The sequence below is a fragment of the Phacochoerus africanus genome, chromosome 12, assembly GCF_016906955.1.
Source record: "Phacochoerus africanus isolate WHEZ1 chromosome 12, ROS_Pafr_v1, whole genome shotgun sequence".
NCBI lineage: Eukaryota > Metazoa > Chordata > Mammalia > Artiodactyla > Suidae > Phacochoerus > Phacochoerus africanus.
In genome coordinates this window covers 27,178,071-27,322,249 of record NC_062555.1, presented here as the reverse complement: position 1 = coordinate 27,322,249, position 144,179 = coordinate 27,178,071, and the positions used below count along the sequence as shown (strand labels likewise).

At 40.1% G+C, this 144,179-nt stretch overlaps 1 long non-coding RNA gene across 1 annotated transcript; it reads left to right on the top strand.

Annotated features, from left to right (window-relative positions):
* Positions 1–48,287: 48,287 nt before the first annotated feature.
* LOC125112541 (uncharacterized) lies at positions 48,288–128,378 on the top strand. The gene is made up of 4 exons (XR_007131172.1): positions 48,288–48,494; positions 85,901–86,069; positions 124,043–124,448; positions 127,461–128,378. It is a non-coding gene; the product is annotated as an uncharacterized LOC125112541 (long non-coding RNA).
* Positions 128,379–144,179: the final 15,801 nt, after the last annotated feature.

The following is a 144,179-nucleotide window of genomic DNA, read 5'->3' as shown; positions in this document are numbered from 1 at the left end:
GCACGCACACACCCATTCCTTTTTTCATAAATAGCATTTCTTGATTTTGATTCCAAAAGGAATACCGCAGCCTAGATCTCCTCTTTGCTTGCCAAACTTGCAGGCCCAGATTCACACTCAGCATCTCCTCTGAAATGTCTTATAGGCTTACTCTGAAAACAGAGACCTGATCATCTCAGATTGGAATCGAACCTGTTTGTCCATGGATGGTACCACCATCCATTCAATTATAGAAGACAGAGACCTGAGTTTTCCTCTCCCACGCAACTCATCACCAAGGCAGTGTCCTCATCTGGCTAAAAGAGTACCCTTGATTTACTCTCCTAAACACACATTTCCCCCAATTTTCTTCCTCCCAGTAAGTACAGGTGACTTGACCATCTACATCTACCTGATTGCTCAGGCCACAGGCTTCATAGACATCTGCACGCCTCTGTTTTCATTATACCACGTAGCCAATCCATCAGCAGGTCCTGAATGTTCTCTCTCCAGCATTCTCTCCAAATGTATCCCCAACCCTATGTCCTAATCCAAGCATGCATCCTCTCCCCCCGCCCTACTTATATGGCCTCTGAATTGGTTGTACATCATCTACTCTTGATCCCTAGAATCCATTTTATTAGCTTATATTTGCTCATAGTAGTCTCGTATGATCCTTTGTATTTCTATAGTGTCGACTGCAACTTTTCCTTTTTCATTTCTGATTTTATTGATTTGGGCCCTCTCCATTTTTTTCCTGATGAGTCTGGCTAAAGAGGTATCAGTTATGTTTATCTTTTCAAAGAGCCATTTTCATTGATCTTTGCTATTTTTTTTTTTGTCTCTACTTCATTTATTTCTGCTCTGATCTTTATGATTTCTTTCCTTATCCTAACTTTGGGCTTTGTTTGTTCTTCCTTCTCTAGTTCCTTTAGGTGTAAGGTTAGGTTGTTTATTTGAGATTTTTCTTGTTTCCTGAGGTAAGACTGTATGGCTATAACCTCAAAATAGCCAAATGCTTAAATCCCTAAATGTAAGACCGGATACTCTAAAATTCCCAGAGGAGAACCTAGGCAGAACACGCTGTTGAATAAATGGTGGCAATATTTTTTTTTTTTGGATCTGTCTCCTAAAGTAAAGGAAACAAAAGCAAAAATAAACAAATGGGACCTAATTAAACTTAAAAGCTTTTGTACAGTAAAAAGAAATCATGGACAAAACAAAAAGACAGCCTACTGACTGGGAGAAATTTTTGCTGATAATATGACTAATAAGGGGTAAATATCCAACATATAGAAACAGCTCAATATCAAACCCCCCCCCAAACCCAACAACAACCCAGTTAAAACCAACAACTCAATTAAAAATGGGCACAGGAACTGAGTAGACATATTTCTCAGGAGGAAATTCAGAGAGCCAGCAGGCACATGAAAAGATGCTCCACATTACAAATCATCAGGGAAAAGCAACTCAAAACCACCATGAGCTATCACCCCACATCTGTCAGAATGACTATCATCCAAAAGAACACCAAAAACCAAAGTTGGCGAGGATGCGGAGGAAAGGGAACTATTCTACACTGTTGGTGGGAATATAAATTGATGCAGCCACAGTGGAAAACTATGGAAGTTTCTCAAAAAACTAAAAATAGAACTGCCATATAACCCTCAGTTCACTGGATATATATCTGAAAAAAAAAATACTAACTCAAAAAGATACATGAACCCCAGTGTTCATAGCAGCATTATTTTTATTTTATTTTATTTTATTTTTATTTTATTTTTTTTTGTCTTTTTGTCATTTCTTGGGCTGCTCCCACAGCATATGGAGGTTCCCAGGCTAGGGGTCGAATCGGAGCTGTAGCTGCCAGCCTACACCACAGCCACAGCACCTCGGGATCCGAGCCGCATCTGCAACCTACACCACAGCTCACGGCAACGCTAGATCCTTAACCCACTGAGCAAGGCCAGGGATTGAACCCGCAACCTCATGGTTCCTAGTCGGATTCATTAACCACTGCGCCACGACGGGAACTCCAGATAGCAGCATTATTTATAATCCCAAGATATGGAAGCAAACTGTGTCCATCTGCAGATGACTGGATGAAGCTGATGTGGTATGTGTATACAAGGGAAGATTACTCAGTCATGGGAAAGAATACAATGTTGCCATTTGCAGCAAGATGGATGAACTTGGCGGGCATTCAGCTAAGTGAAATAAGTCAGGCAGAGAAAGACAAATACTGTATGATATCACTTACATGTGGAATCTAAAAAAAATACAACAAACTAGTGAATAGAACAAAAAAGAAGCAGACTCACAGACATGGAAAGCAAACTAGTGGTTACCAGAAAAGAGAGGGAAGAAGAGGAGGGAACTAAGGGGTATGGAGTGTGAGCCACAAACTATTGAGTATAAAGGGCTCAAGGATGGAGTTCCCATCGTGGCACAGGGGAAATGAATCTGACTAGGAACCATGAGGTTGCAGGTTCGATCCCTGGCCTCACTCAGTGGGTTAAGGATCTGATGTTGCCATGAGCTGTGATATAGGTCACAGACACAACTCAGATCTGGCATTGCTGTGGCTCTGGCGTAGGCCAGTGGCTGTAGCTCCAGTTAGACCCCAAGCCTGAGAATCTCCATATGCCACGGGTGTGCCCCTAAAAAGACAAAAGCCAAAAAAAAAAAAAAAGCTCAAGGATGATACACATAAAAACATGGGTGAATCCTAAAATAACTTGGCAGAATGACAAAAATCAAACCAAACGAAATACATGCACTATGCTTTCATTTACTAAAAATTTCTAGAAATTACCCATAAAACTTTCATGATAGAAACCCAATTAGTGATCGCCGGAGGATGGTGGGGGGGTGGGAGGAGTGGGAAGTGCCTGGAGGGGGATATTACAAAGGGGCGTGAGAACACTTTGGGGGAAATGGATATGTTTATTATCTTGACTTTGGTTATGGTTTAATGAGGGTTGATATGCATGAGAAAACCTCAAACCGTACATTTAAATATGTGCAGTTATTATGTCAGTTATACCTCAATGAAACTTTTAATCCAGAAAAAAAGAAAAGGAAAGAAAACTGTGCCTTGTCAAAATGCCCCCACCCACCCCCCAAAAAAGCAAAGCAGAATCTGGCTGCTACACGGGCTGGGCTGACTCCAAGTTCAAGGCATACCCACTGCTCATTTGTTATTGAAACCTGAAATTGTATTATTTCTATCAAAAAACTGTTGAAACTCAGAGTTCCCACTGTGGCTCAGTGGTAATGAGTCTGACTAGTGTCCATGAGTATGCCAGTTGCCTCCTGGGACTCGTTCAGTGGGCTAAGGATCACATGTTGCTGAGGCTGTGGTGTTGTAGTCTGGTAGCTGCAGCTCTGATCCATCTCCTAGACTGGGAACATTCATATACCATGGGTTCAGCCCTAGTAATAATAATAATAATAGTAAACTGTTGAAACTCTGCTTTTTCATGGAGATGATATGATGACAAGTCCTAATAAGTAAAAAATAAAACTTAAAAAAAAAAATCTCCACCAAATAATTAACACTAACATGCATCCTTATAAACACACCCATATAAACACGTGGCCTTCCAGGCCCACTGGACCCTGCTCCCATATGTTATGTTTCTTCTAAGTTTTGTTACAAAATGTTTAAGCTTCACATTTTAAAAATTGAAAGTATAGACAGTCTATTTCGCAGGGGGTGGGGGGTAGGCGGGGGGAAGCTCTGTACAACACAGTCTCAGCGAGTTGTGAATCTCACAAGACCTGTGATGCTCCACCCGTGCACGGATTTGGAAACTTGCCTGCAAGGGACCATGACATCACTGTAAGCTTGAATCACCAGTTGTTCATACCTAAATAAGTGCAAATATTGTGGACCGAAATGTAAAATTAATATCAATTTGAGAGCGCAGAGCTTCATTAAAACGCTTCTGAGGCTCCGACTGTCTGGTTCTTGACATCCGGCAGAGAGAGGGACACGCATTCCCTGGCCTTTGTGGTTGAGGAACCCCTTTCGTCCCTTCCAAGAGCTCACTCTGCATGCCAAACGAGTTCAAAACCGCAGGGCTCCACCACGGGGACTATTTATTGTCACATCGGATGCCATGGCTGCAGGTAGGCTGCTGCGTCTTTGTTTCTGGCCATGAGTCCGGGTCAGGTCTGCCCTCTGGGCTTCCTGTTCTGGCAATCAGGCTGCAGGAGTGGGCTTGCTTGGAACCGGATGGGGGACACAAGCAAGAGCAGGGCGGAAGGTGCTGCTCCGACAGGCTTGCGCTGCTCAGAGCCTATACGCCCACTCCTTGGCCAAGTCATCAGTTGTGTATTGGGAAAGGGATGCTTGGACCTCTTGGAAGGAGACGGGGGAGCAAAATCTGGGGGGCAAATAATTCAATCTACCCCCAGAACTTTGGAGGGAAATTCTCAGAAGTAATAACAGACATCATTTAAGATTCACGGGCTGCCCCAGTGGATCTGAATAAACCGATCTCCAGTTAACAGATCACAACTGAGGCTCCAGTATGCTAAGAGGCTTGCTAAATGCCAGCTCTTGAGTTCCCCCTGTGGCTCAGTTGTAAGGAACCAACTAGTACCCCTGAGGATGTGGGTTCAGTGTCTGGTCTTGCTCAGTAGGTTAAGGATCCGTTGTTGCCAGCGAGGTGTCATGCTTGGATCTGGGGTTACCGTGGCTGTGGTGTAGGCTGGCAGCTGCAGCCCCTAGTTAACCCCCATATGCCATGGGTGCAGCCCTAAAAAGACAAATAAATAAATAAAAATAAATACAATTTTAAAAATAAATAAATGCCAGCTCCCATGTCCCATCTCCATAATTCCTATGTTCTTCCTACTCCACCATAGAGAACCTGGGATAATCATTTTTATTCCTTTGAGTCCTTAGCAGTTTCCTGCTTATGATATTGACCGGATTAAATTTTATGAAATATAGCTCACATGTTCATTTATCATTGAATATTTATTGACAGTTTCTCTTGAGACAGGTGCTATGCTAGATGCTGAGGGTACATTTGTGAATAAGACAGAACATGCTTTTTCTCCAGTGGGCTTACATGAAAGGGGGAATATTCCATTTTTTTAATGATCTTTATTTTTTCCATTAGAGTTGATTTACATTTTTTTTGTCAATTTCTACTATACAGCGAAGTGACCCAGTCATGTGTGTGTGTGTGTGTGTGTGTATTTTCTTTTTCTCATATTATCCTCCACCATGTTCCATCACAAGTGACTAAATACAGTTCTCTGTGTCATAGAGCAGGATCTCATTGTTTATTGACTCCAAATGCAATAGTTTGCATCTATTAACACCAGACTCCCTGTCCATCCAATTCCCTCCCCCTCCCCCTTGGCAACCACAAGTCTATTCTCCAGGTCCATGAGTTTCTTTTCTGTGGAAAGGCTCATTTGTGCCATATATTAGATTCCAGATATAAGTGATATCATATGGTATTTGTCTTTCTGACATACTTCACAGTATACCAGTCTCTACCATCCATGTTGGCTGCAAATGGCTTTTTTTCTTTTTTCTGGCTGAGTAATATTCCATTGTGTATATATACACCACATTTTCTTAATCCGTTCATTTGCTGGTGGACATTTATGTTGTTTCTGTGTCTTGGCTAGGGAGAATAGTGCTCTAATGAACATACTGGTACATGTGTCTTTTCAAGTTAAGTTTTGTCAGGATATATGCCAAGGAGTGGGATTGCTGGATCATATGGTAGTTCTAGATTTTATTTCCTTGATTAATGTTTTATAGTTCTCAGCATATAAGACTTTCACCTCCTTGGTCAGGTTTATTCCTAGGTATTCAATTTTCGGGGGTGTGGTTTTAAAAGGCATTTTTTTTAATATTCCTTTTCTGATATTTCACTGTTATTATACAAAAATGCAACTGATTTCTGAATGTTAATCTTGTGCTGCTTTGCTGAATTCATTGATCAGTTCCAGTAGTTTTTTATGGAGTTCTTAGGGTTTTCTCTATATAGTATCATGTCATCTGCATAGAGAGATGATTTTACCTCTTCTCTTCCAATTTGGATACCTTTTACTTCTTTTGTTCGTCTGATTGCTGTGGCTAGGACTTCCAATACTATGTTGAATAACAGTGGTGAGAGTGGGAATCCTTGTCTTGTTCTAGATTTTAGTGGGAAGCCTTTCAGCTTTTCTCCAATGAGTATTATATTTGCTGTAGGTTTGTCATAAATAGCTTTTGTTATGTTAAGGGATGTTCCCTCTATACCCACTTTAGTAAGAGTTTTTATCATGAGTGGATGTTAGACTTTTCCTTTGTTAATGTGGTATATGATGTTGATTGATTTGCATATATTGAACCATCCTTGTGAACCTGGGATGAATCCTACTTGGTTGTGGTACATGATCTTTTTTATATGTTGTTGGATTCGGTTGGCTAAAATTTTGTTGAGACTTTTTGTGTCTACATTCATCAAAGATATTGGCCTATAGTTTTTGTGAATGTAATGTCCAGTTTTGATTTGTGGTTGCCGTGTTTCTTAAGTATGTTAACCCCTTCCTATATCTGCTTGCTTTAGCCTAATAGTCATATAGGCTCAAACACATCCTTAAAAAAAATGAAAAAGTATATAATTTTTCTTACTTCCCTTGCCCACATTGTATGAATTTGATGTTGGTTTTTCTTTTCTTTTTCTTTTACCATCTTCATGTTTAGATCAGTATGCTGGTTTATTTGTGACTGCTTTCCAATTGTAGTTTCCTCCATCCTAGATTTTCTTCTTCTTTTTTTTTTTTTTTTAATTTAGAGAAGCCCTTTCAGTATTTCTTTAAGAATGGGTTTTGTATTGCTGTACTCTTTTAGCTTTTGTTTGCTGGAGAAATTTTTTATTTCCCCTTCTATTTTAAGTGATATTCTTGCTGGATAGAGTATTCTAGGTTGCAAATTTTTTCCTTTTAGCACTTTAAAAATACCTTGCCACGCCCTCCTGGCCTGTAGTGTTTCTGTAGAGAAATCAGCTGATAGCCTTACGGGGGTTCCCTTATAATCAAGTCTTCGTGTTTCTCTTGCTGCCTTTAGAATCCTCTCTTTATCTTTAACTTCTGCCATTTTTATTATATTATGTCTTGTTGTGGGTCTGTTCAGGTTCAACTTGTTTGGGGCCCTCTGTGCTTTCTATAGCTTGATATCTGTTTCCTTGAGATTTGGAAAGTTTTCAGACATAATTTCTTCAAATATATTTTAAGTCCCCTTTTCTTTTTCTTCTCCTTCTGGAATCCCTACTATGCATAGATTGGCCCATTTTATATTCTCCCATAGAGCTCTTATATTGCTTTCATGTTTTTTCATTTGGTTTTCTGTCTGCTGTCCTGATTGTGTGATTTCCATTATTCTGTCTTCCAAGTCACTAATTCATTCCTCTGCATTATTCATTCTGCTCTTCAGTGCCTTCATCTCAGCTCGCATCTCTGCAAATGCATTTTCTAATTTTTCTTGGCTCCTCCTTATATTTTCTAGTTCCTTTCTAAAGTAATCTGCATTACTGTTTATATCTGCTCTTAATTCCTTCATATTTACCCTTAATCCTTCAGTATTTTCACTATCTCCTTTTTGAATTAGTGTCTGTTAGACTGCAGAGGTCTGTTTCATTTTTTGCTGTTTCAGGTGAATTCTCCTGTTTTTTTTTTAAACTGGGGATGGTTCCTGAGTGTCTTCATTTTGCTTGTATTTTTCTTTCTCTGTAAGTTTAGGGAAACAACTACTGTAGTCTTGGAGGGCTATTTCTATTCAAGAACACCCCTTTGTATTTTGTGGGGGGTTACTCTTTATTTTGGCATGGGAGTTTGCTTATATGCTGTCTCTTTCCTCAGTGTGAACAGGCTGTTATCCCTTTGATAGGGTGCTGAGTGTGTTTCCAGGGAGAAGCAAGCAATGTACAGGGCTAGTGGTCAGTCCCTAGTTGCTGGGCTCTTGACAGTAGCAAGGTCCTGCAGGAAGGTGGCATGGGTTACTTCTAGGTGCAGGGCCCTGGGAAGTGGTAATGAGCCTCAAGCAGATTTAGATGGTGCCCAGAACATTTGGCAGTGGCAGCAACATGGTATGTGAGTTCCCAGGGGAGTGAGAGCAACAATGGTTGGTGTTTGGTCACAATATCCCCCTCTGTGGTGCCCTCTGAGGCAACTGGGGCTGCAAGTGGTGCCTGTTCATGGACCCCTAGTGGTGGCAGGCCACACCCATCTCTGGAGTCAGAGATAACTGCAGCGGTTTTCCCCCGCCACCTGTAGACCACACAAGAAGCACCCTGTCCAGCTTATCCCATGCAAGAGGTCCTGCACAGACCTCTCTGAGTTTCAGGGCCCTGGGAAGTGACAGTGATCAGGAATGCGTGGGCACTGCCTGGAGTGTTTATCAGTGGCTTCAATAGGGTGGATGTGTTCCCAGGGGAGTGAGAGCAACAACAGGTGGTATTTGGTTGCAGTGCCCTATTTTTTACTGACCTCTGAGGTGAGTGGGGCTGCAGGTGGAGCCTGTTCAGAGACCCCTAGCAGTAATGGGCCATGCCTCCCTCTGGTTTCTGAGATGACAGCTGTGGTTTGTCCCTGCTGCCTGTAGATCACACAAGAGGCACCATGTCACATTCAGCTCCCCACTGCCCTTACCCCACACAAGAGGTGCCTGGCCACCTGCAGCACACAGAAGAGACACCTGTCCTCCCTTAGCCCAAGCACATGGCCTCTTGCCACATGTAACCTGCTCTAGAGGTATCCCACCCTCTGAGATCCCACACATGTGCAGAGAAAGATATTCCTATGTCTGTCTGCACCCCCTGCCTCTCACCCTCCCCAACAAAGGCACCTTGCTTCTTCTGAAGGCCCAGACCACCTCCTGGGTTCCCTTGGCTGTGGTGTTCTGCTCCCCAGCCCATGGCACACTGCCCCCTAACCCCTCAGGCTGTCTCCACACAGCTAACCCTCGTCCTCTCCCCAGAACTGACCTCCGGAGCCTGAGTCTCAGTGCCCAGCCTCTTTCCTGAGCATCTCAGGCTGTGCTCTCTGGGGCATTGGTGCAGATGATCTGTGTGATTCTCACTCTGCTTTGCCTTCCTCAGTCCAGCTGCTGCACTTTTCTCAGTGACTTTGAGGTTCCTCCATCTCAGCGGATGTCCCAGTCAATAAAGTGCCTTCCCAGGGTGTGGGTTCCTTTTCTCTTTCACAGCTCCCTCTCAGGAGGGCTGGTCCCATCCTCGTTCACTCTCTCTCTTTCTCTCTATCTTTTCTTCTTTTGTTCTACCCAGTTATGTGGAGGGTTTCTTGCCCTTTTTGGAAGTTTACGTTCTTCTGCCAGCATTCAGTAGATGTTCTGTGTGATTCATTCTACATATAGATGTGTTGTTTTGATGTGTTTGTGGGAGAGGGTGAGACGTGATGTCTTACTCCTCCACTGTCTCCATCCTTCTCCCATTTTTTTAAATGTAGAATTTTTTTTTACCTTTCTCATAATTTAAAATTTGCCAACGAATTTATGTTGACATAAGCCAGTTTACCAATGGTAAGGACTGGGAGTGCCACATACCATTTAATCATACGGAGTGATGAGCAAATATAGAACGTGAGAGCCCTATGAAAAGAAGACTATGTTTTAGGATCCTTGAGGGGGGGTTCATCCTGCAGAGTCATTAATTTCTAGTTTCTCGCCACCCACCCCATCATTCTAGCCCATTGTCTAGCAACCTTTGAAGCTTTAGTCTTTCCAGGAAAAGGTGATTAGTATTTACTTTCAGATCCCTACACTTAAAATGGAAGATGAATGATCAATAAAGCAGTGAAATGTTGGCCAGGTTTGCCTAGAAATCTCTTGAGTGTCCCGAGGGAGGCAGCCTGAATCAATGGCCAAGAGCAAAGTGGAAACAGGAACACATCATGCTTTTCGATCAAGGTGCCTCGGGGTCCTTGGCTCTGCTGGGGCATCTGTAAATTGGGAAGTAAAAAGTGGAGGGAGTACGCTTTAAAAATTCTCAGGTGTTATTGCTGAGGATTATAGGGAAAACAGAAACCATCTTTGTGGTTTCTATTCTTTCTACTTCTTTTGCTCTTTCTTCGTCCTGCACACTTGCTCTCAGCTTTTGACGTATTTCTCTTTATACATGACTCCACACTCTTTGCATGTATCACCTTTCACAGCCTGCTTGTCTACCTCATAAAGCTGTCAGGCACCTCTTTCCTATCTTGATAACGGAACAAATGTTTATGGAACACCAAGCCAAGTTCGGCACTCTGGGAAACACATGGCAGCTGACATAGACACTGCTTGGTCTGATCTGATGTCCTTAATCTGTCTCTATGTTACCTCCCAATTTCATCTCATTTTTTTTTTTGTCTTTTCTAGGGCCACACCTGTGGCATATGGAGGTTCCCAGGCTAAGGGTCTAATTGGAGCTACAGCTGTCAGCCTATGTCACAGCCACAGCAACATGGGATCCAAGAGCCGCATCTTCCACCTACACCACAGCTCACGGCAAGGCCGGATTCTTAACCCACTGAGCAAGGCCAGGGATCAAACCCACAACCTCCTGGTTCCTAGTTGGATTCGTTAACCACTGTGCCATGATGGGAACTCCCCAATTTCATCTCATCTTGAGGCTTTTTGACTGGATAAATTTTCCCCCAGTAAATACAGCAAAGAAGGTTTGTGCAGGTGGCCTATCTCATTCGACCCTAGGGATGCTCTAACCCATAATTCTGTGCCTGTCAGATCCATCTGATGGACAGGCTCTTTCTGCTGCTCTCCTAGTTTCCTCACCCACTTGGAGTTCACATTTACCACTGCTGCATGGCTGGACCATGTCTCAGTCATGCTGAAATCAGCCACAGCATCTACTAACAGCATCCCTGGTCTCTAAGGAATGTCCACAACATTATTTTGCAAAGATGACAATATACACGTCACCATTTTTTTTTTTCAAAAAAAGTCAGGATGAAGGAGGGGAACATAGGTCTTTGAAGAGGGCATGATTCCTACATGATATCAGTAAGTACCCGGCATCTCCACTGCACTGAGCAGGTTCTGTCTCTGAATCAGCTGGACTACTTACAACTGTTTGTGCCTTTGTGACAAGAATCCTCGGAAAGGGCCCCCAAGCTGTTATATTCTGTCTTACTTGAAATTATTTCTGCCTTCCTCCTCTATCACCTCAGAGTTCATTCTCACGTGTATTGCCAAGAGATTTGCCTGTATATAACCAGAAAATTCTTTCATTTTCTTTTCAAGGAAAGCTGGAGATCTGACCCTGCATATCAGGTTTAGTATCCACCCAATTTCCCTTCTGTATCTTAGAGTCACGATGTGTCTATACCCCCGGATTCACATGAATATGTAGCTACAAATGGCAATCATGCTTTTCCAACCAGTTTTATGTGCTTTGTCTGGATACCTAAAGACTGATGCTGTGACCACTGCCAAATACATGGTCTGGTGCTGCATTTATAGCCACCTCCTTATTGTTGTTAATTAAATATTTGACCTTATCGTTGTAGACCATTTTAGGAGCCATTATTTATCATTAGAAAAACAGCATAATCTCCATTTCCAGGATTTTGTTTTCATGGTTTCCCCCCCCCAGATTAAAAAACAATTGAATCCTGACTTAAATTGCTTCAACATTGTGCTGTTCAGAAAGCCGAATCTCTCTGACCAGCAGAGCAAGCTTTCAAGGTAATTCCTTCTCCCTTAGTTCCCACTCTTTAGTGTTTCTCCATTTTTTTTTCTGAAAATATAAAATCCAACATTACAGCCAAGGCACAAAAGGCAGCATCGTTTGCAGAAAGCTGCTCTTCTCCAATTGTGTATCACATCACATTTGAATCCTGTGCTCTGGGATATAGAACTGCTGGCTGATTTAAGAAAGCACCGTGCTACTTCCTGCATCCCTACCATTGAACAGGCTGCCTCAGCTCCCTGGGGAGGGTGGATACCTGCTTACCTGTAATAAGTGCAGGCAGTGCCATCCCCTGACTACCTCTTAATGGGCAGACGGCATGGAACCTGCTCCTTTCTGAAATGCCGTGCCACATTTCAGTTATTTTGAATGTGTCTTTGACCACTCCAGGTTGGTGCCTATATACTTCTCAAAATAAAGGCATATAAAACAATAGCTTCAATGAAGTGGGGAAAAGTGGATTAAACACAAATAGGAAAAGGAAAACCACACCTCCCTGAGATTTTAACATTATTGTAATAAAACACATTTTTCTCTAGGAATTCAAGTAGACTTTACGAAACTTCTGCTGACTTTCAAGTCCTGAGATATATTTCAGTTTTGATTCTGTAGCAAAATTTAGCAGGATGAAATGTGTCATTAAGATCTTATTATGATGTTGGTTATTCTGATGGTTATTCCGCTGGGCATAGTCCTGGCACTTAATGTTTTTCTGCTAACCTACCTAGGGCTTTGGACGTTGATTTTATTTTATTTTTTTGTCTTTCTGTCTTTTTAGGGCCTCACCCAGGGTATATGGAGGTTCCCAGGCTAGGGGTCAAATCAGAGCTACAGCTGTTGGCCTATGCCAGAGCCATAGCAATGCCAGATCCTTAACCCACTGAGCAAGGCCAGGGATTGAACACACAACCTCTTGGTTCCTAGTCGGATTCATTTTCACTGTGCCATGATGGGAACTCTGTGGTCGTTGATGTTAGCATGGGTTTTGGCATGGGCTGTCATGTTTGGCTGCTCCCAGGGGATTTTGGCCAATGGGGACCACTGGCGGGAGATTGGAGCCAGGAAGAGAGGGAGATCAGTGCTTCTTGCCCTCTCTTCCATCTTTAGGCCACCTTTCTGGCAGGGGTTGGAGCATCCAGGACTGTGGCTTTTGCCCAGTAGCCTCTATTGCTTCACTGGGCTGTTAACAAAGGCCTCTCTTAACCCTTTAGGCCAGTGATGATGAAGTCTTCTCACATTTGCTAATCTCTGGCTGCTTCAACATACCTTGTTGGTTCCTCTAATTCTAGAGTTAGTTAGAGTCTCTTAAGCCATCTTCGTTGTGTTGTTTCCTACCTTGGCTGATTGATACAAAATGTTTCTGGTCTGCTTACTGGTTTGTGGTTCTGTGTAGGCTTCTCTAAATGTTAACAACTTATCGTGTGTACTTGAACACCAAAATGTATTATTAATGTATCTCCTTGCTCCTATAATTGGAACAAATCCTAGTGCAATTAATTTATTTATGGCCTGAGGAGATGCGAAAATAATTTATAACTTCTCTCCCCCCCAAATCATGTCATCTTTCTTGGGACAAGACAAAATGTAGATGGGCCCTTGTTTTCTTTCTTTTTTTTAAATTTTTTTTCATTTTTTTATTAAAGTATATTTGATTTACAATTTGTCAATTTCTGCTGTATAGCAAGGTGACGGTGCCTTTCTCATATTATCTTCCATCATGTTCTATCCCCAGAGATTGGCTATAGTTCCCTGGGCTGTACAGCAGGACCTCATTGCTTGTCCACTCTAAATGGAATAGCTTACATCGACTAACCCCCAAATCCCAGTCCATCCCACTCCCTGCCCCCACCCTTTAGCAACCAGTCTGTTCTCTATGTCTGTGAGTCTGTTTCTGTTTTATAGATATGTTCATTTGTGCCATTTTTTAATTTTTTAATGATTTTTTTCCATTATAGCTGGTTTACAGTGTTCTGTCAATTTTCTGCTGTTACAGCCAGGTGACCCAGTCATTTTTTTCATTATCCTCCATCATGCTTCATCATAAGTGACTAGATATAGTTCCCAGTGCTTTACAGCAGGATCTCATTGCTTCTTCTCAAAATAATAAATTGTACCTATTATGTATGTCTTTCAAAGCTTAAATTACGCTTTAATGTATTTTTAGTGTTGAAATATGATGTATTTTCCAAGTGTATGTGATCCAATTTCGTAGGCATTGCTAGTCTTGAAATGTTGATCAGTTCATGTGAAAAAGCTTTTCTTGGTAATTATTTTTCATTTTAAGAATTAATATATTCCTAAACACATCAAAACCGTAGGATCTTTTTATTACGTAGCATGATTAGTGATCATTTCCATCCAGTCCCTCCTGCCTGATAAAATATACTGAAATCGTTTCTTTCCTCAGATGTAGTAAAGAAGTTAGTACAGGCAGTCCTTGCTTCCTACAGTAGTGTGGGACTATGAATAAGACAGGCAAACAGAAATTGTACAAAATGATCCTAATAGTCAATGGGATACTATGCAGCCATAAAAAAGCATGAAATAGTGCCATTTGTAGCAACACGAATGGACCTAGAGATTATGATACTAAGTGACGTCAGAGAAAGACAAATACCATGTGATATCACTTATTTGTGGCATCTAATAAAAAATGGTACAAGAGAACTTATTTAAAAAACAGAAACAATCTTACAGCTTTCAAAACCAATCCTATGGTTAGTATAGGTGAAACTGTTGGTGGGAAAGAAAAGAATTAGGAGGATGGGAAAAACATATACACACTACTATACAATACTGATGATTAATGAGAACCTTCTATAGAACACAGGACAACCTATTCAAGAGTTTGTAATAACCTATACGGGAAAAAAAAGAATGGATGTATTTTATGTAGGACTGACTCACTTTGCTGTACACCTGAACCTAACACAACATTGTAAATCAACTATACTCCAATAAAATTAAATCATAAAAAAATCAATGGGAAAATTATGATTTTTCCACGATTTTCCAAGTTTTTCTCCACAGCTTTAAAACCTCTTTCTATCAGTTATAAAGAAATGTATGGGAAAATGAAAACAAAGAGTAAAATTCATATTTATTTATAACACTTTAATTTAAAACCCCGGAAACATTGAGACTTACAGGGTTTTATTTCACTATAAAAAATCTTAACACTAGTTTGAACAGGGCCTGCCTTCATCTCATAATGTAGCTTAGATATAAGGGACAGAGTGAATATCTTTTCTATGTCTTAGCAAATCTTACTTATTCCTTCCCAAGTTTGAGTTAGCATCCAACATTTTATCTTTTGCATTTTCAAGTCATGAACTGTCTCCCAGAATCCCTATACTATGAATTTTTGCTGGTGTCACTTCCTCTGGGAACTTCTATATCTTTTTCATAGTCCTTCTTGTCCTTTTCATTTATGTGACTAATTCACCCTTATTCAGCCCCTCCGATGCACAGCTGTCCATAGCCTATATTTCTATAGTTTTCATCCGTACTTCCCTCTGTGCCAATATCACTGCCCATAGGATCACATTGCGTGTTGTTGTTTTTAACTGAAATTTCATCTTTGTTGTCTAATTCTCTCTTTTGATTATTTGTTTTGTCAAACGTTACATATATTTAGCCTTGGGGGACAAGGAGGCAACACAACTTCACACTTTCCTGTCTGTGTGTGAAAGAATAACAGATCCATAGTGACCAAACCCTGACTGATGATTGGCTACTCACTGAACATGATTTATTTACATTGGATCTGTGGACCAAAGGGCTGGCTGCAGAGTGTTACTTTGTGCAATTATTTACAGTTAATATGCCCCGGTAGTAGATATTTGTACTACATCATTTGAGGGCAGGTGTTATATAACTAAACCACAGTAACTGAGATCAGTGGGTATTGGGACAAATAAGAGTGAAGACTGCCTACATCAGTGTCTGAATTTTGATTTAAGACTCTTTCCCCTTATTTAACATCATTTAACTCCCTGTGATATATTGACATAACTTAGTCTTCGTGACTTTGAAGAAAATGTATATTGCCATAAAAAATTGTTGATATATATATTTTTTTCTTCCTCAGGCCACAGATTTTAGCTGACTTTGCAACAGCTATTCTGACAAATATTATCAATACCAGAGCAAAACCCTGGCCTCATTTCCTCACTTCCTACTTTTGGACATTAATATAAATTTTATGTGAAAACTAGGTTTAAACCTTGGGACCAGCGTGAAATCTACTGCCCAAACATATCTTTTCCTGTTTCTTCATAATGAACTCAGACTTAATTTGGAATTCTCAAGTAATTTGCTTGGAAAAAGAGAACAATTAAGGTTTCTAAATTCTGAACGGAGTAGGGAAACTTGGTAAGTTGTGAAATTAGAATCACATGCAGTCTAGAGTAAACAAATGTGTTATTCTTTATTGGTTGGACATAAAGTGTTGAAAAGAGAAGTAAATTATTAGATCAATTAAGTTATAAATGTAGTAACTGTACTCACAACTCTAGTTTAAAATCTAGAAGAGAACCAAAAAAATCTAAATCGAGTCTCAAAAACATCAAAATCTGGGAACAGACGTAATGAATTTACCTGCTGAACTACAACTATTAACAGCATTTTGTAGTTTCACACACTGCAGGAAGAAGTTGATTGCAGAGTTCGCGCTGTGGCACAGTGGGTTAAGAATCTGACTGCAGCAGCTCTTGTTGCTGCAGAGGCACATGTTCAATCTCCAGCCGGGCACAGTGGGTTTAAGCATCTGGTGTTGCTGCAGTTGTGGCATAGGTTGCAGCTGCAGCTGGGATTCAATCCCTGGCCCAGGAACTTCCATACACGATGGGTGTGGCCATAAAGAATAAATTAATTAATTAAAAAAAGAAATTGATTGCCTGTCCCCTGCTATTGTTGCTGAAGGCTGGAGTTCATGCACTAAAAAGCCAATGTTAATGAGAAAGTTTCTTCCTTTGTTTGTTAATTCATTCACTCAATCATTTATTTCGTCATACGTTTATTCATTCCTTTGTTAAATATTGCTAATGTTAATGTCACTTATGCCATAAGGAATACGGTGGTGAATTAAAATGCCATAAGTCTTACCTTTAATGGAAGATCATGGTATCATGAACAGGTAGACATTTAGCAAGTTAACATGTAGTAGTAAATATGCTATTACAGAGAACAAAGTGAGCTGAGGGAGTAAGAGAGGGGAACTCTTCTAAACAGGACCTTCTGTAAGACGCCTCTGAGAAGGAGGCATTTATGCTGAACCCGAGGGAATGCACCAGATCCTACACTTGCATTTGGTCAAGTTCACTCCATGCAAGAGGCACTGAGTAACCAAAAGACCAGAGGGAAGCAGTTCCCATTGTCATGCAGCAGAAACGAATCAGACTAGTATGCGTGAGGATGCAGGTTCAATCTCTGGCCTTGCTCAGTGGGTTGGGGATCCGTCGGCATTGCCCTGAGCTGTGGTATAAGTCACAAACGTGGCTTAGATCCCACATTGCTGTGGCTATAGCAAAGGCTGGCAGCTGTGGCTCTGATTTGACCTCTAACCAAGGAGAGATTTTAGTGCACCTAAGTGTAAAATCATCCCTGTGGTAATAAGTTGTCCCTATGGTAATAAGGGGGAGCATGGATAATACAGGGCAAGGACAGGTGGGTCAGGGATATGAGTGTTAAGTGCTCTTGAAGTCCTAGATTTTACTACAAATGCAAAAGGAAGCTGTTGGAGGGGTTTTGCGGGAAGAAAGGTGTGAACTGATTTACATTTTTTTTTCTTTTTAAGTTTTCTTGAAGCAGGGTTGATTTATACTGCTGTAATAATTCCTGCTGTACAGGAAAGCAATTCAGTGGTACACAGATCCCATACACATCGTCACAGAGCATTGGGTAGAGTTCCCTGTGCTGTACAGCAGGTCCCTGTTGGCCAGTCATTCCATATACATTTAAGTTATGAACTTGGGTGCTTTCCAGTGGGTGGGGGGAGCCATGAGAAGAGTAGCAAGTGTGTCCATGGGGAGGAGAAAGGGGATGCCGGTGCAGGGGATGTGATGTCCTCTCTGGAAGATGTTGAGATCCACATGCCACTGTGGCTTCAGTAGGGGAAACAGTGTATATCACCTAGTTGTTAATCCAGAACTGGTGACGGTGACCCTGTGCTGATCTTCTGGGCTCCGGGTCCTTCCCAGCTGGAAGGAGGATCACTCAGGCGTTGACTCCAAGGCTTGACTCCTCCTAGTCATCTGCCACTGTACAGGGTTCCTCAAAGGCAATGGTCTCTTTCCAAGCTCCCCTGGTTACAGTCCCTCCCTGACCTCTGGCATGCAGCTCTGAACCTGATGTGTTGGCCTGTTCGTGTGTGTGTGTATATGTGCGCGCGCGCGCATGCGCCTCCTGGACTAAAATTCCCACCTCCTGCAGCTGAATCAGTAGTCATTTTGGTTGCCAAGCCCACCTCATGGCTTATTTCATTCCAGCCTTGTCTGTTCAACTCTTGAATCTGCTCGGCCTGCCTATGCTCTGAATTTTCTTATTCTCCTAGGTTCATCCAGAAATGTCAGGGGAAGTGGCTTACCTCTTGTCATTGAACTCTTGGGCAAATTTTGTGTCCTTTTCTTTCCTTACACCCCTTTAGGAAAAAGGTAGGCTAACCTTCTCTCTCTTCCCTTTTACCTTTTCTCTCTCTTTCTAATCCTTCCCAGATGATCTACTTGTCTAAGGCTTGAAAGACCGCATAAATATAGAGCTTTCTCAATGTGCTTTCTGCTGCCAAGATAACTCATCTACGTGCCAGACTCATGCATCTCATGTGACGTGTCCTCATAAATGCCTCATAAGCATCTAAAAATTCACATGTTTATATTTGATCTTCCTTCCCTCCAGTCCCTGCTAAAACAGCACCCACGTCTTCCTCCCTGAATTTTCACTTTCAGCAAAGACATCAACACAAGCCGAGCTGTTCAGGAGTCAATTCTGATTCTGCCTTTACCTTGAGATCCACCAAAGAAAAACCTGAAAAGTCTTTTGATAGTGTTCTCAGAAATGGCCTAGAGCGTATTCGTGTTTCTCCTTCTCACACTGTTTTCCTTGTGATCCTCCATTTCATCCTCCTTTGCCATTATAGGAATTTACTAATGCATTACCTGATCATACAGCAGCTTCCTTCCGCTACCTGCCAAAAAAGAGAGGGTACCCATGGTGCCTAATCTCCAGAGGCACAAATAATCAAACACAGCAGGATTTCTATTTCCACGTCCCACTTTCCTTTAGATGATTCCAAATGCATTCAATGCGACAATTAATTCAGAGGTGAAGGAGCCGCAAGCAACCAACTTTGAAATTTCAACCACATGTCCAGCCATCCTGTGATCCTGTGAACATATGATTACATTTCCTTTTTTACTACTGGAAACTATCTAGTCCTACCTAAAAGAGCTGCAAACCCAAGCATAGAAATATTCTTATAATTCTTTCATTTCAATTCTCACATTCTTTACATGTTTGCGTGCTTTCAGAGAAGAAAATAATAAAGCTGAGTATGTCCAATCCCTGTGTTCCTAGTTTACATGAAGCAATGTGAATCTCTACCTGACTAGCCCATGACAAAGAAATAAAACAAAACAAAACAAACACACACAAAAAGAAACCATTTTTTTTTCTAGAGGCGTTCTTTGTGACCATATAAACATCCAATTATTTATCCCTTACTTGCTAAGTCATAATCTCCACGTAATAAATTTAAAATCTCACCATCAAAGCTAAATTAGTGTAATGAAAATTTAAAGAATAAATTTTCTGTGGTTTTAAAATGGGATAACAGGGGCGTTGCCTCTGTGGCTCAGCAGATTAAGGGTCTGGTGTTGTCTCTGCAGAGGCCTGGGTTGCTGCTGAAGTGCATGTTCAATCTCCAGCCCAGATCAGTGGGTTAAGAATCTGGCGATATTGCTGCTGCAGCTGCAGCTCGGACTAGATCCCTGGCCAGGGAACTAATTCAGCAGCTGCAGCTGAAAAAAGAAGAATCAATCAATCAATCAATCAATCAATCAAATAGCATAACAGGAAGTATTTTATAGAGATAGAAGAAGCCAACATGAGTTCAAATAAAAAATAAAATTCATTTTAGAAATTATGTCCTTCATCTGACACAATGCAGGAAGGTTTGCAGGGGTACAGGGAGAGGTTGTTATTATTTTAAACATATCTGTATTTATCCACCTTCTGCTTAAATTCCAAATGACTAGATGCTCCTTACTTTTATAGCTGCTTCCATTTACAAATAGCTCAAATTACTGGAAAATCTATTGCTCTTTTTTCCTCTCAACAGCTTGGTTCATGCTCTGTCCTCTGGAACCAAGTTTCAATCTAAGTCTTCTTCTACATGAACTCTTTAAAAGAAATTAAAGTGTAGTTGATTTACAGTGTTGTGCCAATTTCTGCTATATAGCGTAGTGACTCAGTCATATATATTCTTTTTCTCATCCTATCTTCCATCATGTTATACCCCAGGTGATTGGATATAGTTCCCAGTGCTGTACAGCAGAACCTCATTGCTTATCCATTCTAACTGTCATGGTTTGCATCTACTAACTCCAAACACCCAATCCATCCCACTCCCCCCACCCCACCCCACCACCTTGGCAACCACAAGTCTGTTGTTTATGTCTGTGAGTCTGTTTCTGCTTGGTAGACAGGTTCATTTCTGCCATGTTTTATATTCCACATGTATACATGAGAGGAGCGCTTTCTTACTCTGTGTGCTATTGGCCAACTTTTCTACTTCGACCTATCCTCAAGCTTTGTTTTGGTCATTCTCCATGTGATTCTTCATCAGCCTGTTCAACTTTGGGAACACGTATTCTTGGCTAGTACCAGAAATTCGCATCCAGTTTGCAGTTCTCTAGCTTCCAGAATCGTTTCTTTATCTACCTTTCCTAATACTCTGGACAATTATGTTTCTCTATTTGTATGGGAACATTTCCACTTTCTGTACATTTTCCCAAAGTTTCTGAAGTCATGTGTGAAGTTATCTTAATGCTTTAATGTATAACTCTTTTGATCATGAAAATCTGAACCCATTTTAAAGCAAGAAGAAATTCCTTATTTTTGTCATAATGTAATGCAGGTTCCAGTTCTCCTTTAATGATATTCGTCATTTTCCAGATTGACAATAAGCCTAGATGGATGAGAATCGGAAAGCATGCCAAAACAAACAAACAAAAAATGCAAACCAAACCTCCCATCAGAATCACTGTCAAAATGCCTTTTGCCCAGCTGAAATTTAAAATATCCAGACAATCTCTTTTTCTATTATTTTATAAGACGTTTTACTAATTTGAATTTGTCCTGCATGAAAATTACATGAGAGTGCTGGAGTACTGCCCGTAAAGCTGATCCCATTACTATACATTGTTTACTCTCCAGAAACAAATGTCTGATTTCATAAAATGCATAACCAGATTCTGAAGTAGTTTAAATTAATCCATGTTTGCATGGTCTCAACTATATGCCATTAAGAAAGAAAAAAGGGGAAAGACTATAAAATACATATTAATCTCTAATTTATAACTCTTTCCTATCCTCCGTCTAATGAAAACTTGAGATTTATTTTCTTACATGGATGCAAAATGCAAGCGAAGTACCTCCCCCCACCCCTGCCCCAGCCATGCAGGCTTTTGGGGACTGTTTCACATCACTGGTTACTAACGCTACACATTACATTTAACCACCTCATCTTCTTGCTACAGTTACTATGTGATAGAGTTTCAACAGTTTTTTTTTTCTTTTTTTCTTCCTCCTGCTCATTATGGAACAGATATTACAAGGGCTAAAAGGGGTCATACATTAACTGGATGAGATCCAATTATGGGAAAAACCAGAGCAGGACTCTTGGGCAAACTGAAAGCTGTACTAAAGTGATCACATGACTACACATTAAGAGGCATGAAAATGTTCACTTTTTTAAAGATAATTTAATAGATATATGTCAGTAAAATTGTGATTAAAGGATCCACTCAGTCGTCTATAGATACCAAGTGATGAGAATGCCTAGAAAAAGAAACTCTTGACATTAAAAAAAAAAAAACCTTTTCATATTCAATACTTTCTCTATAAATGCACATTTGGGAAATATATAATCACTTGAAAATAATCGAAGGATGCTTTTTGGCTTCCCACCCACCTGCATTTAAATATATATTAAAAATGAAGTTACTATTACTAGCATTATAGGAGAATCATGGTATTATGCAAATTGTTAGACAACCTGAATTCTTAGACATTGAGTATAAAAATCCTATATTGTCCTGGATAATTACAGGTATCTTAGTAGCAAATAATATACCCACAAGTATACTGATATAAACATGTATCCACTTTTGGTTGCAAAAACCAAGCATTATGGACTTTGCAGTTTAGAAGCTAATATATGTGGAATATAGTATTTCAAGAATAACTGTTCTAAAGTAAACTTTTTTGGCAAAATATCTCAACAAGAGGTAAGTTGTGCATTAAAAACACTATGAGATTCCTTTTGTTATCTTTTGACATTTCAGAATTTTCCCCTGAATTTTATATTCAAATGAATGAAACAATGACAAGTAACTACTTACTGTCAGTTAAACAGCTTTATTTTCAGCACTGATTTTGTTATATGTCAGAGACTACAAATGATTGCATTATAAAACTTACCTCCTAATTATTTCATTATAAACCTTTTTAACAAGAAAATAAAGTATTAGGTTGCAACTCCCAAACTGTGAGAAATATCTGATGTGATGAGTGAGTACCACAGCCACATGCACTAAAGCATTCAAATAAAGCATCTTCTTAGAAAAGATTCACCTGGAAAATAGCCAAAAAATGAGTAGAATTCTCAGTTGCCTGAGAATTCTTGGGAAATAGGAAACTAAACATCAGTCTAGTAGACTTGATAGCAACTAGATGATAAATTCATCCAATTCCACCTGGGAAAGAAACGCATTTAGTTACAGGTGAAAATCAAGTTGTGTCCATCTTTATTACATCCCTGCTCCTCTGCCAGGTGCTCAGGAGATTCACAAGAACTTGGTGATAGGATCTCAGTCCTCATGGATGAGGAAACCCAGTTCAGATTCTGCTGGTTCACCTGAATCACTTTGCTTGAAGAGGGACTTCTGGGCATGAAAAGATCGGTGCGTTGGGTAGAGAGGACCCCTGCTTAGCTCTTTGGTATCAGTGGACTCACCCTGACAGTCCACAGCCAGCTTGCCTCCACACCTGTTGCTAAAATTAAACATGAATAACTGGAGGCATTGCAATATGTTAGAGTGATATTATGATTTTTAGACAAAAGTGGTACCAGTTGGGCAGAATCCTAACATGGGCCATCAGCCTCCTCTCTAGGTGTGGTTATGTCATCACCTTTTAAAGTTTGTTGTTTTAAGGTCTGAGGATGGAGTGGAGAGGGCAGTAGATCCTGATTTTTCCTCCTTTCATTTTCTCTTGGTATTTCCTAGCTGGGATGTCCTATGGGGTGAAAGTTAATTTCAACTTTTTGAACTCATGTCTTAAAAGCCAGATACTGGGGGAAAAATGTAATTGTAATGTATACATGTAAGGATAACCTGACCCCCTTGCTGTACAGTGGGGGAAAAAAAAAAAAAAAAAGCCAGATACTCTCTGCAGTTCCCTGGTGGCTCAGGTTCAATCCCTGGCCCTGGAACTTCCATATGCCACAAGCGTGGCCAAAAAGCAAAACAAAACTCTAAAAGAAGTGAAGAATGGGAGTTCCCGTCGTGGTTCAGTGGTTAATGAATCCGACTAGGAACCATGAGGTTGCAGGTTCGGTCCCTGCCCTTGCTCAGTGGGTTAACGATCCGGCATTGCCGTGAGCTGTGGTGTAGGTCGCAGACGCGGCTTGGATCCTGCGTTGCTGTGGCTCTGGCGTAGGCCGGTGGCTAAAGCTCCGATTCAACCCCTAGCCTGGGAACCTCCATATGCCGTGGGAGCGGCCCAAAGAAATAGCAAAAAGACAAAAAAAAAAGTAGTGAAGAATGCCTTGATGGACTGACTAGCAGACTAGACACAGCTGAGGAAAGACTACCTGAGCCAGAATATAACCTCAAAAACTGAGAACAAAGAGGTCAAGAATAAAAAAAAAAAAAAATTTATAGCCAGACAGAATATCCAAAGACTGTGACCAACTACAAAATGGGTAATATATGTGTAATGGGAATACCCAAACGAAAAGGAAAAATGAAATATTTGAAACAGTAGTCACTGGCCATTTTCTAAAATTAATGCCAGACACCAAGCCACAGATCCTGGAGGCTCAGAGAACATCAGACAGGATAAAAGTAAAACAAAACAAACAAGCAAAAAAAAAAATACACACCAGCATATAATTTTCAAATAACAGAATATCAAATATACAGGAAAAAATACTGAAAAAAGCCAGGGGGTGAAAAACATCTTACCTATAGAGGAACAGAGATAAGTATTACATACAACTTCTCTTTGGAAACTACCCAAGAAAGAAGGGGTGGGTGAAATATTTAAAGCTTGGAGAGAACAAAACCCACCAGACCAGAATTCTGAATCTTGCAAAATTATCTTCCAAAACTGAGGGAGAAATCAAAACTTTTTCAGACCAAGAAAATGAGGGTGAGTTCACACTGTGGGATAGTGGGTTGAAGATCCAGCATTGTCTTGGCAGCAGTTCAGATTGCTGTGAAGGTATAAGTTCCATCTCTGGCCTGGTGCAGTGGGCTTAGAATTCAACATGTGGCAGCTGGGGAATAGATTGTAGCTGCAGCTTAGATTTGATCCTTGGCTCAGGAATTTCCATATGCTCCAAGTGTAGCAAAAAAAAAAAAAAATTCAATTGTTGGAAGTTGTTGTCAGTAGACATGGGCTGCAAGATTTGTTGAAAGAAGGTTTTTTAACAAGAAGGAAAATGATACAGGTCACAAAGTTGTATCTTTATAAAAAAAAGGAAGATTGTATAAGAAATAAGCGCAGGTACAATAAAACTTGTATTTTTTCTTATTCTTAATTGATTTGCCAGATCACAATTTGTTCCAAATCACAATAGTACAAAGTATTTGATTATGAATGCTTATGTATAGATCACATACCATATATCATATATATACATGGGTATCCGAATGCTTATATAAGCTTTTATGTGTGAAATGAATGACTGTGATGACACAAGGGGTAGTAGGAGGAAGGAATTAGGATAATTTTGTGGTTATAAGGTACTCACACTACCCAGGAAGTGCTATCATGTTATTTGAAAGTGGATTTGGATTTGTTGTAATTGTATATTCCAAACTTTAGGGTGACTGTGAAAAAAAAAAAGTTTAAAGAAGTATAACTGCAGTGCTAAGAAAGGAGAGAAGATGGAATCATACAGAATGCTCAGTAAAAAAAAAAATCACAAACATCAGGAAGAGAGTGAGAGAAGCCATTTATTGGGTGCCGCTTGGAGACACATTGCTTGGCCCTCCGAAACTCACCGATGGTGTGGGGTGTGCTCCGTGGGGGCATGAGTTGAGAAGGGGGATGCTTATGCTCCTTGGAAGTGCTGTTCCTAAAACTGGCCCAGCCCCTTCCCTCGGTAAATGTCTAATCTCTCTGTTGCGGGATGTCGGGAAAGCCAGTAGGTGGATTTTTGCACAACTGCAGGGTGGACCTCAACCTTCCCTAAATGAGGAGAGTCAGACACCCTTGTAGGTGGAAGAGAGACATATGCCTTCTTCCCCGTAGATACGCACACGCAGGACTCTCCCTGAGAAAGAGGGAGGTGCTTCTCAAGTGGCCTCATCCCTCTTGTTGACCATCTATATTTCTAAGCCCCTCACTTGTCTCCAGAAGGGCTCACATGTCTCTGTGCAGGAACCAGAGTGTTCCTCCCATCATCTTTAGGTCATCTGTGAGCATCTCTAATGCCTTTCCCACTCTTTGGTATGTACGTGCCTCCTTTTCCCCTAGCAAAGCATTTCCTCTGCTACTACCTCCATCCACTGGAGTACAGCCAGGGAACACAGTGGCATCCTCTGTCTCCTCCTGTTCTCCAGCTTTAATCTGCTTGGTAAACCTGCTTTAGCTCATTCATTTCCATACTCCTATTCCCCAGGGAGCCCTTACTTATCACAGAAAAAAAGATGAATTCCACTTGTTGGGGCAATGTATACATCACGCAAAAAGCAAACTTTCACATGGGCATATGGAACTGATAGGGGGGTATTTACTCAGCCCAGGGAAGCACAAACTCTCCCTGATGTGTTTTTTTTTTTCATTACGTTTATTAGAGTACAGTTGATTTTCACTGTTGTGTCAATTTCTGCTATACAGCATGGAGATCCAGTCATACATATATATACATTCATTTTCTCATGTTGTCTTCCATCATGGTCTATCCCAAGAGACTGGATATAGTTATCTGTGCTGTACAGTAGGACCTCTTTACTTAGCCATCCCATATGTAACAGTTTGCACCTACTAACCCCAAACTCCTGGTCTATCCCACTCCCTCCCCTTCCTCCTTGTCAGCTACACATCTGTCCTCTATGTCTATGAGTCTGTTTCTGTTCTGTAGATAGGTTCATTTGTGTCATATTTTAGATTCAACATATAAATGATATCATAGGTGTTTGTCTTTCTCTTTCTGACTTACTTCACTTAGTACGAGAATCCCTAGTTGCATCCATGTTGCTGCAAGTGGTATTAATTCATTGTTTTCATAGCTGAGTAGTATTCCATTTAATCTCATCTGTTGGTGGACATTTAGATTATTTTCATATCTTGGATATTGTGAGTAGTGCTGCAGTGAACATAGGGGGTGCATGTATCTTTTGAAATGAATGCTTTGTCTCAATATATGCCCAGGAGTGGGGTTGCTAGATCATATAGTAGATCTATATTTAGTTTTCTGAAGAACCTCCATACTGTTTTCAATAGTAGTTGTACCAATTTACATTCCCACCAACAGTAAAGGAGGGTACCCTTTTCTCCACACTGTCTCCATCATTTGTTATTTATAGACTTGTTAATGATGGCCATTCTGACTGGTGTAAGGTGGCACCTCACTGTAGTTTTTTTTTTTTTTTCCCACTGTACAGCAAGGGGGTCAGGTTATCCTTATATGTATACATTACAATTACATTTTTCCCCCAGCCTTTCTTCTGTTGCAACATGAGTATCTAGACAAAGTTCTCAATGCTATTCAGCAGGATCTCCTTGTCAATCTATTCTAAGTTGTGTCTGATAAGCCCAAGCTCCTGATCCCTCCCACTCCCTTCCCCTCCCATCAGGTAGCCACAAGTCTCTTCTCCAAGTCCATGATTTTCTTTTCTGAGGAGATGTTCATTTGTGCTGGATAGTAGATTCCAGTTATAAGTGATATCATATGGTATTTGTCTTTGTCTTTCTGGCTCATTTCACTCAGTATGAGATTCTCTAGATCCATCCATGTTGCTGCAAATGGCATTATGTCATTCTTTTTTATGGCTGAGTAGTATTCCATTGTGTATATATACCACATCTTCCGAATCCAATCCTCTGTCGATGGACATTTGGGTTGTTTCCATGTCCTGGCTATTGTGAATAGTGCTGCAATGAACATGCGGGTGCACGTGTCTCTTTTAAGTAGAGTTTTGTCCGGATAGATGCCCAAGAGTGGGATTGTGGGGTCATATGGAAGTCCTATGTATAGATTTCTAAGGTATCTCCAAACTGTTCTCCATAGTGGCTGTACCAGTTGACATTCCCAACAACAGTGCAGGAGGGTTCCCTTTTCTCCACAGCCCCTCTAGCACTTGTTAATTGTGGATTTATGAATGATGGCCATTCTGACTGGTGTGAGGTGATATCTCATGGTAGTTTTGATTTGCATTTCTCTTATAACCAGCGATGTTGAGCATTTTTTCATGTGTTTGTTGGCCATCCTCACTGTAGTTTTGATTTGCTTTTCTCTAACAATTAGTGATGTTGAGCATTTTTTAAATGTGCCTCCTGGCTAACTAACTGTATGTCTTCTTTGAAGAAATATATATTTAGGTCTTCTGCTCATTTTTCAATTGGGTTGTTTGTTTTTGTTGTTGACTTGTAAGAGTTTTCTTTGTTTGTTTGTTTGTTTTTGTATATTTGGGAGATTAGGCCCTTGTCAGTTAAATCCTTTGGAAAGATTTTCTCCAATTCTGTGGGTTGCCTTTTTTTTTTAATAGTTTCCTTTGATGTGCAAAGGCATTTGAGTTTAATTAGGTCCCACTTGTTTATTTTTGTTTGTATTGTCATTATTCTAGGAGGTGGATCAAACAAGATGTTGCTGTGATTTATATCAGAGTGTTCTGCCTATGTTTCCTCTAGGAGTTTTATAGATATCTTAACTTCTCATTTTAAACCAATTATGGGGGACATTTAGTCAACATTTAAAATTTGAAATGTGGAATTATGCCTCAGTACCTAGTAACTCTTCAACTTAGGGCTTCTATTGAGAAAAAGGGTTTTCCAAAGAGTAAAGTAATGAAAGTCTTTCAAAGTAAGACTAGCATCCAGTGCTCTCAAAACAGCTCATCCAAATACAGAGCTGCTCCCCACACAAGTTTAATCCATATGTGTTCATGGTGGCTGTTCCCCTAAAATAATCAACACATATGACTTCAGCATCTCACTTTTCACTCAGAGTTCTCTGACCTTCCTGCCCAGCATCAAATGTTATAACATTTTCTCTTCCACCCTTGAAGTATTTTTTATTCTAAAGACCTGACTCAAGGTACCACTTCCATGAAGCCTTCTCTGTATCTGCCTGAAACTAGTCATGCTTCCCTCTGTGATGTCTTTATAGAGGAAAAAAAATAAATAAAGAAAGAAGAATATACAGTCTAGTTACTGGGTTGTTTTGACATTTATCTTTCTCTGCAGTGCTTTATTTGGTCATGTGCATTGCTGGATATTTTTTATAGCACATAGATAATTACTCATAAAAACAGGTAACAATGTATAAAAATAAACTCCCAATATAGGCAGCCACTGTAAGCACATTTCCAGAATATCTGTTTTGAAATCTAGTGTAAAAGTGAAAAATATCAAGCAGGTGGAATTAACACCCAGCTGGATAGGTCTGCAAGAGCTCATCTGCACATCTCCTACCCACATGGTCAGTGACATCACATCAGCCACATTAAGTGGTTTGACAATGTGGAAATCAACGACTTTTGTAAATCAGGACTCTTTCCTGTTTCCCCCTCACCCTTTCCCAGAGTCAAACATTTACCAGCATTCCACAGAAAATATTCCTTTTTTAAAAAACATCCTTCGTGGCACAGTGGTTAACGAATCTGACTAGGAACCATGAGGTTGCGGGTTCCATCCTTGGCCTTGCTCAGTGGGTTAAGGATCCGGCGTTGCTGTGAGCTGTGGTGTAGGTCGCAGACGTGGCTCGGATCCCGCGTTGCTGTGGCTCTGGTGTAGGCTGGTGGCTACAGCTCCGATGAGACCCCTAGCCTGGGAACCTCCATATGCCACAGGAGCGGTCCTAGAAAAAAGGCAAAAAGATAATAAATAAATAAATAAATAAATAAATAAATAAATAAATAAATAAAAAACATCCTTCATCTGTGGTTTGTACTCAAGCCGCCCCTATTACCCTCATTAAAAATGTCTTAGTTTTATCATCAGATTTTACAAAAAGCACGTATTTTCATAGGAATACTCTTTATAGCAGAATTGATTTATCTTTGTGGATTATTTCCACAAACGCTTGTCTAGTTAAACTCTACAGTTTATTCGGTCTGATTGATAATGTAATTCTTAGTTTTAAAATCAACATTTAATATCTTTAAAATGTGAGAATATTGTATTAAAATACACATGACATTATGCACCAAAGTCAAAAAAATATGTCTAAGAATGTAAGGGTGATTTAAATAAATTGTGAAATATACCGTGGTTCTATCATTTTTAAATTGCTTTAACTTTTCCTTAACACTGTGGAGCTTCATCTTAAGAAAAGCTGATCATATACATTCATTTCCCATGCTGCTGTAACAAGTTACCATACCAGGTATTCTGTCACAGCTCTAGAGGCCAGAAGTCCAAAGTCACTGGGCCAACACCAAGGTGTCATCCAGGGTCACACTCCTTCTGCTGGCTCGTGTGGACATTCTGTTCCTTGCCTCTTCCAGCCTCTGATGGCTGAAACATTCCTTGGCTTGTGGCCACATCACTCCAATCTCTGCTTCTGTCTTCAAATCACCTTCTCTTCTGTGTGCATGAGTGTGTGTGTGTGTCCTCTTCTGCCTGTGTCAAATTTCCCTGTACTTCTAAGGACATGTGTCATTACATGAGACCCACCTGGGTGATCTCAAAATAATCCCACATTAACATTCTTGATGGTGTCTTCTGCCATTTAAGGTAGTGTTCACAGGTTCCAGGGATTAGAACTCAAAATCAGTCCTTTATATCACCTTGGAAAAAAATCTAAATATTTGTAAAAATATTTTCCAAGGGAGCCTGTGTGTTTCAGCCATTTTTCAGGGGTGAGAACAAAGTTACCCAGAATCATGATGTAGTCACTGAACATTCAAGAGCAGCCAACATACGGAGTTCTCATCGTGCTGCAGTGGTCAACGAATCCAACTAGGAACCATGAGGTTGTGGGTTCGATCCCTGGCCTTTCTCAGTGGGTTAAGGATCCAACGTTGCTGTGAGCTGTGGTGTAGGTCGCAGACGTGGCTCGGATCCCGCGTTGCTGTGGCTCTGGCGTAAGTCGGCGGCTACGGCTCCGATTCGACCCCTAGCCTGGGAACCTCCATATGCTGCAGGAGCAGCCCTAAAAAAGGCAAAAAAAAAATTGACAAAAAAAAAAAGAGTAGCCAACATAGAGATACAAAATATCTACCTTATCGATATTTTTAATTTTTAATTAGAGAATGGTTGATTTACAATATTCCTTCGATTTCTGCTATACAGCAAAGTGACCCAGTCATATATATATATATATATATATATATATATATATATATATATATATCTTTTTTTTTATATTATCTTCCATCATGTTCTAACCCAAAAGACTGGACATAGTTCCCTGGGCTATACAGAAGGACCCCATTGCTTATCCATTCTAAATGTAATAGTTTGTCCCTAGCAACACCAAACTCCCCATCTATCCCACTCCTCCCCCTCTCCCCACTGGCAACCACAAATCTTATTAATAGTTTATAGATTATTGTGATTATTTTGAACTTCAGCTTACACATCTCTCCTTTTAAGGTTTGATATATACAAAACACCTTGCTTTCCCTTCTTAAATGTAGTACCACACCCTGTTCATTTTTAAAACTGGATTATTTATTCAAAAAGAAATATTTTTCAATAACCATCTTGTGCTGGCTACTTTTTTTGGTTTTTACCTGAAGATTTTGTGACAGGTGTCACCAATTAGGTATTTCTCCATAAGTTTCAAACCGATTTGCCAGACTTTTTTATAATCATGACTTGAATCAGCATGTTCCTACTGAAAATAGTTATACTGAATGCCAAGGATGTCCTCAGCGTTTTAACATCTTGAAAAATAAAGAACCATAATGGACTGTCAGGAATTCCAGAGCTTTAAAGAAACAGAAGTAATCTAGTTCAGAGTGATACAGACCCTCAGCGCGCACAGCAAATTTAAAATGAGCCATGAATGTATTGATTCAGATGATCTTTTTTTTTTTAATGGCCACACCTATGAAATATGGAAGTTCCCAGGCTAGGAATCAAAGCAGAGCTGCAGCTGCAGGCCTATGCTACAGCCATGGCAACACTGAATCTGAGTTGCACCTGCTACCTATGGCACAGCTTGTGACAATGCATAATCCTTAACCTATGGAGCAAGGCCAGGGATTGAACCCGTGTTCTCCAAGAGACAGCATGGGGTTCTAAACCCACTGAGCCATAATGAGAACTCTGATTCAGATTACCTTACTCCTGCCAGTGTTTCATGTTCACTCTCTAACTTAATACTTAATAACTTAATTTAAGCACAGAAAAATTACTCACATGATATAAGCGGAGCAGTGTAAGGGGGAGTGAGTTTTGGGATTCACATTTAAGGTGGTTTCTGGATTCTGACACATTCACAGGAGCGGGCAAATATTTACTATGCTGTGTTCATTTATCCCAAGTGACTAGACATCATAAAACTCCTGATGTATGATAATGGCTCTTAGATTTTAAAAAAAAGTATATAAGACCCATATTATGTGGTTAGAAGCTATGTATGCCTATGTGTACAGGAATTTTCAAAGATGACAATAAATTATCTTAGAGGGAGTAAGAGAAGCCTTTAGAGAGAGGTTCTTCAGCATTTAAAGGCTAACAAAAGGGATAAAGAGAAAAGGTATTACACATACACACCAGCACACACACGCGCACGCACACACACATATGCACACACAACAAAAAGGAGGAAGAGGATGAAATTATGGGGCATGAGCCCAGCATGACATGTTCATATGATACTGGCTGCATTAGGGAGAATGAAAAATAACATTAGAAAAGAATGTTGCATAGGTAGAGGAAGGCACAGAGACTGCAGGTTTCGAAAATTGGGCAAAAATCGTTACATGTGATATGACAAGAGATAGGGAACCATTGAAGGTCTTTCAGCAGAAGAATGGCATAATGGAAATAGTTGATCATTTGCATATATAGTGAAAGAGTTTAAAGAATACTAATCAAATGAAATTGGGAACTGAGAAAAATATTTCTTCTGAAATAGACAATGTAATGGAAAATTGTGACAGGATCCAAGTAAATAACATAACAAGAAAAAGACTTTGCAGAATATTGATTTAATGCATCACTTAAGCAAGAGAATATCTCAAACCTGCATTATCTACGCTCTATTTCCTTGTACCTTGGACAGCTTATCTGTTTCCCTCCCTCCAAAGAACAGGCACATTTTTCTACATGAATTGTTTGCTTATGATGTATAGTATTTAACAGTAGGATAAACTGCCTCTCAGAGAGAATTCAGCACTTTTGGAAGTTATGTATTCTTTAATATGCCATGGGTTAGAATATCATGAATAAAAATGACTAAAATTAAATTCAGACCAGCAGAGGATAAACTGCCATCATCATCATCTGTTGAAAACATATCACTGCCAAAGAAATCACTTTCAATATGCACAAAAGTTTGTAAATTGCAATTTGACCCCATTGTATAAATTTCAATAGTCATCTGAAACATCGAAAGAACCCATTTAAAATAATTATGTTGATTCTACATTGTGCATTCAAATGATATGTTCAGTTCACAGATTGAGGATATGACAAGAACATATGCCATAAAACCAAGATGAAAAGTTGAAGTTAGTTATCACATCGACTGTTAATTTTAAGACGCAGGTTAAGGAAAAATCTACCTCTTTAAGAGGACTAACTTGAAAAAAAAAATCGTATGGTTATGTCTATATAGTTACAAGATTAGAGACAAAATTAACCTTTTTTCCAATGAAAGCTCTGTGGAATTCTTTAAGGATAGGAAAATAAATGTCACTCCCCATTAAAATGAAGAGAATGCCTTATTTGGTCAAGGCAGCATGCATAATTTAATTAGATGCCCTAATATTCTGGCAAATGGCATGAAAGAGCAGCTCAAACATATTTAGCAGTTCTGAATTTTAGAGGCATTATAGCAAGAAGATGTGTGTGCTTACAAAAAGCTTTATGATCACCTCACTTCTGATCATGACTACGGAGGGGTCTTAGCAAATTTCGACTCCTCTAAACCTGCAGAACATGGGAGGCAGACGCGTGAGTTGATGTGAAAGTTGAGAGGCGGAGATCTTGATGAATTTCATAATAAGGAACTCAAGAGATCAAGGTTTGCAGCAATCTGGAACTAGTCAGAGCTGCAAAGGATGTGGCTTTAGGGAAAAGGGGTAGAGAAGAGAAAGAAAAGCCCTTGTAATTGAAATTCTTTATGGGGGGTTGGGAAGTTTGATCTCACTTTTGCTTTGATAGAATATATGTCAACGAGAAAAGTGATATATTATTATTTGTAAAACCCTGAATATTTTGGCAGACCCCTAATTTAGGATTGAAAGTCAGAATCAGGAGATCCCATCGTGGCTCAGTGGAAATGAATCTGATCCATATGCATGAGGATGCAGGTTCGATCCCTGGCCTTGCTCAGTGGGTCAGGGATCCAGTGTTGTGTGAGCTGTGGTGTAGGTCATGGACAAGGTTCGGATCTGGTGTTGCTGTGGCTGTGGTGTACACTAGCGGCTACAAATCCGATCCTGACCCCTAGCCTGGGAACCTCCATTTGCCACAGGTGTGGCCCTAAAAAGACAAAAAAAGAAAGTAAGAAAGTCAGAATCAGATGAAAAATATCAGTGTCACCTGAGTTTCCTTCCCTCCCGCATGAGTTGATTTGAGGATCAGTGGATATGATGAACTCAAAACATCGATAAGATGCTCCCCCCAAATCATCCCATTTATAGGCACCAGAAAGCATCAAAAAATCAAAAATAAACAGTCATTAGAGATATTCATAGAAACAACATTCCTGACAGCTGGAGAACATTCATATTAGTGTTGACTAGATTTTTTTTTACTCCCTTAGTGTCAAAATTGCTGTCTCTTCTGCTTCTCATTTTTAGAGTACACGTAGTAGATTATATGTGATTCGATATATTAAAAGAAGCCTAAGAATTTATTATTTTAGATGCCATTCAATGATTTTATACCTTGTTATCTCCTCCTATAAGGTAAGAAAAGACATTACTTTCACTTTTATTTTCCCACCTGGAAAATAGTACATTCTCAATAAATATATGGTAGCTGACTGATTCAGTCTTAGTAGACATTCTATAAAGGAGGGAAAGAGTGAGACCTCACGTGGTGTTGGAGGTAGATACTAGGATACATTTTTCAATCACTCCCGGAAGAGGGAAGTCCCTCCCATAAAAGGGATGTGTCTTTTTCTAGCAAAATGAAATTTATCAAATAAGTCAGGAGGAAGGTGTGGCCTGTTTACATTGATTTGGTGTTTAGGATCAGACGTTGCACCAACCCTGTCTAGAGTGGAGGTTTGTTTCTAAGGCCAGTTTATGTCAGATTTCAATCCAAGGAGCAGAGGTCTTGAGGATTGAAGAGAGGAGGTCAGGAAAACCAATGGCCAGAGTATAACTGGGTATTAAGGCAGAAGCAGACCTCGGCTTTGTGGAAAATCCAAGAGATCTGTTTTCCTCACTGCAGGCTCTGTATCATTTTCCATTCTTGCTGAAGACTGACTCTCTTTACTTCCTAGTCTATATTCTTGCTGCAAATGGACTTTGTGTCTTAGTCTGTAGACTGAAGCAGAGATGTCTTTGTCACAACTTCAAAGTCCTAAGGAAAGGACGGAGTCACTGGGCTTAGATGAAGTCCCATCTCTGGACCAGCGCACTGTGAGCTGGGCAATAAGATCGTGACTGCTCCAGGTGCAAACATGTGAACGGGACTTCCTAGAAGTCTGGGCAAACCATCCAACAGGCATCCAGGATATTCCATCCACCTGCAGCAGCTGGCAGAAGGTCTGCTCTCATTGAGGAGACATATCTTCCTGGGTGATTTCCATGCCTCCATGTCCTTCTGGATGCTTTGGGCTAGACTGAGTCAGTGGCTTTTTTTTGGATCTAGTGGCTGTCAACCTAAGGACCAGTTCTACCATCACCTTCGTACTCAAGTTTGAGCTCCATCCTTTGCTTTTTTTTTTTTTTTTTTTTTCTCTTTTTCTCCTATCTAGACCAGCAGCTCAGGTTCTAGGACACCTTACTCCTGACTGTGTCCACGCTAAGGTCCTTTCTGTTCCCAATGTCTAAAAAGCTTTTTTTTTTTTTTTTTTGGTCATTTGCTTTTCATTCCCTGAGCTCATCTCTAATGCTAAAATCATTGGGAATGCTAAAAACTGGGAATTTCCAACATATCAATCATCATCCATTAAAACAACTAACTAATGCTCTATTCCCCTCACACACACCCATACAAGTGGGAAATATAATCTATTCAGAGGAGGGGGCAGAAGGATTCCATTTTTCTTTTAAATGTTTCTTCCAAAAAATGTATTGTTCCCATTACATGTTACTCTATGACAATCCCTAAAAAGAATTTTTTTTCCCTTGTTTCCAATGACTTTTGAAACAATCTTCTGGTAATTTTAATTGTGGCATAGCAGAAATGAATCCAACTAGTATCCATGAGGATGCAGTTTCCATCCCTGGCCTCACTCAGTGTGTCAGGGATGCAGCGTTGCTGTGAGCTGTGGTGTAGGTCACAGACATGGCTTTTTGGATCCCGCATTGCTATGGCTCTGGTGTAGGCCGGCAGCTGCAGCTCCAATTTGACCCTTAGGCTGGGAACTTCTATATGGTTCAGGTGAGGCTCTGGAAAGCAAAAGCAAAAAAAAAAAAAAAAAAAAAAAGGGAAAACAATCTTCAAAAGAATGCCTCCAATAACCCATTTTTCTCACTGATATTTTCACTCTTATTCTAAAACTTAGAAATGTTGGGCTCCACTGGTAGAACTTTCTACGTAAATTATTAATCCAATTTAATTTAAATTTTCATGAGTTATTAAAGGAGATTGCATGTGAATAGCCAATTTTCAGATTTGGTAAGTTCTAATTCAAGACAGTGGTAATGTGCAGCCTTTGGGTATTAACTTTCCTTAAGTAAAGCATGAAATAATTTCTTTCATCCAAGACAAAATGTGGATGGCAGATGCTTTTCAAAGAGTTTAATTAATTATCTCAATTTTAGACCACCCAAGAGTTGGAAGTAGAGTTGGAATTGGATATATAGAAATGGCTCAAACATAATGTGATGTCTGGAAGGCCTCACAATTTTCATAATTGAAGACTTTCCTGGGTAATTTGGTGTGTCTGTCAAAGCCATGTACTTACCTAGGTTAAGAGACTGGAGTTGTGGCATGAACGAGTCTTCCGTGTTCCTTTTCTAGTTTATCTACTAGGCTCAATAAGGAAATTTCTTAAAGTTAATTGCTTGTAAGACCCTTGCTTTCATTCAATAAAGTGTCAGGTCTGTCATTTTCATGTCCTGAGTGATATGTTTGAAGATAAACCAAAAATAACAGAAAAAAAAAAAAAAAGCTTTGTAGAAAGAAGACCCAGGAGAACTAACAGAACATTCGGCAGAAGTTTCTATAAAGATTTACAACCCCTCCAATAGGATCAACATACTGCAACCTGTCATATCACCATGTTATAATTCCATGGCTACTGAATTTATACCAAGAAAGTAGAACAGCTTAAGTTCATCATACAGGTGACATTAGAAGACACAGAAGTGCCTGCAGATAGACCCTTCATGGTGTTACAGGTGGAGATTATAAAAAACAATCTCACTTTTGATCCAAATATTTCCTCTCCAACTAGTCATTGCCTGAGATATTCCCCACTGCATACCCAATAGATAAATGTCTTTCCTCATTATATTTAATCATACCGGTGGCACAATGCTATGAGGACATGGTCTTTAGCAAAATCAAACCAGCAGAACGCTGAGCAAAAGTTTCAGAAAGATAGGAGGTTACTTTCAAATTCAAACCAGCAAAATTCATTATAGCTGTTGAGCCCCCAAATCCAGGAGCTAAATGAAAGCACTTTCAAGTTAATATGGTAGATGAAAGCTAGACGTACCGCCTTGACTAGACAAATAAGGGAGCAGGACTTTGATGAGGTGCTGTGTTCAACTACATGTGTATAGATTCCATCTGGTGGCACGTAGCTGAGAATCAGGAGGGGTACTGAGGCCCTTTCTTAAAGCTTTCCCCTGGAATTAGTCAGCTTCCTGAGATATCATTGGCCTTCGAGGGCCAGCAAGGTAATACAAAACTGTAAGGGGGAGGCTCAACATTGACAGTAGAGAAGAAAGGAAAACAGGAGTTCCCGTCATGGCACAGCAGAAATGAATCCGCCTCGGAACCATGAGGTTGCTGGTTCGATCCCAGGCCTCGCTCAGTGGGTTGAGGATCTGATGTTGCTGTGAGCTGTGGTGTAGGTCGCAGACACGGCTCGGATCTGGAGTTGCTGTGGCTGTGGTGTAGGCCGGCAGCTACAGCTCCGATTAGAGCCCTAGCCTGGGAACCTCCATATGCCACAAGTGTGGCCCTAAAAAAAAAAGGCAAAAAGAAAGAAAAAAAAGGAAGGAAAACAAAGCATGGGAGGTATTCTCTCCCCCTCATTGGAGATGGTCAGTAAGCCCTACTCAGTAGCTGGCCTCTGTGTTACTGATTTGACACATCTAAATGGTTACCGGAGCCGTGCTCATACAAGTGTGCGCAACAGATCAGCAGCATCATCTGGGAGATTGTTAGACAGACGTGCGGAAGCTAAGACCATGCCTCTAACCTACAGAAACAGGATCTGCATTTTAACAAAGAGTTGCAGATATTTCACGGGAACGTGATTGTCAGAAAAGCATTACTGTTTGGTAGCTGGATATAAACACTCAAAGGATGTGTGACCATGTGAAATTAAAACTAATAAAGTATTTTTTGAAATCAATATAATGTTATTGGGAGTTCCCGTTGTGGCGCAGTGGAAATGAATCTGACTAGTATCCATGAGGATACGGGTTCAGCCTCGCTCAATGGGTTAAGGATCTGGCATTGCTGTGAGCTGTGGTGTAGGTCGCAGAGGCAGCTCAGATCCCTCTTGCTGTGGCTGTGGGGTAGGCTGGCAGCGGTAGCTCCGATTCAACCCCTAGCCTGGGAATTTCCATATGCCTCGGGCCTGGCCCTAAAAAAGCAATATATGTAATATATTATATGCTGTTATTGTCATCTGAGATTAGATCATAATATTTTGTTGGGGTGAATTTAATTCTAAAAACTAGAGTTGCTGTTCACAGGTTGTGTGCTATTTAGGTAGCTATTTACCTAGGATTGGAAGAAAACAGAAAGTATACTTTGCCTTTCACTAACTAAGGCATTAGAAACTGAGAAATTTAAGGTAACAGTAGATCAATCTACTTTGCGAAGTAGCCTCCCTTTCCTACCTGACAAACAGCCACTGGAAAACTGAAAAACCAACAGTGAGTTTTCGACTTTGTTCTACATGAATCATACGCATATTTGGAAAATCCACTATGTCTGAATGTTTATCCTTTTTTTATAATGATTTTCATTTTTTCCATTTTATAGCTGGTTTATAGTGTTCTGTCCATTTTCTACTGTACAGCAAGGTGACCCAGTTACACGTACATGTATACATTCTTTTTTCTCACATTATCAGGCTCCATCAAAGTGACTAGATATAGTTCCTAGTGCTATACAGCAGGATCTCATTTTTTATCCATTCCAAAGGCAATAGTTCTGGACAAAACTTTCCTTGAAAAAGACACATGCACCCATATGCTCATTGCAGTGCTATACACAATAGCCAAGACATGGAAACAACCTAAATGTCCATGGACAGATGACTGGATTAAGAAGATGTGGTACATATACACAATGAAAGTTTATCTTTTACCTGCTTGTGGTCCTCACACTCCAGAGAGGCTAATAAACCCCCCAAAAGCCAAAAAAGCATTTCAGTCACTTAAGGCTAAAAATCTAAGCTCATGAAAAGGTTTGTCTCTGACAGAGTTCAAAACAAGAAAAAGAGGCACCTTTTTGAGGATGTTTGGCCCAATGGCCTAAGAGCTGACCACACACCCCAGTGTGTGCTCATTGTATATTCAGAGTGCTGGAGAAATTTCCTGCTCCCATAGCTTTCATTTTCATCTGATCCCAATTTTCCCACCCAAGAGTCAGACCACCCATGACAAATAAACAAAATTACTACCAAGAGCTAATTTTATAATGAAAACAGTTTGTATGTAAATGTGTGAAACACAGAACCGTCTATGTACCACCTCCTTTAGGATACAAGTTTAAGGCCAAGTTAGAAGTCTTAACATGATTCAGTAATTTGTTTACATATCTGAGATACAGAACTTTTAAATTTTTTTTAATTTTTAAAAATTTAGTTTTTATACATTTTAATTAAAGTATAATTGATTTTCAGTGTTGTGCTAATTTCTGCTGTACAGAATATAACATATATGTAATATATAATATATATAACACACATTATACATATATATTAATATATATTATTTTATTTTTCTAATACTGTCTTCCATAATATTCTATCCCACGAGATTGGATATAGTTCCCCGTGCTATGCAATAGGACCTCATTCCTTATCCATTCTAAACTAAATGTAATAGTTTGCATCGAAAAGAAAGAGACTCACAGACATAGAGCACAGACTTGTGGTTGCCGAGGGGGAGAGGGGAGGGAGTGGTATGGACTGGGAGTTTGGGGTTGGCAGAACTTTTAAGATTTTCAAAGTCATCATGCTTGTAACTGTTGGAGAGCATAGATGTGGTGTTGCCTCTGTGTTGCATTAGGACTGTCCACAAATCATATTATTTCCTAGAGCTCCATATATAGTAAAGGGAACTTGTACCATCTGCCTCATCATGTTACTGTAAATATCAAATACAACACTGGATACGAAGGAGTGTTGAGATGTGTGTCAAGTGCTGTATAAATATAAGAGATTTGTTATTGAGGAGTGTGTTTTCTTAAAGATATTTTAGGATTTATAATATTGTATATATTCTGGGCTTATTTAATAACATGCAATTTAGAGCTCCAATTCTCCCATCAATACCATTCATTCTTCAATAGGTTTCTCTTCAGCATGTTGGAAAGAGAAATTGACCTTTTTAATGTACAAAGAAATATCTTTACCTGACAAAAACATAGACACACTTTTTGGTTTTACTTTATGTAAATGGCTTTGAACAATTATAAAAGCACAGAGATGACAACTTTGAAAGAGTGAGAAAAACACCTAATCACAGAACTAATTTATTGGTCTTTTTATTTTTATTGATATCACATTTGGGCATTTTATTCAATTTCATTATCTCAACTTTGTAACTGAATACACTTAATGGCTGTTGTACACTAGAATTTGGGGGGGGGTCAAACTTTCAACCATTAAGAACAATAAATTTCAAGAAAAGTTAGAATGCTGGATCATTCACTGAACATTCACTACCAATATATTTTGGTTAATCTGTACAGCAGGCTATAGCCTTTATCAATATTTAAGAGTTAATTGTTTTCACATATAGAACTACGTTAACAACTTTTAATGTTACATTTAGGCGCTTCTTTCCCCTCAAATGCACTAGTTGAATTCCATTATAATTATTCATTCATTCATTCAATTATTCAGCAAATATATGACTGCATATTTTATGCAACACAATGTTCTTCTTCTTCTTCTTTTTTTTTTTTTTGTCTTTTTAGGGCCTCACCTGAGGCATATGGAGGTTCCGAGGCTAGGGGTCCAAATGGAGCTGTAGACATCAGCCTACACCACAGCCACAGCAACGCCAGATCCGAGATGCATCTGTGACCTACACCACAGCTCACGGCAATGCCAGATCCTTAACCCACAGAGTGAGGCCAGGGATCAAAGCTTCCTCCTCATGGATGGGTCAGATTCATTTCTGACTCATGGATGAGTCAGATTCGTTTCTGCTGAGCCACGACGGGAACTCCCAGTATGCACCACAGTGATCTAAGCACCAGGGGTAACTAATGATGACCAGCATCTCCTCGTGAGCCTTATGTTCAGGTGGGAGGAGGCATATAATGGAAAGGTATATTCAAATGACATATTTTCTATCGTAAAAAGCTCTATGAAGCTTAGCCAGACACTAAGTTACATAAGTCAATAGGTGAGCGTCATTCTAGAAGGAAGTCTTCTCTGCACAGTGTCATTTGAACAGATGATGTGTAGGAGCTGGTCCAGGAGGGTCTAAGGGAAGCACCTTCTAGGCAGAGGAAGCAGCTCCTCAAACGGCTTGAAAAGAGTCTGAAACACCAAGAAGGCTGATGTGGTTGCAACACCCTGAGAGCCTGGTGGGTACACGGTGAGCTCAGAGTGTCAGGTAGGAACTGTGATAGGATGATGTGGGTCTTAGAGGTCACGGTGATGAAGCAGGAGATCAACAAACATGCAGTGGGAAGTGATTGGAGAAGCCTAAGCAAGAAGGGGACACGGTCTATTTTACATTTTAAAAGCTAGCTGTGGGGAGTTCCCATCACAGCTCAGCGGAAACAAATCCGACTAGCATCCATGAGGACGCATGCTCCATCCCTGACCTCGCTCAGTGGGTTAAGGATTCAGCATTGCCATGAGCTGTGGTGTAGGTCACAGATGTAGCTCAGATCTGGCATTGCCATGGCTCTGGTGTAGGCCGGCAGCTGTAGCTCCGATTCAACCCCTAGCCTGGGAACCTCTATGTTTCATGAGTGTGGTCCTAAAGAGACAATAAATAAATAAATAAGTAAATACAAATTTAAAAAGCTCTCTCGGAGTTCCGGTCGTGGTGCGGTGTTTAACGAATCTGACTAGGAACCATGAGGTTGCAGGTTTGATCCCTGGCCTCGCTTGGTGGGTTAAGGGTCTGGCATTGCCGTGAGCTGTGGTGTAGGCTGCAGACGTGGCTAAGATCCCATGTTGCTGTGGCTCTGGCCTAGGCCAGCAGCTACAGCTCCGATTCCACCCCTAGCCTGGGAACCTCCATATGCCATAGGAAGCGGCCCTAGAAAAGGCAAAAAGATCAAAAAAAAAAAAAAAAAAACTCTGATGGTGGTTGGGAATGAGTGCTCATGGATTCCAGATAAAGTTGATACCAGACTCAAAGATACCAGATAAAGGTGATGATACTAATGCTCATGGGAGGTAATAGTGCCTTGGACACACACGGCAGTGAGAGGCATGGGGAGAGGCCGCCCATAGGAGATCTGTTTGGAAGACGAACCTGCAATATTCACTTATTGGAGGGCATGCCAATGGGGGGAAGGGGACCCGAGAAAATGCAAAGCCTTGTAATTTGTCCACCCTCATAACTGCAATTAGTTCTTTTACGTGTAGGAAGCCTTCGGGTTTACAGACCCTTGGAAGGGGAGGACGTGTGTAAAAACATTTAAGATTCTTGGAACTCCTCTAGAGTTTCAAGAGAAACAGATTGCAGGCCAGGGGAAAGGAAACCTCCATTCCTCCCTCACAAGAAAGGTACTTAATCTGCTCTGTCTTTATGGTCTAGAACCACGATATCAGTTCCCTTGAGTGTTCTCCAAACCACTAGACCAATGTTGTGCTTTGCTGACGTATCAGTTTTCCTTGAAGCCGTCAAGGGATTTGGAGGCCAAGGTTAATGTATGCATTTTAATTTTTAAATGTATGCATTCATTATGTAAACTTCATGTCTTGAATTTTTAAATTTACTTAAAATTTTATGCAGGTTAATTTTAATTGGTGTAATTTATAGTAGCATTTGTAAACTAGGAAGGAGGGTTGAACATTCCCGTACATTGTTTTCTAGATAAACTAGGAGATGACAAAACAGGCTCCTCAGAGGACTTTGAGTTTTGCCTTCAGGATACTAGAGGTCATGGAAGGGTTCCCTTTAAAGAACTTCAGGTTTGAGAAAAGACTGTTACAGTCATGAAGAAGTAGGCATGAGCCAGACTGGAGACAGAGGGGTATTGTGCATGTTAAAGCATCTTCAGCAGGAAGGAGATGGAGCAAGGTGGGCAGATTCAAGCCACCACTGGGCATGCTGATCATGAGTCTGGGGAAAGAAAAGGAAGGTTTAAATATGAGCCCTAAGTTTTCTGACTTTGGTCCCGAGAGGTTCTATTCACAAAGATAGGAAGCTATGACACTTACCCAGGTCAGAGGAGATGATGAATGGATTGGGTATGAGGTGTCAAGGAGACGTGGTCAGCAAGATCTACAGTCCTGGGGCTCGGGAGGAAAGTCCAGGCTGCAGTTAGGAGGATGGTAAGCATCTGTGCAGGGTTGTCATCCAAGCCACAGAGGGGAATGAGGAAGAAGAGAAGAGTGCTTCTGAAAGACTGAAAAATACAAACGCACCGCACACAAGAGGCAAGAAAGATATAAAAGGGGAGGAAGAAACCCAGGAGCACATGAGGCCAAAAAGAGAAACCACTTCAAGAAAGAGGGAGTGACCATCTGCATGGATGTTTCAAAGAAGCCAAATAGCAAAAAATTTTTTTAAAAAATGCCTGGGATTTAGCAACACAGAGATACGGGTGGTCTTATCAACACAGCATGGTGAGGACACAGCCAGATTTCAGCAGGCAGGGAAATGAGAAAAAAAGAAAGTTGAAACTGTGTGGCACTCAGTCTTCCAAGAGATTTGTCCAGGAAGGACAGGATAGAGAAGGTGTCCTGGGACCATTGGCAGGGGCTTCTAAGTCTTGAAGAGAAGTGAGGAGTTTTAAACACTACCATGAAGTGCTGAGCAGGCAGAGAGCTGCTGGTGATTTGAGAAAGGCAGAAGCATGGAAGAAAACATTTCTGAGTGGGCAAGGGAGTTAATGTCCATGCAATATGTAGAGCAAATTCGTAGAGCATTCTGGATGGTGAAGGCAAGAATGAATGGGCCAAGAACTTTCCTGCAGCGTTCGGTGATGAGGCCAATTTGGACACTATGAGTTCATAGTAGCCCCTTTTTTCGACATTAGACTTTTATTTTGCAGCTCTTGGAAGCCCAGAAGAGCCTAGAGGAGAGAATCCGTTGGATTAATTTTCTCTGGTGGTTGGATGGGGTGTCAGAAGGAAAACAGGGCAGGAAAGTTGGGGATATTGCCCAGATGCTGTCTGATGTCCTAAACCATGAGCTCTCACAGGCAAGAAGCATGGACGGAAAGGGCATGAAAGGGAGAAGGTAGTGATGGAGACGGAGACAGTGGAGACGCAAACGAACTGGAGGGATCAGAAGGAAGGAACAGGAGGCACAGGACTGAGTTGGAAGGGTTGACGGTGGTAGTTCCAGAGCATGTGGGTGCATTTTCCAATCTCCAGGGTAAACTGTCCTAGCCTGTGCAGTGCAGGCGTGGGTGACAGCGGTGGGAGTGGAGGCGGCCGTCACCGGGATGGGGGAGGTCAGTGAACCGAGATAGTACAGGGTTGGGCATCCATCCTTGTGAACACGGGACCAAACCAAGGTGCTGGTGATAAAGAGGAAATCTGAGAACCGGAAGCCTGGTCCCCCGTGAATGAGAAGGACAGAAAAGGTTGATAGATGGCAGCCAACAGGAGTTAAGTAAACACGTGGCAACGCTGGGAACTTCGGCGCAGTCAGGGCCATTGTTCTACATGATTAATCTGGACCAATATTGGGGACAGTCCGTGGTCTCCAAGTAATTTCCCCACTTGTCCTCCAGTGTCTGACCCCTTTACTTTAACTTCATTTTAAAAGGTGGTTGTTGTTTTTCACACATTATCGTCCCAGAGTTATTTCATAGCTGATGGATGCTCATGAATTGATCATTGGGAGACAAAAGAAAGAAAAAGTACCAGCACATGTGTATCTCATCTTTGCTGTGATGGGCATTAGGAGGGCTTAAAAAATAGTGAGATATAACCCCGTCCTTGGAATATTTTCAATAGAGTGGAGAAACTTGATATTGTCACCTGGGTGCTGTATGAGAAGGTGGACTTAGAAAAGTTCTGGATGACAGGAAGGAAAGGCAAGGTAGGGAAAACTCAGAGCCACTCAATGAAAGAACAAGGTCAAAAAAAAATCTGACTAGGAACCATGAGGTTGCAGGTTCAATCCCTGCCCTTGCTCAGTGGGTTAACAGTCCGGCGTTGCCGTGAGCTGTGGTTTAGGTCGCAGACGCGGCTCGGATCCTGCGTTGCTGTGGCTCTGGCGTAGGCTGGCAGCTACAGTTCCGATTGGACCCCTAGCCTGGGAATCTCCATATGCCGTGGGAGCGGCCCAAGAAATGGCAAAAAGACAAAATAAATAAATAAATAAATAAGATGATTGTCTAATTCTGCCTACCCACCTGTAGGTAGCCCGGCCTAGCTGCCGTGAGCGACAGGGAGCACAGGTAAAGATGCTGACACTCCTCAAGGGGAAAAACAGACCCCAGGAGTTCCCGTCCTGGCGCAGTGGTTAACGAATCCGACTAGGAACCATGAGGTTGCAGGTTCAGTCCCTGCCCTTGCTCAGCGGGTTAACGATCCGGCGTTGCCGTGAGCTGTGGTGTAGGTTGCAGACGCGGCTCGGATCCCGCGTTGCTGTGGCTCTGGCGTAGGCCGGTGGCTACAGCTCCGATTCGACCCCTAGCCTGGGAACCTCCATATGCCGCGGGAGCGGCCCAAGAAATAGCAACAACAACAACAAAAAGACAAAAGACAAAAAAAAAAAAAGAAAAACAGACCCCACAAGGGTAGGCAGTGTGAGTGGATGTTTCCTTTAATTTCTGTGGTTGCAGGGAGGACACATCCAGGAAACTCCAAGAGGTTCTTGATATTCTTAATATGAGGAACTTTTGACACTATTTAGGAAAGGATCCAGGATTTGACTTACCCTAGGGTTCGATGTGTTTCAAGCTCCAGACCAGCCATGAAACACCTCAAGGCCCAGACTGATGTGCTGGGAAAGTTTGTTCCTTCCATAAATGTGGATGCTTCTCTGATTGAATGACCACACAAGGCTCCTTCAGGGGGTCCAGACTCAAATATAGTCTACTGCCCTTCTAAGACCAATTTACCGTCCCGTGTGGGTCACTTAATGGTATGATGTGGGTCTGAACCAAACACACTTATGTGACTACAGCAGATATTCTGCATCCACTGAGTGAAATGTGAATATTTCACATAATGCCGTATGTGTGAAATAGTCAAATGTGTTGCATCAGAAAGGGGAAAAAAAAACAAAACAAAACAACTTTGGCCTCACCATGATGAAAACCTGTACGGTGTGTAAAGTGGAGGAGCGTTGGTTTGAATCAAGGGCCATCAACTACCAACTTTGTGGAACTGAGTATCCGCCTCCTTTCCTCTGCTCTGCCTCGGAGATGACCAGAGCTAACCCAAGGATAACTGAAAGGACTGGACAGGATGGGATGGGATGTGCTTGGCGCATCCCCTGGCGGATACAATAGCCAGGTGCCTGCAAGGGAGCATCACGGTTCTTCTGGGAAAAAAAAGTCGACAGAAAAATCAGAGGTGGTTGTGCACGTCAAGCAGGACCGTGATGGTAAAAGCAACTGAGTCCGGTTTTGTCCCCAGGAAATGAAAGTAATGAAACTTAGCCTACGAGTTGTCACATGTTAAACAATTTCATGAAACAGAGTGACGGGCTCTTAGGAGGTTTGCAAGGAAAAGCAAACGAGTCCTACTCCCTCGGGTGTTTCCTTCATTTCTTTTACACATCTGGATCCTGGATCAGGGTAAATGGATCGAGAGGTATTGCCCATCAGAGACCTCCTCCCTCACCTTTAGCCACCCTCACCTTTAGCCACTGCAGATAGTACGGCTTTCACATACGGGATGTGATGGTGTCTAAGGGTCTGAGGTTCCCTTAGGGGACTTGCACCTCTAAATCCTCACAAATGCACTGGAGACTTTTAGCAACCAGGTGACTTAATGCTGTGACAACTGAAAAGTGCCTTTTGGCTGCCCTTTTTTTATGGTTATTATTAAAAGAGGGAAATTAAAGAACAGTTTGGGGGGTGTTCCCATCATGGCACAGCAGAAATGAATCCCATTAGGAACCATGAGGTTACGGGTTTGATCTCTGGCCTTGCTCAGTGGGTTAAGGATCTGGCTTTGCCATGAGCTGTGGTGTAGGTCGAAGACGCGGCTCAGATCCCGAATTGCTGTGGCTCTGGCGTAGGCCGGCGGCTGCAGCTCCAATTAGACCCCTAGCCTGAGAACCTCCATATGCTTGGGTGTGGCCCTAAAATGACCCAAAAAAAAAAAAAAAGAACAATATGGGGAAAGTATACTTCCTCTTCTGCCCTGCTTAACTGAAGCTTTTTTGATAGTGTTGCGTTTTAACCTTTTCCAGGGTTATTCTCCCCGCTATGTAGGAGCTACTCAGAAAAGTTAATTCTGTTTCTGGGTATCTCTAATGTACAACGTCGACTGTTTAGAATGGCAATTAGGCTTCTTTCCACATCAAAATAAAATCTGAACATTCATCATTGAAGCAAAATTGATTTTGTGCTTCCAGACATGACCGAGTTCGGCAAAGGGATAAGAGGATAATTTACTTTCTGCCACCTCCAAAGTTAACTGAGGAAACACACACACACACACACACACACACACACACATATTTCCCTGACAGGCAGACAGGCAAATCACAGACAAAACTGCAGGGCAGGGGGATAAAAAGGGAAAAAAAAAAAAAATCTTGAAAAAGCTGAGCTCTTCCAGTCCCCTCCCACCAGGCTCCGTGAAGGATGACTTCAGTCCGTCTCCTAACTAATTCTGTCACTGTAAAATCCTACAGTCATTCTTCCACACATAAAGGACAAATAAGCTGGAGAGGAGGACCCAAGTGCTTTCATTTTTAACTCTTCACCAATGGAGGAGAAGGCAGAATGCCTAAGCTGTGTCTCAGTGGCCAATAGGATAGCTGTGTATCTCCCACGTGACTCACTGCCCCTGTCTTTCACATGGGCTGTAATTTAGTTCAATTCAGAACTGCAGATAGTACGGCTTTCACAGGAGCAAGGAATGCCTGGGCACAAGTGCCTGAGTTCCGAGGGACTTTGGGAAAACACTTTGCTCTCTCCCTCCTTCCTGGAATCAGGGATTCTGCACCTGCATCAGAGACCGTCCAGCCAGAGCCTCTGCTGTGCCTCCAGGGACCAGGAACGAGCACAAATAAGCGTTTTGAAATTGTAAGTATACATTTCTTTCCATCCAGGGTACTGGTTCCAATAGTTTTATGTCATAAGCATCCAATATGTGAAGATGTGGTTTTTTTGGTGCTCCTCTTTTATGCGTGTACAGAAGGGTGTTCAGCTGGCAGGAAAAGGTTTCCAAAACAATTGTTGCATGCTTGATTTGGTTAAAGATAAAGAATGAAAAATAAAAGTCAGGCATTCCAAGAGGAGCTGCAGGAGGCTGCACCTTGGAACAGTGCTCCGGCACGCTGCTTTGTTCGGAAGAAAAAAATGAAGGCACACACATATGTACTTAACTTCACTTCTTTTCGCTCTTGAGGTCTAATCAGATTCGATCCGTTCCCAAGAAAAATAAAAGGCAAACTTTGCTGACTCCACTGACAAGGACACCAGCCACTCTCCAGACATCTGACAGTTATTATAATTAGCTATGAAAGACGGCTAAGACACTTGGGGCAAGGAGCTCTTAAATTCTGAACAATGGCTTCAAGCCAGGGCTTTCTTTTTATTTATTTTTTCAACCACCACTTTTCATGTTCTAATCATAATAGAGACCGAACTGGTCTTTAGGGTTTTAGTCCACAAAATATGAAAGCACGTCCCGGCAGAAGGGAGAGGCTACTGAAAGGGGCCAGTGTAAAGACAGAAGCAAAGGACAGCTTTCTGTCCCAGGATCCAGCCTTCCATGTATAAAGATTTTTTTTTTTTTTTTTGAAATTCCTAATAGGGTGGAGTGAGGATGTGGGGGTAGGGAGGAAGCATGCCGAAGCTTCTTTATAGAAGAATGCTTAAAGAATAAAGTAATTGGGGATTTCTTTGGACTGGCACGCAAGGGTATCCTTAGCATTGAAGTCACATTCATGGTAAGATTTTTTTTTTTTTTGATGGAGTTTCCAACAGAAGCAACATACAAAGCAGTTTTTTTAATTAATAAAATAATTGGAAACAAATGGGGGAGAATGATCCGGTGCTATTGCTTTCTTTCTACATGCAGCGAGGGTAAACCAGCAATGCCTTAATGCCCTCACTTCTAGAATCATCCAAATCCTTAAAAAGTTATCAGCTAAGTCGCCTAAGAAATTAAACAGTAAATCCAACCGATGTGATTTTTCACTGATGCAGATTTTGACGGGCAATACCTCCAGCCAAAGGGGAGTTTGGAAGAAAACATCGTCCTTCTCATTTTTTTGAAAGAGAATATTAACTCCATCAATTATGGAAAGGAATTATTCAAAGGCTCCAGACATAACTAATTATGGCTTAAAGAGATCTGCCAGAGCAGAGCTTGCGTTCTAATTATAAAAGTCCAAGACGTTCGGGAGGCTTTTTTTTTTTTTTTTTAAAGAGGGCTTGGACACACATCTTCGCATAATCTTTTTTAAATACACCATTTTTTTTTTCTTTGTCTGCTCTCCTGTTATCCACACCTCCCCCACCACGGCCCACTGTGTGCCCAGACACCTGAAGGCCAGACATAATGATCAACAGAGCCCCAGCCTGTCTGGACTCCAGCCAGGTCCCCCTCTACAATCAAGGAGCCTGCACGCAATCCCTGCCTGGCCTATCCCCCTGCTCTGTGCAGATCCGGGATGGAAGTCTTACACATACTGCGGAAAGATTAAAGACAACAATATCCCCTTTCTCTTACCCCAGACAGCCTCAATTTTTAACCCTTTCGTTGCCTCGAAAACGGAGACGTCTTCTCCGTTCAAATGCAAGTCCCCGGAGGTTGTGGCGGGGGGGAGGTGGGCTGCAACTCCCTCCGCATAGTATACAGCTGCATGCGCCTCATTGGGTACAGAAATCACATCTCCACCGACCCACCGGGATATGTTAGGATGAACAGCGTGCTAACGCAACAAAACAGGATTTGCTTGTGCGGGAAATGCATTTTTGGATGAACTGAAGCTGTATGAAATCTGGAAAATGTCAAAGGTCTGTGAACAATTCTTGCAAAGCTTGCAGAAGGTTCTATCGTGTCTGATGATGCTGTTCTTTAAGCATCTCTCTCTCCCTCTCTCTCACTCGTTCAAGAGACACTCAGCCAGGCACGTATCTCGTTCTATCACGGAGAAACCCAGGTTTGCTGGTGATGTCATCACATATAAAATTTCGCCTTTGTGGGCCACATTTTCAATCACCTAATCGCCAGTGTCTGTTGGGTGTATGCCCATAGGAAGTTCACATGTGTGTGGGGTTAACCGACTCCCACAGGAAAGGACTGTTTTATTTGTAACTATCTTTCTCTTGAAGATGTGTTATGGGCAGTATGGCCAAATTTATCAAGATATATGTAGGCAGGCAGAGTTTCCTCGTTCTGGGAAGCCTTATTAATATGCTGGTTGAACATTTTAGAGGTGGCTGAATTTCAATGACGTGAATAGGATGTAGAAATGGTGAGCATTTTGCAATCATTGGGGTAAAAAGGCTACAATGTCGATATTTGTTATGACTTGGTGATTTTTATGTGCCACTCAAATTTTTGAAATCTATTAGATCATTTTTACTATTTACTTATTATGTAAGGAAAGAATCTACACAAATGATTTGGAAAGCAATGCTCATTTCACGTGCTCTGGGTTAGATGAGAGTTGGATTAAAATTGTGTGGGCTGGTATAGCGTTTGTATTTATTTTCAAGTCTCTTTTATGGGTCTTATGCTAAACAGGTATTCACCAAGCAAGCGTTCAGATTTTTAATGATGTGTGTATTTAAGTACATTATTTTATTCCACTTAACTCAAATGGAACAAAGTTTAATAATTTTAACAAAACACATGGACATATCTGAGATATAAACATAAAACAACTGTGTACACATAACTTCTCCTAATTACCAAGTTTTGGTCCATAGTTTAAATTAATCTTCATTAGGACAGGACAACTGGGTGTACTTACCAGTTCTTACGTGGGGAATATTTGACACATTATTTTCTTAATTTTCGTATGTGCATTTAATGCTTCTTTCTTAGAAGAACTTTCATACTTAGAAAAGGATTAATGTTGAACAGATTTGCAAATAATATGTACATGAACAGCATTGCTTATATGCCAACACACAAATTAATTTTTGCTGTTGTGTGATTGTTTTAAAACCAGTGAAAAATTTTTTGTTCTTTTTCTTTTCTTTTTTTTTTTGGCTTTCAAGTTAACATTATTGAGAAAAGTATGTAGCTTAAAGAACGGACGCATTTTTTGCTTAAGAAAAGCAAGCTACACAAGTTAGGTGACATTCTATGGGGTAAAACTCCAATGTGAACTAATAAATAACTTTTCTGAGAAAGTCTTGGACCTGACTCCATAGTTTTTACATAAACAGTTCTTCCATCATATAGTGGCGTTCTTGCCTGAGGATGAATCCTCAAATTGTTTTCTCAAAGACTAAAAGGCTAGCAAAGAGTTGGATTTAAAGTTCACTTACTTTCTAAAAACAAAACATGGCGTGGCCCACTGGGGATGCAGGTTACAAAAAAAGGCATCTTTCAAGAAAAGAAGATAATGGACTTGATTGAAATAGTTGAACTACGTAACGCCAATTCAAGAACAAATGGTTTTTCAGAGCATAACGGAGAAAGAACAATTTACTATAGTACAGTTTATTCTTCTTACACAATAGGAATGATTTATTTGAAATGGCAGAACAAACATAGTAGATATACAAAAACAATCAAAGACATCTTATGTCAGGGGTATATCAACATTCTTGTGTTTCATATATTAGAATATACTTAATTCAATTATTTATCTGAAGACTTTAGTTAAAACCTGTACTCTTGCTTAGCATGTGTTGACACTATAACCATGTATTTTTGTACCTCGCGTAGTATGCGTCGTAGGTGTAAATTATAGATTTGAACGAAGTCTTATGATCAAAAATAATTGTTGGTATTGTGTTATGATCAGTGTTGTTACAGTGCTCCTGAGTTAGAATATTAGCATAGTTCGATCCAGTGAAATTTGTATGGCAATGTTAGCTACCTGTGTCTAAGCTAGCAGAGGGGGTCTGCTCAGATATTGGTCAAATTAATGTACTGATAATGTAATTATTGCAGATGCCTCATATCCAAAACTATTTTCACTGGATCAAAACATATGATAGTCATTTGGCCAACAGCACAAAATATTTTTTTTTTAAAAAAAACCTCTCTGTTTCTTACCATTAGGAAGATGATTTTTCCAAGCAGCCTCACAGTCATAATTTTTCTTTATGAAAAGAGAGACTGGGGTTTCCCCCCTCCCCGCCCCAAACTTAGCCTTTAGGCATAGGATTTGGGATTAATTTGAGTGGACGCCTGGGCACTGCAGAGAGAAGGCCAGAAGGAAGGAAGAGGAACTGGTTTGGTGGCTTCATGCCTCAAATGTTATCCTTCCAAGCCTGCATGGAGACTGCCCTCAAAATCCATTTGAGTGAAAACCTTCAAAGTCATTTTCACAATTTTCAAAAGGTCCACCAGGGAGACATGTCCGAAGAGTGATTGAAAGTCCCGCTGCCTGAAACTCCCTGAGCCCAGGGAGGCACTGGGGTCAGATACACACAGGAACCACAGATAGGACATGAACTATGTATCGCACATTCGGAGGCTGAGAGAGAGACATTGGGGATATTTCACCCCAAAGAGATTTGGGGTTGATTATTGGCGTATCTTTTGAAACGTCAAGCCTGCAGTTCAGCTGAAATAACTTTTTATATGTACAGCTAAGACCAGATGGCCCTGTGTGCCTTTCTTATTTAGATGAGACTTTTCCTTTCAATAACATCTTTCTTCCTGACCTGCTTAAAAATTCCAGCGAATGAAATCAGCACAGGATTTTCAATTCTAATTGACCATGTGCAGAGGAAGGGCCAGTGGAGAAATCAGTAGAGGCATTGTAAACCTCCCTGCCTCCGTTTTTGTCTTTGTGTTTTCCCCTTACCAGCCAATCTAAACTAATTGAACATATTTAATTTTTACTCCTATTCATATCGCTGCAAGATGCATCCTCCATGCAAATGTCTTGAGTTGGCTGTTTCTGCCATTTCATCACAAGTAATTGTGTTTTAAAGTTATCATTTTCAGCCACAGGCTCTCACCTAGATGGTGAGCCATTTATTTGAAAAATTGCACTGAAATTTAGCATAATGGTTGAATTAAGATGAAAGAGTGATGATACTAAATTTATTTTCCTTGTCACTTAAATGAGTCATCACTATTGAAATATATATATGTGTGTGTGTGTGTGTATATATATATATATATATATATATATATATATATTTAAATTTATTATGAAAATAGCCACTATCTAAAATTCTTGGGTTCATTCTATGTATAGTTATCATTAAAAAAATTTTTTTCTTCGCATTTATTTTGGACTTGGAGTAGGAAAAGCTATATCAAGAATTTAAGATGTTCTATATAGTGTAGTTTAGCAAATCATATATGCTGTAAAAGTACGCATGTAAATTCTCTTTTTTTTTTCCTTTTTGACAAGTTGTCGACTCAGTTTTTTTCAAAGTTTATTATTACTGCAAAGCATCCACAGTGTTCTCTTTTTAAAAATTTAATATTAGAAACAGTAAAAATGTTAGGAGAAAACAAGTTTTCTTTCTGATACCGGTACTAATTATTATGACAAAGAAAGACAGAAAGAAACATGTACCAAAGGTGTATATTTTAAAAGCTGTACATGGAGATAAGAAAAACTCCAACCTAACTATGAGAGTTATTGAAAATCTGTTGGCCACATAGCAGCACTCTCTCTGTTTGGAATTCTTTGCTCATTCTTCTTCAGGTAACCATTTATCTCAAGCCGGTCTACTTGTTGTCAAAAATAGGATGCCCTCATCAAAAGCCACACTAGTGGAATGGTTTGAAAGATGCACCTTATGACTGATAAGATCAATTAGAACTTCTTTGCATCCAGATTACACAAAAATTGAAAAACAGTTGCTCACGGAATTCGTAACTATGAAGGCATGTTCTAAGCCACCAACATGTGAAGTCAATTCATTATGAAACTTGCAATTTTAATTTCTTAGATTGTCATATATAAATGTGTGTGTATACACATACACACACACACATATATGCCAGTTTGCATTACCTAAACATAAGAACGTTCATCATGCCATTAAATATCTATGTTAATTCATTTATCTCATTCATATTGGTGATTTTTTCCCACTGATTTGTGAATTACAAAAATCCATTAGAAAAATGGCATGATTATATATGGCAATGATTCAGCCAATTCCTGTTTCATTACCCTAAACGGATAAAATATAGTTAGAAACTGAAAAAGTCAAAATATAAACAAAAAATCAAAGTAAAATACAGAATCTAAGGTATCCCATTCTACATATGTTTAGCTTAAGTTTCCTTTTCAAACAGCAAATTTGAACAAGCAATGAATTTAACCCCGCCTGTGAGAGGAGCTGATGGATAATGGAGTGTTGGGAAGAATTATTAAAGTTGTATTCGTGTTGTAATTGCAGAGAGTCAAAGCTCAGACATTCAAAGCAGGCGCGACTAAGAAAGAGGACTCTGAACTCCTCCCATTTTCTCTTCTTCCATGTTATTCTGAAGAATAGACGGATTTTGATTTGGCAAGGTCCTAGATCAATCCCAAACACTACGTGATTTTTAGCATTTCCCTTTCCATGGGCTCAGGGTTTGCTCCTCTGCCGGACTGCCTGTGTGTCCATGTGCTTTAGGTGAACAGCAGGGGAGAAATTGTAATTATACCCAGTGCTGATGCTGGGAGATGTGTGAGATGTCTGCCCCATGCTGTTCCCTTCCGGCTCCCTGAGACGGTGAGGGTCTGTCTGAGACCGAGACGCTGAAGAAACCAGCCCCCTCTGGCTCTCCCGGGACCCCCTTTGGATCTGTGTGGATGCTCCTTCTCAAAGCTCTTCGCCAGCCCCTAGCACACATTCGAACCCTCGAGACTTCCACCTGCTGTGCTAGGTTCTCGCTGTTTCAGCTTAGATAAGCCTTGGCTTCCCCCTGAATTATGCAGCTAAGCTTTACCCTCGGAGCTGTCTGTTGTAAACTGGATGTTTTAAAACTGTGACGGAAGTGGGGCTACCAGGGTGTACAGGAACTCAAAAGGATATACGTCGGGGCAGAGGCCAACCTCTTTGGCATCCTGAAACTCTGCAGCGTTGAGGGCAGAATAAAAAGATTCCCCTGCATTCGATTGGACGGTTCTCGCATCCAGCACGAGGCCAGTGCACCTCGGGGTAGTCGGCTCCTCTCAGCTGATGCACGTGAGCTGGACTCTTTCTCCTTGTAGTGCATACGTCATTGGGTGTATTTCCTGCAGGAAAACTACTGTGTTAATGGCTAAGGTCTAACTTCTCTTTCAGGAAGGGCTGATCTAGAGAAAGAAAACAGTAGTGTGACAAGAGATTATGTGTGTCAGACCACGAGAGTGTGAGCTGTACCAGATCATGCAAAATGAGGGGAATATGTCACACACACATACACACACACACACACACACACACACACAAAGGTGCTTGGGGACATTTTCATCACACACATGGATTATCTAGAAGCCTGGGTGTAAATATAACCACTGGGGGATGGGAAACTAGAGCGAAACAAAAATTCCATTTAAGGTTTAAGTATCTAATCGTATTGCTTTGGAAACATTTGTAAAAAAGGACTATTTCACTCATTTGCCTTATTCCTCTTAGTCGTCTATCAAGACATTATTCACCCTATATTGGCAGGAAAGGAGACACTGACTGCTGCTCTGTGTGTTATCAGCCACTCTACAAAGTACCTTTTACCCTGAAAGGACTTAAGATTTAAGCCGACAACAGTGCCTGTGAAGAAATGCATTCTTGGGTTAGTGTGAGGACAAAAGAGGGTTAATTTTTCAAATCTCTGTGAAGAGGGGGGAAAAAAAAACTGGAAGATGAAAATCAAAGACGGAGCTTCTAGTGATTTAGTTGTATTTATGGATTATACTGCCTCTTGAAAAGAAGAAAATCAGAGCTGTAAGATGACACTGCAGGGGTTGTCTGGACCTTTCACGGAGTCTAAAGTCTGTGGAGTCAATGCTTATTAAGGCCTGGTCTTGACCTCTGCTCTGCTGACGCCTCCCTGGTCCAGGTGCAACATTATTGCAAGTGCTTTACTGTTATCAGACATGATATGCAAACTTCAAATCCTGAATGAACAGAGTCCGCTGAGCATACACACAATCCAGCAATTATGATGCCTAATATGATGTAAAATGAGTGAAGACCCGTAAACTTAATCCACTTCCTTTTATAATTAATAAACAGTGACAATAGCTCTTCTTCAAGATACAGCTGCTCAAGTGCAACTTACATGCAGCTAGCTTTGGCACTTATGCTGACAGGATCAAATTTGGCAAGAATATTTAAAGTAATGATTCCTGTCTCAACAAATTCTATTTGAATGAACGATGGGGGAGCATATATAACAATTTCTTTAAAAATCACATGTATACTCTGAGTAATACAAGAGGTCTCTTATATTCTAGGTTTTGTTTTTGTCTTTTTTAAAAAGGATTGATTTTACTTTTAAAAATGGCATTAACAGAATAAGACAGGAAAACACAAAATTCCCCAGAATTTTATCCTGAAGTATAGTAAAGCTTTTTCACTCTAACAGTTCTATAAAGTGTATTTCCATATTTACATAGGGTTTGATAAATATAAGAGAAAAACAATTTATACATATCCATTAATTGATCTTTTGAATAAAATTGCTATGTTTATGCCTCTGAAATGTTAGCTAACTTGTGTAAATCATATAAAATGACCCAAAATTAGCTGCACACACATAAACAGAAGAGAAATAAAGCTCTCAGGTATCAGAATACATTACAGAGATTTAGGATTTTATTTTATCTTTCTGCTGAGTGTTTAGCAGACAATTCTCTAAATTACATAAATTTACTCATTTTAAATATAAATTTTGAACTTCGAGGAGACAAATCTCTAACTTATAAGGAAAGCAAATGTTTTAAATTTTCACTAAAGGAGTCATACATAAATATGTCTTTTTTAGCTAGAATTTTAAAAAGTAGAAAACATTTCATTTTAAATTTAAAAATATTTCAGACTTAAATTTCAACTTAGAAAACATTTCAGCTAAAGCAATGTCATCTTTCTACCACCAAGATTTATAATTTTTAACATTTTTCCCTCTATTTACTCCAAGCCATTAAAAAATAAACATATACAATTGAAGATGTCAACTTTTTTGCCATTTCCGGAGGTCCTTCTGGCAGTAGAAGTAATCACTATGTTTTCTAGGTCATTTTTTCACACCTCCATTTTTACACTTTAATCACCTACTTAAGTGTCAAAAGATAGAAAACAAAAAGGGCCCAAGTATCAGTTATAAGTTCCTAGATTTGCTGTTTTTAAATTTACCTTAAAATTATTGGAAAATTTTCAAAAACGCATTCATTGGATGCCATATTTACTTATTTATTTTTGGTTTAAAAAAACCTAATGCTGATAAAAAGAAAAAAAAAAGGTTAAAAGATTTCATCGCCCTGCTCAATGAACTTCCTTGGTTTCAGAAACTGAGAAAATGTCTTCTGCTTCTTTTTATTCAAATGTGTAGAATTGAGTCATTTAAATCGTAAGCCTTGCATAAGGGATTGGTGATATGGCTAAAGCTTTATACTCTAATATGATCTCCATTGCTCTCATTTTATCATTTTCACAAAAATGCATGTTGTAGGTAGCTTTATGCATGAATATTAATTTTCATGTCTTATACTCTCATAGCATCTTGTAGAGAGAGGCTTATTTTAAATGGTTCAAAGGAACACCAAAGTTACCTCTTTGGGGGTTTGCTAGAAAAATATCAGCAACATCATAATTAAAGAAATGAGCACTGACATTATGGCGTTCTTTGTCTCTGTCTTCTGGAGGCAGATTTCCCTTAAGGAAAAAAAAAAAAAAAAAAAGAAGCACATGGGAGTTTCCATTGTGGCACAGCAGGTTAAGGATCTAGCATTGTCTCTGCAGCAGCTCAGGTCCCTGCTGAGGCACAGGTTCAATCCCCAGCCCAGCACAATAGCTTAAAGATCTGGCATTGGTCAGATTGTGGCATAGGTCAGCTGCAGCTCAGATTCGATCCTGGCCCAGGAACATCCATGTGCCACAGGTGTGGCCAAGAAAAGAAAAAGAAAACAGAAGCAAACGCATTTCTGAAAAAGTGTATTGAAACGGAGATCTTGATTTGAACACAGATTACTATGGTGTTGCATGAATGGTGTGGCAGTGCATTGCCATGGAGACCTCTTAATGCTCATACATCTCTGAGGGCCTCAGAGTCAAAATCCATACTTGCCTCTTTACCATCCTGTTATCTTAAACACAATCTCCAGAGAGAAAACTTCAGGGTTACATGAAGATGAGTGTCATTTCTTACCAGCTATTTAGGCAGCAGTACATCAAGAGACACCTACAGTCATTTTAAAACTTAAGTCAAGATCTTAATGCCTAAAGGGAAAAGATACAACTAACCTACCCAGGTTAGATGCTTGAAGGTGTTCCCCACCTAAACTATTTTCAACTTGCATTTAATTGAACCACATGCTATTTCAAAATTGGAGAATTGGTAACCACTAGTAACATGTATTCCAGGCAATACTTGAGCTAACATATTCTAAAGATATGACAGGCAAGTATGCATGGCCCCATCTTTTTTTTTCAGGTTCTAACCAGAGGATATTGTAGCCCTCAATAAATGTCATCCTGGGTCTTTTAGGCTAGGTGTTAAAAAAAAAAATGGCACAGTGATTTTGACTGCATTGTTTCTTAAGAGATTCTTTTGCTTTAAACACTTAAAATGCTTTGTTATTACAAGTATTGTATACCACATCTTTTATTCAAAGACATCACACATCTTTACTATAAAACAGACTCAAGGGTATGAAAAGCTATCTCAAAAGGCTGTCCTTTGATAACAAGGCAGGCAAAGCTGCAAACGTATTGTTCAAACATATTTGTTCAACTTTTTCTTTCTTTTCCTCTTCTCAGCCTCCTATCATCTTTATTAACATTCAAGCTATCAATATTATTTCTCCCCAGATAACTGCCCAGTCGGTGCCACTCATTGGGGTCTTTTTTTTGTTATTTCTTCAAAACATTCATCCATTCATTCACTTGAGTATTCTTATGTCTGTTTCTCATCACAGTCACACAACAGGAGCACTGGGTAAGGAGTAAGAAGATGTTTTATGAAATATCTTTTTGACTCTTTTTGGACTTCAGTTTCCCTGCCAGTAGTTTGAAGAATGAGGGCTAGTGAATTTCGAAGGTCTTGAGACATAGACCTGCATGATCAACTGACAATGAGATTCTGAACTCGATGAATTCCGAGCTCTCAAACTAATCTCAGTATATTACGCGTGTGTCAGAGGTCTGTCCTTGAGAACATGGAGTCACACTTGTACTTATTCAAGACTGTTTCTTTAAAGTCTTGAATTTTCTCTGTTTAAAGTCTTCCGTATATGATCTTTATTCCTATCTGTGCTTTCTGAAGGGTACTCTTCATCTAAATCTGCTGATTTCCTGTGTGAAGTATCCTTTATAAAATTGTATAGCTTAAGAAAATCTTGACAATTCTGCTAATGCATTTTACTGATGAGCCAAGTCAGCTCAGAGAACAACACGGTCACTTCTTTGTAAAGATCCTTTTTGAGTAGGATCGTTTTTGCAAACTCCACAAAAATCTTGACGCATTGGGTTGCACAACAACCTTAAAAAAAAAAAAAAAAAGGCTTCACTGTGGGGTAGATCTTGACTGTAATTACTGCAACTGTATGATATGACTTTGGGGGTTTTCCAAATGCTGATTTAGTCATTAACACTAAGAGTTACATAATAGCCATCCTCAAAATACTTCCCAAGTGATTATATGTTGAGTTACCCCTCCCACTATTTTTAGGATAGGGAATTGGATCCTTGAGAAGCTGTGGAGGAATTTTGCCAACAATTATAACCAGAATGTTAGCCAATTTACCAGGGTTCTCATGTTATGAACAACTTAGGTACATCATAAGATCTCTTGCTAACTCAGGCGATGCTTTAGGTTTAAACTAGTTTATAACTACCTACGTCTACTGAAATTCTGGGGGTAGGGGATAACTAGAAAGGGATTGAACTTAAGAGTTCCAAATGTCAGAAGCGGGGACATTAGCAAGCCAGACATCAAGGGAGCAGCATAGGGGTCTATGGAGGAAACTATCACACCAAGGGAGTTAAGTAGTCAATCTAAAATGAATTACCAAAAAAAAAAAAAAAAAACCCACCTGAAACATGAAAAAGTTAGAACTATATCAAGGGCTTTTTTTCTGCTAAAGCCTAGAAGACAGATTTAATATGTCACTTAAAGAACTGTAATCAACAGTTGAATCAACTTACGCATACGCATATACTGGGTCACTTTGTTGTAGAGCAGAAATTATCACAGCCTTGTAAATGAACTATACTTCAATAAAACTTTAAAAAAATTTAATCAACCACCACGCACGTCATCTCATGAAGCAGACAGAAACTAATTTTTTAAATCTATTGGTCCATCAACGTTATCTCTGCCTCTAGAATCATTTATAAACACAGAGTAGATCCAATAGATTTCATGAATTTAGTACATTAAATCACTTTTATTGACATCCACAGCATGCAAAAATCAAGTATCAATGGTCGTTAAACTAGCCATCATATGAAATTGCGGAAATGTCTGTGATTTTTCTTCCCCCTCGTTTCAAAAATAAAATCACTTTATTGAAATAATCATAGAAGCCTAAACTTTAGAAAGGAAGAAATATAGGAAAAATAAAAGATGCAACAGCAGGTCACAGTAAGTCTAAAATGTAGTTTCTTAGCTGAAAATACAAAATTAGATATTTAATGAAAATCATGTCGAATTTCAGAAATATTTACTTCAATTTGGACACTGTTATTATGTGAAGTTGTGGTACATTATAAGAGAAGCACATGTTAATACATTATACATTAATGATCACATTTGGACTTGTTAGGAAATTTTTAATTTCAGAACTGCTGTCAACATTAAGTTGAATTTATGCATCTGAATTTCCATTATAACTTTTTTGAAATGTGATGTTAAACCAAAGAAAGAACCGACCCAGGGAAGTGCAATGCCTAAAAAATATGCATAGAATAAAATACAACACTTTTATGGTCAAAAGGTGGATTCTTTTCTTTTAAGATATTTATTAGAGTCAAACATCAGAGTTCAAGAGTTGAATTATACATGTGTGAAATAATATTATTTTCAACCAGAAAAGGACTTAGAGATTACAAGGAGACAAAGAAACTGAGGTCTGAAGAGAGAAGAAAGAAATTCAAATTCATGGAATAAATTATCTAGAGTGATAGGATAGAATTCTTTCCATTTCTCAGGTGTCTCTTTAAAAATGCCTGGATAAAGGAAAACACAGAGAGATGAAAGCACAAGAGTTCCATTTGGTTCATAAAATGAGTTTTGATAAAAGTCCTCCTAAAGATAAAGCCAAGTCAATTAGTTTCAATAAGAAACATCAAAGTTCCTAGAGTGGCACTTAACCTCTTGGTTATTCAGTTTGTTCATTTGTAAACAGCCCAACATGCCACCCTATATACCTCACAATACTGGGGGTATTTATTAAGTGCTTACAACCAGCCAATAGGATTGCCATGTACCCTGCATCTAATTCTCGTCCACACTTCTGGGATGTACGCCCCATTATTATCCCTCTTTGGGACACGAGGAAACTTCGAAAGGTTGACTAAGTAGTAAGTCCAAGATGCTGAAATACCTAGAGGGTAGGGCTAGCGTTTGAATCCAGAAGCCAGACTCTTCACCTGTGTTTCTAAGTGCGTTTCTTCCTGGCTCTTCTTCCCTTATCATCCTGAAATGTGAAGTGATAGGTGTGGGCAAAATCAGCAGAATAATAAAGCATTTGACTAATGCAAGATGGGCTTACCTGTGGAAAGGAGGCTGGTCCTATCTCACATGGTGCTATATAATCCATTCTTGGGTGTGCGGGTCTGATCGCTCTAATGAGTTCTATTATGAGGAAGATTGAAATAGAACACACATAAGCACCATGGAAAAGCCCATTTATTTTACTTATTTATCTAAACTTCCTGTGCTGAACTCTCTTGAACATCAATGCAATAGAATTTGACCTGTGTAGATAAAACAACCTTCATTTCCACGCCAATTTTACCTGTTTTATGAAAGCGGTTTGTTCTGTCATATTTCCCTATGGCTCATCAGTTTCCTATTTTTATCTCCTTTACCTCATCAACATATTCTATTCTGCTATCCCATCTTAACAGAAGCAATGCCTCCAAAAAGTACATTAGTAATGGTTGCACATTTGTAAATTAATCCCATGGCATTTTAGTAAATGCACTGAATTTGGCTATGAGACAATTTACAGTAGCATGAAAGTCCAGCTATAAAGGCCTACAGCCAAAAGAATGCAGCTACCAATAATCCTTACAAAAGGGCAAAATTAAATCCACGGACAGGGCTATTGAATTATGATGTAGCCATTTTGCAATCAATTTAAAATGTTTATTGACTGTTAGGACTTGGGGAGATATTGGCTGTTAACATAATTCATATTCTCATGGTTTGTAAAAAAAAATCTGTAGATAATCTCAATCTTGGGCCACATATAATGGGTTCTGTCAAGGATTAAAAAGCCTCAAACTTCTCAATTTTTTGTGACATTTTCTAAAATTTCTGTAAACAACTAAAATTTGATTTAGTGAGAAACTGGGTTGCACTCATAACACTTTCTCTCACGTGATTCTTTAAGCATTAATCAACTGAATATTTCTAGATGTGAAACTCTGACTCAAATCAACTTCTCTCTTAAAGAAGAAATGTAAGTCATTGCCTGAAAATTTTCTTATTAGTTCTCCACTTTCTTAAAAAAAAAAAAGTTCTTGATTTAATGTCAGGTAGTGAAACTCCCTACAGAAACTCATTCATTCCACAAACAGCAGTAGAATACTCTTTTTTTAATTATATGCTACATCTGAAAGGATTCCTACCATATGTATTTTTCACTTGCTTGAAAACATCTTTGGAAGTATTCACTATTTTAAAACACCAATTGGGTATGTCTATGTGCATTCAGAGCCTGCTATAGGAAAACTTTATTGCAGGTCAAGGGAAGGTAGCAGTGAGGGCCTGGAAGCCACTAGGGTAGTTTCCTCTCTGCAACATTGTTTCAAATTCTGAGAAATTCTACCATCATTTTGAAATTGTCTTCTAAAGTCATGTTGGCTCTTCTGAAGACATTCCACTCTTTATCCCTGAAAAATAGTGCTCTAATCAACCTTTCAAACATTATTGAATCATTATGGCAAGAGTCATGAAAGAAACTCTTGTTAGAAAGTTGTGTAGTTGAATGCTTATCCATCATTTGCATCCAGGTTTCCCTGTAATCCTCATAGTCATAGGGGATTTCTGGATTAGTCAATGAAACATGCACATTACCATATATATAAAGAATAAACTAGGAGTTCCTGTCGTGGTGCAGTGGTTAACAATTCCGACTAGGAACCATGAGGTTGCGGGTTCGGTCCCTGCCCTTGCTCAGTGGGTCAAGGATCCAGCGTTGCTGTGAGCTGTGGTGTAGGTCACAGACGTGGCTTGGATCCCGCATTGCTATGGCTCTGGCTTAGGCTGGCAGCTACAGCTCCGATTAGACCCCTAGCCTGGGAACCTCCATATGCCGCGGGAGCAGCTCAAGAAATGGCAAAAAGACAAAAAAAAAAAAAAAGAATAAACTAGAACTAACATAGTGTCTCTGAGCAGTAGAAAGCCAAAGAGATGCTGACCAAACTGTGTAGATTATGGTCAAGGTGAAAAGATAGAGTGACTGGGTCACTGGGTTACTTTAATTCAACTATTTATTGAGCTCTTATTTATTCTAAATACTGGGCTACACAGAAAGGGGTACATCAAAAACACAAGGAAAACTTATCCAAGGTGTCCATAATCCAGTTGATTCAAAATGAAATAAAAAGTACTCAAGGTGGTTAATGTTTATTTGACTTAAAACACAGAGTAAAATTAAACAAGAAAACTATCTTTTTTATGATCATAAGAAATTTTATCATAAAAATCTTAAATTGAGGATAGCAACATGTTAAGTATGTATAATCTAAAATGAGCAGACCTTTCAAAGAGAATTGCATTTTCAAAATCGTCTTTGTTCAATAATCTTTGAAGACAGTCTTCACAATGAAGACCAAAGGAGTAAATGTTCTAAACTCTCAGAATTATGAAAGTAAACACTGAATAGTACTCAGTATAATTTGAGGATCAAGCCTATTCTTTGATTCCTAAAGTATTTGCAAGTGAGAATCCAAGGATTAATCAAATGCGTCTGTTCATTTTCAGAAAAAAAAATAGACATATCTGTATTAATGTTTCTTATTTCATGTCGTTTGAAGGAATTTTTTAAATCAGGTAATGACTGCTTGTTTAATAGTGTATAAAAAAGTGCTGTCAAGTCATTATGGGTTGATTACAATCATATTCTCGTCAGTCACTAGAGTATGTTCAGGTCATGAAAGAAAAAAGGAAGCACCCAGCAGGAATATTTGCTATGTGGCCAAACAAGGAGCATCTGCTGTAGAATATTTGTCCAATAAATCTACAGGCCTCTGGAAGAATTCACCTACATTTCACATAACACCTGGGATCTTTAGACTTCTCTCATGTCATCCTCAGTGTTCTGGGGTCCATGTCATCAAAGTGATGATATTATTGAATGTGTAGGTGTCATGGCCTGAAGACAGTCAGCATAAGCACTGACCACATGCTCTGGGTGAACTCAGCCCCACCTGGAATAACCTCAGGAATCATCACAATTCAGGCTGGTCTGTTCTCATGGCTTGAACGGGTTGCATCTTATACTCTTCTCGGCAGAACTGAGAACCAAAAAAGGAATGGTTTCAGAATCATTTCAGAGTAGTGGTGTTGATGAAGATGCCATGACGGCTGTAAGACTAGACAGATGGATCCAGAATACTCCCATCAAACCGTAATTTCTAGAATGACCTGAAGTTGCATAGCAGTAGTAGCTCATGGGAACATTGATTTGAGAGCCATTGGTCCAATGGACAAGGGCGTTCTTGCCACATGTTACCTTGAAAAATGGGTCTGTTTTTTTTAGATATTTTATCTTACAGTTGAAGCCTCATCTTAATTCTGTCTCATCCATCAGTACCACCCTCATTATTTTTCTACTCTCTTCTTGGTACAGGGCACACGGGAAGGGGCTTATTTTGACTTTGATTCACCCACAGTTAATCTTAAGGAGTCAGAAGACAGAATCATACTTCCTAGAAATTGCCACATCAGCATCAGGAGATTTGCTTCATTCTGGGCATGGTCCTGGGAGGTTAGGTGCCAAAGAAAACTGCTAAAAAGCTTTTTAAGCCAAGATAGTTTCCAAGATAACATCGATAGAATTGTTTTATAAAGAAAACAGAGCTGCAAGGAGATGGCCAAGGAACTTGCCCTGAAGGCTAAGGGAGGTCAGGGGGCTCCCTGACCTGGGAGTCAGGAGGAAGCTGGTGAGGCTTTTGGAAATAGTAGCGGCTCTTCTAGATAGTCAGAGGCTCAGGTGTGCAGGGGTACCTCTAAAGCGATTCCAAGGGTCATGAAAGGCAGCACCTGACGTTCGGTACTCTCCTTTCATTTCGGTGGAAGGGATTCTTCAGGGTGGAATTGCCAGTAGCTCTGATAACAGCCACCCTAGTGCTCCCCCAAGTGGCCCCCCTGCCCAGCAACCAGTAGGTCCTCTCTAATGAACCTCTCTATGGCTACTGGCCTTTAGTTGTACCTCTCTGCCCCCAGAGGCTGTCAGTTTCAAGCATTTCCACTGAATGGTTATCACTTTTATAGTTGAATAATGTTAGGATGCTAGAGTCCCACAGATGTTCCAATTGCTGAGAAAGTAAATGAGAAAGGAGAATTTTGTTTTGCGCTTGGCTTTCTTATTTTTTTTTTTCTCATTGGAGAAAAATGCCTCCTCTGAGTTAATGGGGGCACTCAGGAACAGATAACAAATCCACAACTTGGCAATGGTGCAGAGTCATGACTCTCCACCTCAGCTCCCCGTGTATCTAAGAGGAACGAGGAGCTGAGAAGGTTTGTGGTGGCAGCACACATCAGTTCTGCAAAACAGCACACTCTGTGCTAAAAGACTCATGCAAAAGAAAATTGGTAAAATGGTTTGCTTTGATCTGGGACTGATGTCTATTCCCTCATTGAGAGAGCAAAGGAAGGCAGAATCCAGGGGTATGCCATCAAAAGTCTTAATCTGCATTCCCTGGACTTCTTACCTTAATTTAGGCGCAAATTTTCATTCTATCTCAGAGAAAGTGAAGTATTAACGTTACTCATAGAATACGTTGATTTATATTGTTTAAAGAAAAAAGTGAGAAGATGTCAAAGTGGACCCTACTACACCCATGGTTCTGAGTTAGCATTAAAAAGAAAATCAGGAGTTCCCATCGTGGCTCAGTGGGAATGAATCTGACCAGCATCCATGAGAACGCAAGTTCAATCCCTGGCCTCGCTCAGCGGGTTAAGGATCCGGCGTAGCCATAAGCTGTGGTGTAGGTCGAAGAAGTGGCTCAGATCGGGTGTTGCTGTGGCTGTGGTGTAGGCCAGCAGCTGCAGCTCCAATTTGACCCCGAGCCTAGGAACCTCCATAAGCTGTAGGTGAGGCCCTAAAAAGACAAAAAAGAAAAAACAGGTATGATAACAATAGTACAAAATATGGGTAATGTATGTTAGTAATACTTCATTTCCATGCAGAAGACAAAGGTTTGGTCTGTTTCAAGCAACACATTAGGTGGTTGGGATTTTCAATACCCTCCTTCCCCCTCAAGTTCTGAAATAAAATCAGAAGGAAAACAAATGGAAACACAACATTACTATTGTTTTAGGAAGAAGCAGACAAAATTTATTGTTGAAATTAGTGAAAAATTAGGGAGGAAAAAATGTCCAACCTGAACGTAAAACATCCATATAATGACACACTATGCAAACATTATCATAGGTTTTCAAAGTATAGTTAATAATAGAAAAAATACTCATGTATTAACTTTAAGTGCAAACGTTCAAGTTATCCAGCTCCATAGAGTGATTGAAAATCACAATGTCAAATATTTATTTTTTTCCATTTCTACTGATTTTATTTTTTCTAGTATAGCTCATTTACAGTGTTCTGTCAATTTTCTACTGTACAGCAAGGTGACCCTGTTACACATACATGTATATATTCCTTTTTCTCAACATTATCATGTTGCATCATAATGACGAGACATAGTTCCCAGTGCTATACAGCAGGATCTCATTGCTTATCCATTCCAAAGGCAATCATTTGCATCTTCTGGAATCTAATATACATCACAAAGGAACCTTTCCACAGACAAGAAAATCATGGACTTGGAGAACAGACTTGGGGTGGCCAAGGGGGAGGGATGGATAACGTCAAATATTTAGTAATGGTTGTCTCACTGTACCTCCTCCTCCAGAAGCATCAACTGGGAAGCAAATAATATTTTTAAAAATTTTAAATGATGGATTTTTTTTTTTTTGCATGGTTTCTAGTTGATTTTCCAGGCAAGGTAAATATATACTTATCAGCAAAAGAGTCCTACGGGCTTGGTGGCTATGATATGTAAATTTGGGGGAAAAGGCTGTCAGCTGTGACTCAGACCATCAACTCTACTCCCACTGCAGCTGATCATTTTGAAGACGGTGGCTCGTGCCTACCAGTGTGTGGGCTGACAATCCTAGCAGGAGGTCATCCGAGGAGATGTGCCTTCTACAGGCAAGGCAGTGCTTCAGGGGGAAGAGCAGAGAGAGCAGGGGACAAAAAGACATACCCGCACAGAAGAGAGAGAGAGAGAGATGGAGGTTGGCTGGCTCCCGTGCCCAGTGTTTCCTTCCAGACTTTCCAGTTAGATGCCTGTCTGGAACAGATGGAAGAAGAGAGCTAAGAATATTGTGACAGTGGAGTCATGAGACACCAACGTCAGAAGGAGAAGAAGTCCTTCTCATAAAGATGTGTGCAAAAGAAATAAAAGCAGAACAAAGAGTAGACAAAGAAGCAAAGGTAGCTTTAAGGTGAAAGATGTCCCGTCTTTGAGTTTTATCTAAATTAATGTCCACACGGAGTTCCCATCGTGGCGCAGGGGTTAGCGAATCTGACTGGGAACTATGAGGTTGCGGGTTCCATCCCTGGCCTTGCTCAGTGGGTTAAGGATCCGGCGTTGCCGTGAGCTGTGGTGTAGGTCGAAGATGCGGCTTGGATCCCGTGTTACTGTGGCTCTGGTGCAGGCCGGTGGCTACGGCTCCGATTGGACCCCTAGCCTGGGAATCTCCATAAGCCTCGGGAGCGGCCCTAGAAAAGGCAAAAAAAAAATTAATTAATTAATTAATTAATGTCCACAAAGGAGCTGACACGTACCTGTCACCTAGAGGAATAAGGAGAGAATTCGCCACCAGGAAGTCAAAGGACCCAAGGCTGAAGTGACTGTTGAAAATCCCCATGGGGTTTGCGCCAGAGGCAGATTCCCTCCATCCCCCTCAGGGCTTAGGGATGGGGCTCCAAACTGTAAAAGGCCTCCACCCAAGCCAGCCCCAAGAGAATCGCCCCCACCCTCCTGTCCACCCTGGCTCCATCCATTCAAATCTCGTCTCACCATCCTGTTAAGCGCATCCTCTTAATAACATTCCATCCAACATTCCTACCGAGGCTCCTTCTGAAACCGCCTCGACAGTCTGTCACATGAACTTTTTGTGGCCTGAGATTCATATTGGGTAAAAGTCTTCTCCAAATGTATGAAAGTCCTTCATCGTAATCACAAGAAGAATACACCTCCAGCCAGGTCATTCTGGCACGTAGGACTAATGAAGAGAGAGTAGAGACAGTGAGAATAGAGACGGTTTTGCTGGAAATGTTGAGAGAACCTGGGATTCCCGCTTGTTTCTTCTGCATCGTCTTCTGCTCCAGCCCTTTAGCTGGTACCAACCCTCTGCCTTCAGAGGCAGCCACCAGCAGGGCGGCTGCTCTTAGAGCAGAAATAGCCTTCAAAGCTGACATTTAACTTCCGCACAGATGTTCTAGAGATGCTACATGCAGCCCTGGATAGCCACGCCGTCGTGGTAGAATAATTCTAGTGCAAAGGTGAAGCCGACACAGCAGACAGATTTCTACTGACCTAGTTCAGGTACCACTCTAAGAGAGACAGGATTTGCCATGGAGTCAGAGAGCAAAATGCACCTGAAGAGGCTGCCCAGCAGTCAGAGAGCCGCCTTTAGGATACTTAACATTTCTTGGTCAGTTAGGGTTCCCCAGAGAAAGCCACAGGGGTGTGTGTGTGGGGGGGTGTTGTTCATACATGTATGTACATGTGTGTATACAGACAGAGAGAGAAGAAGAACGACAGGGGGGGAGGAAGAGGAGGACGAGAGAGAAAGAAAGAAAGAAAGAAAGAAAGACTAAGCAAGCAACGAAGAACGAAAGACCTAACGCATTAATAACGGAAGGAAGAAGTAAGGAAGGAAGTACCGGACATTAAGGACGTCCTGCAATTTCATCCCTCACTATCCCTCCTCCATACTGACTTCCCTCCTATACTACCCGACATCCCCAATACCTACCTACCTCCCTCCCTACCTCCCTCCCGCCCTCCCACTCACCCTCCCTCCCCTCCCGCCCTCCACTCCCTCCCCTTCCTTCGTTCTTTCCCCCCCTTTCCCTCGTTTCGCCGTCCCCTCTCCTCTCCTCTCTCGCCTATCTCAGTAGAGAGAAAGATCATCACCTCTGCAGTCTGAGCTGCACATCCCATCCTCAGGGTGGACCACAGTCTGGATGGAGATCCAGGGCATCATCCAGCCCACCCTCTACAGATCCCACAACCTCCTGCGCTGACAGGAAATTTACACAACATTCAGCTCTCTCTCTCTCTCTCTTCCTCTCTGGGAGTGAACCTCAGTCCGTGCCTGTCAAGCCCTTGATTCCGGGAATCCGACTGAGCTCGCTCCTAATCACATGGTCCATTAACACACAGAACAGTGTTTGTTCCATATCAGGCAATCGGCAGTCACTGAAGGATGACAAAGGAAGGGACAGATGACAGGGTCAGATTTGCATTGGGGGGAGGGTAACTCAGTTAGACCTCAGTTCAGATGAGGTAACCTTGTAACGGCCAAAAATGAAATAATGATCAAGGCGTGAAATAGAACTTGGGTTTTCCCCAAACGGATACTTCTTCTCACAACATACTAGAAACAAGCGCATTGTATTTTCCTTCCAGTCTTGCTTCTTATTGACACCCTGGGAGCCTAGGTCAGTGTGGTTTCAGGGTAGGTAGTATTTTAAGGTTGGAAGAGTCTAAAGCAAAGGCAGCCCACTCGAGGGACAATGCAGGCGGTCAGTCCCCAGAGGGTGCAGTCTCTGAGGGCGGCTGCTGCCTGGGGCTCCCGGTACCCCATGGCGCTTCCTGGCCATCTCAAAATCCACTTGGCACAGGCGTGTGGATGTCCCTCATTGGAAAAGGGAACTATGCGACATGAAGATGCTTTTGGATGTGAGGAAAGCACAAAGCTTGATGATCCAACTGAGAGAAGTGTTCCCTTCCTTTGCCGTCTATGTGCCAGGAATGCGCTGGAGGAAGAAAGTTGTCGTCAAGTCATGATAGCACAGGGGAGATAAGATGTGGATTCTCACGAAAAACATAGACCTGGAAGAACAGTTTTACCCTAAGATTTCCTTGCAAGTTGGCCATCGTGATTTTCACTGGATGCAAAGCCTGAAAACCATCCCAGGGTGGGTAGGGAGGCGAGCACCTTGCCATCCAAACAGAAATCTGACAACGGTAACACCCTCAAAATGTTTTCTAATGGATGAGGCCCATTTCCTAAGAACACTGCCTATAAAGAATGGTTGAAAATTTACAATTTTTTTTTTTTTACTGGCAAAGGCTCAAAGCTAGATTTGAGAGCGTTGCCTGGTATAGTGTGTAGTTACTATGTATTGAATGTTCTGATCTACTTTGATCATTGAGAACTCTTTCTTGTATATTTTACCAGGAGACTTTGTAAATTTTTTTTTTTTGACTTTTGAAATGCATATGTCAAGGGCACATACAACTGCACTCACATGGAGGCCATGCTGTACATTAGAGCAAGCATTCTCTTATACAGAGAATTTAATTGTATAAACAGCCAGAGCCCAAGATTTCCCATTATTATGTGAGCCTATTGTTTTGTTTTCCATATATCTCCTAGTTTGCTTATGCTGTTTCCTCCTATTGAAATGATTTTTCCTCCCTCTTCTCTGGCTGTCCAAAAGTAGCCTAACTCAAATGCCCTCTTTTCCAAGCAACCTTCCCATCACTGCTGGATTTAGTCTCTTCTTGAAGCTCGAATAGCCTTCTGGCTCTACCTCTTCAGGGCACTAGGCACTTTGCCCCTTGTGTTGTTGTCTTTCCATCCGTAGATGACCAGTCCTTGAAAGCAGGACCCCAATCACTCAACAGATGCTCCTACCCTCATAGGTGCCAAGTGACTCTGTGTTGAAATACTGAATGAATGGCTAAGAACTGAGGAAAAAAAACCTGCAGAAACCCAAGAGCTGGTTCTAAAACTGAAATAGCTCGAACCATTTTCAGAGTACTAAATTTTCCCTAAGTTGTAATAATCATGCCGTCCCCAATTGTCTTTATGAGCCGAATACTAAACCTTTGAATATGAGTATGCCCTAAATATTAATCATGAAAGACTACAGATAAAGAGCCCATCAAAGAATAACCTCAAGGAGTTCCTTAATGGCTAAACAGGTTAGGGATCCCGTGTTGTCACTGCCGTGGCGTGGGTTCGATCCCTGGCCTGGGAAATTCTATGTGCCGAGGGGATGGACAAAAAAAAAGAAAAGAGAAAAAAGAAAACTTTGAGAAGCAAGGTTACATACAACAGAATAATCATTTTCAGGTTAGGAGAAGAGCGGACTCTGGGAGGCAAGAAATAAATGCAAACCTGAAAGATGTTATGGCGTATATGTCACACTGAGACTGATTGCTCTCCACTCATTCACTCGTTTGTTCAACAAATATTTATCAAACACCTTTGTTTTAAGTCCAGCACTCTTCTGATTGCCGAGGGGAGGATGGTAAACGAATTCCCTGCTCACAGTCAATACCTGTAAAATCAGTCAGGTGCTGATAAGGGGGCTGTGGGATTTTACAGCAAGATGGCAGGAGAGACCTCTATGACAGGGAGCCTTTGAGCTGAGCCTGGGATGACATTTTGGTGAGAGCAATAGAAATAACCAAAGAAGAACCCTCCAGATTAGGGCACGGTACATGCAAATGTCCTGAGGCATGGTGGTCCCCTGGGTGCTGAGGAAGAGTAAGGAGGTGGGGGAGGGGTCTGGTCAAAGCAGCGTCAACCCGGAAGGGTGGCAGGAGCTAGGGACAAGGGCTAAGCTGAGCAGACCCGCAGGGCCTTTGCAGGACATGGTTAAAGTTTGGGATTTGCTTCTGTGCGAGACGGGAATCTCTTGGAGAGTTTGCACAGGGGGCTTGAGGCGATTTGTCTCTGGCTTTAAAAGGGTTGCTCCGGCCTCTGTGCGAAGAGCAGGGCAGGCTAGGCAGGCTGGGGATGGGGTTCATGAGTAGGGATGGAGCTTGGTGGCCGGTTGGGACAGTGCAGCAGCCAGTGTCTGGTGTCAGGATGGCAGCGGTGGACTGGTAAGAAATGGCCTGCTTCTGGATACATTTTTTTAGAACCAAGGTCACATTATTCGTTAAGGCTTTTACTCAGTAGGACTCTACCCCAGATATAGATGAAAGCAAAGCCTCTTTCCTAAGGGGACCCCACCACATCAAATTTATCTGGGCCATCATTCTCCCCCTTACTCTCCGTGGACCTCATCCTTAAGGATTAAGCCCAGTCCTCAGAGACGCCTAGGTGACATGCTTCCGTGTCAGAAGTCAAGCCAGATCCTTGGACTCCAAAGCTACTAAATGTCAGCTGTTCCCAGTTTTCTTCTGCTTACCTAAGAGACATTTTGATCGAAAAGGCCATAAGTAAACTTTTTAGTATTAGGGGGAAAACCAAATATTGACTAAATCATTAGCTTCATAAGCAATCACTAGCATCTTGTTTTCAAAAGATTAGCATACTAGTTTTCAGCAATGCTTTGAATTCCGTAGGCCCCAAACAATAATTCAATAATTCATAAGTATTTTAGTAAGCACACTGTGAAAGGGTGCTAATATTCGGTTGTTGATATTTTCTATGTTGCCTTGTTTTTATTTATCTATGTTTAAAATGTAGATGTTATTAAAAAAAAAAAACCTACCTGAAAATGCCGTTGAACAAACTATTTCTTTTTTTGATTGTAAAGTTTATAATTTTTACAATGAAGAAATATATAAACGTGTGCGTGCAAAAATAGGACAGCATTTATATTCAAAAAGTAAAAATGATGCTAGCGAGAAAGAAGATATACAGATGGCCCACAGGCACATGAGAAAAATGCTCAACATCACTAATTATTAGAGACGTGCAAATCAAAAGTAACAACTATTTCTAAGAGTTGTTCCTAGTCCCGGCTATTCACATATTTCTTCATTCTGAAATATGAGCCAGTGACCATATTTCTCGACAACCCATGCGTTGATTCCAAGGCATTAACCAGTCAGCTAACAGGGGTTATGGCTTTTGTTATTTGTTTTTGGTAATGACAGTACTTGTACGAGACAGTACTTTTTCTTATACCATTAGGGTTCCAACCAGTTCTTTCCTTCCTGTTCTGGAACAGGAATTTAACTATTCTTAGAGAGTCTTGGCTGCTAGTATATATAGCATGCTACTGTATGATGCAAATACCTATATTTTAATCAAGAAATATGGGCATTGACATTAAAAGTCTTCCCCCTCACATACTTGTGAGTCATTTTTCCTCCATGAGACTTTGTTCTGCATCTTTCTCCTAGACCCACACCTGACTCAAAACAAAAACAAAAACAAAAACCCTCAGCAGCGTCTTGAGTCAAGAATTTCTTTCCTTCCCGTCCCTATCCCCATCCTCTGGAAGTTGAAATTGAATTGAATGCCTTGTGCATCTGTGGTTGGTCTCTATGATTGATGTTCTGGCCAAGAGGCAGGAAGCATAACTTAGAGATGGATGCAGCCCCTGCTCTCTGAGGACCCGAGCCCAGACTAAGCCTTGAGGTTACGTGATCAGAGGACAAGCCTGCCACTAGGATGAGGGGTCCAAATCATGATACTCAATGATGTCTACCAATGTATCCCTTTTAGAAGAAAAATCAGACATGAACACTTTCTCAAGTGTCCCAATGTTCAACCTTCTTTCTCTTCCATCAAAGATGAGTCCTGTCATCTCTTTTAAAGTATTTTTCCTTTGAGGTTTCTCTTTTCATTTCATTCCTTGGCATTTGTGCTAATCCTTGAGGGTGGGAGAATTTGCAGATGTAAGAATGGGAGACGGAAGCGTAGAAGAAGTAGGAAACGGCGACTGTCTTCCGGCCAGAGTTATTCATGCCATGCATGTTTACTGGAGTAAGGTTATATTAAAATAAGAAAAGGGGCAGCTTCTGACTAAGTATAGGCACCAAGGGCATTCTCTGCATATGTGTTGGAAATAGTCTCATTGGTTAGACGGTGTCTACGGCCCCTTCTAGGGCAACTCTTCCATATTCCTATACAGATGTTAAGGGGAACAGGTGATTTTCTTTGTCTCAGGAGAGGCGAGAATGGATGTGTGCAGATTCCGTGTACGTAAGATGGAATACTTCACCCTGTCAGAGACACTGAGGCTCAAATCCACTTTTTGGTAAATTGGATTGTCTGAAAGTCAAGCGTGCTTCAACCCTGACTGCATAGTTTCGTTGTTTTCAAAGGGTTATGTAAGAGGAGAAATCAGAGTGCATTACCCTCCATGTCTCCTCTTTGACGTGGCTCTGTTCTGTTTTCAATGCATACACTAAAGATGATGAGTGAGTACAACGACACGGTTATTTGGGTCATTTTTTTTAGGTTCTAGGGTCCAAAAATTTCTAATCCCTTTAGCAAAAAAAAAAAAAAAAAAGTACATTGCCACTCAAAACCACAAATATCTCAAATATTTAAGTTTATGAAACTAATAATTCATATTAGAAATACTTTCTCCTGGAGCTTTAACGCCATACTCAAATCATTCCTCTTGAAATTATATGTAGAAATTTAGTGATAGGATTAAAAAAATAATAAAGTCCTCTTTCAATAATAGAACGACAAGAAGTTTCATAATGTGCACAGTGTTACCTTGGTAAGAGTTCATTATTAAAAATACATTGCTGCCTTCTGTACAACTAAAATCATATATTATGCTGAAAGGAAAATAAATGTAGAACGGTTTTGTTTAGTAAGCATTGATAAAGCAAGAATTTTTTTATTCTATGAGATTATTATTTAAGCCCGTGTACCAAGCTTGGCTTGATGACTCTTTGCTGCTACTGAATTTAAGGAGAAAGTGCCAAACACACCAAAAAGAAAAGAAATAATCTGGGGTTTTCCTACCCAATCTATTTTCCCCAGATGTATAAATGGCTATTGATTGTATTCCCATCCTATGAAATGCAGATGCCAATGAAGCTATCCTTTCTGCCAAATGAAAAGGGCACACACCCTGCTTACAGTAGCAATAGACACGTATTCAGGGAATGAAGAAATAGCAAGGACACAGAGCTGATCTGTGCCTCCTTCTCCCTGTGCAATTTGACATGCTTATCTGTCTCACTTCAGTAAAAGCGAGCTGACAATTTTAGGGATATTGTATCTCATGCAGACTGGAAAAGAAAAGTTGAACAACATGCATTCCTAAAAGTTGCCTGCACATGGTGCTAGGTTTCCTTCATGGAGAATTTAGGTACAATGTTTTTAAAGTTTCAGTAAGTCTCCTACCTGGAAGCATCAACAAAATTCACAATGCCTGCTTAGATTTTCTAAGCAACTTTTACGTATAGTCTCTGTTTCTTTAAAAGTCAGGAATTCTCTTAAGTGACATCATTCAAAGTTTTCATTTGAATAACAGACTTTCATTTAAAAATGTCACGCCTACTTAAAAATTACTTTTATTGTTGAATAGACTTTCATTTAAAAATGTCATTCCTACTTAAAATTTACTTTTATTCTTAAATAGCCACAGATTTTGGCTTTTAGTAAAACTAAAGCAGCTTCTGACGGTGCTAGGGAAGAAGTCGACTCGACCCGTTAAACCATCAAGACAAACTTGATGCTTTTACTTTCTAAAATAAAAATTTATAAACATAATTTCCCCTCCAGCAAAGCAAATTTGGTTTCCTTTGAAGGAGGAAGACATGTGACTGGTGGGACAGGAAAGAAGAATACTAATTGGATGATAGTGATAATCCCTCTTTTTGCTCTTAGTAGAAGGTAACAAATTTAAAAAGAGTTTGATCTTTATATCTTAGACACTTTCTGGTGTTTATTACAGGAGAATCAGCATTCCTAGTATTGATAGGCTTTATACCTGTACAGGTCTGACCTATATTTGTACTACTAATGCAATAACTGCTTTCCAATCTTAATAATTTCTGCTGCTTGCTCATTATTAACAAAATAATAGGGTTTCCACCAGTAGCTTCAGCGTGTATTGCAAGTCTCTGTGTTTGGAAAGACGACAATGACAGGAAATATATTGAGATGTGATAACTAAAGGACACAAAAACTCAAGACAAAAAGATCCTCAGACCCTCAGTTGAAGTTTCAAAGAACTTCCTTGTTTTGAGAAGTGTGGAATAGTCTTAGAGGTTTTTGTTTGATCATAGCAATGAGGCTTAACAGGAAGCCAGGAGGCTGGTGTTGAAACTGCTAAATTCTCTTCAAAAAACTGTACCAATCCCCCCAGTGCTTTCCCAGGCAACAGCTCACACCTGACAATCACAAGAGACATTTCCCAGCTTGTTTTGGAAACTCGCAAGGTAACAAGTGGACTATAGCAACTATGAAAAGTATTAGAAAGCACGAGTCACCACGTAAACAATAAAAAATTTTGCCGGTTTCCATTCACATCCATATATTGTATCTCTTTGGGATACCTTTTTGAGAAAAAATTTAAAGGATTAAATAGATAAATGAAAACTTACAGGAATAAAAATAAAAGCGGGCAGGGCAGAAGTCAGGAACTAGATAATCAGTTTTCCCTGAGGCAGATTCCTAAAAAGCAAATACAAGCTAGAAGACAGTGTGACAGAGAAGCTGTCAAGTGTACATGTATATGAGCGAGCGGAAGAGTGAAATTCACATACAGACCCAAGCCACGTGAACACAGAAGACTTTAAACAATTAGGAAATTGTCACAGGTTTAACTTGTAAGTTTGCTTTATGTATTTTAGCTCTTTGTCCAAAATACTGGTCTGAGATCAGTATAAATACTGAGATTAATGTCTATAAATTTTTTTTGGCTTCCAGATCCCACTTTTAAGAAATTTTAGTTAGTGTCCTACACAAGCAAGCGGATTTACTCACTCTGTGGCAATTCTGAGAAGAGCTCATTGTTCTTAATAAATACGCCTAATTTTCTCCATCAGGAGAGAAAACAGAGCTCTGATGGAGTCAAAGAGAGGAGGGGGGAAAATTCTGTTCACTGGAATCTACCTGGGGAATGAGTGTAACCAGGTGTTTGATGGCTCTGGGTTACACAGCATAACCCATATCAGCTACACGATCTTTATGACCAAACGTTTCTAAGAACAACTTTAACTATCATGACAGGAGTGTGCAAGAATGAATCTACCTAGGAGGTCCTGTTGTGGCACTGTTGAATCTGACTAGGAACCATGAGGTTGTGGGTTGGAACCATGAAGTTGTGGGTTTGATCCCTGGCCTCGCTCAGTGGGTTAAGGATCTGGCATTGCTGTGAGCTGTGGTGTAGGCCGGCAGCTACAGCTCTGATTAGACCCCTAGCCTGGGAACCTCCATATGCTGCAGGTGCAGCCCTAAAAAGACTAAAGACAAAAAAAAAAAAAAAGGAATGAGTCTACCTGTAAAAATGATCAATTTTAAAATGTATCATAATTGTTCAACACGGTGAAAATTGATGGTTAATAGTTAAACGTTTACAGCTTAGACTTGAAAGTCTTCCAAGAAGATCTTCATCTAAAATTTTTGGAAAAATATTTTCTATTTCCAAAGCATCGATTTGCAAATTGAGTAATTCTAGTACCAAACCTGCTAGACTTTTCCTTTTCTTTCTATAAGGATATGACAAATAGGAATGATTTTTTTCTTGTCATTGAGGATTCATTAACTTACGTTTTTTCTTATAATATTCTGAATAGCTAGTATAGTCCTTACATTCAATACCTATATAGTCCATTCTATACTTAACAAACGTCCAAATAAGTATACTTTAAATTTAGTCACTTTAAACCTTTACATAATTTCTTTCTCATCTACAAACTCGTTAGATTTTTGCAGCTTAGAAAATGTCTTATGTTTTGCTTACAATTAACAAAGCTTCACTCCAACTCAGTTGTTTCTTTAAATTGAAGTTATTCATTTGATGGGTTCGAAACTCCACAACAAATAGAAGATTCTGGAAATAAAGTGTGTCCCATTAACTTGTCTTCATCCATGAAAACATGAAATATTTTACATTTACTTTTAATTGGACCTAATCAGCTCTGAGTATAATGTCTCTGCCTTAAATTTATATCTACTGCAGATTTAGGTAAGGAAAAAAAAAATGGCTTTCAATTTTGAGCTCAGTTGCCTGGGTGCAAAATTCTCTGATTCTGGTACTCAGGATACGGCATTTTTCTAATGTTAACTTACTGGGAGCTTATCAGGAAGGTACAAAATTCTGTCTCTATGACACAGTTTAGGTTTCTTTTTATCACACTAGAATAGTCAAAATGCATCCTTTAATTTGCAATATGTGCATCACTTCATATTTCTTCACTTCACTTCTGCCCTCACCCCTCATTCTCCTATTCATCCCACAAAACCAGAAATAAATATTTGATGGAGATTAATTTTACATCTAACAGTTCTAAGAGAGTTGTAGTAAAAAAATATTTCACTTAAAGGATCAAGCGACTCATTCCTAAAACTGTACATGAACGGGCTCACTCTGTTTAAAAACAAAAAGAAACACAAAAGCAAATTCAAATCAAGCTCCCTGTTTCTAAGAAGCAGGGGAACCATATATTACATCAGTTTGCTGGCTTTCAAGGTTAGTACTGAGCTGAGACCGTTCCCACTCTATGATACAAGTGGAAGATAAAGATGCTTTACGTCCATGGGCAGCTTGGTCTGGAGCTGTCAGCACAACTGGACCCAGCTGCCTAGTGATCCTTTAGGTTCGTCCAATTAATGACGGTTGCCTTTAGTTTGCCTGAGACCTCATGAGTACTCGCATACCCCCCGCCCCAAAATAAAGCAACCTTACATATATCAAGATATCCCATTAGGTGGTCCCTTTTCCAGAAGTGTGTAGCAGGAATGGGCTTTAAAAAAAAAAATCTCATAATCATGTTTCGAAAAAGAAAAGATTGTCTTCCTTCAGGTTTACTGGATTGTCTGAAAAGTCTATATTCCAGGAAATAATGATTTTCTGCCTCAACTTTAAGAGTATAAATAGCCTGAGATCTCTTCCAAATACTAACTGTGGGAGAAACGAGGACACTCTACGAGCATGTGTTTAAATGGTCAGAAATCACCTGGAAATGTGAAGTAGATGATCATTTACTCTGGACCATGAGACCGTTGCATAAACCCACTGCCTCTGAGCTGCTCTGGGGTGTAACCATACCGAGCTGCTGCCGGTTGTTTCATTTCCCACATTGTTGTGTGTATGTTACTGTTTCAGTTTCATTTGTCAGCAAATGTCTGTTTACCCGGCTTCCTGTTATTAATTATGGGAAAGCGTTCTTCTTGAAGTGTATTACAGACTCTTTTAACTCTTGTCCAGACAAGGCAAGATACTGGAAGATACTGTTGATTCCTTTAATGTTTGTACAGAGCCGGAAACTCAGTTAAAATACATCGTTGCCTTGCATAGCTTATAACTTCTTATCTCTTGGAGGGGAAGAAAAAAGAAGAAAGAAAGAAGGAAGGAAAGAAGGAAAGGAGGAAAGGAGGAAAGAAGGAAAGAAAGAAAGAAAGAAAGAAAGAAAGAAAGAAAGAAAGAAAGAAAGAAAGAAAGAAAGAAAGAAAGAAAGAAAAAAAAGAAAAGAAAAAAAAAGAAAAGAAAAAGAAAGAAAAACAAATCACAGCATCTTCTATCCTCATCTCTAGACACAGAGATAACAGAATAGGATGCTTTCTTCATTGGCTGTAACAATTAATTAACGGATCACAGCAGGAATCCTTAACTCTAATCGCTCACAAAAGTGTTTCCAAGATCAGCTCAAATAGGAAAGAGCTGGAAGACAGTAAGATATGTTCTAGCGTAAGTGCCCCTATAAAGAGACAAAAGTACTGACCTGATTAGGGGTGTATTACAAAGCTTTTCCTATAGAAATGTCTGGCCAGCCCATCTAGCTCTCTGTCTTTGAAATAGGAGCAAGTACACTTGCAGGCATTCAAATCCTAAAGGAGCCAAAACATCTGGAAGTTTTAGAAGAAAAGTAAAAGACTTATGGGGGGGGGGAAATCCAGATTTTAAAAATGCAGATGTTTAATTGGGCTGTCAGTTACGTTATGGGGACATAAGGGCAGAAATAACCAGAAGCCGCTGGCGGAAAATTTAAATAATTTCATGAGCCAGTGCCAAGCTAAAAGCAATGAAATCGGTAACGTAATAGGGACAGGGGCTTTCTCAACTGAGATCTGAAAAATGTTACCATGTGCAATTGTGTCAATTAGCCATTTCCAAAAAAAAAAAAAATCGTTTTCATTAAAGCACAATAAAAGTTCTTTGGACTTGTCTCTCTCTCTCTCTTTGGTCGTTAATTCCGGCAGTTACGCAGAGTTTGGCTTTCATCAATGACAAGCTCTCCACGCACCCGCCTCGCCCCCTTTCTGAGACCCCCTAATACTGCTGAGTGGCCAGAAATTACAGATGCAAGAAAAGCTGACAAATGACTGCCAGGCCCCTCCCCCAGAGCCTCGACAGTCAAAGCCCCTTACCAGAACATGCCTGAGAGCCGCGCGCCCAGAAACAAAGACACAAAGATTCCATTTTCTCGGGGAAAATAGACTTCATGTGTAAAACACCAGTGAGAAAAATTGAAAGCTGACACATATGTGCAATTTTCGAGAGGCAGGGCTGCATCTTTCAAGAAGATTGAAATTGCATTTGATTGCATCAAAACCTAACAAATGTTGTTGAACCTAAAAGTCTTTTCAGTCTGTAAAAAGGCATTCAGTGGCAAGATATTCTAATTTTTTTTAAGCACATGGTTAAAAAGGATAAAGAATCTTGAGCTCAGTAGAGGGATGTTGATTACATGCCACTGCTGCATAAAGAATTAACACTGGCTCACATCACAGGGTCTACAAAATGAAGGGGAAAGTTTTTTTTTTTTTTTTAAAAAAAAAAAAACCTCTATTAAATCAAAGGGTTCAGAGAGATAATATTAAATCCTTATGAGTATGTTTTCTATAAAAAGAATCCCCTCCCAGCAGCCCCAGGGTATCATTACTGGAGAGGCAGTGAGTAGTTTATTAGAGATACAAACCATGGCATCTGAGCCTTGCCAAGCATGCAAGTTTTAGCCTGTGAGCCCAGGGCTTTTGGCTACCACCATCCCTCTGGCATCTAACAGTGAGAGCTGTCCGGTTGTGCTCCACAGGGCACCGGGCGGTGTGTAGGTGAAAAGGCTGGGGCTGGGAAACAAAGAAAGATCGTCATTTACTACAGAAGGGCACGCTTTTCTCCCTCCCTAAATTCGTATATGCCAGGATAACTTTGAGTGATGAAAAGAGAAATGTGTGGGGAAAAAAAAAAAAAGAGGAAATCACGAAACGAATTAGGGAATTCATTTATAACATATATTCAAGTAATACTCTACATGTATTGTAAATAAATAGAAAGCGAGAGTTTGGAGATTTATAATAATCTTTTAATGCAAGGAAGGGGGATGTTTCCAGTTACCTTCTTAGATTTTTCCATGTGTCTTTGCATTGCTTTATTTTCACACACCATGCAAATCCCGTTCAGGTGTGTATGAAAAAGGATGACGAGACCACCTTTCAAGGGGAGAATTCTGTAAGAAGGTTTCAATTGACCATTGACTCCAATATCCTGGGCTTTGATGGCTCCATTGAAACCTTTGCTAAACATGTCTGTCTCAAATCGGTTCTGCTTGTGTTCCCAGCCCAATGCATTCCATAATGCCCTGGTCTTCATAGATGGCTTCAGTGCTTGCCGAATACTTGGGGTGGGCTTAAAATACGTTGAAAAGCATCAGACCATGATCAGGTTAAAATGGAATTGAAGAGTAGCTGGCAGGGGCTACCGACCAAGACACTGCACTGGGAAAGTCTCATTACAAAAATTACGTTTTTTAAAAAAATTGAGAACACGTTGCCTCTTCTGCCACTCCCTTTTAAGCTCCTGCTATTCTTAAATTTCCTTAATTAGTAGAACTAGCAGTGGGACAAGTGACTAAAAATTGACTTCATAATCCTATCAAAGATGGCTGAGAGGGAAACGAGACTATTAGATAAAGCCTCTGTCCATTAAAATGTTTCACATAAACAGTTTATTCCCACAAAAGTATTCATGTCGGGATAGGGTCTGGCTCTCCTTTCCAATATAATGATAATACAGGATATTTATAACACGAGTTAATAAGATTGAGATTTTATTTGTGGTTTTAACAACAAGGACTCCCCAGACCCACTATTTGCAGTGAAAACGGAGGATGGTAGATGGAGCACTTGTTTGGGAGTTTGGGAGCAGGACTTTTTATGTATATTCAGCCGCTCTAATTTTAGTGAGTGTGTGAGCCTCAGTTTCCCTAACCATCACAGGAGGAATTTTGCCAAATAGAAAATTGTTTGGGAAAAGAAAATTTTTTGGCGATCAACCTGCAAAGACAGCATTGACTCCAAAATGCTGGCATATCTGTGTGCACAAGTGGGTGGTGGTAGAGAATGTTAAACTTCCCTTGAGTTTTTTTTTTTAATGTTTTTTTTTGTTTTGTTTTTTTGGTTTTTTGGTCTTTTTAGGGCCACACCCAAGGCATATGGAGGTTCCCAGGATAGAGGTCCAATCGGAGCTGTAGCCGCCAGCCCACGCCACAGCCACAGCAATGCAGGATCCGAGCCACATCTGGGACTTACACCACAGCTCACAGTAACGCCAGATCCTTAACCCACTGATCGAGGCCTGGGACCGAACCCAAGTCCTCATGGATGCTAGTCGGGTTCGTTCACTGCTAAGCCATGACGGGAACTCCTCCCTTGTGTTTTAAAACTTGACATTTCTCCGGAAGAAAAATCCAGTGTCATTAATAGAGATAGGAAGTCCCCAGTGAATGCAGTAAAATAAATCTGTCAAAAGCTAGGTAATCACCATACCTCAGACCTGCTGATGGGTTGGAGAAGTGGACGCTACAGAATGGTTCCACCTTCTGCAGTTGAAATCTGACACGCTGTGATTTTAAATTAAAGTCCATCTGACATATTGCTTTCTAGTAACTCTTTCTGCCCATGTTGGTCATTTTCCTGCTGAGGGGATGTGCACAGCATAGCTGAATGCACCCAAGTGAATCAGAGTAATGTCCAAAACTCCAGCCAGAATGGGAGTGTCGTTAAGTGTCCCGCTCCCACCCCCACTGCCAAGCCCACGTTTCTGCCTGGGGAGGCTTGGGAACAGCAGGTGGGGGGACCCTTGGAAAGTTGTTCTACACGCTTCCTGGCAGTTTCAGGACAAGGCTCGATCACGGCTTCCTTGGTCTGGAGAACCTCAGCCCAGTGCCCAGAAGCACAGGAGAAAAGTATGGGAAGAAAACACATCGTTACCCAGAGGGAAAATATCGATAGTCTTTTTTTTTTTTTTTAAATTTAATGTCATTGTATTAAAAGAAAACTTAGGTTCCTTCACAAACACTTTTTTAAAAAGGGCAATTCACAGACGAGATGATAATTGAAATGCTATGGGGCCAAACGTTGCTATTCAGAAATACGAAGAACCTCTCAACGAATACACAAGATTTATAATCCAAGATAGGGTTAAGGACAATATACAAATATGCAATGTACCGAGGAAGAAATGATGCCGATAAACCTGAACAAAAGTCTTTAAAATACAAGTGGGGGAGGCAAGAACTGGGAGACCAGCAATAACATACACACGACTATATAAAATATGACTGTATAATATATGACTGTATAAAAGAGATAATTAACAAGATCCTGCTGTCGAGCACAGGGAAATCTACTCAATAGTTTATGATAAACTCAATAGTTTATGATAACCTACATGGGAAAAAAAGTGGATATACAGTGTATATATATGTCCGTATGTGTGACTGATTCACTTTGGTGTACACCTGAAATTAATGCAATATCACTGTGAGTCAAACAACAAAAAACAAATTAAAAAAACAACAAGAGTTGACAGCAAAAGCAAAACCACAACAGAAATACATTCCTAAGGGGAGACTGTATCCTCAAACTTATCAAGTCTCAACAGTGTCTCCTACGGTGTTTCTTTTCAACAAAATGCCAGGATGCTCTGATTCAATAGGAAGAAGAGGGGGAGAAAAAAACACATTAGCTTGCCTTCATTTAGCTTCATGGAAAGGGAGAGGACCACAGTACTTAATCCCCTTCAATGGTTCCTTTTTTTGAAAATTCAACTATTATTATAGACTAGAAGAATAAGATAAATATGGCACAGTATTATTTAGATAGATAAATTAGTCTCTAACGAAATTAGATGATAAAAATAAAGAAAGTATGTTTAACGGGTTTAGGAATGAAATCTAGATTTCTATAGCAATTGTACTAATATGATGTAAGATTTTAAAACCTTTTTTTTTTTTTTTAACCCATGGGAAATACATCCAAAGGAAAATTAATCCTTATAATTAATTAGCACAGTGGAGGTAGGCCAGATGATTTGTTTTATCTTTTCAGAGGTCTCTGGTTGTTCTTCTGCTGTTGGGGGGGGGAGCCCCAGGCAGCGTTTTTTGTTTTTTTTTTTTTTTTGGCTAAAATAGTAGCCCTGAAAGAGGGAAAATTTAGGATATTCACTAGGAAATGGTAGATGTCTATGGATTGTTGGCAAACATTTCTGTAAGAGGATAAAAGTGGGATTTTGGCTCATTGGCTTAGCATGGCTTGTGTTTCACATAATATCATTGTTTTTGTATAGGGATCTTGGACAAATGATCCCTTGGTCAAATCCATGAAGGAAACTGAAGGCACATGGAGCTACATCTTCAAATGACAGTCTTGAAAAAAAATCAAAGCAAGATGCTCTGTCTCCAAAGACATCTATTCCAAAGAGTACAGCTCTACCCCCAAATGGGGACAGGATGCAGGTACCTCGTTTTGTGTAGTTCCTTTGAAATGCTTTGTTCTTTCTATCACAGAACACTTCTTTCTTGACTCCCATCTCCCTCCTTCTTCCTTTTCTTCCTCGAGTTCACATATGTCTTTCATACTTGACGTCGTTTGCTGTCCTTTCATCAAATCTATGCCACATCACTTAGGCAAACACCTAAATACACATTAGAGCAGCCTGGGAGCCAAGAGACGCTTTGACCGTCTCATCAGGGCAGTTATAATAAGCATCTTGGTGTCACCGAAGGAAGACGCTGCACTCAAATAATAGCCTTCGTCATCGTTACTCTTTTTAAATAGGAAAGTAAACCTAGAAGCCCTTTGAAGGACCCAACCAAACAACACACGTGTGAACAGGGATCTGTAAGCCTTTTCGAAACAAAAAAATCTCCTCACGTCAGATGGGTGAAGAATCTTAGCAGGTTTTAGAGAAAGACCTCCAGGCAAATGATGGCTTTTAAGAAGACACATGACAGTCTCAATTATGAGAATCAGGACTGTGCGTGCTCTGTGCCATTTTATGTTTCCAGCAGGATTTTTTTTTTTTCTCATCCAGAGTTTGCAGGGGTGTCTACTGTTATCTGTGTGTGAAGCATATCGAAGTGGTCCCCCAAAGCTACACTCGTTTAAAAGAAAAAAAAAAAAACAGCGTTGTCAAGTGGTCAGACAGACTGGAACTAGAGGATTATAGGTAAGAGGGATAAAATGAAGGGTTGAAAGCTATAATTTCTATTTCTGTGGTTGCAATGGAATCAGCTGTTGGAGTCAGGCCGTTTAAAGATACAGCTCCTGAAGCAGCATCTGGGAAGAGGGCACTTTGGGGTGTGCCAGGGACTCAGGCGTCCCGCTGTGTAGACCCACTACATATCTGGGATTATTCCCAGGGTCCCTTTCCTGGTTGTCTCCGCTCTCACATCCCACACCATTTGATTCCATCCCTATCTTTGATGATTCCATATTGCATGTTCCTTCCTCCCATTTTTTTTTAACACAAGCTGCTTGGCCTCTGATCACAGTTCCTTTCTGGGGGCTCCCAGGAGACCAAGAGCAGGTTGTAAAGGAGACACTGCCTCTCAGAGATCTTCCTCACTCCACCTTGCTCTTTTTTTGAACGTGCCACGGCTGCGGATTTTCAGAAAAATCCCTCTCCTGGAATAGTTTTAAAGAACACGGATGCACATATGCGCGTCAGGCCACCAAACGTGTAGATGGCGTGATGTCATGAATAAAGTATAATAGGAACAGGATCACCAATAAAATGATAAGAGACATAAGTGCCTATCTAGTGTAATAGTAGCCATTCTGATTCTGGGTGTTTCGGTTCATAATTTGGCCTTCTTGTTACATTTTCATTGGAATTAAAAAGTCATAGAGCTGATAGACATCATAGAGGTTTTGTAATAGCACTCTCAAACTGAAATCAAGAAAAGGGAGCCCCCCAAAACTAATCTCTTCTAGGTCATTCTGTGTGTCTGTAAGTGCCCGCTGGTTTAATTTTAGCTTGGCATACTTTCAGACAAAGAAAATAATTTCCCAGAAACTAGTTAGAAATGTTTGAGAAGAGATAGCATCATTCAATATATATGTAGTAAAATATAACTATCATTCAAGAGGTGATAATATATAATGGAATTGCCTAGGGGAGTTCAGCAGTTAACGAATCTGACTAGGAACCATGAGGTTGTGGGTTCGATCCCTGGCCTCACTCAGTGGGTTAAGGATCTGGTGTTGCCATGAGCTGTGGTGTAGGTCGCAGATGCAGCTGGGATCTGGCATTGCTGTGGCTCTGGCATGGGTTGGCAGCAACAGCTCCGATTAGACCCTTAGCCTGGGAACCTCCATATGCCATGGGTGCGGCCCTAGAAAAGGCAAAAAGACAAAAAAAAAAGAAAAAAAGAAATTGCCTAGAGATATTTTTCATATCACAAAACTTCCTTTAATCATTGCATAAAGTATGTAACCTAGACCAAATTCTATACATGACTGAATATTATTTTTTGCATACAAGGGCAACCCCCTTTTTGACTTTTTTAGTATCCCAATTATATATCACTCATAGTTCTATAGTTTTAAGCAGAACAAAAAACGATTTCCCAGAAGAAAAGAAGGTAAATTGCCAAAAGCATGTTGGAAACTCAGAAATTTTTTTTCCATTACTAACATTGTGTTCTTAAAAAAAGAAATAAGAGGAGTTCTCATCGTGGCTCAGTGGTTAACTAATCTGACTAGGAACCGTGAGGTTGCAGGTTCGATCCCTGGCCTTGCTCAGTGGGTCAAGGATCCGGTGTTGCCGTGAGCTGTGGTGTAGTTTGCATACGCGGCTCGGATCCTGCGTTGCTGTGGCTCTGGTGTAGGCTGCAGTTCCGATTAGACCCCTAGTCTGGGAACCTCCATATGCCATGGGAGCGGCCCAAGGAATGGCAAAAAGGCAAAAAAAAAAAAAAAAGAAAGAAAGAAGAAAAATCCTTGGAGTTCCCTGGTGGCTCAGAGGGTTAAGGATCGCATGTTGTCACTGCTATGGCTCAGGTTGCTGCTGTGGTATGAATCTGATCCCTGGCCCTGGGATTTCTGTAAGCTGTGGGTGCAGCCAAAAGAAAATCTGTTATCTTCCACTTATGAGTACTCTCGTAAGAACTGGCAGAAGAGGGGATGGGAGGGACTCCACAGCAGATAAACAGCTAGACCTCAATATTAAAGCCAATCAGTGGGATTATAGAGAAAATAGAATTTTCTTTTGAAGATGTAGTAGACTTAACGTTTTTAAAGAAATGCAAGATATTATACACACCCAAAAATAGGTTTACAAAACAAAGTTTTTAGGTTTTTGATGATACCTCTAAACTGGCTTTCTAGTTTTTCCAGGATATCAAACAACTCAAAAAAGAAATTTGCTCAGATTAATATTTGAAACATCACATGGAAATGTGTGTGGTGATTTGGTGAACATGAGCGTTTTTATAAATTAAACATGCAAAAGCTCTGATCTCCCAAAAGCCTGACACATTTCCTTAAGGTTAAAAATGCAAGTCTTAGGTATGTCTTAGAGGCGGATGAACTTTTTTAGTTCTAAGTACATTTTGATGAAAATATTTCAAAGATGGCCATCTCCTCAGGTAACAGTGAGTGTTTTGATGAAACAGTGAAAATCACGTAGTTCTTGGTTCCTAGAATTGAATGCTGTCTGCTGCTTCCGGACATACATGTCAATCCCAAACACTGAGGACACATCTACGTAAAATAGACGTTTTTAAAAAGAATTGAACAGCAATTTTGTGATCATCTTTTATGTTACATTTGGATATAATTTTAAGGAACTCCAAATTCAGTTAAATAGCATCATGATCTGAAGTGTCTTTATTATCGCCATATTTTAAATAATAGAATAGAAAACACAGAGCCGTATGGTATTAGGAATGCAGGTTTAGGGGAAAATGTTATTCCTTGAGTGAAAAAAAAAAAAAGTGAGAGGAGTCAGCCCTCATGGGGTTGGACAGAATTATTTGTCCTGGTACTTCTGTAGACCCGTCTGTAACGATGAAGTTTGGTCATTTTGGTATTAATGCTATGTGAAGGGATCCATGGCTTAAGTCGGAGTTTGCAGGTGTGTGGTACATGTACTCTTAATAAAGATATCTGTGATCAAACATTGCGAGTTAATTAGGCTTCACGTTGAACTGCCTCTCCTGGGATCTTCAGGGACAGGGGTATGCAGCTGTGTGTCACCTGCCTGCTTTCTACAGATATTGCCCAAGGATGTACCGCCATGAAAATGCAAATCAGATTGCACAGAAATACACTATCCCCACTCTGCTCTTTACGTTTCCAGATAAATTCTATGCACACAGCAGCATTTGTCCGCTGTTAAATTTCACCTTGTGCAATTCTACTAAATGTTGAATGGCACCATTAGCCAGGGGAGCCTAGGATCATCCTTTGGCTAACAAAGGAAAAAAATCGGTTTCATGCCCTCGAGAAAACACTTGCAGAGCTGTTGTAGGAGCTGCTAAAAGGACCGTGGAAAGATGTTTCCTCATTGAAAATATGGTTTGTTTAGAAACTGGGCTATGATTTAGCATTTCATCACCCTGATTGGTAGGGTTCAATCATACAGGGTATTGAGAAAGAGATGGACTGTAAAAAGAATCTAGTTAGAAACATAAATGTATCGATATTGAAGTAACTGCTTGTTTCTTCAAGATGAAGTCTTGTTTCAAGTAAATAACATTTTTCAGAAAAGGAAGTTGAGGAGCAGAGCTGAACATTCACACAAGGCAACATGCCACATAATTCCAAATGCCAGTGCAAAAATGTTAGCTCCTAAAAGGGGATTCCATGCTGGCCTGTAATAATTAACCATATTTTCTGCACTGGGAAGGGAAGCTCTCTTCAGGGCTTGAGGAATGGTGCAGAAGTGGAGATTTTGAGTATAAGAAAAGGAGTTGAACTCCTGTTCCAGGCTTATGAAGCTATGATGGAAGGCTTTGGTTTCCCAAGTGGGTAATATGGAAATTATGGTAACTATGACCACCTTAATTGGACTAAATAGGACTTTATTTTCCTCTAAGCCAAGTTTTCCCAACAGAGGCACCACTGACTTTTTGGACCAGATAATCATAGGCATGGGAGATTTCTCATGCATTTTATACACACACACACACACACACACACACACACACACACACACATATATATGGCTGGGTCACTTTGCTGTATAGCAGAAAATGACAGAACATTGTAAATCAACTATAATAAAAAATTTTTAAAGAAAGAAAGAAATGGGGAAAATGCCTACTGCAAAGTAAAAGTTTATTTTCCTATATCAGCACACGTAGCCATCCATATATAGGTGTGTGTGTGTTTATATATATACACACACACACATATATAATAATTATGACTGCACCTGTGCCATACAGAAGTTCCTGGGCCAGGGATGGAATTCAAGCTGCAGCTGTGACCTATACCACCGCTGCAGCAATGCCAGCTGGGCTGGGGATTGAACCCATGCCTCAGCAGTGACCCAAGCCACTGCAGTCAGATTCTTAATCCCCTGCACCTCAGCAGGAACTCCATTTTTTAGACTTTTCCTTGATCACTCTTTTTCCACTTGCCAGAAAAGAATGGTCATTCTCCACTCTTGATATTGCCCCTCCCAATTAAGCAATAGCTCTTGTCCTTCCATATATTTTTAGCTTAAATGCATTGTATTTGGTAAGGTCCTATTATGTTAAGGATGTTATTCAGCTACAGAACATCTATTAAAATGAATAAATTATTCAGGATTCAAAAAACTACTTTCAAAGTTAATCAGGACTTCACCTAATGCCACAGAGCCTGTGTATGGTATGACTCTAGGAGGTGAGATTGATCTAGGAGATGATGTGAAAAAGACTCCTGGAATTGTGCCACCCTTAGTCAGACATAACAGGGCAGGTTCAGCAAGACAGGCAGAAAGTTCTTGTCCTGACTCCAAAATTCTGTAGAATGGAAGAGACCTGCCTTAATCATTGCACATGGGATTTACCGCTGTTTCGTGGACTGCTCTTAGCTCTGTCCACAAAAGCCATGAAAATCTTGCTGTTTTAGTCGGACAGAGTTTCCGATGTGAGGGAAGTATGAAGTCCCTTACCTGCATGGGTGGTAGAATGAATCCAGAATTGGGCACGTTTCAGACGTGACCGCAACCCTGCCATGTCTGTAGCTGAAATCAAGGCACCACCTGTACTGTTCATTTATAAAAACATTAAACACATGCTCTACATTCCGACTTTAGACAAAAAAGCAAGAAATTGTTAAATCGGATTTTTTTCAATTAATGTCAAGAATCTGTGAATAAAGACCAACTGGTTTTGCCAAGGGAATATGCCAAAATATGTAGTCTTTAAAATTCCCAGATAGAATGATTAGCCAACGGGGACCTGCCTTAGAGCACAGAGAATGCTACCCAATATTCTATGATCATCTATTTAGGAAAAGAATCTGAAAGAGAATGGATGTGTGTACATGGAATAACTCAGTCCCTTTGTTGCATGGCAGAAATTATCACAACTTTGTTAAATCAACTATACCTCAAGAAAACTGTAAAAAAAAAAAATAACCAGATAGAAATAAGGCACTTTGATTCTGGCTTTGAAATAAAAGTTTATAGATAACCTATTGATCATACACTGGGGGAAATAGAAAAAAAAAGTGCTTGGTTGAATACTGGAAAATCACTTTCTCCTACTAGGGCACTAAGAACTAAAGACAGGCCTGCATAGAGTTATTGAGTAATTAATCTGTGGCCTAACATTTTATTTTTCTTAATGCAATGGGCCAGCCATAGTTCCAGAACACTTAGGGTTAAACCTTGTTATTTTGTTCTTGGTCTTATAAGACCAACGTTCGCTGATAAAAGCCCATTAGCATTAGGGAAGCTGGGTGACCTCACCAATTCAGCTTCCAGAGGCTCCCTCTCTTTGTTTTCCACACATTTTAGAACTTCCGGCTCATCCTTTCACACAGAAGCAAGTGTACAAACCTCCGCACTTCCGCACGGAGGCCTCCCCTCTGTGCTGTGTGTCTCCCCAGCCCCAACAGCAATGCCGCAGCCATGGTTTTCAATGCAGAGGCTGATCCGTGATAACAAAATTGTATCCTTGCCTTCCTGCAATTACTTCCCCATCCAAAGAGGCTTGACAGGAGGAGGCCCACTGCAGCAGGAGCAGCTGTGATGCCTGTCCTAGGGCAGGAAGTTAGCCACGTGTTCCAAAGAGCAACAATCGTTTCATTTCGCTGTTTGCTGGCAGCCTCAGAAGCTGGGGTCGTGGAGAACAGTCTTCCTACCAACCACGTTTTGGAATCACACGCGAAAGTGTAACTGGTCACGATCGGAACCACGTCCAGGCGTCAGAAATCGTCTTTCCCTTAACGACGTGTAGATCAACAGCGATGCTGTTCAGACTCACAGTATTCTCCATGGTTTATTTGATGACCTCGCTCCGCCACCGTTTCCTCAAGTAATAATCTAAAGGGTTGGGAGAAAATGGATTCATATAAGCTAGAAATTGATTCTCATGGTGTGGTGCGAACCCTCGCGTTCCAGGTTTGCTCACATAACATCTGCATTAACAGAGATGTTTCAGATGCTTATCAGTCTGCTAGAAATCAAGAGATCTCCCAAAGAGGTGCAGAATTATTATATATCGGTTAAATGCAACTGTTATTTTGGCCTCACTGAATGCCTGAAATGATTGTGTGTTTCTGAGCTGATACAATCTACCTATTGTCTATTTGCAATGCTTTCTTCTTTTTTTTTTTGTTTAATAATTTTTACTTTTTTCCATTATAGCTGGTTGACAGTGTTCTGTCAATTTTCCACTGTACAGCATGGTGACCCAGTTACACATACATGTATACATTTTTTTTCTCACATGATTATGCTCCATCATAAGTGACCAGACATAGTTCCCGGTGCTACACAGCAGGATCTCGTTGCTAATCCATTCCAAAGGCAATAGACAACCTAGAAGAAATGGACAACTTTTTAGGGAATTACAGTCTTCCAAAACTGAATCAAGAAGAAATAGATCAACTGAACGGACTGATCACTAGAAATGAATTTGAATATGTCATAAAAACACTCCCTACAAATCAAAGTCCAGGACCAGATGGCTTCACAGGCGAATTCTACCAAACACACAAAGAGGAACTTATACCCATCCTCCTTCAAAAGGTTGAAGAAGAAGGAACACTCCCAAAGACATTCTATGATGCCACCATCACCCTAATTCCAAAACCAGACAAAGAAACCACCAAAAAAGAAAACTCTAAGCCAATATGGTGAATATGGACGCAAAAATTCTCAACAAAATTTTAGCCAACCAAATCCAACCATATATAAAAAAATCATACACCACGACCAGGCGGGATTCATCCCAGGTGCACAAGGATGGTTCAACATATGCAAATCAAGTAAATCAAGCAATGTCATACACCACATTAACAAAAGAAAAGCCAAAACCGCAATGCTTTATTCTTTAAAAGAATCAAAAGGAGTGACTGTAGGATGGATTTACTGTGAATTTATCATTGAAATGGCTACAAATAATTATCACCTTCATTATAAGAGCATTAGTGCCTTTGATTCATCATATTAAGAATGACATGGATTTTAGTAACAGCCTACAATTACCTGATTAATCAAAATTATTACCAGTGATTTCCTTGAAACCAAACTGGTTTGTTGCAGAACAGATTGAGGATGGCTCTGATTCAGAGCAGAACTCTGCAAAAGTGCATGGCAGATGATTTGTATGTAGTTTACACATTTTTCAATGTTTTTTTCTCTTTCTTAGATTTCCTCCAAAACATAGCAGTACTGCCTGTTGTACATTTTTATTGGTCTTCATCTCCAACTTAATATTCCTTTGTGCTTAGTTATTTCTTACAAAATTTTACACTCAGTGATGACATCAATTCTGTCTCTCACACACGAAATTTAAGAGTTGATTCTAAATAATTATTCTTGCCTTCTACGCTAGTGACTATAATCTCTGATATTCCTTCTGGTTAGAAATGTTATGTGCTTATAATCATTTTTTCTATGATACTGCTTGAGGTGTGCTGAAGAATTTTGTCCCTTTTGGAGTTCCTGTCATGGCTCAGTGGAGACAAACCTGACTAGTATCCATGAGGATGCAGGTTGATCCCTGGCCTCGCTCAGGTTAAGGATCCGGTGTTGCCATGAGCTATGTGGTGTAGGTCGAAGACGTGGCTTGGGTCTGGCATTGGTGGCTACAGCTCTGATTCGACCCCTAGCTTGGGAACCTCCATATGCTGCAGGTGTGGCCCTAAAAAAACAACAACAACAAAATTTTGTCCCTTTTATTCAACTGTTCCTGTGCTAACCAGAAGATACTGTGCCTGCTAGTATATTAATCCTCCAGTGTACGCTGAGTGTTTAAATAACCATAAAAACTATATTTGTTTGCAGAGTAATTGGTTTGTTTACCTTTCCTACTCTGGAAAATCTTGCTAAGCAATCTGCCTGGGGCTGATACTTGTAACCATTAGCAATTACGGATTCCAGAAAGATGTTGATATGAATTTTAAAGAAAAGAATTCCAAACCAGATGCAAACTATTCAGTGTATTCTCTAGGATTGTTTTTTGTTGCCACCACATTTGCTTGCCTTTCTTATTATCTGAACTCTAATTCACATTTCATCAGCATGCACTGAGTACCAGGACATTCTGTATCAAACTTGGGTTGTTCCTGGGCGTTCATAGACAGATGAATTATTTTCAGAATCCATAAAGCAGAATTATTTTTCTACAATGGCGTTTTTACACAGCATTTATGTTATGCAGAGGCTTGGGTAAAAATGCCAGTGATGCACTTTTTGTTGTCAAGGAATCCATCTGCACAAAAGAGGCTCAAGGCACCCTTCAGCAGGTGGAGACCTCATCCTCTGGCGCATGTCTGATGAGCTCTGGGTGGGGGAGGTGTAAAGAAGGATGCCTGGGACATGTGCTCGGGGGTCGCATTCGGGTCTTTACTCATAATATACTACAGGGGGTTAATGGCAGACTCTAGGAAACATTTCCGCAGAGACCTCTCCACTAGTCCCCACATGAGCTCAAGTAGCAAAAGAAGCCCCCATTTCTACTGAAGGCAAACCACTCTCAAATACTGAGCAGAAAAGCTTTAAGGAAGAGCATAGTAATAGGCTGGGATTTTGATTTTGTTTGCTTGCTTATTGAAAAGTATTTTGTGGCTGTGCCCGGGATGTTTGAGTTGTTTTGCTCTGAGCACGATTTGGGCCAGAAATTGTGCCTTTTAAGTTTTTTTTTTTTTTTTTTAGCATTTTCCTTGTTTAACATTTTTCTTTAACTTTTTAAATAACTTGTAATTTTCCAAAGCATTCTTAATCAGAAAATCAACTCTAGAATTTAGTTGCACCAGGACAGAATAATATTTTTCAAGGCAGGAAAAAACGTAAAGAAACACTATTTATGCGTAAGATATTTTGCCTTTTAAGCTTTGCAAAGCTGAGTTTAGTAGTTTATTACCAAGATTTTCCCACCTGACAGCATGAATTGGACAGAACAGAAATGTTATTTTTGGCTCTTACATGTACTGCTCTCAAGCATCCTCAAAATTTCACCTAGAAGAGCAACTAGAAATCATGCTTTGATACAGTGAGAATAGAGAGCTAGATATAAATTATATTTATAATATTAGATTCAATTTTGGCAAAACTATTTCTAACTCAGTATCTCTTTTTTAAAAGATCAGTCCTCATTTGTAAAATATAAATGCTTAAGACCTAAAGTTCACTTGACTCCAGAAGTTATCATTGGTATACTGTGGTCCCAAAGCAATATATGTTTTTGACATAAATGTAATCAGATCCTGTACAATGAGCCATCAGGACTGAGTGAAACTCACACTGATTGATTCCTTTTGTCTGGTTTCCCAAAGAGTAAGACATAATAAATCTATTGCTCACATTTTCAGTGTCACATATTCCCCTTAACATGTATCGTATACAATTTAAAGTTACAATTTAAAGCCAAAAAACAACGCTAACATTTCACAAGCTTTTCAATGATTTAGAAACTTGCTCAGGAGAGAATTTATTGTTTTGCCGATGATCATAGCATATATTTTACTGCAGATTATTAGCTGCTAACATTGCTCACAAAGATCAAACATGTGTGTTTATGTTCTGCTGAGGTTTACAAGCAAAATGTGTTCTTGGTCTTTAAGAAGAAAAATGTATAAAAGAAGAAAATTACAGTGTTTCCAATTCCTCAGATACAAATCCTACTAAACTGCCCATATGAAGACATTTGAGGTTAGAGTTTTGTCACTTTAAACCCAGATGTGTGTATGTTGGGTACATTTTTTTGAGCACTACATAATCATAAAGTAACTTAAAATAACAATGAAAGAGAATGAAGCTCTACTGATAAAATACACTTCACTTTTTATGTGGTGTTAACAAAATGGCTTAGATGGAAAATGAAATCTGTCTTAGCTTAAGACAGAAACACAAAGACAGTTCCCTTCTGGACAGCAGACTTTGGCACTGCAAGATCAAAGGAACAATTTTGTCTGCATTGTGACTATAGACCAAAAATTTTTACAGTATTCTTGTCTCCATGGTAGAGCTCATGTGCCTTTAATGGCATTTAAATTATAGCCCTTCTGTAGCCATGCAGTCAAAACACCACGTCATCTGATGAGACACCATATTATAATCTGTCAGGATGTCTTATTTAAAAATCTTTCCATACTGTATTTGTCCTCATTTTTCTCTTTTGCTAGAAAAATTGAGCAAATTGTCTTTTAAACTGGGTTTACCAGATGACCTGATCAAGTGGGACAAAAAAGCATGCTTTGGTTTATATTTTTTTAACGTAATTAAATGAAGCCAATTTATAGATTTTTTTTCTCTTCCTTTTTTTTCTGCAATGCCCCTTGCAGTTTTGTTTGTTTGTTTTTAAGATTATCGTCTTTCTTATATTTGACATAAAACATGGCGTATTATAGACACATATGAAATGCAAATCAAGAATATTTGTCCATTAGAGAATTATAGCTGGAATATGTTTTTCTCAAAGCAAAGTGTTTTATATCAGTTTAACCTTACATATACAAGAGTGACCATTATATATAAATGAAAGGGACTCTTGTCTGAATTCTTTGGCAGCACGTAATGTGGATAGTGTGTTTCAAATTTCACTCTAGAGACAAGCTTTAATTTGAATGTGTACTTTAATAGAACGTTATTATAATGAAAACAATAGAATTAGCACCTTACTTAGAATACTCCTGCAGATATAAAACTGAGATGTTACATTTTACAAGAAGTAGTGAGCTTTTTCTCAGATACAGATATAAGCAGGAACATGTAATCAGTGATCCTTCTTGCTATCCAATACCATACATATTGATCAACAGTTTTTCTAGGTGTTTAAAAAAAGCACAACTTACTTTGCCTAGGAGCATATATTGAATTAGTGACTGATGGATAACTTTGCATTCATACTTCAAAAATATAGCATGGTTTCCTCCATCCTAATTCTTCTTACTTTTTTTTTTTTTTAATTTAGAGAAGCCCTTTCAGTATTTCTTTTAGAATGGGTTTAGTATTGCTGTACTCTTTTAGCTTTTGTTTGTTGGACAAATTCTTTATTTCCCCTTCTATTCAGATCCTGCTGTGTAGCACTGGGAACTATGTCTGGTTACTTACGATGGAGCATGATCATGTGAGAAAAAGAATGTATACATGTGTGTGTAACTGGGTCACCAGGCCGTACAGTAGAAAGATTGACAGAACGCTGTACATCAGCTATAGTGGAAAAAATAAAAACCATTATATTAAAAAAAAAGATGTTTGTTGAGAACAAGTGATTTAATATACCCAGGGGAGACATTGTTTTTTTAAGTGACGGTCCTTTAGATAAGCTTCAACTTTCCACAAACATGTAGATACATGCTAAAATGTCTATCTGTTTGGGGAAGAGCCAACCACTACAAATAAAATGATTCTTCATCTTCCAAACAGGAGTTCCCTCGTGGCTTAGTGGGTTAAGGACCCGGCATTGTCAATGCAATGGCTTGGATGCAAGCCTTGGCTCAGGAACTTCTGCATGCTGTGAGTGTGGCCAAAAAAAATCTTCCAAACAATTTTGACCAATTTATATTTGTAATATTTTGGGGTAGAAAATCATACCTTCTGTATGGTACCCATAGAGCAGGAATGAAAGGAATCACTAGACACATTGTAGGTTTGAAGAGCGAGGTTACTTTTACCACCCGGAAAATACCAGGATTCTTTCCAAGTATTTTACTTGCCTAAGGAACCACAGGTGATTTTTTGAGAAGAGGCACGATTTAATAAATCATTGTTTTTCATAGAATAAGAATTGGACATCTCCACACTTAGTTGACACCTGACAAGAAATCATGGCACATATTTTACCATCAGATTTTGGTGTAGCTAAAGGGGACCCTTTAAGTTTTGAATATATATTTTTCTTGTCTTGGGGCCAAACATATAAGGGCAAAAGAACAGAATAAATGAAAAATTCTCCATATATGTAAAACAGTTTTTTTTTTTTTTTAAATCTCCATCCTCCTCTGCCTTAAACCCCAGGATATGGCCTAGAATTATTTCTGGAAGCATATTATTTTATAACTATGAAAGATTCTATGCAATGTAATGAACACGTGTGAATCTGCTATCTGGTTTGAGAGCTAGAACAGGAACAAAATGATGTTTCTTCCCCATCTCCCCCACTTCCCCGGAAATTACTATTATCAAGGCTGCCATTGAAAGTTGGGCAAAGTGAGCACTTTATAAACTGAAGAGATGTCGACCCTAGATCTCCAGCTAGCCTCCTATGGATTAAACCCCTTGCAATGTGCAGTAGGTAACCTACACAGATTTGTACAATGGCTCTGCCACTGTCATAGGCGGCTTTGGGATTATCTTTTCATTTGCATGATAATTGTGCTTCTTTTGAACTTTATGAAAATGATAACATTTGCTATACGGTGTTATTAGAACTAGATTTTTTTTCCACTCAAAATTATATTTCTAAGAGTCATATACATTGGTGCATATAGTTGTCTGTTTGTGTACTTGACAGTGGTGTAGTCGTCCATTGTGCATATCTGCTCAATTTATTTTTCTATTCTCTTCTTTGACATTGGGCTGTTATCTGCCTGGCAATTACACATGCTATTGCTGTAAATATCCTTGTATACATCTTTTGGTACACTCAGGCAAGAAATCCCCGAAGGTGTGTCCTAGAATAGGAATTTCTGAGTCTTAAGGTTTGCAGATGGATTAAGGACATGTATGTGAAGAGTAGTACTTAAAAGCTTGAAGGAGTGTGTACAAAGATTATAATATTGGGCTAGATAAAACTTTCTTTAAAAGACCCAAAAGTTTCTAATACTTGCAGCATTTACAAGTTCTATCTGTGCATACATATCAGTTCCACAGATAAATCACTATTTGGGTGGTTCTAAAAAATGCCTAGCTTGCTGAAATAATCAGTTAATCATGCTGTCCAAATCCATTAGCTTAGAAGAAGAAACACAGCCAGAAACACTTTTGACTATCTTAACATGGATTAAATATATTTATTTTAAACTTAGGCGAGTTCCCAATGTGGTGCAGCAGAAACAAATCAGACTAGGAACCATGAGGTTGTGGGTTTGATCCCTGGCCTCACTCAGTGGGTTAAGGATTCAGTGTTGCTATGGCCGTGGTGTAGGCCAGCAGCTGTAGCTCTGATTTGACCCCTAGCCTGGGCACCTCCATATGCTGCTGGTGCAGCCAAAGGAAAAAAAAAAAACACTTAGGAAATAAGGATTAAAATTAGAGGATTCAGCCAAAGCAAAAATGACCAGTTTTATTCCCCTTTCTGTGTCCTGTTCAATCCATTCAAGTTTTTTTGGAGATACTGAAGATACACATCAAAAGCAGAGGGTTGTGCTTACAAATTTAAATGTGAGAAGGCAGAGAAACATGCAGAAAGCCATTAGATAGGAAGATGCATTATGGTCTAAAATACTCATAAAATTGAAACCATTTTTACGTGTATAATTCAGCGACTTCAAATGCATTCAGACTGCTGTCCAGTCATCATCACCCTCCATCTCCAGAAATTTTTCATCTTCCAGAACTGAAATTCTATACCCATTCAACAAAACTCCCCCTCCCACTCCCTGCTCCTCAGCAGCTGGCACCCTGCTTCTACTTTCTATCTCCAGGAATGTTTCTCCCCTAGGTACCTCAAGTAAGTGGCATCATACAGAATTCATCCTTTTATGACTGCCTTATTTCGTTTAGAATAACTTCAAGGATCATCCATCATCCTCCCTCTTTAAGGCTGAATAGTATTCCATTTTATGGGTAAACCACATTTTGTTAATCCATTATCCATTGATGGACAGTTGGTTGCTTCCACCTTTTGGTTATTGTCAATAGGGCTTCTTTGAACATGGGTGTACAGTTATCTACTTGAATCCATGCTTTCTGTCCTCTTTAGATGTGAAGATTTTTAAGAACTCCCCTAAGTCATCATCCTGGGCATCTCTTCTAGGTGTTAAAAGAAAATCCTAAGAATACTTCCTTTACACAGAAAGAGGAAAGGATAGAGAAAATACACCTTTTGTACTTTTTTTTCTTCTACAATCTTTTTTTGTTACTTGAATGCCTTCATTTCTCCCAGGAATAAAAATTAGATAGGGATGTAACATCCAAGTTAACTATACTCTAAATTCAATAATATGAAATTGCTTGAGAATTTTTTTCAAAATATTATCGCTACATAGTTGATCTACAATACTGTGTTAACTTCTGCAGGACCACAAATTGATTCAGTGGTACATGCACACATATTACTATTCCCATGTAGGTTATCACAAATATTGAGTTACATTTCCCTGTGCTACACAGCAGATCCCCGCTGGCCATCCATTCCAAAGGCAATAGTGTTCATATCCCAGTCCCAAGTTCCCAATCCATCCTTCCCCCCTCACCTTTCCCCTCTGTATCACTTTCTTAGATCATATGAGTTATGTCATATAATACTTATCTTTCTCTGTCTGACTTACTTCATTCGGTGTGATAATCTCTAGGTCCCTTTATGTTGCTGTAAATGGTATGAAATTGCTTCAGAATTTTAACCATAGGTATAATGTTCATACTCTCAAGGATGCATTTTAGAAATGCAATTTTTCTCAAGCTACTTCTATCAATGATAGATTACATACGTGTGGAATACTAATCTTCACAACATTTTACCTTATTAATATTTACCCAAATACATAATCTGATGATTATGTGATACATAAATCAATAGGTAGGTAGGTAGATAGATGTTGGATGGATAGATAGATAGATAGATAGATAGAAGACAGATAGACTGGTGCAACTGTCTCATGCCCATATTACAGAAGAGGAAACTGAGGTTTTAAGAAGTTAAGTATTCAAGGTTCTTTGATTAGAAAGTCCATTTTTATGACCAAGTAGTATTCCATTGTGTATATACTACCATATCTTCCTAATCCAATTATCTATTGGTGAACATTTGAGTTGATTCCATGTCTTGGCTATTGTGAATAGTGCTACAATGAACATATGGGTGCATGTGTCTTTTTTAAGTAGAGTTTTGTCCAGATATATGCCTAAGAGTGGGATTGCTGGGTCATATGGTAGTTCTGTGTATAGATTTCTAAGGTACCTCCATACTGTTCTCCATAGTGTCTGTACCAGTTTACATTCCCACCAACAGTGCAGGAGGATTCCCTTTCTCCACACCCCCTCCAGCATTTGTTATTTGTGGACCTAGGAATGATGGCCATTCTGACTGGTGTGAGGTGGTATCTCATGGTAATTTTGATTTGCACTTTTCTAATAATCAGGGATGTTGAGCATTGTTTCAAGTGTTTGTTGGCCATCTGTATATCTTCCTTGCAGAAATATCTATTTAGGTCCTTTGCCCATTTTTCAATTGGGTTGTTGGCTTTTTTGCTGTTGAGTTGTATAAGTCGTTTGTATATTTTAGAGATTAGGCCCTTGTCAGTTGCATCGTTTGAAACTATTTTCTCCCATTCTGTAAGTTGTCTTTTTGTATTCTTTTTGGTTTCCTTTGAATAATGCCATTTGCAGTAACACGGATGGAACTAGAGACTCTCATCCTGAGCGAAGTAAATCAGAAAGAGAAAGATAAATACCATATGACATCACTTATATCTGGAATCTAATATATGGCACTGAGGAACCTTTCCACAGAAAAGAAAATCATGGACTTGGAGAACAGACTTGTGGTTGCCAAGGGGGACGGGGAGGGAGTGTGATGGATTGGGAGCTTGGGGTTAATAGATACAGACTATTGCCTTTGGAATGGATTAGCAATGAGATCCTGCTGTGTAGCACTGGGAACTATGTCTAGTCACTTATGATGGAGCATGATAATGTGTGAAAATAGAATGTATACATGTATGTGTAACTGGGTCACAATGCTGTACAGTAGAAAAATATATATATATAAATAAATGATAAAAAAAGTGTCAAAGTGGTGTGCCTGTGGCTAAATAAATTGTATCATATGTATCACAAAAAAAAAGAAAGAAAGAAAAGAAAATAGCAAAGTCAAAGCTCAAAATCTTTCTGGCACCAAACCCACTTCTGCGCTCCCTTAGGTAACCTAATCCTCACTAAACACAATGAAGTTGATTGGGGAGTGGCAGCTGTTCAGTTCCTCTGGGGGAATGGAGTGCTGAGAGGTTAAATCATTTGGTTAGGATTTCATAACTGATGGGTGATAGATCGAGAAAACTGAGGTCTTCTACTTCATTTTGTAACCTAGGCAGCCTGTGGCTGCCATTGGTTTTGCTGAAGTGTTTTCGTTGTTGGTTTTTTTCCCCCAAAGATAAAGTCTGAACAATCTACATTGAATGTGCATTTTTAAAAAAATAGGTAAAATATGAAACTTACCCTACGCCAGACTTCTTTTATCAAGAGAATGAGTATCACACTTTAGATTTGTTGAGTTTGAGAGCACTTATCTGGACGTTGATCTCATTCCACTCAAGACAAATTACTGCAAGAAGTTCCCTTAAGTATGAGCTCAGAGCACATTTATGCTTTGGTAGCATTAAAAATATTTTTAAGCTTAGATGCAAATCCTGCTAGTTCTGACCTGATGTGATAGCAATTGCACAGGTTCTTTAAATCTGGATCCCTTAAGGGGTTGCCACTTCAGCTCATCTTTATAAGTCACTCCCGATAATCACACTCTTCGGTAGCTTCCAATATGCTAATCACCTACCCATGGAAAAATTTAGTGCTTCTAACTAGAAATATTTATAATTTAACCAGCTCCAAATGTGCGCAAATAAAAATATCCTTTATCCATCTACTCACACAGGGAAATCTCCTAAAGATAACTGCCCATTATCCTTTGGATTAATCCACTTTGATTCAAAGAACTGGGCTCCAGCTTCCACACACCATATGCCTGTGAACAGGAACACATGTGATCAATCAAACTTTCATTTTGTGTGGCCTAAAAATGTCACCCTCTGGTCACTTCATCAAGATATCTTTACCCCCTTGAGTACAACGGTTTTCCAAAATGAAAGGGGGGAAATACTGTAAATGTTAACACGCGTAACTATATAAACGAGGTGTTTTATAAAAAATCCAGACCGATACTTTCCTAGGTTTTTGCTAAGAAAACGGATATTATATCCACTGATTGCAAGTGTATTTGTTTATCACCTCTTGCTTCATTTCCAATGAGACCCCTGTGAACGAATCCTCCAGGAACACCAGAGCTCCAACAAGCTCTCACCCATGCTCAGGTGGTCTTTCTTCCCTGGGTATGAATTACTCAGTAAATTTCACTATTATTCAATTAATTACACTTCCTCCTCCACATTGCAACTTCATTAGCATAAAACAGAACAGAGCTTAAGCACAGCGACGTAAAACTAAAATAAAGGACATGAAAAAATACTTTGTGGATAAAAGGTAGTTGAGAGTCATACTAAAATATTTTCAGATGCAAGCAAAATGGAACTCTCCAGAGAAAATACCAATGTGTAGAGTTTGAATATGTATACACTTTAAAAATTCAAACATTCCATGGAATTCCTGTGGTGGCACAGTGGTTAACGAACCCGACTAGGAACCATGAGGTTGCAGGTTCGATCCCTGGCCTTGCTCAGTGGGTTAAGGATCTGGCATTGCCATGAGCTGTGGTGTAGATCGCAGACGCAGCTCGGATCCCACGTTGCTGTGGCTCTGGCGTAGGCCGGTGGCTACAGTTCCGATTAGACCCCTAGCCTGGGAACCTCCATATGCCACAGGAGCAGCCCAAGAAATGGCAAAAAAAAAAAAAAGAAAAGAAAAGAAAAGAAAAATTCAAACATTCCGAAATATTAGCATAATTTCATTTCCAGAGGACAATGGTTATTTGTCCTTGTTTTCCCCATTTAAATTAATAAAATTTGTTTGTGTTATGATGGATTAATTAATAGCATAGATTTTTTTCCCCATACAAGGCTGAAATAGTTATCCTTCAGATACCAACTTTGCAAAAACGTCTGCAATTTACTTTTATTATGATACTCTTCCTGTCATTTCCAAATAGTCATCGTGCACAGAGAGTGAGACCTAGAGTGTTCTTAGAAATTTTGAACAATTTGAAGCTAACATATTCTAAAAAATACATGAGGGGAGGCGAGTAAAAGAAGGCTTTAATTTAAAAAATATGAATGGTTGGAGTTCCAGTTGTGATGCAGCAGTAATGAACCCCAATAGTATGCACGGGGACGTGGGTCTTTTTTTTCTTCTTTCTTTCTTTCTTTTTTTTTTTTTTTTTTAGGGCCTCACTTGTGGCATATGGAAATTCCCAGGCTAGAGGTTGAAGCAGAGCTATTGCTGCCAGCCTACACCACAGCCATAGCAACATGGGATCCAAGCTGCATCTGCAAGCTACACCACAGCTCATGGCAATGCAGGATCCTTGACCCACTGGGCGAGGCCAGGGATCAAACCAGCATCCTCATGGATACTAGTCATATTCATTTCTGCTGCACCACAATGGGAACTCCTGAGGACATGGGTTTGATCCCTGGCCTTGCTCAGTGGGTGAAGGATCTGGCGTTGCCCTGAGCTGTGGTGTAGGTCGCAGATGAGGCTCAGATCCTGCATTGCTGTGACTGTGGTGTAGGCCAGCAGCTTCAGCTCCGATTTGACCCCCAGCCTGGGAACCTCCATATAGCACAAGTGAGGCCCTAAAAAAAAAAAAAAAAAAAAGGCAAAAAAAAATGAATGGTAGTCACAAAGGCAGAGACAGGGAAAGAATAATATGGGAAAAATAATGGGGGGGGGTTGACTGTCATTGCTCAGGAAATATGAGGCTCTTTTGGGAAGGGGGAGATAAAACTGAAAAATGGCATTAATTAAGTTCTAAAGAACTCACTGTGTAAAGCAAGGCAATATATTATTTTTAATATATATATATATACATGTATGTTACAAAAATATAGATATATATGGTACCCACACACATCAAAACCATCAACACTGTAACTTTTTTGCTTCTTCGAAATAATCACTATTATACAGAGTAAATTTCCTTTAAAAAAAAAAAAATCAACGTCCTGCTGGACATCGTAGTAATTTCCAGAATGTGGTCATTCTTTATAGTGGCAATTTAGTTTGGCCTACGTCAACTTTATTGATTCAGTATGGGTTAAATATGTAGATTTGAAAGTAGCTGAGATTTTCTAACACAGTCCAAGCCCAGAGTACTTTAGCTTTTTTGCATCTGTCCTACTTTTTTTTTTTTTTCCTTTTTGACTTATCTGTTCAGAAATGGACCTCTCCTAAATTCTTCTTTGTGCATTTTACCAGCTATTACGGGAAACAATATTTTAGTTTTTGTTTCAGCCTTTATTGTCAGGGTACTAATGTGTTACTGACTACATGACTTATATACAGTTCTGGAGGGAACACACAATCTCTGGTTTCTGGTTATAGATGAAAGGCACACGTGAAGGGTTATTCAACACGTAAGTCTTCGAGAAATGCAATACTGTGCAAAGATTGGCAAATCTCGGTCTGTGAAGAAAGCTTTTTGAGCTTTTCACACAGATGGCTGCAGCAAAGCATGACAAAGAATGAGGAGGAGGGGAGAGGCAGGAAGGGAAAAAAAAAAAGTGGTGGCCTGTCTGGGGACTCTCTATAAGCAGCTTTTATTGTCCCTTCACGTCTTGACCATTGAACCAACCACTTAAAGGAGCCCTGCACGTCTTTTCAACAATGACCTTTCTCGTGTCACAGGCGGCCCTTTGAACATTCTAAAATTTCACATGCAATTGAGAATTTGTGTTCTTCAGCCTTACACCTTATAGCCCGTTGAGTGATTTGGGGAGTAAGTTTTGTCTGGTTAATGCTCCCACTTGGTGATGAGCCATAGAAGAACAGGGGCCACACATCGCACAGTCTAATAAGCACCTGGCACCGGACAGAAGGTGGGAGGGAGAAAAGAAGATCATCTAATGTCATTTTTTGACACCCGTATAATGCTTCCAATCACTCTTTAAAGCTCTGTCTCTTCTTTCTCACCCTGTCTTGAAACACTTCCTGACAAAGAAAACACCTTCATACAAGACACAGATTCGTTGTTGCTGGAGATGTGCCACTGACCACATGAAATACACGGAACGATGCCATTAACTCTTAGGAGAAACTGTCCATACGTCCTGCTACCCATGGAACAGGGTCCAAACTTCATCCCCTGGTGTTGAAAACTCTTTCTCTTCTGAGCTCAGGAACGTAGCATCTTCAAACACCCTCTTTGTCTCCTTCCTCACCTTATGTTTCAGACCTACTGGCCTGATATGTGGATACTCCTTCCCTAACGCATGGTGCCTTCTCTTAAAAACCCTTTCTCCTTGGAACACTTCTGTCCATGTCTCTTCATGGATAACTGCTTGCCATCTCTTTACCTTTATTTTTTTTCCTTTTTCATTTCTGTATTTTTAATTGTAGTATTATTGATGTACCATATTATATAATCTACAGATGGACACTGTAGTGATTCACAATTTTAAAGGTTATATCTTTATAATTATTATAAAATATTTTCTGTAGACTCCATGCTGTACCATTAATCCTTGTAGCTTATTTTATATACACTAGGTGGTATAAACTCCTACCCTTACCTCATCCCTACCCCCTTTCTTCTCCCCACTGGTAATCACTGGTGTGTTCTCTTTACCTGTGAGTCTGCTTCTCTTTTTTAGAGTCACTCATTGGTTGTATTTTTTAGATTCTGCATATAAGTCATATCATATAGTATTTTTTTTGTCTTTTTGCCATTTCTTGGGCCGCTCCTGCGGCATATGGAGGTTCCCAGGCTAGGGATCCAGCTGGAGCTGTAGCCACCCGCCTACACCAGAGCCTCAGGAACGCCAGATCCGAGCCACGTCTGTGACCTACACCACAGCTTACGGCAAGGCCAGATCCTTAACCCACTGAGCAAGGCCAGGGATTGAACCCCCGCAACCTCATGGTTCCTAGTCAGATTTGTTAACCACTGCACCACGACAGGAACTCCCATATCATATAGCATTTGTCTTTCTCTGTCTGACGTAGTTCACTTGGTTTCATTCCCTCCAGGTCCATCCATGTGGCCGCCACGTGGCTGAGTAATATTCCATTGCATATAGGCACTGCATCTTCTTTATCCGTCTTCATTGTCTGTTGATAGACACTTAAGTTGCTTCCACATCCTGCCAATTATAAATAATGCTGCTGTGAACATTGAGGTGCATGTGTTGCTTCAGATGAGCATTTTGGGTTTTTTGGTTTTTTTTTTGAATATATGCCCAGAAGTGGAATTGCTGGGTCCTATGGTAGTTCTATTTTTAGTTTTTTGAAAAACTTCCATACTGTTTTCCATAATGGCTGCACCAAAATTCCCACCAACAGTGTAGGAGGGTTTCCTTTCTCCACATCCTTACCATCATCTGTGATTTGGTTCTTGTTGATGACAGCCATTCTGACAAGGATGAGGTGAAATCTCACTGTGGTTTTGATTTACATTTCCCTGATAATTAGCCATGTTGAGGTGTCTTCTCATCTGCCTGTTGGCCATCTGCATTTCCTCTTTGGAAAGATATCTACTCCGTTCTCCTGCCCCTTTTTTTTTTTTTTTTTTTTTTTCTGGTTGCACCAGGGCATGTGGAAGTTCTAGGGCTAGTGATTAAATCTGAGCCAAAGCTGTAACCTACACTGCAACTGAGGCAAACCCATATTCTTTAACCCTCTGTGCAGGGCCAGGGACTGAACCCATACCTCGGTAGGTAAAGACCTGAGCCACTGCAGTCAGTTTCTTATCCCTGTGTGCCACAGTGGGAACTTCTTTTTGTTTTTCCTTCCCCTTTTAAAAGTTGGGTTGTTTATTTCTTTTTTTATTTTTCTCCTTTTTGGCCACCTGGCGGCATATGGAGTTCTCAGGTCAGGGATCAGACCTGAGCTGCAATTTCCATCTACACTGTGCCAGGCTGGGTATCAAACCTACATCTTGGTGTTGCAGAGATGCCAGCAATCCCAGGCCACAGTGGGAACTCCTGTTTATCTCTCTGATGGACAAGAATTGTTCAAAACTTTCCAAAGTATTTTCAGGAACTTCCTATTTAGAGCAAAGAGACTCTTAAAATGGAAAAGGATATAAGGATTGTCCAGCTCACCTTTTTCCTCTTGCAGCAAAAGAAACTGAGGTACAGAGAGAAAATAGTGCCCGAAGTTGTACACTAATATGGTAGAGCCAAGACCACTTACCCATTCCTTTTGTGGTGATCACACCCCTCTTCAATTCAGATAATTCTGGAAATCAACTTGGGAATTGTGTTCGGTTTTCCAAGTCTCGATTGAAAATTAGGAATAAAAGCAGTAGTTTAGCATAGTTCCCTTCTTTCCTTCTTTTCGTCGTCTTTCTTATTTCCTAGTGCAAGCCTTTCGTCTGCATGCCTTGTGTTCTCACCTTCCGCGAGAATCCGGCATCCTACAGCCGCAGGAGGCAGTGCTGAGAACACACCCTGTGGAGTTAGATTGTGTGGTGGTTGTTCACCACTTTTGTCTATCCGGGGAACTTTGGGCAGGTTACTGAACTGCTGCGCTTCCATTTCCTGATGTGTAAACTGTGGCTATTTAACCTATTTCATTCCTTCATTCCTGATTTGGAGCTTTTAGTTCTAGGCTCTGGGGATTTATCAGCAAACCAGAAAGATGAAAATCCTGCTGTCCTGGGTGCCTTCTAGTGTCAGGGGAAAGACAGTCAGCGGATAAATCAGAGGGCCCTCCCCTCCCCCACCTCAGCTCTTCCTTCTTCCTGCAGTTTTCTTCCCACAGATGGACAAAGGAGGAATTCCTTCCCAGCATGAAGATTCCTGCCGAAAAGTCACCCGCAGTGATTTAGAATGGGTAAGCCTACTGTACAGAGCAGGGAACTATAGCCAGTCTCCTGGGATAGAATATAATTGAAGATAGTATAAAAAAAAAAAAAGAATGTGTATGGGAGTGCCTCTTGTGGCTCAGTGGTAACGAACCCGTGAGGACCCATGAGGATGTGGGTTTGATCCCTGGCCTTGCTCAGTGGGTTAAGGATCTGGTGTTGCCGTGAACTATGGTGTAGGTCGCAGACGCAGCTTGGATCTGGAGTTGCTGTGGCTGTGATGTAGGCTGGCAGCTGCAGCTCTGGTTTGACCCCTAGCTTGGGAACTTCCATATGCTGCCCATGTGGCCCTAAAAAAGAAAAAAAAAAAAAAAAAGGATGTGTGTGTGTTTGTGTGTGTGTGTATGTATATACATAATATATGTATGCATATACATATACAATTATACACATATAAGGAATATATATATAAAGAATGTATGTGTATATACATATATGGAAAGAATATATATATATATATACGCACACACATATATGTCTCTGTCCCTATGCTGTACAGAAGGAATTGACACAACAGTGTAAATCAACTATACCTTAATGGAAATAAAATAAAATAAAAAATAAAAGTCACCTGCAGTGATTACCTACTTTAAATTTCAATCCCGCTTTTGTCACAATCCCCATTTCCTTTTTCTACCCTATTTAAAAAAAAAAAAAAAACTTTGGTCTTTATTACTGTCAGTTTTACTTATATTTGTGTTTCATCTTCCTCACCAAAGGAGAAACTCCAGGAGGGGAGGGCATTTGTCTATTTTATCCTCTACTGTACCCAAGCCCTTAGATGTGTCTGGTACCTATCAGGTATGTGTGATCTATTTATTCAATTACTGTATTCACATCTAACCTAACGTCCTATGGTGCTATTTGCAATTAAGCCAAATAAAATAGCGTGAGTGGACAGAGAAAGTAACCAGGGTGCTATGTGATTTTATTTTTACTTTTTGTATGTGTGTGTTCCAATAAAACTTGATTTCCAAAAAGCCAACATTGGGCTGGACTTGGCGGGTGGGCTGTCCCTTGCTGGCCCCTGTTTGAGATCACAGATTGTGACAGCAGACGGACCCAGACTGAATTCCAGCTCAGCTCCTGACTCATCTTGCCAACTCGGGTCCTAGTCTAGATAGAGCGGTGAGGGACGAGCTCTCTAAGGTCATCTTAGACCAGAGACGTGAAGGAAGGATTACCTTCTAATGAACAGTCTATACAGAAGGAGCAGCCTATGCAGAGGCCCTGAGGTCACTTGCTTTCGGCAGACTCTGTTAATGGCAGGCAGGGTGGCCCATGTGATGGGAGCAGAGGGAGATCAGGAGAGAGGTGAGGGGCAAAGTGAGAGGAGGGCTTCAGATCTTTCGTGTAAACCTCGACGAGGATATGGATTTGACCCTAAGAAAGCCCACCAAATTGAAGTGTGGGTGAGACTAAACACACTGAGCAGAATCTCTGACGTGGACGTGGAATTGAGGATACTTACTTCTTGTATGCCGTGGATGGAGTCACACTTCCAAGTCCAAGAGTAGAAAAACAAAAAAGGAATGCTCAATTGCCTTCCCTACTTCTAGCCCTGAGGACAGCAACAGCCAAACACCCAGAAGGCAACGTAGACTTGAAAGGGCCTGGTGGAAAGTATTACATAAGAAAACCTATAAAAACCTATAAAGACTAATAAAAAGAGGAGTCCTAGTCTTATTTTATTAACTTATTTATTTATTTATTTAATTTTGCTTTCTTAGCGCTGCACCCAGGGCATAGGGAGGTTCCCAGGCTAGGGATCCGATCGGAGCTGCAGCTGCCAGCCTATACCACAGCCACAGCAACGCCAGATCCGAGCCCATGTCTGCCACCTCCACCACAGCTCACGGCCACACCGGGTCCTTAACCCACTGAGCGAGGCCAGGGATCGAACCTGTGCCCTCATGGATGCTCGTTAGGTTTGTTTCCACGGAGGCACAATGAGCATGCCCTTACTTTTTTTATTAGCCTGCAGGTGATTGACAGTGTTGTGTCGCTTTCTGCTGCACAGCAGAGTGACCAGTGAAACATTCTTTTCTCATGCTATCTTCCATCATGTTCGACCCCAAGAGACTGTATATAGTTCCCTGTGTAGTGAAAGGCATATCACATGCACTGTCCCATTCGAAGAACCTGAAACATTTTAGTCCTAGGCTGTGTTATGGAGTTGCTTGCACGTATAAAGCTCTATTTTATCCAGTAACCAGTCAATGAAATGACAGGAGTTTCCTGTCACAGAATTTGTTTATTCCCAACTACAGTTTGCTGTCTCAAGCACACCAGAACATTCCCAGGAAGATAACTGTAACCTCTTTAAACTCTCCACCTTTGGAGGAGAAGATTTATCAAGATTGATAACCTCAGTCCAAAATTCTGTGTATGTTTATCCTAACCGAGAGAATCCGTGTTTACAGGAGTTGCCATCGGGACTCACCATAAACGAACCCGACTCGTATCCATGAGGATGCAGGTTTGATCCCTGGCCTCGCTCCGTGGGTCAAGGATCTGGTGTTGCCCGTGAGCTATGGTGGAGGTCGTAGATGAGACTCAGATCCAGAGTTGCTGTGACTGTGGTGTAGGCTGGTGGCTACAGCTCCGATTAGACCCCTAGCCTGGGAAACTCCATATGCTGTGGGTGCAGCCGTAAAAAAAACGAAAACAAAAAAACCCATGTTTACATGAGAGACTGTTCTTTATTATATACCTTATTTATCAATATTTTCTATTAATTTCTACATGCAGCCTGTTCTTTGGATTTTCAATAAATATGGTGGCATTTCAGAAAAGAACATTTTCTTTTCTTTTTTTTTTTCCTTTTAAAAGGAGTTATATTTGGCTTTTAGGTTATATATATATATATGTGTGTGTGTGTGTATATATATGTGTGTGTGTATATATACATATATATTATTTTCCCACTGTACAGCAAGGGGATCAAGTTATCCTTACATGTATACATTACAATTACATGTTTTTCCCCACCCTTTGTTCTATTGCAACATGAGTATCTAGACAAAGTTCTCAATGCTACTCAGCAGAATCTCCTTGTAAATCTATTCTAAGTTGTGTCTGATAAGCCACAAGTCTTTTCTCCAAGTCCATGATTTTCTAGAAAAGAACATTTTCAAATCGTCTAACAATGGATTGCCACAGTTGCCATAGATTCGAGACGATGCCAAAGTGTGTCCTTTCAGCATCACCAGAGAAAGGAAGCTGCTTTCGCAAAAGACTTCAAATAGGAGTTAGGGACCGTGCTTATACTTCATTATTTAGTCCCATTCTACGTGTAATGGGAGAATGTAATCCATGTAGCTATTTTTTTAAAATCAAAGTGTAGTTAATTTACAATGTTGTATTAGTTTCAAGTGTTTAGCCAAGTGATATATATATATATATATGTATATATATATATATATATTCTTTTTCAGATTATTCTCAATTACAGGTTATTACACGATATTGAGTGTAGTTCCCTGTGCCACACGGATTTTATTTATCAAGTTTAAAAAGCACGTGCTATATTTAAAAAGAGTTATAGAAATTGGTTGAAAAAATTCACACGGACCTGGTGGATTATGTGGGCTTTTAATTATTTGACTTCTCCAAAGGGCACAGTCATGGGCACAGTGCCTACTATGGTTATAAATTAATTCTGTTTGTCCTGAAAACCTGGTCATTATTTCAGGACTCTGAGTTTTGGCTGCCCTGATGAATCGCTAGGTTATAATTCTGGCATTTGCACCTCTGCCGGGCTGAGTTTTCTCCAGCCGGTAATCACACGCTCAGCAGACAGCCAGGAGCTGCAAACAAGGGCTTGTTCACACACTCAACTGCCCCTCTGCTTCTATGGAGACAGACTTTCTGTCTCTGATTGTGCTGAGTCCTCCTTGAGAGAAAGGCCTGGATGCCTTAGGACTTGCCCTGGTTCTTGCTCCTACATATGAAAACTACCACTTGAACCCTGGCAAAGAGCCAAGAGGTCCCTTGGCATAGTCCCTACAAGAAAAGCACCCACCCCACAATCAGCCCCCTTCAGGTTACCTCTGCTCTTCCAAAGCTAAAGACCAGGGTCCTGAGGCTGCTTCCTCATAGGAGCCTGAGGTGAAGGCCCTTAGCCAGGCGAGCATCACCGGGTCTGACCTGGGCAGCAGGTGGAGGTCACAGCTGCCACCTTGCAACTGGCTCTCAGACTTATTTTAAGTACGTGGCTGCCCTGTTTCAAATGAAGGGGAAATGATTTTTAATTTGGACTCTTGTTCCTTTAGAATGAAAAAAAAAAAAAAAGAGTATTCTAGTGGACCTTTTCTAGATATCTTTCTTTTACTTAATAAAATGATGCAGGAAAATTGCTTAAATGAATGATGTGTTCAAACATACAACCCACCTTACTTTCCCTCAGTACTTCATGTATTTCTGGGAAATCTATACCCTCCATCTTCTCATCAATTATCACAGAGCAAAGGCTAGCATACTGTTTTGCTCATGGAATCTCCTGGTAGTTGTGGAGGCCAGAATGGGGCCACAACTCTGTCACAGATGAGGCTGGGGGCCGAGGATGTCTTCTGATATCTGAGGAAAGCTAGACTTCATTGAGAATCCCAGACCTCTGCCACAAGCTCTGTTGCTGCTCAGACAAATTGTCAAACTTTTTGTTTTTTCCCATTGGTATAGACTCCCTGCTCCTTAGATTCCATTTTTTTAGATATTTACCATTGTTTTATATGTTAAGAATCCACTTATCTACATTGGCATATACAGCTTGGGTTGGTGTATACAGATTGGTTGAGGAAAGCCATAAATAGCAAAAATCAAATTTGTATAATTGCTACCCCATAACCTAAATATTTATACTAATAACACATGTTGGTAAATATCTCTTACAAGCTCTTGTTAAATATCTCTCACATGGATCAAATAAAACTTCAGCTATTTATTTTTTGGAATACAATGTCAATAATGGGAAAATATGTTGACAAAATACAGTTTTAAGATTCAATGTATAATTCTGCAGATAATACTTCCTTCTGATTCCAAATTATGTTTACCTTTCAAATACTGAAAAATAAGGTAGCTATTTTCAGAGAAGAGGAAGAAGGAGGAGGGGAAAGAGAAGATGAGAAAAGAGGGAGGGGAGAGGGGAGGGGAGAAGGAAGGAAAAGTATCTGGAGGTTAAGAATTAGATTAAACGTTTTTATTTATTACAAAACATAAAAGCATTCCATTCCTTGTCCCAGGGAAAAAATAGCAAAGAAAAATTCATTAAGCATCCTTGCCCTTCAAAAGCACAATGAATGGAGGTTTATGTTTTATGACATTTTGAGATCAAGTGTATTTGCCAGTGGCTTTCAGGGAGATGGGGGGGGGGGACAGGGGCAGGAGGGGTGCTGTATGGAGAGCTTGGCTGTCCACAAGGCACCAGTGTGGTGACGCAGATGGAACTGGCAAGTTCTAGTTCCTTAAATGCATTTAACAAAAGAGAGAGAGATGAAAAACAATTAGTATAGGAGATTAACAATGTTATAATTAAAGATTATAGAACTTTAGGTGTTATTTTTTAGCTGAAACAAAATTTTAAAAATCTACTCACATAATGAACCAAAATATAGATCAGAGCTGGAGCAATAATGACAGTCTTGAAAATTGGGAAGGAAGGTATAGCCTCACGAATGTCACTGAGCCCCTGAAAGAAGAGAAAATGATGGTTAGAAATGGTCTCCAGTTGTGACTGTTGAATGGTCTCCTGGCTCTGACTATATTTCCATTGGGTTTTTGGCCAAGTCACTGATATTTTCTAAGCATCCATTTCCCCTAAGATGAAATAAAGTGAATTGATTAGACTAGGTGAGGAAAAAAATGGAAAGAAGTGGAAATTTAAGGATGAATCTATTTTGATAGGAAATGTAATCTTAGAATATTCTTTGTAATGAAAGAAATGGAATGAACTTGAAGCACTCATCAGCATTACTTCATGAAATCGTTATTAATTTTAGAGTTTCTTCTTAAGATTTCTTATGAGGGTGTACATTCATGTGTTTAGCCAAACTGGAAATAATCCAAATTTATGCTTACTTTCAACTAATAATCTGAAATCAAAGAAATAGTGCAGATCTATTTACTTAAAGCATGATAATACTATTTGGTATCAACTCCTTATATTGATATTCTCTATAATTAAACCATAGACTTCTGTAATATAAAATTTCACAAAGAAAAAGATAATGCAATGTTGAGGTTTTTTTGTTTTTTTGTTTTTTGGTTTTCGGTTTTTTTTTTTGGTTTGTTTGTTGATTCGTTTTCCTTTTTCTTTCTTTTTTTTTTTTTTTAAAGATAAAACTGCTGTTAGGGGGTGGGACCATGCCCATTTACAAATATTCCTCTTTCCTTCCTTCCTTCCTTCCTTCCTCCCTCCCTCCCCTTTCTGTCCCTCCATCCCTCCCTTCTTTCCTTTATTGTTTTATTTTACTAAGAAGAAAATGTAAGCATTGTAACTTCTGATGGAAAAATATGTTATTGACTTGTCTTTGGGGCTTCAAAGCAGTTGCTAAATTAGCACTGGAAGTGCCTCATGTGGTTTTCATGTTTGCTTTTAAATGGAAGGGGAAATATGGGTGTTCTTGTCTGGACATTTTAACTTTAGATTCCTGAAGACTTCCTTATTTTCCAAAGTTTTGTAACAACCCCTTGACCGTGCTCTTCGGAGAATCCCCAAACCAGCTAGAGGGCCATAAAATAAGAGAATGAATGCAACCTTCAAATTCAGCCATCTTCCTGCTGAGAAGATTTTTAGGTATCAATCTGCAAAGTCTTTACAAATATAAAAGCCAAGGAAGGCGTGTTGAGCAAATATTTCACAGGACAGGTGGAAAAGCCTGAAAATTGGTGGGCTTAAACCAAATCACCAGTCTTTATTCACTCCACTATTTCATTAAGTAGAAATGTCCTGTCACTCTCTGGAATAACTGCAAAGTCTCAATCACTTTCATCAAGTGTAGAACTCTGTATCAAATATATCCTCCCTTTTCCACCCCCCATCATCTCATGGACACACACAAACTGTCCTAAAGAAGAAATGTCATGTTTTGGAAAGCTATACTATTTTCAAGTATGTAAATATACTGAATTTTAGGAGACATCTGTTTTGAATTTCTCAGTATACTGTGTATATTTTTATTCCACTATTTTCCCCAAAGTCTTCCAGATTTGTGATAATGGATGTACATCTAATTTTAAAATTTTACTGTCCAATTCAATAATGTATATTTAGTAACCACAGAAGTTTGCAAAAAGAAGTGTGCTTTCAATATACTATTGGTTTTAACTAAAGTGAAAAGTTATATTTAAAGGCAGTAGGAAAATTGAGCCCTTTGCCATTCCTTCTGCCATATGCCTCAAGCTATTTCCCATAATAGAAAGAAAGTGTATTTGTTCATATCTTTTGCCTCCAATGGACAGTTTTAGCTTTTTGATGGTAATTTTTATCACAAAGAGATGATGATAATTCCCTGGAGTGCCCTCAAATGTTTTCACTATAATATGGGAAAGCAGTGGTAACCTTAAAATGCTCATTGAAAGATATTTCATGAAGCTCATGTTGTTAATTAGGATCACAGTCCAGTCGTTTGGGTTCATCAAATTGTGCTTTTGTGGTTTCTTTTTAACTCAGTATAAAGTAGCAACATTTTATATCATTCAGGTGATGGTAACCTAACTGGACAGAATGTAGAATTGAAAATGTGAAAGAAAGTTTTATTCAAGGAACATGTAGGTCAAAACTCCATTTAGTAAACTATTTTTGCTACCCTAAAACCACAAAGAATTGAGGGGATTTTGTGACAAGTGATTGCCAAAATTATTTTTGTTTCTTTTTTACCCGGAAATAGACTGAAGCATACTATATTTTTATAGCTCTCGCTCTCTCTCTCTTTCCAGAATGACATATATCCTCTGTAAATATCCTTATGTAAAATATGCCTCTCCTGTGATAGAGTATGCAGTATGGAGAGAAATTAATTGGGTTGCTCAGATTAGTCTATATATGTGGCAGGTGCTTAACCTTTTAGGTAGCTGTGTAATACAATTTGTTGTTTTCTGTTCAGAATTTCTTCTTCTTTGAGCAATAAGCAGAAATCCAAAGTAGCATTAAGAAATGGTGTTCCCATCGTGGTGCAGTGGTAATGAACCCAGCTAGTATCCATGAGGACACGGGTTTGAGCCTACCCTCTACCCTCGTTCAGTGGGTTAAGGATCCGCTGTTGCCATGAGCTGTGGTGTAGGTTGCAAACATGGCTCAGATCTGGCAGTGCTGTGGCTGTGGTGTAGGCCCACAGCTACCGCTCTGATTCAGCCCCTAGCCTGCGAATTTCCATATGCCATGGGTGCAGCCCTAAAAAAGACCAACAACAACAACAAAAAGACATGTAAGTTTAGGCATAATCTGATGACCACAGATGACCACAGGTAACAGGCATCTCAATGAGAAAGTTGTAGTGAAAGAGAAAATAAGAGTGATAACATGACAATGGAATGATTATCAATGCTTTAGGCATCAATATACAATGAATTTAATAAAAGCAAAAGAAGTGTTGGAAAAAGAAGACCCTAGAAAAATTATGGTATTTTTAAAAGTATTTCTAATGTATCTTTTGGGGAAAATATCCTCTCTCTAAAATGATTTTAATAAAGAAAAAAGTCCAGGAGTTCCCTGGTGGCTCTGTGGGTTAAGGATCTGGCATTGTCACTGCTGTAGCTTGGGTTGCTGCTATGGTGCAGGCTCGCTCTCTGGCCTGGCAACTTCTGCATGCTGTGGATGCAGCCAAAAGAAAAAAAGTAAAAAAAAATACTAGAACATGTTCCCTCAAGCACATTGTAGTTGGTAGCATCTTAACTATTATGAGTAAGCCTTTGTGTTTCTTTAAATTGACTGTGGAACAAATTTTCCATTTGCCGAGACTTTTTATAAATATCAGTTTTATATAAATGTCTGATTTGGCGATAAATGCAATCCAATATGTACACCAGAACTCCGCTGGCCCTTCATAATTAATTACCATAGAAGATGTCACCACAAGCCAGGGAATCCGCCACTGATCACTTTTTTGAAACTGTGTTTAAATCCAATCCCACTTTTTTTTTTTTTCCTTTTTTCTGCACCCAGGGTGTATGGAAGTTCCTAGGCCAGGGATCAACCTGTGCCTCAGCTGTACCAACACCAGGTCCTTAACCTGCTGCTGTACCACAGCAGGAACTCCAACCCCACTTATTTTTAACCCTACTTTGTAAGATACTGAAATATGATAATTTGCCTCTAATGATTTAAATCTCAGAAAAAGCTGAAAAATCCTTAACTTGGCAATTTTGGTGCATATAGTAGATGATCAGATCGACTCACAAGGACTAGAATGAAAAATAAATTTCACCTGTGCTTAATGAAATACTTCTGCAGGTCATTTGATGGGCAGAGTCAGACTAGCTTATTATTATTATTAATGATTATTATTACTTTTATTTTCATTTTTATTGGACTTTTCCTCAATGGGAGAAGAGTATGTGGTTAAAATATTTAGATACCAGAGAAGGTTGGGGCACAAAACTCACTAGCAAAGTTATGTCTGGGTAAGAACAGAAGTAGAAAAACTCATTTCTAAAGAAGACGAGAACCCATCACCACCTTCTCTGCTCTCTCGCATAGGGACTTTCACTAAATAAAACTTGAAACAGTTAAGAGAATGGGCCCTAAGTTCTTCTACTTTCTCTAGGCCCCTCCACTGGATCCACAGAGATAACAGGAGTGTTTCAAAGATGAGAATATTATTGAAAGAAATACACAGTTGCTCAAAAAGTACTTTAAGGACTGAAAATATGTTTATGATGATTTTTTTTTTATTTTTATTTTTTGCTTTTTAGGGCCAAACGTGCCACATATGGAGGTTCCTAGACCAGGGGTTGAATTGGAGCTACAGCTGCCGGTCTACACCACAGTCACAGCAACGCGGGATCCGAGCCGCGTCTGCGACCTACACCACAGCTCACGGCAACGCCGGATCGTTAATCCACTGAGCAAGGGCAGGGATCGAACCCGCAACCTCATGGTTCCTAGTCGGATTCGTTAACCACTGTGCCACAACGGGAACTCCCTCTTGCACAATTTTGATTCAAAACATCCTTAGCTAGTAATTTGGTAACAAAAAGGTGTTTCAAGTGGAAGTGAGTACATTGTGTACATAGGATGATGAAAGTGGGATGGAGTAGACAGAACCCTAGAATTCCATTAGATACTCAGTGTTTCTGAGTCTCTGTGTCAATTGAAAATAACGCTTAATATTTTTATCATTCAGTGTTTCTGAGTCTCTGTGTCAATTGAAAATAACGCTTAATATTTTTATCATTCAGTGTTTCTGAGTCTCTGTGTCAATTGAATATAACGCTTAATATTTTTATCATTCAGTGTTTCTGAGTCTCTGTGTCAATTGAATATAACATTTAATATTTTTAGAGAATAAATGCTTGTCTTCATCCTTCAGCCGGACATACGATGTGTTTATTTGTACAATGATCACCATCTTTTCCGTAAAACATCTAAGTTACGTATGGACGTAGCTGTACTCATAGGGCTGAAATCCTTTGGCAGCTAAACTCCCCCCCCCCACCCCAAATCTGTGCATTCGTAGATCCTTTTCCAGAAGAAACTTAACAGTATTTGCATTTGGGTAATTCGCTCATCACTTAAAAGCATTAGCTTCATGGCTGGAATGTTGCAGCTGTTCAGCAGCCTCCAGGCAACACTAAAAACTAGTTTTAAGACAGGAAACTGGGAAGAGTAGTCTATTTAATTGGAGTTTCAGAGGGGATATTTAAAAAAGCACCTACATTGACTTTGATCCAAGATCATCTGGTTAATACCCTCACTGATTAAAAATTGTGAGCGCTAAAGCTACTCTATTATTAATAGTCCATAATGGATCGTTCAGAACCGTTCTACAAAGGTCAGTTTCCCTCTGCATTCATCTCCAGTAGCCGTTTATGATGACCACAGGAGAGAGGTTGCTTGTGAATTAAGTGCAAAAAGAATCATTCTGAAAAAATATAGTATAGTTATCACATATCTTTGCCGGAAACTAGGTCTTTCCCTGTATTCGTGGTGGTGAGGTGTCCTTACAGGGTTGTAAATAGCAATTTCAGGAAGATGGTATAAATCAAATCATAATTTTCCACTGTTACCCAATAACATTAAAGATGGTTTAACTCCGTCTCTGATAGATTTTCATTTATCATGTGGTCCTTTTTGAACATTTAAGCTATTTGATTTTCTGTAAATATGTCAATAGGAAAGGAAAGCAGCTGACAGTGACGATTTGAAAATTTGAATGGAAGGAAATATTCTTCCTTTCTTATTTCTCTCTCTCTCTCTGGAAACATATTTTAATGTATAATAATTCCCGTGTAGCTTTTTTGAGGAGAAACAATTATGAAGAATATAATGAGTAGTAAAAAAATTGCTAAAATATCTGGATTATTGCTACACATTTAATGAGGAACCTTTTTCCATTGGTTAAAACATAAAGGAATCTCTGAATGAAGTCTTTTGTCTTTTCTCTCCTCAATTATGATTTCAACAAATTGAGTTGCCACGTGGTCCTATTGTTCAAGGAATATTTTTAAAAGAAAAAAGTACCTTGAATTTTTAACTAAATACTGGGGTTTTGCCTATTTATTTTGTTATGTATGTATGTATGTATGTATTTGCTTTTTAAGGCCACACCCAGGGATCAAACCCACATCTTAATGGATACTAGTGGGATTCATTTCCACTGCACCACAATGGGAACTCCTGTTCTTTTAAAGCGTAGAATGGAGGAACTATTACTTAAGGTCTATATAATTATTCTTTTTGGCTAATGAAAATAAAAACAGGATTAAAAAATACAAACCATAGAACCTCATGTATAGAAGAGGTCATTAATCAAAACCAATGCCTAAATCCTTTAGACTCTCCAAACATATCATATGGCATCTATTTGATAAATAACTTGTGCTAAGGTATTTCATTTTCATAAGAGTTATTGAGCAATGTGATATTTAATGGACTCTTGATGTTTGGTTGAAATCCTTTCTCAGCCCACAGGTAGAGAGAAACTCTGGTTTCTACTACTGATAAATTAAAGTCCAGATAAGGTTCTTGCATATCCAAGTCTGTGTTAGATTATATTCACCCTTAAGGATAAATTCCTTTTTTTTTTTTTAGGGCAGCACTGGTGGCCTGTGGAAGTTCCCAGGCTAGGGGTCAAATCAGAGCTATGGCTGCTGGCCTACACCACAGCCACAGCAGCACCAAATCTGAGCCGTATCTGCGACCTACACCACAGCTCACAGCAACGCCAGATCCTTAACCCACTGAGGGAGGCCAGGGATCCAGCTTGCATCCTCATGGATCCTCGTCTGGTTTCTTACCGCTGAGCCACGATGGGAACTCCCAGGATAAATTCTTATAAAAGTAATTTTGACGAAGTCAACCCAAATCCACATAATGCATATCAGATCTTGATATGAAACATTTTATAAACTTCCCTATTTTCCAAATATAATATTTTATATAATATTAAAGCTACAAGAAATAATAGAGGTGCTGCGTTATACTTAAAAATTATCAAGTTCTGCTGATTTCATTTATTTTAAAAAGTCTATGCCGAATGGACCCCTAGAAACTCTTATAACTACTTTTACATCAAAAATTCTTTTTTAGTTCTCACAGATCATATGTTAAAATATATTTTTGTTTACTATTTTTTCACCTCCCTTGCACCATCCTAATCATTCAAACAATTTTTGTTGCTGCGAAGTCAGAACTTACTAGACATTCATGGGAAAGAAAATTGTATTACATATGTTGTTTCACAAAAGTTGATTTAAAAAACTTTTGGTATCCTGTTGATTGAAAGAACAGATGCCTGTATGAAGCCAGAAATGCATTCACAATATCTTCCAAAAATAGTAAGGTATTCTAATCACATAGTTAATGGAGTATGAAGTCAAAAAACATGAGAGACTCAAGGTTGTAGATTTTATTTTGAATGGAGTATGGACAATCAGAAAGATGTTATCAGTATTCTAAAAATATGGTGGTAATCGCCCAGTTTATAATATCCTGATACAATAAAAAAGTAGTATTTGATTGTTTTACATAAAAAACAACCAAAAAAGGTCTGTGTGTGTTTGATTATGCATATCTGGTCTCCTTCACTGACAAATTTTAAATAACCTGTATAAGCATGAGGTCTATATCTTTTTAAAAACTTGTGTGTTTCCTAGAAAAATGTGTATTTTCTGTAATACACATATTGGTTTTAATTTTTGAAGATTGATTTCCATGATTAATAATAAACCATGATAAGATAGGTTGAGTTACTAACACAGTAGTGTCCACTGGGGATTAATTTTTTTTAATTATTTTGAATAGCAGTCAACAGGTCTATTCTTTCCAACAGAAGGTTTATTCGACCATTCTTGCAAAGTCTTAGATGACAAGCATTATACTTTTTGCTAAAAATAAACACTGCTGAAGATACATTGGCACAGTTTGTCAAAGTCACAATGGTTGTACTATTGACATAATGGTTCTTCATTATGAAAAAAAAAAAAACTATCTTCCAATGAGAATTTGAATTTTTCACGATATTCACCACCCTCCAAACTCGACACTATCGTTATGCCTTTTTCTGTAAAAAAACAAAAAGGTTTTTCTGTTTAAAATTTTTTTCTTGTTAATTCATTCTTTAAGCAGTTAATTATTCATAAAGGAATAATTTTGCTGGCTCAGTATAACTGCAAAAGAAGCTCATGATTTTGGGGAAAATGCAGTAATGTATATATTTTCTTTCCTTTTTTTTTTTTTTTTTTTGCTTCAGGAAGAAGTCTAAATTTCAGAGCAAAGAAACTGACATGTTTTGCCAATAGCCAAACTTTGAAACACTCAAAAATATGAAGACTTGATGTTTAAATATACAATAATATTGAAATTTGAAATACTATTCTATGCAGAGCTGACTGACATACTTTTTGACTTAATTTATGACAGACACTCAAGGCTAAGAAACTATTTGAAAGGAGATCAGGAAATCTATCCTGACCACACTCTGCTCTCCACGGTCTGTGTTAACATTGGCGATTAAGACAAAGATGCTTTAGGTTAATCCAGGGTTCCTAATTGAGGAGAATTGGAGATTAATTATAACTTCTAAATCGACATCGAGCATCTTGAGAAGCACCTGTCTGGAAGGGCTCTCCCTGCTGTCAGTCGGCACCACCTACCAGGTAAGAAAACAACACAGCAGAGGTCTGATCTTATACCAGGAGTGTTAGTGTGCTGGTCTTTGAAAAAAATGAAACATTTTGAGGCTCTTTAGAAATCTAATTTTTTCATTTTTTTAATCTTAAAAGTGAGCCAGCAGCAGCTTGTGAAGGAAAGAAGCATGACTGTCTTAGGAGACCTAGTTTTAAATCTCCATCCCTTAAATAAAGGGTATTGAGCTTTCCTTTGCAGAATATCTATTATAAAGGGTGGATTAGAAAGAAATGGAACTAGTGTATGTGAGGATGATGTTATTATCCAGATTTCATCTAGGGAGGGAGTGAAAGCTCAGAGGGGTTATGTAACCATGCCAGTCAGGGGCAGACACCAGTCCAATGACCCGGTTCTTTTGTCTTTGTTTAGTTCTTATACTGTGTTTTCTAACAAGATACATCTTTCAAATTGCTATGATTCGCATGCAGAGAAAACCTTTACATGCATACACATAGTTTGTATTAAAAATGATGTTAACCCAACTTGTGATAATAAATGGGTAGCATAAGAAAGGATAAGAAAAAAATATTGATAATTGTAGGTTTTATTAAAAATAACATTTGAGAGTTCCCTTGTGGTGCAGTGGGTTAAGGATCTGGCGGTGTCACTGCAGCAGCATGGGTAGCTGCGGTGGCCCAGGGTCGATCCCCAGCCCGAGAAATTCCACTTTATTTTGGAGTTATGAAGTTTTCTTTTGAAATCTTCTCTATTGGATCAAACTGTAAATATTTGAGGTAGTATATAGTTTTTCAAGAAATGACACATAAACAAGTCTGTGAACACTTCCAAAAACAAACATCACAAAGAGAGCTAGTCTGTAGATTTCCAAATCTTTCCAGAAAATACAACTTTCTTGTAAAATTATAAGGGTTCCATAAGTGTTGGTTGGCCTGATTTGCCTGTGAAAAAATATTTTTAAATGTCTTACCGTGTATTTTGGAACATACATACAATATGGGTTTCAGATGTATAAATCCCGTTAGTATGTATATTAAAAAACAATCATGTTTTTCCCTCATTACTAGTAACTTTGCCAAATAGTACAAAGGTTGTGCTGGAAAGGTATTCCCTTCTCAAAAAAAAAAAAAAAAAATTTGTAAAGACGTTTTCCAAACTGAGTAGCATAGAATCATTTCCACAGTTTACTGGGGAAGGAAACCAGAAATTGTGTCAGGCCCTTTGCCGTCAACAGGAGAAAGGGCTATCAGTAATTACGAAGCTGTTGGAAAACAAAATTATAGGCCCCTCTGGGGTGTCAGGGTTTCAGTAGGAAAAGCTGTCTGGTCTGAGCCAAGCTTTGGCAGGACTCACCCTGGCTTATTCTGCTTTCTCAGTGAAGAACCATGTCCAAGCATTCATCTTGGCTCTCTCTGCATTGAGTCAGTCTCCGACTCTTTGATGCTTCCACTCTTTCTGTTGCAGTAGCCACAAGTCCCAATCATTACAATTATAATTACCCAGAATGAGCATCTCGGTAATAGGCACTTGAACAGTATAATTGGTAAGGTCAAAATGCCAGTGCTGAAACGTTTCATGAGATGCCATGAAAGGAAGACATCCTCTATGAAAATGGAAAAGGACAGGAGGATGGGGTCGGGGGCTCCCTAATGCATTTAAGCGAGCATCCCTTGGGTTAGGGGTTTCAGAGAGCGAGATGTCCTTTGCGTTGGGGAAGGGGCCGGGCGGGGGGCAGCCGTGGCTGTTCTTCTAAGGCCTCCTTGCTCACTTTTTCTCTTTGGAAGCGATTCATGTCCAGGAAGGGGACACTAAAGCTGATTAAACTCTGAATAGTCATGAAGGTGAGCCGCCCCTGAAATGGTCACCCGAACTAGAACTACGGCTGAAACTCGGGCGGTAGGAGCGCCTCCTTCCTGTTCGTGGGTCCAGCTCAGAGCCCGCGTGCTCAAATGTAGGTCAGGGCGTCAGGCGAGGGAAAGGACCGCAGACGGACACGGAGATGCTCCACTTCCCACACTTGCCCTCTGGAAGGACTGGCAGGGGCAGTCACTTAAATTAAACCCAGGTCATCAGGCAGGATATAGAATCCATTCCGAAAACAGACAAGTTGAGCATCCCAAATCCCTATGGCCTTTTACGGAGGCACATCCCGGTACCTCTTCGTGTTCCTCTGTCAATTCACGTTAGCGTTGGCTGTGCTTAAAAGCCGTATTTCATGTATGCGGTGACCCTCTTGCTCAAAGCAAAGAAACAGCTTTGGTTTATTTATGACCCACTAACCTTAAGAAAAACTGAAATCCTGGGAGGTCCCACTGTGGCGCAGTGGGTGTGGAATCTGACTGTGGCAGCAGTCTGGGTCACTACAGAGGCGTGGGTTCGATCCCTGGCCTGGTGCTGTGGGTTAAGGATCTGGAGGTGCCACAGCTGTGGGCGTAGGTCAGAGCTGCATCTTGGATTCAATCCTCGGCTCAGGACCTTCCTTATGCCATGGGTGTGGCAAAAAAAAAAAAAAAAAACCCTGAAATATTTAATATTCTCACAAGCCTAGGGATGGAGAAATCAAAGCTAAAATAAATCTGGCCTTGATACAAGTTGATTGTATGCCACCCACACAACCCTCCAAAATTAAGGTGAGAAGCAGAGGAAGGCATTTGTCCATAAATGGCCTTTTGCTTGGGGCTGTTTTCATTCAAGGAAAATTAGGCTAGAATTCAGATCTGTGCCTTCCACTTAAAATTCTGGAACCATGAGAGCGTGTTCCCCCGAAAATGGCACGACGCCCTTTCTTACAGGAACTGTAAAACCTCAGTACGGTTGAATCTCAATGTTCTAAAGATAAATATTTTACAGCCAAGGGTTAAGTCATGAAAATAAAGGTATGGAAGACATAGGATTAGTGAACATAGTGATTGAAAGCCATGTTTGAATTAGGGAGAAACTAACAGAGCCAACAGAGCAGAGTATGGAATAAAAATAATGGAAACTATAGATCCCTAAAGTTTATTCTCTTTTCTGACACTTAGGGTACCTACGAGATCCTATTCCAGTTGTGGAAAATTTAAACTGCTCGGAGGTGAGGTATTATCTTCAACAAACTATAACTGTGAGACATTATCCAGTTTAGTCCAAGGAAAGAAGAAAGAGTGAATTACTGAATTTCTGACTACTGTTTTATGTGTTTCGGACATTTAATAGAATTTCTTCTTGTTGTAAGTGAATCGTTTATATTTAAGAATTTTAGGGTGTTGTGTTTCGTTTTGTTTTTTGGCCCTACCTGTGGCAGGCAGACGTTCCTGGGCCAGAAATCAAACCCACGCCACTGCAGTGACCCAAGCCACAGCAGGGACAACGCCAAGTCCTCAGATCATTAACCTGCTGAGCCATCAGGGGTATTTAAGAATTTTAAGTTCATTATATTCTGCTAAGGACATCTAAGAAACCATTTGGGGAAACGGAGAATGAGCTTATGCATTGCTATTCATTCCAAGGGCCCTACAGCTTGGCTCATTAGTAGGCCAGTACCGGTTTTATGTTAATGCGAAATACATGATTTAGACTCTTTTTTTCATAGCATCCCTATTATACAAATGTTAGCAGACATGCGGAGAGATGAACAGGCGTGATCGAGAATAGTTGCACATATTGACCGGACACTAATATCTCGATGAACAGGCAAGAGAACAGGACTGGTGTCCTTCCAGGTATCCTCGAGAACGCAAACCGAGTCCCCAGTCCCAGGGCAATAGTCTTTCCAGCAACAGCACAGAAATAGCTACTGATAAAGCCTGTTCTCCTAAGGCGTTTTATTCTGTAGGGAAAATGGGCTCATTTCAAAATAATTAAACACGGCAAAATGCAGAGTCATCCCTGTTTATATTCTAAGACTATTTGTCACCTCAATATGTACTTTCCAGAGATGACTAACCCTTTTTCCCCTAAAAGAGGAAAAAAAAACAATCAGTCTCCTGCGAACAGTTTGTCTAGAAGGTGTTAAACAATGGGTGACAAAATATTTTAACGGAGGGAAATATTAGACTGTATCACAATTTACTGTCCCCATTTCACTTAGATGTCAAAAACAGGTGTCTCCGTTGAATAGTCCATGGTCGCCTGCAGGGTACCGTTCCGAATTGTGGGTTTTCTCACCCACTGATAATTATAACCACATCGGATGCCAGCTAAGTGTGTGAAGTTGTGGCTTTCTACCCTGGTTTTGATACATGCGAAGTGACTGTTTGAAAACTGATGGCGGAAAATTATTGAAAGGGGGTCCTAAGAATATACGCACTGCCGTTTCCCGTAATTTAAAAATGTGTACATCACAAAGCCCTCTTGGATACAGGGGCTATGAAAAGGAACACCAAAAAGTAAATAAAAAACAGTGTGAGGATTTTCATATCAAAAACATTGGAAATGGGTGGTTTTAAGGCATACCTTGGTTGTACCTTTCACAGTATTAATGAAATCTTTGTGCCATAAACTAAGCAACATGGTCAAGTTGGCTTGTTCGTTTGTTATTTGTTATAGTTACATTAGACTGATTTTAGAACCCCATTTGGGGAAAAAAAAGAATTAAATATAAAAGGGTAACACTGACTAACATTAATATGATTTTAGGAAGTGTAAGAAAATTTTAATTTGTGTAATCTAAATATGTCAGGGTTACCTACTATAAGCAGAACCATATTTACATTATAAGGTATTGTTTTGATTTGTTACCTAGAGCTACTTTGAATAACAAATTCTCCATGTTATTAACAGTGAGATAATTTCATCTCTGGAATGATGCCAAAATAGGCATCTTTTTTTTTTTTTTTTTTAGCTCAATGAAAAAAAAAATCCTTCTCTCACACACAGTGTGATGTGGAGGCTTGCCAAACTCGGCTGGAAGAATCATGCAATGCATCCTCTTTCTTACTCTTTTGAAATGGTTTAAAATGCATAAAATGTATGACTACAGCTACTCTGTTGTTTTTGTCTCCCCTCCCCCCCTTCCCCCCTTCCCCCCCTTCCCCCCCTTCCCCCCCCTTCCCCCCCCCCCCCCCCCGCCCGCCCGCCCGCCTCCCCGCCCCTTTCAGATTCTCACAGATACTGTAAAGTCAGCGGAATTCTGAGTTTAGAGGTTGCTTCAGTGAACATTCAACGCTGTCGGTGAGTTTGGAATTCAAATCAAAACCATCGACCGTTGATTGTACCCTATGGCCAACCATCAGCTCCACAATGGCTTTCCGGATTTGCTGAAGACAGGAAACCACAGCAGGACCTTCTCCTCCCTGTGCAGAGATTCCTTCTTAAAAGGTCACAATCAACATTCATTGCTGTCGGTGGGTTGAACTGTGTAGACAAGCTCACTGAACAATGAATGCAACTGTGGCCCCGCATTTTGCAATCACAATTGAGAGATAGGCCGTCCTTGAAAGAGGTGCTGAACATAGGAATTCTGCTCTTTACGTAAACTTTTCCCATCTGCAGAGTCTTCAGGTTTATGCCCCATAGTTGATATGATCGGCGTTTGATGAAAAGGCACTGGTTTAAGCAAGAATGATCCTTTCCTACACTTCTGTAGGTTATAGAGTATTTCTTTAAAGCAGTAAACCAGTTTGCTCATAGACTCTATAGCATCACCCTCAAAGTTTGCACATCTCCCTATGGGGGTGAAAAAGCCTGAAGAAGTACTTCTGGAGTTCCTGCTGTTGCGCAGCAGGATCTGCGGGGGCTCTGGAGCACTGGGACGCAGTGTTTATCCCTGGCCCCCCACAGTGAGTTAAGGGCCTGGCAGAGTGGGTTAAGGATCCCATGTTGCTGCAGTTTCGGCAGAGGTCGAAACTGTGGTTCAGATCTGATCCCTGGCCTGGGAACTCCATGTGCCAAAAGAAAGAGAAAAAGTACGTCAATATCCATGCCCTTAAAACAATAACCCTAAATAAGATCCACCCTCTGCATCTTGTGTCAAATTTCCTTGTCACATTGGGACATACTCACCAGGCAATTTTACCTTTCTGCTGCTCTGGGCGTGGATGTGAAACTGACAGCACTAATGGCCTGAACCCAAGCCAGAACCCAGACTGGGACTTGAACTCATGTGCTGGGACTCAAACCAAGCCTAAACTCAGATTGGGACTTAAACCCACGGTTTGAAATTAGAATCACTAGCCCTGTGTCTGGACTCACTGAGGTTCAGGTTCTTCATGTCTCTGAGCAGAAGGAATTCTGTGACAGACAAAGTGATAGGCAAGAAATAGATTTCTTAGGATAGGATGCTTGTGAAAGATGCAAGTGGGCAGTCAAGGAGGCTCTGCCCCAAGGATCTGGTGGGCTATAGTTTTATCCTCCAAGGGGAGTGGCGTTGGAAAAGCCTGCCTCTTCCTTTCTGAGAGTAGCAGCTCCTCCTTGGTATCAGGTAAGGTGTGTATTCAAATCAGCAGAAGGATTGGTTCTCACACTCCTGCCCTTGGTGTGAATCTGAATGCAGACCTCCTCCCACCCCCCCACCCAATGACCCGAGGCAATTCTTGCACCTCCAGGAGTCAGGCAAACCTGCCTGGTGCTGATGGCTCTTTAGAGCAATTTATTTACTTACAGGGATCTCCCAATGTCCCCTACGTTTCCCTCATTATCTGTGGTCCTTTATTGGGACATCTAAAAATACCCGTGTCTACTCCATTCCTATCAGATTGACTTAAATAATACTTACTCTTGTCATGGAATTTTCTAAGGAGGGAAGCAAATATAACCATAGACCTTGTAGAATACTTTTGAGCTTCATTGAGCAGAATGGATTTCCATCATTAAATCCAACTTGAAGATGAAATTTTACCCACCCCCTTTGTGTGTCCCCTGCCCTTAGCTCTGTCACGAGACAGGACCACACCCATGAAATGCCTCGTGTGCCATCATGATTTGATTTATTTAATGGGTTTGGCTCTAGGATTTTACATAGTACAGTTGTCTTTGAACTTGATCACAATTAAGCTTGCCATTTGTAATGATAAAGATCGTTGTGTTATTAGTCATGGTAGTGACTGAATGTCTGTGTGTGAACCATCTGGAAGGTTTCCATGTTTATTTTTTTTTTTTGAAACCTATCCAATACGTTATGCTTCCCACTTCCAGTCCTTTCCACCTCCATGTTACCTTCAACTCCCATTTCAAAAGCCCATTCCCGAGACTCTGCTCTAAATCTCACCATGACCATAAAGTATTTCACCACATCTGGCATCTAAACCGGGCGGCTATTCCCTGCCTATCACTTCCTCCTACTCTAGTTTCTCATTCTCTTAGCCCCCGAACAACTGTGCCTTCAGCATCAGTGTGACTGGGAATAAAAATCACGCAATCGCATGGTTTTGTGTTTGTCCTTATCCGTGGGCTTCCAGGTCCTTGGTTCCTGAACTCTGACCTGGCACTTTCCCACCCTCCCCACCAGGAGTTAGCCCAAACCTTCTCCTTTTTCCTCAACTGCTCCTCTCCACCAGCTTGTCTGTGGGAGATGAACTGTGGGGTTTTCATGGAGAAGCTTTAGTCCAGCCAGCTATCCTCCCTGCTTCTTCATTCCAGGTTTACGCATGATGCTCTTCCATCCTGTGGTTCCTTTACTGCCTCCTCCTTGCTCAGGACACGTCTTCCTCCAGAATACCCCTCTCCTGTTTCACTTGATTGCTTCTTTTCACCTAAAGGGTAGCCAAGTTCAGTTTTCTCTCTTTTCAAAGAGAAAACAAAAGAAGGGTAAGAAAAATACAGCCTCCTTAAAGTGTGGCCTCAGACCACATCTGACCTCCAGAACTCAGAGAGGGGAAAGGAAGGCAGCAAAATCCAGCAGTTTAACCCACTGCACTGCCAAGACTTGGTAAAATTTAATCTCTGAGGTTCCCTAAGGCCAAGAAGTTTGAGTGGAGTTCCCCCTGTGGCTCAGTGGAGGGGAACCTGACTGGCATCCATGAGGACGCGGGTTCAATCCCTGGCCTTGCTCAGTCGGTTAGGGATCTGGCATTGCTGTGAGCTGTGGTGTAGGCTGGCGACTACAGCTCCAATTGGACCCCCAGCCTGTGAACCTCCATGTGTCAGGAGTGCGGCCCTAAAAAGCAAAAAAAAAAAGAAAAAAAAATTAAGGTTGATTGAAGTAAACCAGAGAATGACAAGTTGAAGAATGGTGTATTTTCAAGAACTGAAAATGCCCCCAAACAGTCATCCCCTTTGTTTCCTCCCGTTTCAAGCAGGGGTTTTGGAAATAGCACGAGGCAGCCTCTGTATTTGATGACTTCCTCGTGTCACCTCAACTGTCTGTCATTTGGCGGCTTCTAACATTCCTCGCTCTCTCTCATGCATAGCCTGGTTCTAATGAAACTGCTCTTGAGCAAACCACTAGCAAATTCCACGGTGCCCAAAACAGATCGCACTTTTCTGTCCATTATTCTGCTTGAGCGTCCCTGGAGTCCGTCCCTGTTGGCATCCCTTCCTTTCTGAAACTCTCATCTCCCTTGACGTTGTGAACCTATTCTCATTTGAATTTCTTCCCGCCTTTCTAAGAGCAGTGTCCTGTTAGATGCTCATCTTAATCTGCTTAACCTAGCATGACAGGCTTTTGTTTTGTTTTGTTTTGTTTTAGAGACACATCACTTTCAGGGGTTCTTTTTATGCTCTGCCATCTCTGACCTGATCTCAGGCACCTGTATGATGTCTATGTCTGCTATGATGTTTCTGATAGTCCTTTTCCCCGGTCAAGATATCCCAAACCTGCACACCTGTCTTCTGTGCTTCCTATAGATCCTCATCCATCTACAGCCACATCAAACTCATCATCTTTCCCCGAAGGAGTAACAACTCTCATCGCCTAGGCAGCCAAAGCCAGAAATCTTGACGTCGCTGCAAGCTCCTGACTCTTGCTGTCTGTTCGTTCCTGCAGATATAACCACAAAGTCCTAAAGATGCCCATTTCTTCCTATTTTGCCAAGATTCCAGTTTTTCTATATATTTCTCCTATGTAGTTCAGAAACCCATACTTCTTCCTTGGACTATTCTAATAATCGCCTAACTAACATTCTGTCTACAATCAGCCATCTGTTCAATCTATTTTCTCCACAGGTTTTCAAAAAAAAAAATATTCTGGAAAACGTAATCATGTTATAAAACTCTTTAATGCACTCTGAATAAAATGTCCTAATATGTTTAATAGATGGATTGTTCTGGTGGGAAATGTGATATTAGCTAAGTGGGAAAAAAATGAAATTTTACCTGGAACCTCACAGCAACTTTTAAGTTTTACTGAAGTACATTAAGGAGCTCATTTTCATTTTACAATTTTTTTTTCTAAAGTAAATGCAGTTGAAGATTTACTCATCTTGAATTACTGAACGCTATTTTAAATGCAATCAAAGAAGAAAGAAAAAGAAAAAAATAAAGGAAAGATTTGACTACTTAAACTTCAATCTGTAGCATATCAAAAAATATACAATGAAAAAGCAGTGGGGAAGATAAATTAGAAGCCTTTATGTGTGTGTGTGTGTGTGTGTGTGTGTATAACTAAATCACTTCGCTATACATTTTAAGCTCATTTGTAAATTAGTTGTAAATTCCAACATTGTAAATTAACTGTACTTTGTTTTAAAAACATGAAAAAAAAAGGTAACTGGCCAAATGGAAAAGAATATGAGAAATAAATAAGGCACATACTTAATATGCTTAGAATATAAAATTTTTCCAAATATATTTTCATAAAGAAAAAGCAATAAGGAAACATTAAGCACCTCAAGAGGTCAACGAGCAATGGATCTGAAAAGAGAAGTCACCAAAAAAATGCAGTTGAAACAGGTAAATTACATATGATGTAAAATCCTGCTTCACTCCTAAAAATTCAGATTTAAAGCACGGAGATGCAAATTATCTTTGGTAATCCTAACTGATGAAGAAAAGAACAGAGGCCATAATGCTGAAAGGACTGTCTTCATACTACACAATGTGTGATTCTCTTTGGTTTTTGCTAATTCTCACTTCTATGCTTGATCACACTGCCTGTTTTGAACATGTGACCACCCTACTAGTGACTGAGCAGACCAAGGGCACACATCTGTCCCAAGGGGAACTAATTCATAAACTTGGCAGACACTTTCCTATTTTTTTCCTTGGGAACTTGAGCAAAAAGCCCACTAAATCAGTCAGGAAGTACCATCCTTTCAAAACAATAGTTCAGCCCAAATTATGTTTCACTGGGATTTAAGTGAAATATAAAGATACGGTCTGATAACAAGGTGTGTCCTCCCAGATGCCATATTTGAAAGGATGGCACTATAATTTAAGTGATTTGAGACTTGACTTTTCTTGTTCGTTAGAGAAAATTACTTGGTTTTGTTGCTGCTTCAACCTGGCACCACGAGCAATGCTAAAGACATGATGAGAATTCAACAAACACTGGGTGAATGAATGAGCCTGAAACATAGCCACTTAGCAAGCCATGCCTTCTATGATGAATTCATACCATACAAGGCTTTACAGCAGATGCTGTGGGTCAAAGTTGAATCTTGGCTAAAAGGTAGTTGCTGTTGTTGTTGTGGTGGTTTCCCCCAGAAAACTACACATACAACGGTGGCATTTATTTCTAGCTTCCAGAATGGATTCCTAACATTCACTTGTAAATTTACCATATATAAATTGAACTACAATATTTCTTCGCATCTAGCAAGCAGACCAGGAGTGGCAGACAAACCATCACTATACAAAAGAAAAAGAGAAAAAAGAAAGAAGGAACAGAAGGAAGGAAGGAAAGAAGGAAGAAAGGAAGGAAGGGAGAGAGGAAAAGAAAGAAAGAACTCTGACCATTATGATTTTAAAATGCCATCAATTATAAGACACACCTCAGTTTCAGAGATGTTAAAGTATAAAACAGATGCATCTTTGAGTCAATGAAATATTTATTCCCAGAAATCCACCATTGGGGCGTTGCCTTCCTTCTAGTAAACAATAAACACGATTTAACTTGAAAAGATAATGCAAGTAAGAAAAAAAAGGATGGAAAGATTTTGGGAATGGTTTTAATTTTTCCCCACCATTCTCCACAAATGAAATGTATGATTTGAAATTTCCAAGCATTTTTCAGGAGTTTCAAGGGTTGTTGTAGCTGTACACAATTTTTATCCTGTATGCTGACTTTAAAACCTAACTTTTCCCTTGACTTTAAGGCATGAATAACCCTGGGTATAAAAAAGATTTGTCCTAATTTCTAAGGCTATCAGATCTAGCTGATACGAAGAGCTAGCCCTCATCCAGCAGCCAAAGGTGTGTTTTTCCACACCCTTTCGTTTACCATCCATGAAGGCAGCACAAGTCAATATGATTTTAACCAGTCTTCATCACATTTTCCAAGTTGCTCCCCCATCCTCTACAGATAAATTCTCTCATTCTTCCAGCTCCTTCTGGGAATACTTTCAGAGTCCTTTAAGCCACCCCTCCTCATGCAAATTTTTCTGGAAAATCAACACCAAAGTCATAAGAATAAAAGATTCCGCTATAGTCCCTGCCTGACTGTCTCTAAGCCCAGGACAGACAGCTTGGACCCAGGCACATGAAGCCTCAGCTAATGGCGCCAAGGCACACAAAGCCATTTTTAAGATGCCTGTTCCATGCTATCAATCCTCTTACCTTAGGCAACCCCCTCCTGCTGGTTAAGTGCTAACACATGCTTTACAACTGCAGGAGGGGGGGATATGGTTTACAGATTAAAATTAGAGGCGGAATTAAATTGCTCGAACACAGCAAAAAAGGAGAGGGCAGTGAAAGGGTGGAGAAGACAATTGGGTTGTGCCAATGCTCACACACACTTAATTCCAAGACCTGGATTTCCATAAATTCCCACTGGAATCCACGGATTCGGGTTCCACTTTCATCACCGAGAGTCCCTTTCAGAGCACAAACACAGAGACCCTGTCAAGGAACATGCAGCCCCAAGAAAATGCACGTTCAAAACGTGGATTTTACAGCCATGCAAGATCGCTGAGTCAAATACCAGAGCCCCCTTTCAGAGAGCCAAGTGGAGTAATTTAATGACTTCTAATGACATGTGTAACTTTTCAGGCTACTCTAATAAGAGTAATCAGATCTTGGGCTGCAGGGTGTAACCTGATCACCTGTGCTTTTCAGAAAAGAATTTCTGCATACAGGGACAGCACTGCACAGCGGGCCAAGCACATTACTGGTCACGTCAGAGGGAAGAGGAGGAGAGATCACCTCCAAATCATTAAGTGCCTTTTGCAACGGGTAAGCACAGCAGTGAAGATAGATGGAGCTTAATTAAATAAAAAATGGCAGTTGCTGCCTGAAAATTAAGACCTAAACCAGGGGAAATGGAAATGAATAAATGTATAATATGTAGTTCCTGGGTTAGAAGACAACGTCACAACATTCAAAGTTGTGTACTCTTCCATTCAACAGGTGTGTGTGGCGAGCCTATTTATGTCCTGGCATTTCGTTGAGTGCTGGGCAGCATCATGGAAACCACGGTCACCACCTCCTGGGTACTTGAGGTCAAGTAGGCAGAGAAATACTCATCATATAGTTTGCTAATGAGAGGGCTCTAAAGTAAAGGGCTAGAGAATATAAGGTAGACCACTGGAACTTAAAAAAAGAGAGAGGAAAACACACACACTCATATGTATGGGAATATTACACAGCCATAAAAAAGAATGAGATAATGCCATCTGCAGCAACACGGATTGCCCTAGAGATTATTATACTAAGAGAAGTAAGTCAGAGAAAGACAAATGTTGTATGAGATCCCTAACATGTGGAATCTAATAAGAAATGATACAAAAGAACTTATTCACAAAACAGACACAGACTCAAAGTTTTCAAAACCAAAGTTATGGTTTCCAAAGGGGAAATGGTGGGGAGAGGTACAAAATGGGAGGTTGGGGTTGACATATACACACTACTGCATAAGGAACCGATGAGTAACGGGAACTACTACATAGCACAGGGAAATCTCCTCAATACCCTGTAGGGACCTATGTGGGAAGAGAATCTGAAGAGGAATGGATATATGCATAACTGATTCATTTTGCTCTACACCTGAAACTAACACAATATGGTCAGTCAATTCTACTCCAAAAAAAAATTTGTTTTAAAAAGAGAGAAAGAAGATCAAGGCTGAGTCTTCCTAACTTGCAAAGCAAGGGAATGCAAAGCAGTGAAGAAATTCACTAGGTCACTCACAAACAAGGAAAAATGTGGGTTTTTGAGAGCTAGGGAGGGGTATTCTTGGTCATGTGCTAAGTCAGGACTGAAAACTCTCTCTCTGGATAAGAGGATGAATGAACTCAAGATCTATCCATGCTTGGGTATGACACACCTCATTGTTTATTGACCAGTAAAGGGTCCTCAGGTCCTGTAGGGGTTTGGTGTATGAAGGTCATTCAAACTGCATTGTCTTCTACAAGTTTCAGCTGCTTACACCTATTGTGGAAGCATTTTGTTTTGGTATCTTCCAGACAAGTGCTGTTCTGCTGGAAAAGTTTCCCTTTGCAAATGTAAAAGATCACTAGTAAAGGAGTTGAGGATATGCCATCAGAGAAAGGAGACAGAGCACCCTAGGCAGAGAGAATACTATGTGTGGACGCCAATAGTGGGATCAGAAAGGCAGGCCAAGGAAAGCTGAGAGGCTAGCATGATATGGATGAAACCAAGCCTGCAGGGAGCTCCTGTCCCTTGAGATGGAGACAGTGGCCTATGGTCAGCGCATCTAAGAATATATAAGCCACGTATGGTCTACTGTCCTAAGAGCAATAGAAATCCACTGAAGGATTTGAAAACCAAGAGTAGGAGTGGCCGTTGCAGGTAGTGGATGATCTGGTGGGATTTCAAAAAAAAATCACTGGTTATCCTGTGGAAGAGGACCTGATGTGTTTGCTAACTGAGCAGCTGATACACCACATAGGAGGCAATGATCGTTCAGAAGAGAGATGAAGGAATTAGAAACAGAGACGTTCCCAATAAAGCTGAGTGATTTTCACAACGAGCGTGCTAGTGTGAGGGGAAATAATTCATGGATACAACACTTAACCCATGATCCAAAGTTTTCCATCTTAGAAACCTACATTGGCAGCCTCTAAAATGGGCCCCGGAGACCCTCCCTGACGGATATTTGTACTCTGTGTAGCTCCCATCTCTTAGGTTACCAAAAATAATTGTATTTTCTCCTATGGCAGTTCTCTCTTGCTTTCTCCTGGATCACGGTCTCTAAGGAGAACCACCTGCCGCGTCATGAGACATTTGTGTGAAAAGTCGCCTGTGGTGAGGGACTGAGGCCACAGCCACTGAAGAGAGCTTGCAGGTGGATCCTGCCATAGTTGGGTCTGGAAATAACTGAGGATGGACCAACAGCTTGATTGCAGCTTCACAGGAGATGCTGAGCCAGGAAGAGCCCTCATGAGATGCCTGACCCTGGAAACTGTGAAATCATTAAGTCTTCATTTTTTTTTTTGGTCTTTTTGTCTTTTTAGGGCCACGCCTGTGGCATGGGGAGGTTCACAGGCTAGGGGTCTAATGGGACCTGTGGCCTCCAGCCTACGCCACAGCCACAGCCACAGCAACACCAGATCCAAATCACATCTGTGATCCACACCACAGCTCAGGGCAATGCCAGATCCTTAACCCACTGAGCAAGGCCAGGGATCGAACCTGCATCCTCATAGGTGCCAGTAAGGTTCACTAACTGCTGAGCCATGATGGGAACTCCAATCTTCATTCTTTTAAGCTTCTAAGGCGTGGGGTGACTTGCTACACAGCAATAGGTGATTAATGTGGAAAGCTTTTTGGTGAAACAAGCCACTCGCCCTTCTTATGTCACTTTCATCATTTTTTAAATCTCCTGACCCACTTCCTTACACTTCTCTATTTTATACCTTTTCATTTTTCTTACTAACTTTTTTCTTACAATGTTATTTTTATAGCAGTCAGTGTACAGATAGACATAACAAAGTTTAAGCCAAAAGTTTTAATGGTTCAGAGGCTGATACAAGAAAAAAAAATTGAGATGTGAGTTTTTATAAATTCACCTCTGCTATAATCTAGGAGATATTTTGCTTTGGTAAATTCTGCACTTTTAAAGAATAGATAGGCTTAATGTGTAAAGTATATTTATCTTCTCTGCTTTGTTCATTTGTAGTGATTTTTGGTAAAAATTATGCTTGTACTTTTTTTTTTTTTGTCTTTTTAGGGCCACACTTGCAGCATATGGAAGTTCCCAGGCTAGGGGTTGAATCGGAGTTGTAGCTGCCGGCCTACGCCACAGCCACAGCAATGCAGGATCCAAGCTGCGTCTGTGACCTACACCACAACTCACAGCAATGCCAGGTCCTTAACCCACTGATTGAGGCCAGGGATTGAACCTGCGTCCTCATGGATGCTAGTCAGATTTGTTTCCGCTGAGCCACAATGGGAACTCCTACTTGTACATTTTAAGTAAAAATAACCATCCTCAGAGTTTTGATGAAAGTATATAATAATGAAAGAAAGACCCTTTGGTGTCTCATTTGGGTACTACAAAAGAAGAATGAACGTTGGCCATGTATAGAATATGAACTTAACTTATTCCCATGAAAATCTTGCCCACTGGATACTAGAGGGCTTTAGTTTTCAGTAATTTCCTTCTATTCCTACTCCTATCCAAAGTATTTCTGAGAGGTTCCAGGAGATCTCACAGATGCCATCAAACCTGACACTATGCCAGCCGCCTTTTCCTACTTTTTCTTTCTACTGAATTATAAACACTCCCATTTAGCATCACTGTTCTTTTGGCTGCATGCAGTTGCCCTCAGCAGGGACTGCTTCCTCCTGCTGACAGAGCAATCTCTTTGGGCAACAGCCATCTGGCTGCTAAGTTCTACCGCCTCTGGGTACCAGGATTCCCCGGAGCGCTGATGCAAGCTGCCAGAGCTGCCAATGTGGAGGACTTGGAGAGACGGTCATCTATCAGTGTAAGGTTCTCGTAATGTGGTACCAGGGAACTGCCTTCTTTCTAATATCATCTAAAGCCTTCATGGAACAGTCCCTTCTGTTTATTCAGAGGATCAAGCCTCCATCCACAAGGGGAACCCACAGACTCATCTACACGTCAAGCATCTTGCTAAATTCAGAACTGTCCCTCATGTGAAGGCTAAGATGTTATGATTGGGCTCTAACTAAAAATACTTTTCCCCCCTCCTTCTTAGAATGAAGCTGCCTGTAAGAAAGCGTCTCGGTTTCTCATACAATAGATTCCTAGGAAGGCATAACCAGAATCAACTAAAGCATAGCCAAGGGAACTACACAATATCAAACGAGGCTCGCCCAGCATCAAAGGAAAGTCATCCTCTACTCATTCATGTCCTTCTGTTAACAACAACAACAATGGCAAACACACACAAAAATTAATAAATGGCTCAAGATTTCATGGTAAAGGCTCTGAATTTAAAAACAGGTAGGTCTATGTTTCAGCCCAATTCTACCACAAACTGCTTCTTTAATACAAGTCAGACTGAATACTCTTCCTGAATCTTCCAGGCCAAATGATTTCCTCATCTCTAAATGAAATTGCTGAAAGACCCAGTCTCTAAGGTCCTTTGTAACTCTAATCGACAGCTGAATTGAGGGGAAAAAAAGACAATCTGGCAAAATTATTTAGCAAAAATATGATTTCTCTTAGAAACTTTGTGTTACATATGTGTTTATTGATGTTGGGATTTTTTTTTTTAATGCTCATCAATTTTTTTACTTTTTCCAAGTATTCAACTGAAATACAAGTAGAGGGGAAAGCATTTGTTTGTTTATATTAGTAATCAGTTGATTCATTTAAAATATGTAGGCATTCCCATTGCAGCTCAGCAGGTTAAGAACCTGACATAGTATCCATTTGGGTTTGATCCCCGGCCTTGCTCAGTGGGTTAAGGATCTGACATTGTTGCAAGCTACAGCATACACTGCAGGTGTGGCTTAGATCCAGTGTGGCTGTGGCTGTGGCATAGGCCAGTGGCTGCTGCTTTGATTCAGTACCTAACCCCGGAACTTCCATAAGCCCCAGGTGCAGCCTTAGCAGAAGAAAAAGAAAAAAAAGAGGTAAAAATATGTAGATGAGATGAGAAAAGGAAACTTCAAAGAAAACTAAAATGCACATTAAGGCAGCACAAGTACAAACAGGCGGGAAAGAAATGATAATAAAAGCAACAAGAATAAGGGTCACCCTGATGGTTTCATCTCTTTTCAGTCTTGGAGGAAGTCAGTGGCAGGTTATTGTTTTCGCTGTTATTTTTTCACGCTGGTAATTCTCAATGAGGTGGAAATCTCATTACTAGCCAGTTAGGAAAAAAAGGCGTGGGGGACACAGACTCAGGCTCCTGATTTAAACACTGGTGTGACGCTGGATTTGACACTTGTGTTGTTAACTTGCCTTATACTAGGAGTGCCCACAACACAAATAAAACACACCGATACGTATGTATGTAAACCATCAAGAAGCACAATGTCATTGCTCGGTATTTATGTGACCTTGTACAGCATTCGCCCAGGTGCACAGTGTCCTCGGGGAACAGCAATGCTACCTGTCTTCTATTTTATTTGACTCAATGCTGTCAGAAGGGAACACCAGCCATGAGGAGCCAAATGGCGATCTGATTCCACACGAACTTGCTTCTCCTTGCAACTCGTCACTGCAATTGCAAAAACAAGTCCACAAAACAACACACATCCAGTAGCAGAGCAAAACTGATCAAACAGAGAACTGTCACTCACATTCCAAAATCTTTGCAGAATTCCTTTGCTAAATACAGGCGGGTGAGCCTGGCTTGAAGGAAGGGCTGGTACCTTCAGACAGGCAGATGGGGAATGCAGAGCCTCCAACCCCAGTGAAAGGGACTTTGGCAACATCTAATAGAGTGATATATCTATTAGTTCTCTGATTCAGCAAGCTCACTTCGAGGACTCTATTCCAAAGATCTATTGAAAACTGTATGCAATGACCTAACGTGCCGGTATTTATTATAAGATCATCGAATGCCAACATATTTAGAAATTACAAAATGGTCTTCCATGGGGGCGGGTAACACAATGAATACATGGTGCCAATGCCTCGTAATGAAATAACAGGATGTGTAAAAAAGAAGAGAGGAAAATTATCAACCACTGCAAAGGTGAAAGCTCCCGGATGTCTTGTACTGTGAAAAAAGTTTAGTGGAGACTGTGTTCTATTTTATGCTACACGTGGCGTTAGAATACATTAGGCATGTTATGAACTGGAACATCTTTGCAAAAAGAAACACTAGAAAGATAAACCAAAAGCCAGAATGGTGGCCTACAGGTGAAAGGCAGTATGTGTGGAAGGTAGACTTCTTGAAATAGGTCTTTGGTATGTATTTACAACCTTGTAAACACATGGTGTTACGTATGTTTTACATATTCGAAAAATTAACTTAAAAATATTAAACAGCAATTTATACAATTAAAAAATGAACCGAAATGGACGAAGCTAGGTGCCCATCTAGTTGGGAAAAAAAATAATTTGGGGGTGTGAGTTTATAAAATATGTAATGTTATTATAATAGAACTGCCTTTGCAGAATGTATATTAGGCACACATAAAACTATAAACAAGTGTTCAATCTCATTCCACGGTTTAATTCCTCAAGAACACTGGCATTAGGGAACTATTTTATATAATTCTAGAATAATATCAGGTATAACAGTACAGAATACTGTTAACGTTATTAGAACCAAGATTTTCAGTGTCAGTGAAGAGAAACAGATATAAAATAAATAATTTAGCCAAAAATCATGTAATGCTATATCTGAACTGCAAATAGTATAAATACATGTCTTTACCATCATGTATGTATGTCACAGTTTGGGCCACGGCAAAAACCTGGAAGCAATGACAGTCATGGTAAATTGCATTGCTTGTTCCAACCATTCTCTGTCCTTCTCCTGGATGCACTGGCCTTTCAGCTGCCACTTCCCATACGGGGGGAGTAAGCTTTCCAGGGTGAGAAGGTTCACAGCTTGGAGAAATGGCCCTGTGATGTGCAAGGTATTCAGCTCAAAGGGAGGAGGCTGAGTCAGTAGAAGGCCCAACAGTTCAGGGGTCTAATTTAAATGGGGAGGGGTGGTTTGAGGTTCACATACTTTGAGGTAGGGAAGCAGAACCAGGAAAGACAGTTTTCTTTTTTCTTTTTCTTTTTTGCCCTTTCTAGGGCCGCTCCCACGGCATATGGAGGTTCCCAGGCTAGAGGTCGAATCAGAGCTGTAGCCACCGGCCTACACCACAGCCACAGCAACGCAGGATCTGAGCCACATCTGCAACCTACACCACAGCTCACAGCAACGCCAGATCCTTAACCCACTGAGCAAGGCCAGGAATCGAACCCACAACCTCATGGTTCCTAGTCGGATTCATTAACCACTGAGCCACGACAGGAACTCCAAAAGACAGTTTTCAATGTTGCCAGGGAGAAAACATGATTTTTTTTCCAATTATTATCTGAGGAGGGAGTAGGTCACAGGGTGGGTTTGTTCCCAGAGTGTGGGGACGATGGCGCCATCATTAACCCTTGATGAGGGGTCTCCTAGTGGAGCTTTAATGGTCACAGTTGCCAAGCTCTCATCAAAAACACTGTCTCTCTTCTCAATTCTTCTTCTCTCCCATTTCTTTACTCACAGGGCTAATTCTCTGCTAAGACCATGGGTAAATTTAGGTTGTTCTAAATTATGTACTAGGTATTATGCACTGGG